Below are 103,113 nucleotides of genomic sequence, written 5' to 3'. Positions count from 1 at the left end.
TTTGGGTCTGGCCGACGGTTTTGTTCACCACCTTTCATGGTCATGGTCCAGTCCTTGATTCCTTATTTTCCTGTTCGGTCTGTGTGCTAACCTGTTAGACCGGGGTCTGTCTATCAATAGAATTTTCTGGTCTAACTATCAGCTACATAGTTTCATTCCCTAGTCTTCAAAATGGTTAATCATTTTCTCTGGTCTTTATCCTGATCATGGTCTATGTTTTGTCTCCAGAGTTTATGGTGGTGTTGTTTCTTTGTACATGTATTACTCGCTGAGTCGATGTACAGTTTTGCCATCGTCTTGTACGTACCCTATTTGTTGAGTCAGTCGCTCAGATCAGGCCACCTTTTGCAGTAGGCGTTCCAAGTCTGATCCATCCTATTTGCACTCCTTCGATGCAGTCGATAGTATTTCTTTTACCTTGTTGAGATTATGTCTGTCGTTTTGTCTTCAGATTGTACGAGTCTTTTCTGTATATTCAGTGTTGTCGGTTGTTTAGGTTAGGACCCTCTTTTCCAGTGAGGGATTCCTGGTTTAATCAATCATATGTACATTCTTTCAGAGTCACCTGATTAGTGGTCTGTACTCGTCACTCTCGTGACCATGACCTATTCATTGCCTTTTTTATCATGAGTTCATTCATGTTGTGTACACAGATCCATGACATATATGTATATTACCCTTCGACTGTGTACCCTTTCTTTGGATGTGTCATAGATCCGTACTGTGTGTAGATATTACTCATTGGGTTAGATTTTTGCTATTTGCATGTTCTGTCTTAGATGTGGTCGACGGCTTGTCCGCTGTCTCTGTGACCATGATCTATCATTATCGATCCTCTTGATCATACAGTTGTCAATGTCCATCATCATATTTGAGACCCAGTCTATGACCTACTTCTGTCATTTTGTGGCCGTGGTCTACCTTTCTGATATATTCGAAAGTCCACGTTTATTGATGAACAAAATTTGTGTCACCAGTTGTATCCTTCCCATGATCGGTCAAATTTATCCCTATTATTTCATTATTCAGGGTTATCTTCACTCTCTTCTGATCTTATCCTATCTGTGATTAGGTTAAATCATGTCGAACAAAGTGATGAGGGTTTGGATAAGTGAGTCAATTCGAGCTCTCCCGCGCGAGCGTGCACAGTGGAGTACGGCCGACAGGTTCATCAGCACGTTTAATAATTTGAGCGCATCCGGTGTGAATTGGCAATTTCTTCAAGCAGCTGCAAGACTCTGGGATCCTATTCTTCATGTTTTTCAATTTGGTCCCTTTGAAATCTGTCCTATATTCGAGGATTGGTGCGCCCTGTTAGAACTCCCACCCGAGGGACTCTGGATCCAACCTTCGAGTATAGCGTCTCCTCGTTCCATTTTCTGTAAGCTTTTCGAGAACCAAACTGTTGATGCTATGCCCTATTTCAAAGACACGTACGTGCAATTCGATGACCTCATTGAGCGTTTTTCTAAAAACGTTGACCCTATCGATTCCCGTTTCCAAAATTGTCGACGCAGTGCCTTAATCTTTGGTGTCCTTGCACGTCACGTTGTCCGTGAAGACTCCAGTATTGCCCCTGTGACCTTATTGAGTGTAGTCGATCAAATTCATGAAGGAAGGAATCCTGTCCCCCTCATGCTAGCAGAAACCTTCTCTGGGCTGGATCTTATTGCTAGGCAAGAGGTGAAAGATAATTTCCATGGGTGCGTCAAGTTACTTTATTTATGGCTCTGTGAAAAACTCACCATCCTTCGGCCACAGAGTTCCCTTCAGTACACCCTCAAGGATCATCTTTCGTGGCAACCAATGGCCAATAAACCTCAATCCATTGATGAGTGGCGTAATTGGTTGCAACACGTGGAGGAGGATCAATTTCACTGGGTGAGTCATTCATGCTTACATGTTATCACTAGCACCTACCCACACCCATTTGTGTATCTTATGGGTTTGGAAAAGTCAACCTTTTATGCGCCCACTCGTCTGCTTCACCAGATCACGGGAAATCCATGTCCTCCCGGATTTGTAACCCCTCCTCCTTGCGAAAAGCTTACTCCCGGTCTCATAAAGTCTATAGTAGCTGCTTGGGGAAACAAGGTTACCACTAAGAGACTTGCTCTATCATCTAAAGTTCATCGGAAGGAGTTACCAGAAAAGCCTGCGGGAAAGAGAGCTCGGATCATGGAACATTGAAGACCATTTTCATGCAATTGTCATTTTAATTTCAAGTTTCATTATGCTCATTTGGTTCATCTACTTGTTTATCAATCGTAACTACAGTCGGATTTGTGAATCGTAACTACAGTCGGATTTGTGATTAATGGAAATGTGTTCTTTTCAATTTCTCTTGTCTGGAATTTGTGTGAAGTGTTCCATCTCAATTGTCAAATGTGCAATCTAACTTATTAACTTCCATTCAGGAGTCTTAGCGGGACATCATTGCTCCCAAGAAAGTCAATTCAAAACCAGCCTGGTCCCGTCCGTCTTCAGATTCCAGGCTGAATAGACTTTCTTTTTCCCCAGAATCCTTTACTTCTCCTGCGCCGCTTCTCCTTGGTTGTCCAGAAATTCTTTCACCCATTTCACTTGCATCTGAATCAATGGAAGGTACCGGAAACAACAATCCAGATACGAATGAGATGATGAAGGCTATCCTTCTTCAGCTGAGTGCCATGAAGGACGACATAACCCTCTTGAAAAATGATCATCTTTCTACCTCTAAAGATCATGCCAATCAGCAGTCTCCAGTCATACCTTCCGTTCCTCTTGTTCCATCCAGGCCGGCTGTATTGCCTGAATTCGAAGACTTTGATGAGGGCCAGTACGCAGCAGAGAACTGTCTTCCCAACCTGGGAAATCCTGATAAAGCACAAGAATTGGCTGGCCAAATTGAAAAGCTGACCCGGGATATGGAAACCATGAAGTGCCAAGGTCCCAAAAATTTGGATATGTCTGAATTCATGATAGCTCCAGGGGTCGTACTTCCGCCCAAGTTCAAAATGCCAGACTTTGACAAATACGACGGAATGGGGTGCCCTCGTAGCCATCTCAAGTCAGTCATTCCTCTATTGCAGCAGCACGGTTTATCCCCAGAGCAGATTGCTTTGGTGTTCCCTAGAACTTTGACCGGGACAGCCAAGAAGTGGTTTTTGCATCTGAAGCCAGAAGAAAGCAGGACTCTTGAAGGTGTAGCTAACAAATTTGTTCAGCAATTCTCCATGGAAGAGGGGATTGACGTGACAAAAAGGGATCTGAAATCGCTGAAGCAGGGACCTAATGAGACATTTACTTCCTTCATTCGACGATGGAGGAGAAAGGCAGCACAAATGACCCACAAGTTACCGGATGACGATCTTATCAAGATTGCCGTCAAGAATCTTTCCCCCTTTTACTTTCCTCATATGTCAATCCAGTACTTCAATGACTTCGATCACCTGATCAAGACCGGGACAAGAATCGAGGACATACTGGCTAAGGGCGGCCTGAGAACTAGGGCCTCCACTTCAGATGTCAGAGAGGGAAAAAGGCCTATGGCGCCTCCGAAGGAAGTTAACAACATGAATACTGCTCGTCCAGTTAGGAGAGAAGGTCCCGGAGGAGTTCGTCCGGAAAGAAATGAGCCCAGAGAGTTCACTCCTTTACCTTATTCCCTGTCTGTAGCTCTCAAAAAGCTGTTGAGAGACAAGAAGATCACTCTACTAGAACCCCGGGAAGTTCCCAATCCTCTCCCGAAATACTGGAGAAAAGATCAGTACTGCGAATATCACCAGAGTGTTGGGCATTTGACTGACAGATGTTTGGCACTAAGGCATAGGATCCAGGATAAGATCGAGGCAAAAGAAATTGTGGTGGAAGCTCTTCCCAATGTCACCAGGAATCCATTGCCGACGCATACTATGCCTCCTCCAAATGTCTACGCTATTCTCACTGAAGAGGTTGTCCTGGACCATTCTCGTATATGCGCCGTTATCTCTGATGAGCCGTATATCTTACGATGGGAATCCGATGATGAAGAATTAAAGCGCGAAGAGCCTTATGTCTTATCCTCTGCGCAAGAAGTTGGGGAATCCTCTGGATGTCCTTATGTCCTCAGATTCGAGGGGGAGGAGGAGAAAAGCAAAGTCCCATATGTCCTTAAGCTTGAGGACGAGGACTTGCTGCTGTTGAACGATCCGTGTGATGAGGTTCGCCATGTTACCCGTGGTGGACGTTTCTTTAAGCCCCCTGAGTTGAGAGCAGAGAATCCCGCTGAGATTGCCAGAGCTGTTGAGAATCAGAATCAGAGGTTGAGTCCTGAGGAAGATGAGGACATTCTGTTGAAGCAGCTTAGAAAGACCCAAGCTAATATTTCTATCTGGGGTCTGTTGATGTCATCACCTAAGCATCGGCAGGTTATACTTCGTGAATTGAATACAGCGCAGGTGTCTGTGAATATAACCCCTGATGAGCTGGTTGGGCTCGTATCTATGGCCAGATCAGCTATGACCGTGTCCTTCTCGGATGAAGATTTGACCCCGGAGGGTAAGAATCACACAAAATCTCTCAGAATTACCGTCGTGTGCAATAAGAAGAAAGTGCCAGAGGTTTTGGTCGACAACGGGTCAGCTCTGAATGTGTGTCCTTTGAGCACCGCTACTGCCTTGGGGTTTGGGCCGAATGACTATATTCCGTCGGAGCAGGGGATACTAGCTTATGATGGGACTAGGAGAGACGTCATCGGCACCTTGGTCACCGAAATTGAGATCGGAGGTGAAGTGTTTGACGTAGAATTCCAAGTTCTAGATATCAAGACCTCTTTCTTTCTCCTTCTCGGCCGACCTTGGCTTCACAAAGTCGGAGTAGTTCCTTCCACTGTCCATCAGAAGCTCAAGTTCATCAAGAATAACAGAATTATCACTGTTAGAGGGGATCCAGAACCAGAGGTTGGGCAGATTTCCCAAGAGCAGATCGGTTCAAGCACCATAGATGTCAGTCTGACTGGATTTTCACTTGAAGTTTCAACCATTACTATGGAAGAAGCCATGAATGAGGAAATTTTGTTTATGTCCAGTACAAATGCGCAGGTAGCCCGAATAATGCGCAAGTATGGGTATATTCCTGGAACTGGTCTGGGGAGAAGCCTGCAAGGTTTAACTGAGTGGCCGGAGCTGAAGGTTGCAAACAATTTGTTCGGGTTAGGATATGAACCCACCCAGAAAGAGATCAAGGAGAGAAAGCAGTACATGCTGAAGTGGGCAGAGCTGCGTCGTCGGGGCCTAGAGCTGCCTATGGGGCCGTTCAGTCTGTTGATGAATGGTAAGTACAGGAAAGAAGGAGCCGATCGCCCGTTCTATGGTTTTCCCGAGCCGTGGTTTGATGAGTCTGGAAAAGAGTTACCAGGTTTTGAAATCTTCTCCACTGATGAATTGCCAGATGAATACTTCCATGGACAGATTGTAGCCGTCGAAAAGCAGGAATCTGATTGGGCTAAGAACTTAGAGTCGCAGCTTCTGGACTCCCTCTTCGAGGTTGAGGCACCGGTCATTGCTATGATCGGAAAAGATGCACGCTTCCTGAATCCGAAGGGCCGAATTACCCCAGCTGAGGTACCCCTTGATAACTGGACTTCTCAGGTCATTCCTCAATTAGTTCTTCAGTGTGGTCATGTTCCTCCAAAAGAGTCTCAAGTTTCTGAGTATGTGTCTGTTTCCGAGTCAAATATAAAGTCTGCTATTTCTAACAATTCTTTGGATGCAGGTACCTTAGAAAGCTTAGACATTCCTGGTGTGGGTGGCGAGTCCTCCGGTATAGATGTTGTCTATGAAGATGAGTCTGTTATGGAATATACTACAAAGTCCATACATGGTCCAGTTGAGTCAAGTGTCAGCATTTCAGTTGACGATGCAAACTTTCTTTTTGAGCATACTGTAAAGCCTGCTGTGGGCCAGTTGATTAATGATGTAAACTTTGATTCTATGAATGAAATAAAGGACTCGTTTCAGTATCTTCCTGTCTCTGTTTCTGCTTCTCAAATTGATAAAACTAATAACAATGATCAAGACTCCCCCTCTTACGAGGATGTCGACGAAACTCCCCCTGAGATCAAACACATGATTACTCAGGAGGAGCAGCGTCGGGCTAAACCACTTGAAGAAGAAATTGAAATCGTCAACATAGGTGATGAAACCTTAATTCGGGAAATACGGATTGGCAAAACGTTATCCCCGGAGGAGCGTGAAGAATTAATCACTTTGCTTAAAGAATACGAAGAAGTTTTTGCTTGGTCCTATGATGACATGCCAGGATTAAGCGAAGACATAGTCCAGCATCGTCTTCCCTTAATCCCAGGCGCCAAGCCGAAAAAGCAAAAACTTCGAAAATTAAAACCAGAATGGGAATTGAAAGTCCATGATGAAGTCAAGAAGCTGTTAGATGCGGGCTTCATTCAAGTGGTTGAATATCCGGAATGGCTGGCTAACATAGTACCGGTGCCCAAGAAGGACGGAAAAGTCAGAATGTGCGTGGATTTCAGAGATTTAAACAAGGCGAGTCCCAAGGATGACTTTCCTTTGCCGAGCATCGATCGCCTGGTGGATAATACAGCTGGTCACGCTTTGTTATCCTTTATGGATGGGTTTTCCGGATATAATCAGATCAAGATGGCCCCTGAGGACATGATAAAAACTGCGTTCACCACTCCATGGGGAACATATTGCTACAAAGTAATGCCGTTTGGGTTGAAGAATGCAGGGGCAACCTATCAGAGGGCGGCTACCACCTTATTGCATGACATGATTCACAAAGAGGTCGAGGTTTATGTCGATGACATGATTGTTAAATCCAAGACTCGACCAGAGCACGCCATAGTCCTGGGGAAGTTTTTTGAAAGGATCCGGAAGTACAAGCTTCGCTTGAACCCGAGCAAGTGTGTATTCGGGGTCACTTCAGGGAAGTTGTTGGGATTCATGGTCAGCGAAAGAGGGATCGAGGTAGATCCTCAAAAGATCAAAGCAATCCAAGAGATGGAGCCGCCGAGGACCGAGAGGCAGATCCGGGGTTTCCTGGGAAAGGTTCAGTACCTCAGAAGGTTCATAAATCAGTTGACAATGACGTGTGAACCCATCTTCAAGCTGCTGAAGAAAAATTCTCCGAAGAAGTGGAATGATGAGTGTCAGGAAGCATTTGAGAAAGTCAAGCAGTGTCTAACTTTGCCTCCTATCCTGTCACCAGTTATCCCGGACCAGCCACTGTTGCTGTACCTGTCTGTCACTGACACAGCTATGGGTTGCATGTTAGCCCAGCAAGACCCTGAGTCGAAGAAAGAAAAGCCTATCTACTACATCAGCAAGAAAATGCTGGAGTATGAAATCAAATATTCTATCTTGGAAAAGACTTGTCTGGCACTGGTTTGGGCAACTCAGAGGCTTAGGCATTACCTGTTATCGAACAAGGTTCTCTTACTCTCACGGATGGATCCGTTGAAGTACTTGTTCGAGAAGCCCGCTCTCACCGGGCGAACATCCAGATGGTTGCTGCTATTGTCTGAATTCGATATTGCCTATGTGACCCAGAAATCAGTTAAAGGGCGTGTGATAGCTGAGCAGTTGGCTGATGCGCCTATAGATGAGAATGCCGTTCTAACGGCAGATTTTCCTGATGAAGAGATCATGGCTGTAGAAGAGGAGGTCCAAAGCACCAGATGGTTGATGTATTTTGATGGTGCTGTGAACAACCGAGGTCAAGGAGTTGGAGCAGTGTTGATATCTCCGAAGAAAGAGTACATCCCTGTGTCCATCAAATTGCAGTTCAAGTGTACCAACAATGAGGCCGAGTATGAGGCTTGCATTGCTGGTCTCGAAGCAGCCTTGGCTCTGCATATTCAAGGGATAGATGTTTTTGGGGACTCGATCTTGATCATTTGTCAGATCAATGGTCAATGGAAAACAAAGGAGGATAGATTGATCCCGTATCACACGCACCTGGATTCCCTGGTCAGGAGGTTCAAGAATGTTACATTCACTCATCTGTCGAGGACAAGAAATCATTTCGCGGACGCTTTGGCTACGCTAGCCTCAATGTTAGATATCTCTGCATCAATGGAAGTTCAGCCTCTAGTAGTGCGGTTACAATGAGCTCCAGCGCATGTGAACGCTATAGAGATAGCAGCCCGATGTCCAGATGGAAAGCCCTGGTACATTGATATAAAGAATCTCATTTTAGGCCAAGGGCACCCCCCTGAAGCGTCAGGAAAAGAGCGGAGATCTCTCCAGAAGTTGGCGGCTAACTTCATTATCTGTGGCAATGAGCTCTTCAGGAGGTCGTTTGATGGAATCCAACTTCTTTGTGTAGATGAAGATCGAGCAGCTAATCTCATAGAGCAGACGCATGAAGGAGTCTGTGGGCCTCACATGAACGGGAAGATGCTGTCGAGAAAGATCCTGAGACTTGGGTACTACTGGCCAACCATGGAAGCTGACTGCTTTGCTTTTGTGAAAAAGTGTCATAAATGTCAGGTTTATGCGAATCTCATTCATGTGCCGCCTTCTGAGTTACATTCTCTGACTTCGCCGTGGCCGTTTTCAGTCTGGGGAATCGATATTATTGGAAAGGTGTTTCCAAAATCTTCAAGTGGGCATGAGTACATCCTGGTAGCCATCGATTACTTCACTAAGTGGATCGAAGCCGCATCCTTCGCATCGCTGACTTCAGCCTCAGTTGCCAAATTCATTCGAACAAACATCATCTGCAGATATGGGGTACCGCATGAGCTGATCTCAGACAATGGATCGCACTTCAAGAAAGAAGTGGTACACCTCTGTGAGGAGTTCAAGATCAAGCATCACAAGTCCTCACCATACAGGCCTCAGACGAATGGAGCCGTCGAAGCCGCAAACAAGAACATCAAAGCCATCATCAGCAAGATGACAGAGACGTATAAGGACTGGTCAAATAAGTTACCATATGCTTTGTGGGCTTATAGAACGTCGATCAGGGCCTCTACGGGAGCTACGCCATATTCATTAGTGTATGGGATGGAAGCGGTCCTACCAGTTGAGCTGAGAATTCCTTCGTTAAGGGTAATGATGGAAGCTGATTTGCCAGAATCAGAGTGGGCAAGGGCCCGGTATCAGGAGTTGCAGATGATTGATGAGAAGAGGCTCAGAGCCCTGTATCACGTCCAGGGATACCAGCGTCGAATTGAGAAAGCCTTTAACAAGAAGGTGAAGATCAGAGATCTCCAGAAGGGTGACCTCGTTTTGAAGTCCTACAGGGCACCGGTCTATGATCCCCGAGGAAAGTTCAGGCCAAACTGGTCAGGTCCTTATATTGTCGATGAAGTCCTGCCTGGAAAAGCCGTCAGACTCCTTGATCAAAATGGTGAAAAACTAACAGAACCCACAAACCTTGATCAACTTAAAAAGTATTATGCTTGAGACACCGGGAGGCCGTTCTTGGTCGATCTGAGCTTCAAAGCCAAAAATCCCATTCAAAAAAAAAGAAAAAGAAGGGAAAGTCAAAGACCGTTTGCAAACCCTTTGAGCCAATAATCAAAATTTCTTTGTCACACTCAAACCAGGGGCATCTTTTATGACTTGCGTCATAAAAGATGCAAAGCCTGAACTACGCCATGACCTGATCCCTTTCCACAGGGTACGTAGGCAACCTGACAAACTCGGGTTCGGTCAAATCTTTTAAAGCTTTCGAAAAAAGAAAAGAAAAGAAAGAGACTTAAATCAAAGCAATCTCTACCCGAAGTCCCCAAGGGGCGAACTACGCGGACCTGATCCTCACTCTTTGGAGGTACGTAGGCTATCTGGAAGGGTCCAGATTCGGTCCAGTCAATGCAAACATCCTAATCCAATTCTTTCAAACCCTAACCCACCTAGAAGTCCTCCTGGTGTGATAAGGCAAAGGTTTGTGGCAAAACAGAAAAAGAAAAGAAAAGAATAATGAAGTCTTAGACCCGCTAGACTGAAAACCCGAAAGGGCGGTCTAGGCAAAAGTTAGGGTCATTCGCCCGCTAAGTTGAAAACCCGAAAGGGCGGCTTAGGCAAAAATCAGGGTGCAGAGCCTGCTGGATGGAAAACCTGCAAGGGCAGGCAGTCCAGGCAAAAATTAAGGCAAGCGGTCCGCCAGATTGAAAACCCAAAAGGCAGTCTGGTCATGGCAGTGACTTCTCGCGAAGGACTAAATTTCAGAAGCTAGCAAGACGTCATACCTGTATCGGCATCACTTCAAGGTCTGAAAAGTGCCGGCAAGGCTTCCTTTGATATTCCTCTAAGCTAGGGGTTAAAACCGAGCAATCCAAAAGGTATAATAACCATGACTAAATACCAGAAAGAGGCGAAATCACCTTAAAACACGGTATTCAAAGAGTTCCAAGAGTGGTAAACTGTACCATCTTAAAACAATTATCAAATTGAGAAGCAGATTCAGTCTTTCTTCAAAGTCAGTCTTGTAACTCGGTCGTGTAATCACCAAAAGTCCTTTGTCAAGCAGTCGTCAAGGTCATTCTTTGTCAAGTCAAAGTCGTGTACTCAGTCGAATCAGGTGTGTCCCAAATTGACCTGTTTGGTCCAGTATCCTTTCAAAAAGCTGGGGTAACAGGTACCAGAAAATGCAGTCGCATCTTTAGAAGGCGAAATGACCTATACATGGTCTAGAAGCGTGGCAAGCTCTCAGGCCCATTTGAAATTCCTGCGACAGGCGGAGGGTTGAAGATATGTCAAGCAGAATCAGTCTGCTTGGGGGTTGAAAACCATTGTAACCTGAAATTCTGACAGCTGGTGGAAAATTGAAAGTGTTTCAAGCCGAATCAGTCTCTTGTGCATTTTGAAAGCCTTTGAGGTCCGGAGCCCTTGCAATTGGCATAAAAGTGGTAGACCTTTCGGCAAGAGTCGGTCTCTTGTACCTTCAAAATCTTTGTAACCCAAGTTTCATAAAAGAAAGCTTGGATCTGTTTGAGTTGTGTTAAGACTCCTGAACTGGAAGCGAAATTTTACTAGGGGCATCTTTTATGTCCTGACGAAAGTCAGACCATAAAAGATACCTAGCATGCATTGATGTTTGAGATATCAGTTTTAACGAATCAGGATTTGAGAAAACTTGAACGCATTTTTCAAATCAAATTTTCAATTTAGGTTTGATCATGATGCTGTCTAATCATTCCGTTTTTTACGATCTGTCAAGATGCTGTCTTCTCAGATCCCAATTTAGGTTTGATCATGATAACTGTCTAATCATTCCGCCATGTTGATCTGTCAAGATGCTATCTTCCCAGATCCCAATTTAGGTTTGATCATGATAACTGTCTAATCATTCCGCCATGTTGATCTGTCAAGATGCTGTCTTCCCAGATCCCAATTTAGGTTTGATCATGATAACTGTCTAATCATTCTGCCGTGTTGATCTGTCAAGATGCTCTCTTCCCAGATCCCAATTTAGGTTTGATCATGATAACTGTCTAATCATTCCGCCATGTTGATCTGTCAAGATGCTATCTTCCCAGATCCCAATTTAGGTTTGATCATGATAACTGTCTAATCATTCCGCCATGTTGATCTGTCAAGATGCTGTCTTCCCAGATCCCAATTTAGGTTTGATCATGATAACTGTCTAATCATTCCGCCATGTTGATCTGTCAAGATGCTATCTTCCCAGATCCCAATTTAGGTTTGATCATGATAACTGTCTAATCATTCCGCCATGTTGATCTGTCAAGATGCTGTCTTCTCAGATCCCAATTTAGGTTTGATCATGATAACTGTCTAATCATTCTGCCGTGTTGATCTGTCAAGATGCTCTCTTCCCAGATCCCAATTTAGGTTTGATCATGATAACTGTCTAATCATTCCGCCCTGTTCATCTGTCAAGATGCCGTCTTCTCAGATCCCAATTTAGGTTTGATCATGATAACTGTCTAATCATTCCGCTTCGTTCATCTGTCAAGATGCTGTCTTCTCAGATCCCAATCCAGGTTTGATCATGATAACTGTCTAATCATTCCGCTTCATTCATCTGTCAAGATGCTGTCTTCCCAGATCCCAATTTAGGTTTGATCATGATAACTGTCTAATCATTCCACTTCGTTCATCTGTCAAGATGCTGTCTTCTCAGATCCCAATCCAGGTTTGATCATGATAACTGTCTAATCATTCCGCTTCGTTCATCTGTCAAGATGCTGTCTTCTCAGATCCCGATCCAGGTTTGATCATGATGCTGTCTAATCAATTCGCTGCGTTCATTTGTCAAGATGCCGTCTTCTCGGATCCCGAATCAGGTTTGATCATGATGCTGTCCAATCATTCCGCTTTACAATCTCCAAATCCCTGAGTGGCTTAATTAGATGTTGTCTAATCATTCCATTCTGCAATTGGTGAGAGTCTGTCTCTGTCTCACTATCCCTTGAGAGGCCATCTCATCCATATATCCATAATTGAGTTACGAGTTCAAGAGAGGCTATCTCACCAGCGTTTGTAGAGTCAGCGTCCGGGGAAAGGCTATTTCACCATGTTATCTTTGTGAGTATCATTTTCAAAAAAAAAAAAAACAAAAAAAAAAAAAAAAAAAACCCTCTGATTTTGGGCCAGTCAAAATGTGTTGTCTGTTCAGCTTTGACATTCGCGCGACAAGCACGCTCTGCCAAAGAGGGGCATCTGTAGACACCCCATTTTGACCGTGCCCTAAAACCTTCCAATCTTATGCAAAACCCCATCAAACCAACAGAGGAAAATACATTGCCATCAAGAAATTCAAGTAGTCCAAGGATGGGGATGATGTCTCTCTCACCATGATTAGGGAGATCATGTTGATGTGGAATTTTTGTTTTTTTATAAAAAAAAATGTGGTCAAATTTGCGAATTTACACATCAATTATGCCGCTAAGTCATGGTTCTAACAGCTGCTCCATGGGGCCGAGCATTATAAAAGTCCTGGTTGCATGTGGGTTGTTGGATGCATTTTATATTGGGTTATTAACTTTAGCCAATATTTCAAAGGGTGGAAGTCAAAGCCATACCTAATCACTTTCGACTTAGACCTCCCCTTTAGAATAAAATAGTCGAAATATATCATGAGGGGTCTGTCCTGTGAAGGAAAAAGAGTGAACATATCATTTATAGGTAGAGTGGTTTTGCTTGGGCTGCCCCGATAGACAACTAAGGTGGGTATAAATCAAGTGGGGGTGTGCATTTACTAAGGCAAGGGGGTGTCAAAATCAACACACCCCTCATCTATATACTAAAAGTCTGTTCGTAGAGGAGAGGAGGAGGATTTTTTTTGAGAAAACAGGAGGGAAGCGTGAGTGAAAAAGAGAGAGAGAGACCCACCTCCTCCGGCCGGCCAACCGTCACCTCCCCCATCTCTTCTTCTCCACCGGAACTCCACCCTTGCCACCGTCAACCACCACCGAAACCCCACCAAAAATCCATCTCTGCAACCGGTCTCTCGAACCACCCAAAAACCCAAAAACCCAAATAGCCACCTCTACCTTCTCTCACCACCTTCTCCGGCATCCTCCCAGCCAACCACCGGAGCTCCACCGGCATCCCATCTCCTCCACCCTACCTCCAGCGGGTCCTACATCAGCGGGTCCCACATCAGCGGGCCCCACATCAGCGGGCCGACTCCGTCAACATCTTCCTGGATCTTCTGTTCCTCCTATTATAGCCGGTGTAAGTTCAGTTTTTTATTTTATAATTAGTCATTCTTTGCACTACACGATACACCACAGTAGCGGGTCCCACAGCGGGTCCCACATCAGTGGGTCCCACAGCGGATCCCACATCAGCGGGTCCCACATCAGCAGGGTCCCACAGTGGGTCCTACAGTGGCGGGTCCCTCAGTGGCGGGTCCCACATCAGCGGGTCCCACAGTGGGTCCCACATCAGCGGGTCCCACATCAGCGGGTCCCACAGTGGGTCCCACATCAGCGGGTCCCACATCAGTGGGTCCCACAACAGTGGGTCCCACAGTGGGTCCCACATCAACGGGTCCCACATCAGTGGGTCCCACATCAACGGGTCCCACATCAGCGGGTCCCACATCAACGGGTCCCACATCAACGGGTCCCACAGCGGGTCCCAAAGCGGGTCCCACAGAGGGTCCCACATCCGTGGGTCCCACAGCGGGTCCCACATCAGCGGGTCCCACAACAGGTCCCAAAGCGAGTCCCACAGAGGGTCCCACATCCGCGGGTCCGACAGCGGGTCCCACAACGGGTCCCACAACGGGTCCCGCAGCGGGTCCCACAACAGCGGGTCCCACATCAACGAGTCCTACTATGAATAGTAGTTTTGAATAGTACTTATAAATAGTAATTATGAATAGTAGTTTTGAATAGTACCTATAAATAGTAATTATGAATAGTATTTTTGAATAGTAATCTTGTATAGTAATTATAAATAGTAATTATAACAGTCTTCAGCACAGGAGTCAGTCCTTCAGTCAGTCCAGGAGTTTTTCCTATCATCATAGGGGTTAGGATTCTGTCCATCCTCTCATCAAATCGTGATCTTTACCCGCTCCTGCAAGGTATAGGATGCTGTCCAACCCTTGCCGAGTTATTTTCCTGTTCGTTCCCCCGCAAAGTATAGGATGATGTCCAACCTTTGCGGGATTCCAGAAGTCTCCCTACCCTTATGATGATAGGATTTTATTCTCTGGTGTCAAAAAACAATAAAAACATTTCAAAAATACTTGAAAACAACAAAAACATTCCAAAAAACACTTGAAAATTCAAAAACATCTAAAAAACAATTCAAAATCCAAAAACATTTTAAAAATCAAAATTTCAAAAAAATCTTGAGTCATGTGCAGAGTAGTTAGGAATTCTGGTCCGAACTACGTTGGCTTGATCCCTTTCAACAGGGTACGTAGTGCAGCTTGGGGTCCACATCCCAGGTCCAGCCAAACCTTTAAAAATAAACATTTCAAATATTCCAAAAAAATACAAAAAAACTTCAAAACCTTTTCAAAAAAGATCTTCCCCTAGAGTTAGGAGTCTGTCCTAGATATTTAGGGTGTTTTAGAGTTAGGAGTCGGTCCTGATTTGTATTGATATGGTGTGTCCTGTCGTGTGAGTGTCCCTAGAGTTAGGAGGCCTCAAGTCGATCGGTTAGACATTTAGTCGAACCGATGGCTAGACTAGGAAGCATATAGTCAACCCATGGTTTTCCTTAGAATGCACAGCCTAGATACACATAGGATATAGGGCCCACCTGCATTAGCTTAAGGCTAATCAACTTGCATTAGTTAGGGCATATAGAGTCCTAAAAATTACAATCCACTTGAATTTAAGCAATCGCACAAAAAACTTTAAACATCAGTCGAGTCTAGTGGATCGAGTCTAGGATAGCGGTCCTAGAGTTTTAGGCATCGTAGTTTAGAATAGGGCACCGAACTACGTTGGCTCTGATTCTTCCCGAGGCCGGGATACGTAGTGCAGCTAGGATGGATGGCCATCCTGGTCCGAGTCAAGTATTGCATTAGAGTCTAGGGCTTGTCGTGTCGGGTCATGTGTCGAGTCGTGTTGTGTTGTGTGTTTTGCTGTGTTTTCTTATTTTTATGTACAGATCCTATACCTTTAGCTGTAGCATGCATGTGTTTGCCCACCAGAACTTAGACACCAATCAGGCATGTCACTCATAACCTAGCTATTCTTAGGCGACATATCTTTCATTTCTTTTGTGTGTGCTTCTTATTCGTCTCCGAGACATGCATGATTAGCTAGACGTTATCTCGGAGATATTCGTTCCCATTTCGCATGATTTTCGCCCAAAACTCTTCAAAATTAATAATAAATGGCATAAGAGACCAGGTGCTAGCACTTGGGCGAATTGGGGGCGCCTAATCCCTTCCCCATTCGTCATCAGGCACGAACCCTATTTTATATCTCTGGTTATCCGTTGCAACAGAGCACAGCATGGGATCCAGGGCCCACTTCCTTGGATGGCGACTCTTCTTTGTTTAAGGTACGCCTCGAATCTGGGCTAGTCCCCGAATCGAGAGGTATCTCACTTTACATCGCCGCTCATGCTGTGAGGGGCACTCTTTCGAGAGTTCCTTGGTGGGGCTCTCCTTCACGTGGACGATCTCCTGAGACTCGCGCGGGGGCCCGTCCTCCACGCCCGTCCCGGATCTGGTTCCACAGAAAGACATCAATGGAAGGACACTGATAAACTTTTTGGCATATTGTCCTCGAGGGACAGTGTTCCTTAAATGCATTGATGCTTCAAGTGAGCAGAAGAACGCAAAATATTTATTCAAACTATTTGACAAAGTGGTTGAAGAAGTTGGAGAAAAATATGTTGTTCAGTTTGTAACTAATAATGCAGCGAACTATAAAGCAGCTGGAAGACTATTGATGGAGAAAAGAAAAATCTTTTTTGGGCCCCTTGTGCGGCACATTGCATTGACTTAATGCTGGAGGAGATAGGAGACTTGCCAGAATTAAAAGAGTGGATTGAGAAAGGAAGAAAGATAACAAAATTTATTTATAATCAGTCACAAGTCCTAAATTGGATGAAACATCATACTGGTCAAAAAGATATTATTAGGCTCGCTGTCACACGATTTGCTATCGCATACCTATCACTTTCTAGCATAAATGAGTGTCAAGCAGGGTTGAAAAGCTTGTTGGCTTCGAAAGAATGGAATGGATCCTTCTATGCAAAACTGGCAGATGGAAGAGAGGTTGAACAAATTATAACAGATCGAAAGTTTTGGGAAAATATTCAGCGAATCATCAAAGTCACACAGCCACTTGTTACCGTGCTAAGAATGGTAGATTCGGAAGAAAGACCTGCTATGGGGTTTATATATGAAGCTATCGATCGTTCAAAGGAGGAGATACAAAAACTAACGAAAAACTAATGCAAAAAGTTGTGGGATATCATTGACAAGCGATGGGCAGCGCAACTCCATCACCCTCTTCATGCAGCAGGTATACAAGCTAGTTTTTTCTAATGTAATGTTGAGAATTTTGTTGGTAAAAACATCTGAAAATTCTGATTAACTTAACTTTTGCAGGCTACTATTTAAATCCAATATTTCAGTATGGTGGTAGAATGTCCAATCACCCGGAAATTATGGAAGGGTTATTAAAGTGCATCAACCGCTTGGAGCCAAGTTCCTCAAAGCGAATGAACGCATCAATTCAAGTATAAATATTTACCAATCAAACATAATTTATTCATTATAAATTCCTTTCATTAGATTCAATAGTATCTTATGTAGTATTACTGATGCATTCTCTTTTTATTTATAAGATTGCGGAGTTTCGAGATGTTATTGGTAATTTTGGGAGTGAAGATGCATTGAGATCCAAATCATCAATGGACCCAGGTAATTTATTACGATGTAATTGTAAATAACATATGATTACTATTTGACATGATTCTATCAAATTTATATGAATAATTATTTTTTACGTTTTTATTAAATACAGCGGAGTGGTGGAGTTTACATGGTACTAAGCATCCTGAATTGCAAAGGATTGCTGTGATTGTGTTAAGCCAAACTTGCTCATCTTCAGGATGTGAGCGCAATTGGAGTACATTTGCTCACATTCATACAAAGAAGAGAAACAGGCTTGCAGTGAAGAAGATGGAAAAACTAGTGTATGTCCATTACAATTTGAGATTGCGAGAACGAAATGTCAGAAGTGGTCCCAAAGGTCCAATCGATTTGGATATAATTTTTGCTGAAGAAAATGCTGAGGAATGGTTAGTTGAGAAGGAACCACCACTTTTAGATGTTCAGGCAAGTAGACGAAAAGAGATGGAATGTGAGGAGTCACCGACAAATGAAGGTGGGTCAAGTGACAGTTCTGATAGACATCAGCATTGCATAAATGATGAGCCTAGTGATAATGATGATGGTGATGGAGACGACGGAGGTGACTTTGCAGTTTATAATGAAGGTGTTGATGAGCCCAACCCTGATGCGCATGGAGACGCTGCGGGTCATGAATATTTTGTTGGATCTGATGATCAACATGATTATGATGACCGTGATCCGTATCAACACTACACTGGGGACGTTGACGCTTATGATTTGCATGGTGCTCTAGAGATGGATCCGAATATTGGCTATACATGGCAGCATAATATAAACACATTTGGCATATTTCCTGAATATTCTGAGAGTAAGTCGATTGATAACCATAATTACACCGACCAAAGAATCCATCAATTTCCATATAGCCACTACGAGAGTGGCTATGATCCACACTACTGATGTGCCTACTCTTATATTCATCGAGAAGAAATTGTCTGAGCGGAAGCCCTTGTAAAATTTTGAATTTAATGTAACACAATGCATGTATTGATCATGGGCTTTCTTAGGCTCTTTTCCTTTTTGTCACCATATCGACTCTTTGCATTTTTGTCAAATATAATGTATTCATTTTTTGTAGAAAAATATGATCCATTTCACTAATGATTTAGTTACTAATGATACTTTAATACTTATTTTTACATTATTTCTATTTTTTGAATTATTTTTTTATTTTTATAAAAAATTACGGCTCATCTGACTTGGAAATCCTCTCCTTCAAAAACCGCCTGAAACCCGACTCCGAAATCCTCTCCTCCTTAAAACAAATATTCACCTCCTACCAAAACCCCTCATCCTCATCCTCCAAAACCCTAACCCTAGCTGACCTAAACCTCGCCTCCCAATGCCGAGAAGTCTCCGATCTCTCCCCCGCCTTCGTCCAACTCTCCGTCGAATCCACCGTCCTCCGCATCGCCTCCTCCATCCTCTCCGGCAACGGATTCTCCTTCGCCATCCCTTCTCGAAGCAACGCAAACCAACTCTACGTTCCAGAGCTCGATCGCATTGTTCTCAAAGACAAAACCTCTCTCAGATCATTCTCAAATCTCTCCACTGTTCGGAAAACCACCATCACAACCAAAATCCTAACCCTAGTTCACCAGCTCTGCCTCAAGAACATCCACGTCACAAAGCGTGATTTATTCTACACAGATATTAAGCTCTTTCAGGATCAATCTCAGTCCGATTCAGTACTCGATGATGTGTCCTGTATTGAGTACTTATCCCACTACTGTCTTAGCCTGCACCTATACGAGCTAAAGAGCTTCCTATTCCTATTCCTTTAGCTTCCTATTCCTATTCCTTTATAGGAGTGGAGTGAGGTTCCTCGTTAGCCACACATCCAAACACACATCCAAACAGAAGAAGACAAAAACTGGAATAATGCTTGTTCAAATTAATTTGGATAAGATATAATGTGTGACAAATGATCGGGGCCATTAATCTAGCACCCTGAACCCAATCCATTGGTCCCAATTACATCAGGATCTGATGATCTCTGCCTATCATCGAAAGAGATTAGCCGTTGATTTTCGCAGCCACTTGAGTAAACGGATGATATCGCCGTGTCGCTTGATGGCTTGATGGTGGCCCACCAGATCAACACTTCTAACATTACGCCACGTGTACGGCGGATGAGTAATATCTTGATGGTCAAACTTTCTCTCCTTAAAACCACCGCCTAGGGAAAAAAATGGTAAAAAATAGGAAGATTTTTTGCTGTATCGAGCTCCACTCGACCTTCGTTTTTGCACTCCAGGTACGAATTTTTTTCTCCTCTCTTTTTGTATCTTGATCGACCTGTAAAATCTAGGGTTTCTGGTGCACCGGATTAGGGTTAGGGTTAGGGTTTGGGTTTTTCCTTCCCGGTGAACGCGAATCCGAAAGGTCACTGTATCTTGTTGAATCGATCTGAATTACAACGCTTCTCCTCTTGACGAGATGTTGGAAGGTTAGGGTTTCAGAAAAATTCGCAGATAAAACCTCATCCAACCATATTTCTAGAGAGGAGGAGGAATAGGTGTTGCTAGGGTTTGTGAGAGAAGAAAGCGTAGGATAGGACTTCTGTTTAACTGTTCTAATGCTCTGCAATTTTTTTATATATATATTTTTTGTTAGGGTTAGGGTTTCTTGCATACACCCTTCCTTTTTTTTTCTTGGAGAATCTAAAAAACAAGTATAAAATGTTACAACTGCAAATTCTGCAAGAAATCTTTCTCCGGAATTTTTCTAGGAGTACTTAAACGAGGTAATCAAAGCGATTTAACACTCAAAATGCTGATTTTTTATATGTTTAACATGATCTTTGAAAGCATTCCAAAGATTTCAATTTATCTAAAGTGAATACGCTTGTTTGTAATTTTTTTGATGATTCTCCTGGTTTGGTTTTAACTCAGACCACTTAAATTATATGCAGGTTTATTATTTGCATGCAAAAGGATGTCTTTATTTACGGCAATTGTGCCTGCACTCACCATCTCTACCAAGAGACCTCTAGGTACATAAATTTCTTTTTTTTATGATAGGCACTACTATTAGTATATGAATTTCATGCATATAGGATTTATATAAATTTTTTACCTTGATTAATTGAACTTTACTAATGAATGCCAATGAAAATCTTGTTTTTAGCCCTTCTCTATGTTTGGAGAAGGTTTTTTCATATCTTCTGTCGTGTTTTTTCTGTTGGATTGTATTGTGACCATCTCTGTCTCGGGTTGAATGCTAATGAAAGAGTGATATCCTCTCTATGGAAGGGATAGACCCAATTTGACGTAGCACGTCATACACAAATTAGCAAGTCAATGGCATTAACTTGGATCACCAAATTAGCAATATTATCAGTCGCAAGTTACTTATAATTTACTCTTTTGAAGTAAAGGATGCCTATAATAACAATTCATTTAATGGCATGTCATTAGGAGGATAGCATTTAATAGCAAGCATTAGATTATTTCCCTTCTTTTGTTCGTTTCTTATATCAATAGGATTTATTTCCTTATTCTGGTTGCTCTTTTATGACAGTAGTATTAATATGTAATGGGAAGCATGAGAAGGCAATTTTGGCCAATAAATAGAACTAAGGCTTAAATCGCATCAGTGAGGTAGGCAGTCATGTAAGACCACGATGGTTCCTTTAGCAAAGCTCAATAAATTCTTTTCATTTATAATAATTGTTTACTTCTTTCATCATCTGTTAGTGTTTACTTTGGTACAGGAAGTTTGTTCTCTTATCAGGAGTGGTGACTTGAGTTGAATACCAATCTTTCCACATAATCTCAGTGATTACATGTGTGCCATTAGGGCTGTGACTATGTCTATGCATGATACTTAATACTATTTGCCTTGATTTTGGAAGTTTTGATTAATGTAGTTTAGATTTAACTTCTAATGTAAGTCAACACACGAATGCAGGCAAAACAGAATTTCAGAATAGGGGAAGGCTTCAGCTTATTAAATCTAGGCTAGAGGTACCCAATACATGTTGTCAACCATTTCGACATGAAAGACCTCTTTCACTCTCTTGTCGACTGACTCCCTCTACGGTGATATGTGCTGCTGCTTTGGTGAGTTGATATTGTAAACTTTTCTTGTGTGGTAAAACGATGCAGCCTGAAAAAGAGAATGAATTTTCTAGTGTGGAACTGACTGTACACGATCATTATCCCTTTGATGATTTTTTTGAATGGTATTATAATTCTGATGATCTTCCTTGATATGTTCCTCTGCTGTTTGTTCTTCTTGTTTTCTTTGGCCAGCTCGGTCATTTGTGTTCTTCTTGTTCACCCAGCCATTAACTTTAAAAAAAAAAAAAAAAAAAAAAAAAAAAACCAAAGGAAAATCAAGTAAAACAATACCAACACTCTTCATACAGAAGAAGCAAGCGCGACAGAAAATAATGTAGGAACTAAATTAAGAATAATTTTAACAAAACTTATCCTGTTTGTGCTGCAACAAGCAAAAGAAAGAATAAGGAAACTACAAAAGCATAAAACTTGCCCACACAATCAACTTTTTAACTACCATTCAGAAGAAAAAAAAAACAATCAACTTTTTAACTAAACTCAGACCAGACCTGAAGTCATACTCCTAATCAAACAGCTTGCAGAAATTTGACTAAAATAAGAACTCAATTTTGAAATACAACTTTGTAGACCCCCAAAATCTACCTTTAATCTCAATTCTTCATTACCATCTATCCTAGTCCTTCATTATAACCATTTTCTAAGGACATTACAAACTTTTAAAACTGTAATTCTGAACTGAAGCAATTAGATCTCTAATTTATCTCCCTTCACAAGGCACAGAATTGTGAAATCTTTCCAAATTTATAGAAATACTTGTAGATCTTGAAACAATCTTTGAATCAGGGTATAGACTGCTAGAAACAGATACTAAGGTGAAAATTATTCTGATAAGAAGTTTCTACATCAATCTAAAGGCCTCTTGTTTTTTAACTGCATTATACAGGCATCTATTTTTACTCGTTAAGCCACGGGGTGTTATAAAGTCAGTGAATATTATAACCCAATGAATGAGTAGATGTTTTCCTAAGAGATATTTCATGAGTTGAGTGTTATAAAGTCAGTGAATATTATAACCCAATGAATAAGTAGATGTTTTCCTAAGAGATATTTCATGAGTTGAAATTGCTTAAATATTTGATGGTGGCTTCTCAATACATGGCACTCGTTAACTACTCAGATTCATCAAGTTTGGTTTCAGTTCTATTGCCAGATGTAGATTGCTTTTTCATTATTATCTCCTTTCATTTATGTATTTGTGTAATGTCATTTTTGCTTACCTCAGCCTTGTAGATATCATAGAAGCCAATGTTGCTAAGAACATCTTACTTCGAGGTCCTAATGTTGATTTTCTTTCTTGGTAGAATGCGAGATGCTCAGCAGAGCAAACTCAGACTGTTGAACGCCAATCATCAACAATTACCATCGCACCGATACAAGGTAATATCCATTCATTGATAATCGTTTGATTAGTTGCATTATTCAAAAACTCAAAATTGAATATTTGTTCCAGTTTCCTTTGTTGACTTAGTTTGATTGAGCTGATGTGATCATCAGCTCAAGTGATTTTTTTATGAAATTGATATCTGTAATATATTTATGGCCTGGACATATTAAGAACTTTGCGGAATTAGAATTCATCAACAAGCTTTTTTTTTTTTTTTTCAGTGTTTAGCCCAAGGTTGCCAGATCGGGAATTGAAAGCGGGAATCAAAACGGGAATCGAAAGTGGGAATCGAAGGCTCCCAGGAAAAAATCCTACTCAAGGTTGCCAGAGCGGGAATCGAAAGCGGGAATCGAAGCTGGAATGGAAGGCTCCCAGGAAAGAATCCTGCTTCCATGGTTTGGCCGTTCACAATCATCATCAAGCTTTTGAATATTGATTAGTTATATTTTGTCCTTGATGTTTCTTGTAATGAAGCTAATGACTTTCTTGTAATGAAGCTAATGACTTTCTGATGTAGGACCGGGAAGAGAAATAGTAATGAAGCTAATGACTTTATGATGTAGGACCGGGAAGAGAAATAGAAGAAGAAGAGAAGAGAAGAGAAGAAGAGGAATAGGAGAAGAGAAGGAGAAAAATAGGGCAAGAAGGGAAGGAGATGAGAGGAAAATTAGAAGTAGAACTAAATAACATGTAAATACGAGTCCGAGAAACTAAATAACATGGAAATAAATCCTAATGGGCAAATATGCCACTTATTGGCCTATTATCTGCATCACTTTCTAATGATGATTGCTTATGTTTAAGGCCTTACACCATATAAAAACTCATATATATATATATATATATATATATACTAGTAAAACACCCCGTGCGATGCACGGCTTGGACCGAAAAAAGTCTGATTTAAAACTGTTTAAAAGAATATTTATTCATAAAAAGATAGAACTTTAAAATGCAGCTTGTGACTTAGACCATGGAAAAAAGGACTAAAATCATATCAACCAAGTTAAAAATGACAAATTAAATTACTAATGACGAATAGGAAACAAAGAAATGCAAAGATGTCATAAATGAACGGTAGATGCATAATGATTAGAAAATGGGATTAACAGGTGTAAGTCACTTAAAGAGATTACAAAAAGAACCATGGCATTCACTGTATTGAGAGCTTTGCCATGAAGGCCAAAGAAGAAATCTGAGGGAAAATAAGTTGTTTTCTTTTCATTATACTTCCATACACTTAGTCGGTTCAATTGCAACACCATCTTTCACATCTGCAGATTGAGAAGACACTTGTGATAATTAACAAACTATTCAACTATCATTGATGTAAGGAAAACAGAAAAAACAACCAAAAATTAGTTGTGGTAATAGCAAGGGTGTCTTCCTGTCTACTTGGCCTCCATGCAATGGGAAGATATGTGCATATAAAAAGGAAACTACACATTATAAATAGCATTTAATAATCCAAAGAAACATGATGGTCATGGTTTACATTACATAAACTATGTGTAGACCTAACATTAGCACCTCAGTGAGCTCATCGAAAAGTGCTCACTGGATGGAATAATCAGTTTTGGATTCAAAATCAGTTCCCAAAATCTGTAAGTAGCAAGGAAATGCACCCAATAAATGCGGAAAAAATGAAAAATCGAGAAAAAAAAAAGATTTGAATCCTAACTTCAGAGATATTTCATGATATCCAAAGAAGAAATCTTAATGATAAGATAGGTCGACTCTCAAGATTCCTCCGGCCAGTGAGTAATTCAAGAAGAAAAATTCCAAAGCTTCATATTCTGCTCTTGGACATCAATAATCCTACTTCCAATGTCAATAGAAACATTGGCAATGGCCTAAAAGGAATAAAAAGAGGGCACTTGATGGGGTGTAAAAACTCCGGCCTCTCACAGGCCGCCACCTGTTCCAGAGTAGGTGAACTCCAGCCTCTCACAGGACGCCACCTGTCTCAGAGTAGGTGAACTCCAGCCTCTCACAGGCCGCCACCTGTCCCAGAGTAGGTGAACTCCGGCCTCTCACAGGCCGCCACCTGTCTTGGACACCTCACCAGGTTTTCCCCTATAAATAGGGGTTCAAAGCTCAAACCAATGGGTAATGAAAAACCTTCTCTCCACCTTAAACTCTGAGAACTAGACCCGCACTTCTGCTCATACTGACTTGAGTGTCGAAGGGCATGTCCGGAGTAAAACCCGGGTTGGTCTTCTGACCTCGCTTGCCTCTGTGCAGGACTCAGCCCTCATAGCAGGACTCAGCTACTTCACTCCACTTCACTCCGGTCCCTCAGGACTCAGCTCCTCGGGTCATCCAGCTCAGCTCTTACGTCATTGTCGTACCTGTTACCGATTTTAGGTCTAACAGATTGGCGCCATCCGTGGGACCTCAGAACTAAAAGCCGTTCTCAGACATCTCACAAAAATGGCAGGGCGCAATAGTGCGCGGATACCTACTGCACGGACTACCCAAACCGTGCTGCCCCGCAGGACCCGGAGCGAGCGAATCGCCTCGCTGGTAGTAGCAGCTTCTGCTACAGCCGAGCAGAGCCCTGCTCGCTCAGAACACCTGAATCCCCTGCCCACTCCGGAGCAAGTTCAAGCTCTTTTTCAACAAATGACAGCTCTCGTTGGGCAGTACCAGCAACTGCTTCAGACACCTCCCCAACCTCCTCCAGAAGCTCCACGATCTGTCCAAGAAAGGCCAGACATCCACAGGGGAGAGTCATCGCGTCATGGTGAGGATCGAACTCACCACTCCACCAGACAAGTCCATCACCCCACAGCGAGGCATGCCCAAACAGAGCCTCACCGCCGTCAAAGGTCGCGGTCCCGCTCCGCACAAAGGCGCCGAGCTCATGAAGATCGTGCACCACCAGTGAAGTCTCGACCTCGTCGTAGGAGTCCGGAGAGTCAGTCCGGCTCCGCGGCGAGCCAATCTGTGGGAAGAATCAGGTCCTTGGAACATAGAACGGATCCGCTCCTACAGAGAATGGAGGAAATGGACCACCGAATAGAGGAACTGGCAAAGGATCAGAGCCGGCCTGCCTCCAAGGCGTTCTCAAGTAGAACGTCGTTCACTGATGATGTCCTGGGTGCCCCAGCACCCAGAGGGTTTAAAATGCCTGCCGTCCCGTAGTACGACGGGACTACTGACCCCGTGGACCATTTGGAGACATTCAGAACAATGATGCTCCTCCATGGCGCCTCCGACGGCTTCATTTGCAGAGCGTTTCCAACGACGCTAACTGGTGCGGCAAGAGACTGGTACTCCAGAATCAAACCGAACTCTATCAGTAACTTCGATGATTTCGGAGAGGATCTGGTCCGTCACTTCATGAGTAGCCGCAGGCCGAGGAAAACAACAGCATCCCTGATGGCCTTGTGGCAGGACGACAATGAGCCCCTGAAAGTATTCGTCCGCCGCTTCAACAGGGAGGCACATCAGGTGCCAAATCTAGATCCCTCAGCAGCTATGAATGCGCTCCTCACGGGTGCCAGGTCTAATGATTTCCGTCGGGCTGTAGCTCGACAAAATCCGCACTCACTGGCAGACCTCATGGCCGGGGGCAGAGGAGTATATAACGGTGGAAGAAACACTGGCAGCTCTTAATTCAAATCGGAGGATAACCTCTGAAGAGAAAAATTCCCCCAAGCAGCGTAGGGAGGATAAACCTCCAAGAAGAGAGAAGTCCCCACTTCCGCAAAGAAGAGAGGAGAACTTCATACCTCTCAACACCTCCAGAAAACATATATTGGCTGCGATCAGCGAAGAGGAATTTGTGAAGTGGCCTGCTAGAATGATCTCTAAAGGAAACATGAGAGATCCATCAAAATACTGTTGGTTCCATAAGGACCACGGTCACGACACAGATGAGTGTTGGCAGCTCAAAGAGGAAATTGAACAGCTGATCGGCCGGGGTTATTTGAAAAAGTATATCCGAACTGATGGCCGCAAGCAAGAGCGCAGGGAAAAGAGCCCCTAAGGCCGCGGCCCTCGAAGATCACAGCCGCCCCCTGCTCGGAACAAAACCCCTCAGCCGGCCAGTACGCAGCCAGAGGCACCACGATCTCAGCTAAGGGGGGTCATTGGTACAATCATGGGTGGACCTGCCGCTGGGGGCACGTCCTCCGCTGCTCGCAAAGCGTATGCACGACGGATCAACGTCGTGCACACGACCAGCATGAAGACAAGAACAGAGAATGAGATCTCCTTCTCAGATGCAGATTTGGACAACCTCATACTGCCTCACGACGATGCACTGGTGGTAACCATGCTCGTCGCCAACTGGGAAGTAAAGAAAATCCTCGTGGACAATGGGAGTTCGGCGGATATCTTATACTATCACGCCTTTCAGAAGATGATGATAGGTGACGACCGGCTCAAGCCGGCAAGCTCAGACCTGTTTGGCTTCTCCGGAGAGGTTGTGAAAGTACAGGGGCAGATTGAGCTCCCAGTCCTTGTCGGAGAGCCACCTTGCCAAGCGTTCGCCATGGTCAACTTCCTGGTAGTAAGGGCCACTTCGGTCTATAATGCTATCCTGGGACGGCCTGGCCAGAACCTGATTCGTGCAGTGGCTTCGGCCTACCACCAAAAGATGAAGTTCATAACGCCCAATGGCGTGGGGGAAGTTCGAGGAGATCAACCTCAATCCATGGAGTGCTATGCGATGGTACTCAGAGGCAAAAATGCAGTGGAATCACTGCCAATCGAACTGCTCGATGTAAGGGACGAGCTCAGGGGGACTCAACCCGGTGAAGACCTCATCTCCATCCCACTATGCCCAAAAGATAGTGAGAAAGTCGCTATGATCGGTTCCTCTCTCAGCAGCAGCATTCAGCACCAGCTCACTGAGTTTCTCCAAGACAATGCAGATGTCTTTGCATGGGTTCCCGCTGATATGCCCGGCATTGATCCAGAGATCAGTACGCACAGGCTTGGTGTTGATTCAACCTGTAGACCGGTTAAGCAGAAGAGGAGGCATTTCGCTTTTGAAAGGCGACAGGCAATAAAAGAAGAAGTGGAGAGGCTTCTGAAAGCTGACTTCATTCGCGAGATTCGATACCCGGACTGGTTGGCAAACGTAGTCCTAGTAAAAAAGACAAATGGAAAATGGAGGACCTGCGTCGATTTCACCGATCTGAATAAGGCCTGCCCTAAGGACAGCTATCCGCTCCCAAAGATCGATCAACTTATCGACGCTACTGCGGGTCACGAATTGTTGAGCTTCATGGACACCTTCTTTGGATACAATCAGATCAGGATGTACGAATCAGATATACCAAAGACCTCATTCGTCACAGATCAAGGGACTTATTGCTACCGTGTTATGCCCTTCGGCCTCAAAAACGCCGGAGCTACTTACCAAAGGCTAGTGAACCGACTTTTCTAGAACCAGATCGGCCGCAACATGGAAGTATACGTGGACGATATGCTGGTCAAGAGCCGGAGTGCGCAGGATCATGTGTCTGATCTCAGAGAAACATTCAAGGTCCTGAAAAAGCACAGCATGAAGCTTAACCCCACCAAGTGCACCTTTGGTGTTAGTTCAGGGAAATTTTTAGGGTTCATGGTAAGCCAACGCGGGATAGAAGCAAATCCGGAGAAGATTAAAGCCGTGATGGAGTTCACCGGTCCAAAAACTATCAGAGAAGTTCAGCGGCTCACGGGAATGATAGCTGCACTGGGGCGCTTCATCTCGAAGTCAGCGGAGAGGTGCCTGCCCTTCTTTAGCGCGGCCAAAGGACTCAAGACTACGCCCTGGACGGAGGAATGCCAGACCGCATTCGAGGAGTTGAAGAAATACCTGTCCTCCCCACCACTATTAACAAAGCCGGAGCCGGGCGAGGAGCTATTTCTGTATCTCTCCATTAGCTCCACGGCTCTGGCAGCTGTCCTCGTCCGCGAAGAGCATCGCCAGCAAAAACCTATCTATTATGTCAGCAAGGTTCTTCACGACGCAGAAATAAGGTACCAGCGGGTCGAGAAATTGGCTTACGCGCTGGTAATGGCAGCCAGGAAGTTAAGGCCGTACTTTCAAGCCCACACCATAAAAGTCTTGACTGATCAGCCACTCCGGCAAGTACTCCATCGACCAGATATCTCCGGGCGACTTGTGAAATGGGCCGTGGAGCTAAGCGAGTTCGATATCCAGTACGCACCTAGGCCAGCCATCAAGGCTCAAGTACTGGCCGACTTCGTGGCTGAATGCACCATCCCCCAGCAGTTCGTCGATTCTGAAGCTGTGCAGCTCCCAGTTGCGGAGAAAGCAGCTCCTAAAGAATGTATAGCGGAGGGAGCTGAAACAGAAATCGTTCATCTGCCAGCCAAGCAGGACTCCACAACCAGCTCACTAATCTGGGAAGTACATGTCGACGGGTCTTCGAATAAGAGTGGCTGTGGAGCCGGCCTTGTCTTCACCGGGCCTGATGACTTCACTGCAGATTATGCCCTGAGGTTTGGATTCCGCGCATCCAACAACGAGGCAGAATATGAAGCTCTCCTCGCCGGAATGAGCCTCACAATCCAAACCGGCGCCCGGAACTTAAAAGCATACTGTGACTCAGCTGGTTGCAAACCAGATTCAGGGGGTCTACGAAGCTCGAGACGAGCGTATGATCAAGTACCTCGCCAAGGTCCACCAACTCGCCAGCAAGTTCGAAAGCTTTGAGGTCATCAGAGTCCCCAGAACAGAAAATGCCAAGGCAGATGTGCTGTCAAAACTGGCTGCCTCCTGATATACCACCCTTGGGAGCATACGCATGGAGTTCCTGCAAAGATCCATCATCGAAAGTAAAGCCGCGCAAACAATGCAGGTAGAGAATGAGCCGTGCTTGATGGACGAGATCATCAGTTATCTGCGCGATGGTAAACTCTCTGAGGATAAAAAGGAAGCCCGCAAGGTGATACAGAGAGCTGCCCGATTCTCCCTCAGCAGTGACATCTTGTATAAGAGATCCTATACTCTCCCATACCTGAAGTGCCTTAGGCCGGGCGACGCCGCATATACACTCCAGGAGACGCACGAAGGAATTTGTGGAGAACATCTGGGGGGCAAAGCTCTGGCAATAAAAGTGCTGCTCAGAGGTATGTATTGGCCCACCATAAGCCAGGATGCGCTGAGTCTGGTTAAAAGGTGTGAGAGGTGTCAGAAATTCTCTCCCACCATCCACCAGCCCGCCGTGGCGATGGCTCCAATTATTAGTCCACTCCCCTTCGCAGTATGAGGGATGGATATCCTAGGCCCCTTCCCACCGGCCTCCAGAAAGCGCATGTTCGTGGTAGTAGCGATTGACTATTTTACTAAGTGGGTGGAGGCGGAACCTCTAGCGCAGATCACAGAGCAAAATGTGCAGAACTTCTTCTGGAAATCAGTAGTTTGCAAATTTGGGATTCCTCGTGCCTTGATAACGGACAACGGCAAACAGTTCGATTGCCGGAACTTTCGGAAGTTCTGCTCTGATATAAAGATTGAACAGAGGTTCACTTCAGTAGCTCACCCCCAGACCAACGGGCAAACAGAAGTGACTGATAGGATCCTGCTTCAGGGAATAAAGAAAAGACTGGATGAAAAAGCTGGCCGCTGGGCAAACGAGCTTTATCGCGTTCTATGGGCATACCGCACTATTCCTCGCACGCCAACTGGTGAATCGCCATTCAACCTCTCCTTTGGAACAGAGGCTGTGATACCGGTCGACATAGGCACTCCGTCTCCTAGGGTTACCAGCTTCAACGAGCAGCTTAACAGTGACGGGCTCCGCGCCAATCTCGACTTATTAGAGGAGATCCGGGAAGAATCTCGAATCCGAGTCGCCGCCTACAAGCAGAGAGTATCCAACTATCATGACTCCAAGATACGTCCCAGAGAATTCCGGACATGAGATTTAGTCCTGAGGAGAGCAGCCGTCTCCCAACCAATGAAAGTCGGGAAACTCTCCCCGACTTAGGAGGGGCCATATCGAGTGAAAGAAGTTATCCGCCCAGGTAGCTACAAGCGAGAGACACAGGAGGAACATTTATTACCCCACGCATGGAACTCCAAAAACCTCAGGAGATATTATCAGTAGGCACATCGTCCGGTGTGAGAGGTGACTTTGTAAATTACGTTTATGATAATATGAATAAATAATTCTTTTTGCAGATTCAAATTTTCCTCTTATAATCGGAAACCCAGTTCATAAAACTTGGGTACTCTTCGGAAACCCAGTTCATAAAACTTGGGTACTCTTCGGAAACCCAGTTCATAAAACTTGGGTATTCTTTGGGAACCCAGTTCATAAAACTTGGGTACTCTTTAGAAACCCAGTTCATAAAAGTTGGGTACTCTCTGGAAACCCAGTTCATAAAACTTGGGTACTCTCTGAAAACCCAGTTCATAAAAACTTGGGTGCTATCAGTCGTCTACAATCCCAGGTTATTAAAACTAGGGGGCAAGCCGGGCAAGTCACTCAGCTAGAGCTTATCAGAGACGGAGGAGGACAGAGGAGCACAGATATGGACAAGTATAATTTCATTGATCAAAATGTGGGGGCCTCGAGGGCCATTACAGAATTAGCCTTAAAAAGGCTGTCAAAAAAAAAAGAGATTCTGGGGTCTCAAGGACCATTACAAAAAGAAACAGAAAATACTAAGAGACATCCGGAATAGAGGCAGTGTCGACAGCGGCATCAGCAGTGGTATCAGCAGAGACCTCTAGATCCTCCTCGACAATTGTCGGCCTAGCAGGAAGAGTCATATCTGTCATCACCAAGTTTGGGTTGCATGCTTTGAGTTGCTCAAGGCAATCATAGTACCCAAGACTATAGGCCTCGCTGGACAGACTGAAGAGTTCGGCCTCTTTCTCCTCTGCAGCCTCCTTCACCGCGATCATTTGCCTCTCTTTGGCTCTCTCCCTCTGGGCGTTCATGGCTTCGGCAGCCTTATCCAGCTTCTGCCTTTCGAGGGCCAAATCCTCCGCCATCAGCTTCTTTTCAGCCTCCACCCGTCCGATGCTCGTTTGGAGCTCCTTGACCTCAGTGGCCAGCTTCCCGCTCACCTCTTCAGATTTGGTGATGGCTTCGGAGAACTTCTTGCTCTTCTCCTGGAGATCGTTGTAGTATATTCCAATCTACAGACAGAAACAAGCATCAGTATAGGAAGAAAGCAAAAGACGGACAGAAAGTAAGCAAATTCATTACCTGATAAAGTGAAGAGAACACCGCCTCTTCGCCAGTAGCTGGCGGCTCGTGGATGACCTGTTGCTTGTCCTTCCGAAGGAGACTTGCTCACGATCTCAGCCGCCTTTCTCTTTTGGCGCTCTTGGATCGCCTATTGAGCCCCTTCCTGCTCCCTTGGCTGGGCTCCTTGCCTTATCTTCTCGACTGTTGATTGTTTCTTCATTTCTGCATGTAAGCAAGCAGTCAGAAGCAAATAAAAGGAAAAACAGCAGTTTTAAGAGTCTAGCTACATACGTGCCGGAGTCGCGGTACTTATACCAAGTCCGACCAGAATATCTTCCCCTGAAAAGTTCGAACAGTGAATGAGACCTGTTCGCTCCACCTCCTCCCGCATCAGGGCGAACGTCCTCCTATCGTCGCCCTCAAGAAGCGGCTTGCGGCTCAGCACGGTGGTATTCGGAGTATCCCACACTAGAGGAACTGGTCAGGCTTCGCTGTACTCCGTGTCCTTGACGTAGAAGAACCTATTCTTCCACGAATGTATCGACGAAGGGATACCAGTAATGATTTTTAAATCAGGGCGCTGGCTAATATAAATCCAGCCCCCTTCCTTGTGCCTCTTCAGATGTGCACAAGCACGGAATAAAGGCACGGACACGCCCCTCTCTAGCCGGCCATGAACAAGGTACAAAAACCCAGTCAGTAACCTCCATGAGTTCGGAGCCACCTGGGCAGGAGCCAGTCCATAATATCGGAGCACCGCGACAAAGAATGGGTGCAAAGGAAAGCGAAGCCCTGCTCTCAACGACTCTTCATAAATGCAGAGATCCGAGCTTTCGTTACACGCCCTATCTCCCTCTATTGCCGCTCTCAGCTCGAACGATGGGGGCACACAATATTTATCTCTAATGTCCCTCAGCATGGACTCGGTGAGGTGATTTTCCTCAATTAGAGCCCGCATGTTGTACTTAGGGTTGGCCTCCATCCGTGCTCTAGCGATGACCTCCACGGCCCGGCCAGGAAGGAACGTTGTCGACGCCTCAGCAACGTCACTACCCCCACTCCCCCATACTCGGTGGAGACTATCAGTCGGGAGTGGGGTGGCGTTCAGATCTAATATCACTTCGTCCTTGTCCCCTCCGTCGTCGCTGTCTATAATATCTACTCTAGCGGCCGGACTAGCCATTACAGGCTCCTGAAGCGGCCTAAGTTCTGAGCTACTACTAGTGGAAGACTCAGAACCGGACTCGGAACTTGAACTACTATAAGACATGTAGAAAAAAGAGGGGCTGAGAAGAATACCGGTGAGTAGAGAGCTCCTAGATCCCCGCGCAACTCCAACCACGAACTGCGAAGCCGAACTCGCAGAGCAAGAGAAGAGGAGGAGAAGGAGAGAAGATAAAAAGTGAAAAGTAAACAATGAGAGGTAAAAACCTCCTTTTATAACTTTTCGAAGGCGGTGGAGCATTAAATGCGATGCACGCGTTTCGAGGGCCTTCAAAAGATGCCACGTCTCTTATTAATGACGGACACATCCTCCCAGACAAAGATGCGATTGAGCACGCGCGTATGGATACGCGCGTATGTACGCCTATCTCCAAAGAACAACCGGACTGGATCTCCGCACTCCGGATTGGATTACCGCACTCCGGACCGGATTTCCGCACTCTGGACTGGATTTGGATTTCCTCACTCCGGACTGGATATAACGCGTTTCTACAAGACGACAAAAACCAGTCCGGCCCAAGCCGGACTGGATATAACGCGTTTCTACAAAACGACAAAAACCAGTCCGGCCCAAGCCGGACTGGACACAAGACGACAAAAAACCAGTCTGGCTATAACGCGTTTCTACAAAACGACAAAAACCAGTTCGGCCCAAGCCAGACTGGACACAAGACGACAGAAACCAGTCCGGCCTAAGCCGGACTGGATATGACGCGTTCGCTAAACGACAAAATCCAATCCGGCCTAGGCCGGACTGATGAACTCCGGACTCATCTCCAGCCGGACTGGCTCAACTCCGGACTGGATTTCCGCACTCATCCCCAGCCGGACTGGCTCAACTCCGGACGGGATTTCCAGACTTGTTTCCAGCCGGACTCCGGACTGGACCTCCGGACTCAAATCCAGCCGGACTCCGGACTGGACCTCAAGACTGAACCCTCCGATTCACTTCCGCACGGCGCCTGCCCGTCCAGATAATCGATCAACCACACTTTCCCAAGTCACTCAATGACTTGGAAAACTGGAGGGCAACTGATGGGGTGTAAAAACTCCGGCCTCTCACAGGCCGCCACCTGTCCCAGAGTAGGTGAACTCCAGCCTCTCACAGGCCGCCACCTGTCCCAGAGTAGGTGAACTCCGGCCTCTCACAGGCCGCCACCTGTCCCAGAGTAGGTGAACTCCAGCCTATCACAGGCCGCCACCTGTCCTGGACACCTCACCAGTCCGGCGATACAAGACGACAAAAACCAGTCCGGCCATAACGCGTTTCTACAAAGCGACAAAAACCAGTCCGGCCCAAGCCGGACTGGACACAAGACGACAAAAACCAGTCCGGCCTAAGCCGGACTGGATATGACGCGTTCGCTAAACGACAAAATCCAATCCGGCCTAGGCCGGACTGATGAACTCCGGACTCATCTCCAGCCGGACTGGCTCAACTCCGGACTGGATTTCCGCACTCATCCCCAGCCGGACTGGCTCAACTCCGGACGGGATTTCTAGACTTGTTTCCAGCCGGACTCCGGACTGGACCTCCGGACTCAAATCCAGCCGGACTCCGGACTCAAATCCAGCCGGACTCCGGACTGGACCTCCGGACTCAAATCCAGCCAGACTTTGGACTGGACCTCCAGACTGAACCCTCCGATTCACTTCCGCACGGCGCCTGCCCGTCCAGATAATCGATCAACCACACTTTCCCAAGTCACTCAATAACTTGGAAAACTGGGGGGCAACTGATGGGGTGTAAAAACTCCGGCCTCTCACAGGCCGCCACCTGTCCCAGAGTAGGTGAACTCCAGCCTCTCACAGGCCGCCACCTGTCCCAGAGTAGGTGAACTCCAGCCTCTCACAGGCCGCCACCTGTCCCAGAGTTCACCGGCCTGTCCCAGAGTAGGTGAACTCCAGCCTATCACAGGCCGCCACCTGTCCCAGAGTAGGTGAACTCCGGCCTCTCACAGGCCGCCACCTGTCCCAGAGTAGGTGAACTCCAGCCTATCACAGGCCGCCACCTGTCCTGGACACCTCACCAGGTTTTCCCCTATAAATAGGGGTTCAAAGCTCAAACCAATGGGTAATGAAAAACCTTCTCTCCACCTTAAACTCTGAGAACTAGCCCCGCACTTCTGCTCATACTGACTTGAGTGTCGAAGGGCCTGTCCGGAGTAAAACCCGGGTTGGTCTTCTGACCTCGCTTGCCTCTGTGCAGGACTCAGCCCTCATAGCAGGACTCAACTACTTCACTCCACTTCACTCCGGTCCCTCAGGACTCAGCTCCTCGGGTCATCCAGCTCAGCTCTTACGTCACTGTCGTACCTGTTACCGATTTTAGGTCTAACAGCACTATATTAGGGTAATGACTAATTGAGGAATTTGCAAATTATTTTAGAAATGCTTTTATCAAGTTCCTAAAAAGGATCCACAAAACAGAGTATTCGTGAATTTTCAGTGAATATGAAAATTACTGGCAAGCACCTTCTTTTCATAAAATGCAAGAATTATAGTTATTCCTGAAGTTCAAGTACCTGGAAAGGTCCATCCTCATGCGAAAAAATGTAGACCGTGACCGGCACATACCGCCACTTTCATCTTAACAGTCAATTGAACAAACCGAGACATAAAAGCCCAGAATCACTTAAAATACAATCTTGTGGTATAAAAAACACAAATGGAACAAAATGTTACCTTCATAGGCTGTGAGCGAGGGAATTAGGGCTTTGGGAATTTCTTGCTTCCCCTATACGATTCATTGAGTTTCAAATGCCATATATAAAAAAGGCACAAACTGGTTAGTCCCACTGTGTCCAGCCCCATTTGGGCCTGAAAGAGAGGTTGCAGTTGGACCTGAATTGTGCTGCCATCTCTTAAGCAACAACCCTATATTAGGGTCAGACAAACCCTAATTTCTCTACTGTGGCTGGAGAACCATCCCCAATCAAAGAGAAGAAAAATAAAAACCCAAAATAGGGATAAACTCAGAGAGAACAAAAACAAACAAAAACCAAAGACACAAAAATAGCACCTTCATGGTCTTGGAAGCAGATCTATAGATCTGTGTAGTGAAGAAAGCCAGGAAAACAAACCCCTCCATAAATTTTCATTGTCAATGGTATCTGTCGATCCGTGTGGAAAAAAAGAAAACCAAGAAAAAAACCCTATCCATAACTTTTCATTCTCAATGATGAGAGAAGAGAGACGTGGGGAGCAGGAAGAGAGAGGAACATGAGATAAGAACGACACGTACGCCTCGCAGGATCGACACCTCGCGACACAAATTTTTTGTCATTGGCTGAGATTTGGTGAAAAGCAGGGAAGAGAGAGAGACGCGTGGGCAATCGTGTCCGGCTTTTCTCTTTGGTATTAAAGGGCAAAACTACCTCTATGAAAGAGCATTTTACCCTAGCATATGGATATGGATATATATATATATATATATATATATATGGTGAAGGCGCTAAACGGTAAATATCAACTACTGTGACGTGTTAAATTTATAGAGTTTTCAAATAATTCATAAAATTCTTCTATTTTCTCTTCTGCTATAATATATACTAGTAAAGACCCGCCGTGCGATGCACGGAGTGCCCAATAAAATGCTTTATAACTTAAAAAGAAAAGAAAAGAAAGAAAAAACATTCATAAGGAAGATATATTTGTAAATATAGAGATTAGAAATCAGTATTACACAGTTGAGTAGAAGATAAACCTGAACAAAGAAAAGGCGCATAAATTATACGCAGAAATCCCGACTATTATTTTGCCTATTTTAATAAAGAAATCGACTGGCCAGTGGAGACGTCAGAAATTTTGAATAAGTAACTCCTATGATCCAAATTTTAAAATACATACCATTTAGGACAAATGTGACAATGATAAAACGAAATGTTGTTTTGCTGATAATGATCCATACAGTTGGTTATTCAAGCACAATAAAGAGATCATTAACCTTGGTATGGTGGGTTGAACAGATGAGACTCCACAAACACCCTTTGTTCGGTCAAAGCTGTACCCACTTGGAGGGTAAAGCCAACTCCTAAAGAATGGCCAGCAACACATACATTGGAGGTTCCTAATCTATCAACCGCCAAATTTAGTGCCTTCAAAGCTACATTATATCTGACAGATCCCTTGAAACTTTCCCATGCTAAAAAGGAAGATCCTCCTCACAATCTATAGATGTTTCCATAATTCCTCTTAAATCGGATGGTTAAGATCACCCTAAAGGAGGGGGGTAAGATTGAAATTATATGACTTTAATGGGTGCCTTTGCAGGGATGGAATTGGCACTTGACAGCGTGCAAATTAAAGGTAGAACACATATGCATACATTTCAAATGAATAATGTGCATGGGACGACAAAGAGAATAGAAAGTCATCACACTGGGTGACAAAGTAAATGAAGATGAGTCATAAAATGAATGCATTAAAACTATTAGAAAGAAAAATCATGCATGCATTTTATAAAATATAATCCCCGAGAAAAAGTTCCGCGAATACAGCACAACACGGGAAGACAGACAAGGTAAAAGGGGGTCGACTCGGGCGAGTCGATTCAGACACGGGGGAGTTTTAAAGCTATGATTCACATGAAAGAAGGTTGTACAGAGGGCAATGGTTTTAAGTAATGAATGCTTTAGTTACTGATTTAAAAAAGTCTTTCTTTATAGGAGTATGGGATCCTGGCTTGATGTTATAGGATATACCATACGATTATTTATATTCGGATATAACACCCCTCACAAAAGTCTTCATTTTTCCAAATGATATTGATTCTAGAAACTTTATCTGTTGTTAAATATTCTGTGGATTCTTTAGTTTGGAAGTGAGTACCTATCATGCGAAGTTTCTAAGTTCATGTGGGTGGGCTTGGATTAGACTTCTTGTTCGCGAGAAGCCTCTTACATGCCCATCCAAATGATGACAGTTCAATAATGCTACAACAACTTGGAAATTGTTAGTAAAAATGATATCATTCAAAAAAAAATGATCATTATAAATTGAAGGTGTCTCTAAATAAATCTTGGACTGCATAACAGAAATGCAAGCAAGCTACAATGCCATTCAAGAACGTTTATAACAACTTCAAATCAAGCATGCACTAATAGACATTATGTAATACCTCAAAGAATCACCAGTCCTTAGTTGCAATATAGGAGATGTTGATTGTATTGCAGATTGAAATGGTAAGGAAAACATCTGTTCTCTAAATGTTGTCATCCATGAAGCCAATTCACTCAGCCTGAAAGGAGAATATATATGTATGCATACATCAGAAGAAAGCAATACAGCAAAGGTTACTCAGAGAGGCTTTATCTTGAACAAAGATGAAGTTTAAAAGGTAACTTGGAACACGTAAAGAATAAGTTTATAAAAAGCAGCGGTTCTTCCACCAATGAGCTCAATACCCCACTCCCACCAAATCAAAGAGACCTAGATCATATAAACCCAAGATCCCACTCACACCAATTCCTCTCTGCAAAGATCCCAATTCCCTTTTTTAACATAAGAATCTAGAAAGATCTGAAGCACACAACTATCAACTATGAAATAAAATCCTGGCTAAGATATCAAAAGAAGGATTACCTAAATTATTTTGGGCAAATGCCATTCAGAGTTATGATCTGTCTTCTCCAATATCAGACACGATCACCCGGATCCTCTCCTTCCCCAGATAAATGGTTTGAAAATGAAAATCTGCAATACCACATAAAAAATCAAAAGGTTACTTTAAACACACAGGAAAAAAGTATAAAAAAAAACAGCTCTTCCACCAATGAACTCAAGAACCCACTATCTAAGATCACATGAAACGGAGTGAAGACGGTAAAAATATATAAGCTTGCTTAAGCGCTAAAATATATCAGTGAAGGCACTAAAATATAGCAGAAACAGAGAGAAAGCACTAAAAATATATAAGCTTGCTTATGGGCCATATCCGGTTTCATAACCTGGTTTTTAAATGATTACATGAAAACTTCCATAGCAATATATAAAAATCTAAGGTCAAAAGAATTAATCGGAACATGAAACGGAGTGAAGACAGTAAAAATATATAAGCTTGCATAGAATGGAGATCATATAATTACATTATATGAAACAGATTTAGTGATGAGAGTAAAAGTAAAAGTTCCATGACCCTCAAATTCGTTTCATGACCCCTGCTAAAAAAATTGAAAAGGAATACATGGGAATTTAAAAAGGAATAGAGCAAAGTACAAAGTAACATCTTGGCTTTTCATTTCCCCAAATTGGTTTCATGATCCCCATAAAGAATACCCAGATCTCTGACTCTTTCTCGATTGATAGAACTTCTTTATCTGCTACACCCAGAAAGGAAAACAAGATAATGAATTCAGTTTGTTGATTACAAATTCGAATAGGGAAGAAGAGAAAGAGAGCGGTCTCTGGAATATGGAAGAAAATAAAGAGGGGTTTGGCCAACTTAGAGTTAAGATAGAGGGGGGAATCGTAGGGAGAGAGCGCAGGGAACTACGACACTTTCCATGAAGCAGAGAGAGCTGTAATTGAGAACTTGGTAATTAGTGAAAATGGTGAGATCACGAAATTGTCGAAAATCATGGAAAGAGTTGAGGAAAATCCGGCAAAAATCCCAAAATAAGGAATCAAATATGAGGCCCTGGACCCAAAATCGTAGATGAAAAATAGAAATCCCAAAATACGAAAAGAAGAACCTAGATTTTAAGGTTAATACTAACCTGAAAATCCAAAGAAGAATCTGAAAAAGAGGATTAGGGTTTACATACGTTTATCAGGAAAAACACCCAACTCGACAGAGAACCCGTAGGATTAGAAATCGTTGTGAGAGAGAGAGAGAGAGAGAGAGAGAGAGAGAGAGAGAGTATTTTTCTTGGCAAAAATATCTCTGAACATTTGCAAAAATATCTCTTAGACGTTTTGGATGGCCTTAGATGATATTACCCTTAAATACAGGCTAAAACACAGAGTAGTCAAGGGGGAAATGTAAAAAAGAGAGGGGAGAGAGAGATCTACGTGTTAAATCGACAAATTTTTGCAGAACAGAAGTAATGAGCAGAAGAGAAGAGGGGAATAGAAATTTTGAGAGATGAGTAGAGAAGAAAGAGGGAGGAGGGATTACGCGTGTTAGAGAGAGGGCACATGAGGTATTTAAAACTCAGAAAAGTGTGAATTTGAGGGCATATTAGGCATTTATCTGTTTCAGCTGATGTGTAATATAACATGGATAATAAAAATATATATTCACAAATGTAAACCCATTACACGAAAGGATAAGGTTTTCAACTACCAAAACCATTAGCGGGCAAGATGTCACCTTCTTGACCCCTTCCCATAAATTCCAAAGGAAAAACATATAATATATAGAAATGTAAACCCATTACACGAAAGGATAAGCACCCTGCTGATGGTTTTCCTCTACGAAAACATTAGCGGGCATGATGTCACCTCCTCGACATGAAATGTGGCATAGATCTCAGTAGTGGAAACAATCAAAGAACGCAAATAGACATAATGAAGGGGACTGAAGTGGGCATTCCACATGAAAGTATTGACTTCAAAAATCTGGAATAAGATCAACTAAAGATTGAAATCAACATTTAACAGAAAATATAAATAATCTAAAGTAAGGATTGAAAACATTTATGACAAAAAGAATGCAAGGCACTATCATGGCATACCATTTGAAAAATAAGTATTGCAAAGATGATAAAAGGCACTATCATGGCATACCACTAACTCAACCTTCTAATCCATGTATCTACTTGCTCTAAAATCCTGAAAACATAGAAAATAATTTCTACATTAGAAAAAATCTTCTAATTGATCTATCTCCTTGCCTCAAGATCCTGAAAACATAGAAAATAATTTCCAAACACACATGATGAAAGTTCTATACGAATGAAACACCTCACAGGCTCATCAAAGTTGGACAACAATATAGTTGTGTCCCAATTAAATCAAAGAGCCCTCAAATTTATAAGAAATTGTAAATTGGTGGACAACAATATAGTTGTGTTCCAAAATTAGAACCTCCCAGTTAAATCAAAGAGTCAAGAATGCTTTATAACTTTTTTTTAGAAATGAAAGAAGATAAATTCATGAGGAAGTTTGATTTGTGCAGTAGCAATATCAAATGCACAACTGTAATTAATAGACAATCTTAAAACTGAGCTTTGCTCTTCCGGAAAGCACATCTAAAGAAACGAAGTAAAGAAAGTGCGTTTTAATATAATCTGTGAAAATGTGACTTTGCATAATAATGAAATAGGTTTGAGCCTAAACCCAAAACAGACTACAGTAATCTGAAACCAAATTTTACTCCACAAATTTTTGCAATTCACAATTAGTGGGAATTAGAAAATTTCAATTGCCCAACAAATGAAGTTTTACTGATATTAAAATAGAATTTGAACCACCGGCCACTTTTGATTTAACTAAGTCCATTGATTTCTATGAGAAAAATGCGACCCTGCTGATTTAAAAAAAATGCTGATGAGAAAAATGAAAAATAAATGACAATGGAGGGAGAGAGAGAGAGAGAGAGAGAGAGAGAGAGAGAGAGAGAGAGAGAGAGAGAGAGATCACTTGCTAAGCATGTTAGAAGAGAAAACAGGGGCGAAATCCTATTTCTGGTGGCTCTAATGAAATCCAAAAAAAATATTGATGAGAAAAATAAAAAATAACTCACATTGGAGAGAGAGAGAGAGAGTGAGAGAGAGAGTGAGAGTGAGAGAGAGAGAGAGAGAGTCTTCAAATAATTTGGTCAATTTTCTAATGTAAATGAGATTAATTACTCCATAATCAAATCTCAAAGCATTGAACATGCATCATGCAGGGACACTTTGTAGAAAGGAAGAAGGTATATAACCATAAAACTAAAAAAAAAAAAAGTTTATTTTCCATGTTCTGCATTTTTTTCAAGGTATTGTACAAAGAAAGAAAGAAAATTTAGAGAAGGAAGATTTCTTTTATTTGTAAAAAGTGTTGTGTAAAAAGAAATAAGATTGAAAATAATATATATTAGATAAATTTAATCAAAGTGGAAGGCAACTCGCAGCAGCAAACCAAATTCATTGATGTCATAATGATATTCACAACACCAAACCAAAACCGAGCATATGAAATGAAAACAACAGAACATATAGGAAGTTGTATGTAGACAGACACCCAACCACAAATATAGTTAATATTTAAAGTCTGAACACATGCACAATGAAGGTACTACCATTAAAAAATAAAAGCAATGAAGGTACTAACCTTTATGAGAAGCTTTGCAATTCCATCTTTTGCTTTTCCATCCTTGGGTATGAAGAAACCCTAATTTGAAAACACTAATCCTAAGACAAACCCATTATAGTAATCAACAAATTCAAAAACCATGTATCCCTCTTTCTGCAGAAAAGAGACCCTGATTTCTTATTGATAGATAAACATGATCAAAATGTGTGTTTTAATTCCTTTAGGAATGCGTCCAATTCTCTCAATTCCCTTAACCCTCCCTAAAAGGGTTTTAATCTCCCGTTTATATAAGCAGGTTTACCAAATTAGAAAAATATTTCATGAAACCACTTCCTCAATTCTATCAACTGCACCCAAATTCAATTCTTCTCTTTCCTTATGCACATCACATTTAAAAAGAAATTTTAAAAAATGGAAGATAAAAGCAAAGACACATTTCGAAGATTCACCATATCCGTATAACCACCCTTTTTCCTGCCATGTAATAAAACCTTGCCTTCACTGCACACATAAAAGTGGTTAAAGAAATTTGCTTTAGGCTGTAGTAATTACTAAAAAAAATTTTTATGAAGTGATGAAATGAGATTTTCATTTGGTCATTTAAAATTATAAGGAATAATGAAAAATGAAACATGAAACAGGACTAAAGAGAATACAGTATATAGAAATGAAAGAATCCCATTCAATGGAGAGAGAGAGAGAGAGAGAGAGAGAGAGAGAGAGAGAGAGAGAGAGAGAAGCTTGCTACAAATTTTTAAATTTTAGCACATGAGTTTCGTCTTATGATTCTGCTTTGAAAATGCTTTTGGGAGTTTAGCTCTCTTCCCTGCAAAAATCAAGCATTAAAACACATTAAATCATATTTTGAAATCAGAAATGGAAATATGCTAAACATCATGGCCACAAAAACTTAATTGACTGGTAGAGGAAAATCACAAAAAGCCATTGATGAAAAGTAGAAACAGCTGACCAAAGTTACAGACAAAGAAAAAACAAATGACAGGAAGATGGATCAAATAGTTTTTTTTTTTTAAAGAAACGAAAATGTATGGATATAGGAGGTTAAAAAACTGATAAAGAAAAGAGAAATATATATTTTAAAAATAGAAAAAATGACAAAATTTCCGAATTTTCTGAATGCAAATCAAACAACCCAAGGAAAAAAAATCCACGTGATGGAACAATTCAAAGCATACCAAAAGACGAGTAACTAAAGCATGTACTTAAGAACTGTAACTTTTTAGTTACAAAAACAATATATTATGTAACTTTTTACCTTGGCATATAGCCCAAAAAATATGCAATAGGCATACACATTATTAGGAGGGAAATTAGAACCTTCAGACTTCCAGGTAACCAATTCCTTGGTAAGATAATAATCTTACAAAGACTACCTTGATGCGTCATAGAAGATCATGTAATTTGGGCTCACCTAATTTGAAGCTGATCAAGTGCATGGAGGATGTGAGAATCTAAAAGGCAATATTTCCAAAAACAATAGTGAATAGTTTACAGTTTATAATCTCTAGATGAAATAGAGAAATAAAGGAAAAAAATGAAAACGGCTGATTTTACAAAAAATGTTCTGCATCTGCTTAATATAGATATAAACCGAAGGAAACAAAGCCCCACAAAATGGAATATGATTTCTTTCTACCTGAAAAATACCAAAGTCCAATTGGTTTAGCTCCATATGTCTATCCCAGGTTGTTCAAAGGTCAAAGTATATCAAAAGTTTACTTTAGCATCAAAGTATATCAAATTAATCACAATTCAAAAGTAAAAGTTGTTACACCCGAACAGATAGGGTTTCTATTTGCGAAATAACAAACAGTAGAATACTATTGGGATTACATTCAATCGGGTACTTGGAAAAAACAAAGTCCCATTGAGGCATTCTATCAAACAATTGAGAAGCAAAATCCACGAAACCTCATAGAACATACCCAATTCCATAGAACTTTCAATAAATTGGTAAGAACAACTTAGTAAAATACCACCAAAACCCTAAAATCCTAAACCCTGACCTGTAATGCAAACAGAATAAACAAAGCAGAGAGCACATCCATTACCATGAAAATTCCAGCTGAAGCCGTCGCTTTAGGAAAAACGAAGGGTAAGATATGGAAATCTCGGGGTGAGTAGGTAAGGTCTCTGAAAAAAAAACCCTGGTGTAAGACACGTATCGGAAGAGATAAGGCTTTTGCCAAAAATATCTCTGATGAGTTACAGAGAGATTAAAAAACCATAAATGAGGGGGGGTAAGATTGAAATTATATGAGTTGAATGGGTGCATTTGTTCAAAAAGGTCAAGAAATGTGACGTGTAATTCTCACGTGATTTTCATAGAAATCGAAAAAACTCTCTCTTTTCATCCCAGCTTATTCAAAACTAGTAAAAAACCCGTGCGATGCACGGGCCGACAAAGAACTGTAGGGACCACGTCATAGGTTGATCCAAACCGTCCATGTGATGGAACACAACATAAATAGGTTGTGCCCCAAAAATCATTTCCATAGGCTGATCCTAGCCCTCCAATCTATAGATGTTTCCATAATTCCTCTTAAATCGGATGGTTAAGATCACCCTATAGATTTTTTATTAAAAAACCATAATTTGTGAAGGAACTTGAAACCATGATTTCCATGTTAGGAGTTGAGAATCTCCTCTGCCTCAACCTACACCTTATCTATAATTAGATGGTACAAATCAGAAGAGCAAAAAACACCACTTACAATAGCAAACTACTTTTCAAATGAAATAGTAATAATTCCATAAAGAAGCACCTATTAATTCCCAATATCATCAAATATAACCACAAACCTAACAACAATTTTCACCCAAAGCATGCAAACATTGTAAAATGAAGAGAGTCAGTTCCATTATCAAATGCCCTAAAAAATTCTCTTCAATTTGCGACTAAGAGTATGAAACATCCTGAAAAATGACAAAGAAAGACCAATACCGAGTCAAACCCTAATAAAAAAAATATAAAACCCCAACAGAGAGATGAAATAAAACAAAATTTATCTCAGTTCTTACAGTAAAAGCTCTCTTAATCATTCAAAAAATAAATAAATAATTAAAAACCTCTCGTAAGGGAGTTACAATAATAAAACCCTAAAATCAAATTCCTGAAGATGAAGTAAAATAAAAGGAAAATAAAATTATAAGAGTACATGACTGATCACCAGCCCGTTTAAGATAGACTGAAATCCCCTGCTATTGTAATATTGTTGTTGTTGAACTGATGAAAATCCAGAAATAGAGATGGAAAAAACTTCATATCATAAATCTCATCCATTGTTGCCACCCGAAGCTCTTTCCTGTAAAAAACCAGAAATAGAGATGGAAGTAAGAAGTGATTAATTAATTTGAGAAAAGAGAGTGTTTTCCCGTCGGCGATGACGATACTGGTGCCGGTCCGAAGGCGGTGGCGGAGTGAAAGGGGAAGCTGACAGAGCGGAAGCTTAGAGAGAGAGAGAGAGAGAGAGAGAGTACGTGTATGCTTAACTGGCTATGGAGGGGGGTAAGATTGAAATTATATGCTTTACTGGGTGCCTTTGTTAAAAGCATAAAGGAGGGGGTAGGATTGAAAATATATGATTTAATGGGTGCCTTTGTTAAAAGCATAAAGGAGGGGGTAGGATTGAAATTATATGAGTTGAATGGGTGCATTTGTTCAAAAAAGTCAAAAAATGTGATGTGTAAATCTCATGTAATTTTCAAAAAAATGGAAAAAACTCTCCTCTTTTCATCCCAGCTTATTGTAGTAGAAGTCAAGAAATGTGACGTGTAATTCTCACGTGATTTTCATAAAAATTGAAAAAACTCTCTCTTTTCATCCCAGCTTATTGTAGTAGATAGAAGATATGTGTGTGTGTGTTTGTAATTTTTTAATTTAAAAAAATATATGTATATATCTGAATGCGTGATTGGAATTTTCAGTCCTTTTGTTTTTGTTTTCTTATTTTTACATTTTTTTGAAAAAATAATAATCAGAATGTGAATTTCAGGAAAAGAAAAGTCACCTGAACTTGACGACGGTGGTACCGGGTTTCCCCCTCGTGACGACGGCGATGGTGGCTGCGGTGGGGGAGGTGGTGGTGGAGGCTGGTCGGGCGGTTTCTTCTTTTTTGGTCTGCTTGCATTTCTTGGATTGTTGAAGGATCAAGAGAGCGAAGGACCTTACAGGGACGACCGGAGAAGACGATGAATAACCAAGAGGAAGCAATTATTATTATTTTGGTAAAATTGCTTTTATTGTATCATTTTATTTGCATCAAAAGTGGAATTTTTTGTTAAAATAAAATCTAAGGTTTTCTTTGACAGGAAAAAAGTTTTAAAGGAAATCTATCTTGTTTATTTTACTTGCATTTTGCACTTATACTCTGGTTGGGCTATTTATTCAGCATTCTAGACCCTACGTAAAATGATGGACAGTTCGAAATTTCTGAGCAATTGTTCAGGCTCAATATGATTGTTGTTGTTAGCTTCTCTTTAGTGGGACCACCCAATCACTGAATATTAGAAGCAATTAGATCTTGTCAAATGTTTAGGGATCTTATATTTGAAGTGATTGTTGGGTTATATGATCTAAATTGTGGGACCCACTTGATGAACTGTATGGATCTTGCTGATGAGATGTTGGTGGGCCCTATCACTGAACTTATCTCTGTAGAATTAACTTCGGTAATTGAAAATTTAACCCTTAACCCAGGGTATTTTGTTCATTCAAACCACATTTTATTAGTGCTTTTGGCTAATATATATTTTTTTGAAATGGGTGGTGGTTCAATTGAGTTCAGCCCCAACATGGGTTACAAGCTCTCGTGACATGAACATAATTTCTAATCAAAAGATTTTGCTAATGGAAGTGTCCGTGCCATTTTGGACAAAGCCATTAGAGACCCCACATTTTGCACATCAGCTGAATTTGTCTTGACATGAGGTGGCATCTGTCACCTGAAAAAGAGGGGCTGTAAAATTGCTTTTTGCACAACTATGGTGACCAAAAATTTTTGAATTCTAAAATTGTATTTACCAAATGATAGTTTACCAAACTTGATGGTGCATTTGTTTGCCATTCTAGAAATCATTATGGCAGCAGGGAAGAATTGTTGTTCATGATAAATAGCCACAAAATCCCAAAACTATGAAGTTGCTACAGCCATGGAAACAAAAAACTCTACTCAAGACGGGATTTTGTTTCCTGGTTTTTAGCAACTACGCCCTCATCTCCACTCTAGAGACACTGATTTATCATGAAAAACAATTCCTGGCAGTCAAACGTGCCCTCAGCAAGAGATTTTGTAATGGTATTGTTGAAACCAACAGAATGGAATCTCAGGTGGTATACGGAATGCCGCCATATGAGCTCTTATTTGTGGTACGACAGAAGTACCGCTCTTGATATTTGATCCAACAACAGCATCTTAAAAAGTGTGCTTACGGAATGCCGCCATATGAGCTATTATTTGTGGTACGACAGAAGTACAGCTCTTGATATTTGATCCAACAGCAGCATCTTAAAAAGTGTGCCTGTGATGATGCATACGAGCTAATAAGGCCTTTCATCGTATAACTTCTGCCATTCCCATTGTCTGGAGCGTCAAAATCAGAAAATTCAAAGCAAGTCCTATCAAGTGAACGGTTTGGATCAATCAAAGGAAGGATCCACAATGCCATTGTTGATCTTGAGTGAGGTGCTATCAAAGTGAACAGTTTGGATCAGTGTTTAAAAACTCGTTGACTCGGCACGGAACTCGGCCGAGTCGACTCGGTTTCGTGAAGACCGCATTTTGGAGTAGCAGACTCGGCGAGTCCGGGCCGAGTCAAACACGAATATTACTTTTCTCTTGGATGGGATCGACTAGCAGGAGAATCTTGGCGATCCGTGACTTCTCCCACTGGTTGATCTTCCCAAAACATATTTCTGAATCTAAGGCTTAAAAAGACAAAAAAAAGAAAGATCCGTGCTTGATTTATTCAACAAAAATGATACGATTCATACCTATAAATCTGTGCTGAATGTCTCACATTTCTATTCATTCAAAGAAAAGCTCAATCTCCCTTAGTTTCTTGTGCAAAAACCTTTTGCCATTGCCTTCATCCACTGTTTTCTTTTTGTGGAAGCAAACCCACACCTAAAGCCTATGATAAACCCTCCTTGCGGGGTTTCCTACTAGTTGGGCTTTCAATTTTCGGCAGAAGAAGAAAAATTCTCTGGTTTTCGTGCATTTCTTTGTTAGGAGGAAGAAGAAATGTTCTTTTCTAGTTTCTTTATCTGCTGAGGTAATGAAACCCTCAATAAAGTATTTATTAGGGAAATTATACATCCGGCCCTGTCTTACCCGGGACAGCCCTCCATCTTTGTAAAAGAACAGACATAGACACATGAAGGTGGCTGTCCCAAGAAAGAAAAATGGGGTACAGTGCATTAAATGACATGTTGGGCCCTTGTTCTTACTTGGGACAGCCCCTTTAAGTTACAGAAATGCTACAAAGTACAAACACACTTGAGGACCTTGAGGTGGCTGTCCCGAGTAAACAATGGAGCACATATAGTTTTAAACTTTTAATAAAGTGAGGAGTGCCCGAATCACCCATTTAATGCCATTTATTAAACACAGGCTTAGCATAGCATAGCATAGGTGTACTGGGCGGCTACCCATTTTTCTATGAAAAAGTTAGCTGCAATTAAACTTTTAATGTTGGATAATCCAAACCGTTGGATAATCCCCTGTCATATCTATTTTAATTGGTTTGATCATCTGAGCCGTCCATTTGATAGGTGACAACGTAAGTAGGTTATGCTCAAAAATTCATTTCAATACTTATTACTTTAAATGGCTATAACTTTTGGATGATCTCTTTCTTGTATGGCTTATGCCATAGGATGATCCAAACTGTCCATTAGATGGGCCATAGCCTAAATAGGTTATGCCCCAAAATTATTTCCATTGGTTGATTCTAACCCTCCGATCTATAGAGGGTTAGGATCAACCCTCTAACATTCAGATTGGAGGGTTAGGATCATCCTATGGAAATGATTTTTGGAGTATAACCTATTTAGGCTATGGCCCATCTAATGGACGGTTTGGATCATCCTATGGTGTGGGCCATACCATACTTTTAATAAAGTGAGAGTGCGCTCATAAGAAACAGTAGTGTTGATAACATTTCCATCTGTTTTTTATTTTATAAGAATTTGCTACCAAGTTTCTCCTATGGCAATTTCTCGGCAAGTGGCCATCGTGGTGCAAAGATACGCACATGGCGAATGTCGCTAGCAAACGAAAAAAAAACTGAAAAAAGTAATCATTACACAGAAAAAAAGTAAAATAGCTAAATTATAAAGTTTTAAATGAAAAATTACCTAAAAATGATTCTAAAATTGATTATAAAATTGTAAAATTACGAAAAAAATACCAATAAAATATAGAAGGTTATGACAATTACGAAAAAAACAGATGCTGTCAAATCAGAATAATTATTACAATCTCCATATGCGGGTGACCCGCGGGTTGACCCGGCCCACCCGCGGGCCGCGCGGGTCACCTAAATTTTGACCCGCAGAAATGCGGGTCATTTCCTCACCCGACCCGTGGACCCGCACCCGCATCACCCGCGGGTTGACCGGGCCCGACCCACCCGTTTGCCAGGTCTAAATGTGAGCCTTACAGTACTTCTTGAAAAATAATACATCTGGTATATTTTTTGTATGGCTCACGCATAGGATGATCCAAACCATCTATTTGTTGGGTCAAAACATCAATAGGTTGTGCCCAAAAAAATGATTGCCACAAGATGATCCTAAATCTATTGATAACTGCATATTATGGAAAGTTCTATAGATCAGAGGGTTGGGATCATCCTATGTAAATAATTTTTGGGCCACAATGCATTTACATTGTGGCTCATCCAATGGACAGTTGGGATCATGTTATATTTTAAGCCTTATAGTACTTCTTGAAAAATAATGGACTATAGGGGATTACACCATATAGAAACTCATATAATCTAATCCCTTATTTTAGTAATGACAGTCCTCTCCTATTTTTACACTTTTCTAGATATAGTGACACACAATGCCGCTTGATCCTGCATGGGAGCATGGGACGATGTCGAATCCACCATCGAGAAAAATGGTGCGTTGTATTTATTGTAACAAAATCACTACCGGTGGGATTAATCGCTTTAAACATCATCTTGCTAAGTTACATGGCAACGTTGCCGGGTGTCCAAGCGTGCCTGAACAAGTGATGAAAGAAATGAGAGCTGCCCTCAAAAATTATAAAGAGGAGAAACAAGCAGTAAAGAACGTGAACGAACAGATTGCTGAAGAACGAGGCACACAAGAAGAAGACATGCTAGATAGAGATATGCGTGCGGCGAGGAAAGCTAGTCAACGTACATTCTTTATGGAAATGGAAGCACAACGCATCGCACGAGATGGAGCTGGCCCATCATCAGGACCTTCACGTAGGTCAGATGCAGACCCGTCATTTGCACCTAGACATAGGTCTGATGCTGGTCCATTTGTGGCAGCACGAAGTTCTGATATTGGCCCATCGGCGATAGGGCCCACAGGTACGGGCAGAGGTTTTCTTTCAGCCTCTTATCACGAGGTTCCTACAAGGACTGGAACTTTAGACCCACTTACGTTTGTACCCCCATCACGACAACCTACTTTAAGAGCAGCATGGGGGAAAGACTTGAAGAAGAAGTTGGGCAGGGTGGTGGGAAGACTATGGTATTTTGCCGGACTGCCATTTCATGCGGCTTCCAATCCATACTATAGGGCGGCCATAGAAACAGCGCAACAAGTAGGACCTGGAGTTAATCCACCAACTCCATACGAACTTGGAGGTCCATATTAGATGCAGAGGTTGAAGATGTCAGACAATATGTTAATGACTTTAAAAGAATATGGGACAGATCGAGATGTACAATTATGGCCGATGGCTGGAAAGACATCAATGGAAGGACACTGATAAACTTTTTGGCATATTGTCCTCGAGGGACAGTGTTCCTTAAATGCATTGATGCTTCAAGTGAGCAGAAGAACGCAAAATATTTATTCAAACTATTTGACAAAGTGGTTGAAGAAGTTGGAGAAAAATATGTTGTTCAGTTTGTAACTAATAATGCAGCGAACTATAAAGCAGCTGGAAGACTATTGATGGAGAAAAGAAAAATCTTTTTTGGGCCCCTTGTGTGGCACATTGCATTGACTTAATGCTGGAGGAGATAGGAGACTTGCCAGAATTAAAAGAGTGGATTGAGAAAGGAAGAAAGATAACAAAATTTATTTATAATCAGTCACAAGTCCTAAATTGGATGAAACATCATACTGGTCAAAAAGATATTATTAGGCTCGCTGTCACACGATTTGCTATCGCATACCTATCACTTTCTAGCATAAATGAGTGTCAAGCAGGGTTGAAAAGCTTGTTGGCTTTGAAAGAATGGAATGGATCCTTCTATGCAAAACTGGCAGATGGAAGAGAGGTTGAACAAATTATAACAGATCGAAAGTTTTGGGAAAATATTCAGCGAATCATCAAAGTCACACAGCCACTTGTTACCGTGCTAAGAATGGTAGATTCGGAAGAAAGACCTGCTATGGGGTTTATATATGAAGCTATCGATCGTTCAAAGGAGGAGATACAAAAACTAACGAAAAACTAATGCAAAAAGTTGTGGGATATCATTGACAAGCGATGGGCAGCGCAACTCCATCACCCTCTTCATGCAGCAGGTATACAAGCTAGTTTTTTCTAATGTAATGTTGAGAATTTTGTTGGTAAAAACATCTGAAAATTCTGATTAACTTAACTTTTGCAGGCTACTATTTAAATCCAATATTTCAGTATGGTGGTAGAATGTCCAATCACCCGGAAATTATGGAAGGGTTATTAAAGTGCATCAACCGCTTGGAGCCAAGTTCCTCAAAGCGAATGAACGCATCAATTCAAGTATAAATATTTACCAATCAAACATAATTTATTCATTATAAATTCCTTTCATTAGATTCAATAGTATCTTATGTAGTATTACTGATGCATTCTCTTTTTATTTATAAGATTGCGGAGTTTCGAGATGTTATTGGTAATTTTGGGAGTGAAGATGCATTGAGATCCAAATCATCAATGGACCCAGGTAATTTATTACGATGTAATTGTAAATAACATATGATTACTATTTGACATGATTCTATCAAATTTATATGAATAATTATTTTTTACGTTTTTATTAAATACAGCTGAGTGGTGGAGTTTACATGGTACTAAGCATCCTGAATTGCAAAGGATTGCTGTGATTGTGTTAAGCCAAACTTGCTCATCTTCAGGATGTGAGCGCAATTGGAGTACATTTGCTCACATTCATACAAAGAAGAGAAACAGGCTTGCAGTGAAGAAGATGGAAAAACTAGTGTATGTCCATTACAATTTGAGATTGCGAGAACGAAATGTCAGAAGTGGTCCCAAAGGTCCAATCGATTTGGATATAATTTTTGCTGAAGAAAATGCTGAGGAATGGTTAGTTGAGAAGGAACCACCACTTTTAGATGTTCAGGCAAGTAGACGAAAAGAGATGGAATGTGAGGAGTCACCGACAAATGAAGGTGGGTCAAGTGACAGTTCTGATAGACATCAGCATTGCATAAATGATGAGCCTAGTGATAATGATGATGGTGATGGAGACGACGGAGGTGACTTTGCAGTTTATAATGAAGGTGTTGATGAGCCCAACCCTGATGCGCATGGAGACGCTGCGGGTCATGAATATTTTGTTGGATCTGATGATCAACATGATTATGATGACCGTGATCCGTATCAACACTACACTGGGGACGTTGACGCTTATGATTTGCATGGTGCTCTAGAGATGGATCCGAATATTGGCTATACATGGCAGCATAATATAAACACATTTGGCATATTTCCTGAATATTCTGAGAGTAAGTCGATTGATAACCATAATTACACCGACCAAAGAATCCATCAATTTCCATATAGCCACTACGAGAGTGGCTATGATCCACACTACTGATGTGCCTACTCTTATATTCATCGAGAAGAAATTGTCTGAGCGGAAGCCCTTGTAAAATTTTGAATTTAATGTAACACAATGCATGTATTGATCATGGGCTTTCTTAGGCTCTTTTCCTTTTTGTCACCATATCGACTCTTTGCATTTTTGTCAAATATAATGTATTCATTTTTTGTAGAAAAATATGATCCATTTCACTAATGATTTAGTTACTAATGATACTTTAATACTTATTTTTACATTATTTCTATTTTTTGAATTATTTTTTTATTTTTATAAAAAATTACGGCTCATCTGACTTGGAAATCCTCTCCTTCAAAAACCGCCTGAAACCCGACTCCGAAATCCTCTCCTCCTTAAAACAAATATTCACCTCCTACCAAAACCCCTCATCCTCATCCTCCAAAACCCTAACCCTAGCTGACCTAAACCTCGCCTCCCAATGCCGAGAAGTCTCCGATCTCTCCCCCGCCTTCGTCCAACTCTCCGTCGAATCCACCGTCCTCCGCATCGCCTCCTCCATCCTCTCCGGCAACGGATTCTCCTTCGCCATCCCTTCTCGAAGCAACGCAAACCAACTCTACGTTCCAGAGCTCGATCGCATTGTTCTCAAAGACAAAACCTCTCTCAGATCATTCTCAAATCTCTCCACTGTTCGGAAAACCACCATCACAACCAAAATCCTAACCCTAGTTCACCAGCTCTGCCTCAAGAACATCCACGTCACAAAGCGTGATTTATTCTACACAGATATTAAGCTCTTTCAGGATCAATCTCAGTCCGATTCAGTACTCGATGATGTGTCCTGTATTGAGTACTTATCCCACTACTGTCTTAGCCTGCACCTATACGAGCTAAATAGCTTCCTATTCCTATTCCTTTAGCTTCCTATTCCTATTCCTTTATAGGAGTGGAGTGAGGTTCCTCGTTAGCCACACATCCAAACAGAAGAAGACAAAAACTGGAATAATGCTTGTTCAAATTAATTTGGATAAGATATAATGTGTGACAAATGATCGGGGCCATTAATCTAGCACCCTGAACCCAATCCATTGGTCCCAATTACATCAGGATCTGATGATCTCTGCCTATCATCGAAAGAGATTAGCCGTTGATTTTCGCAGCCACTTGAGTAAACGGATGATATCGCCGTGTCGCTTGATGGCTTGATGGTGGCCCACCAGATCAACACTTCTAACATTACGCCACGTGTACGGCAGATGAGTAATATCTTGATGGTCAAACTTTCTCTCCTTAAAACCACCGCCTAGGGAAAAAAATGGTAAAAAATAGGAAGATTTTTTGCTGTATCAGCTCCACTCGACCTTCGTTTTTGCACTCCAGGTACGAATTTTTTTCTCCTCTCTTTTTGTATCTTGATCGACCTGTAAAATCTAGGGTTTCTGGTGCACCGGATTAGGGTTAGGGTTAGGGTTTGGGTTTTTCCTTCCCGGTGAACGCGAATCCGAAAGGTCACTGTATCTTGTTGAATCGATCTGAATTACAACGCTTCTCCTCTTGACGAGATGTTGGAAGGTTAGGGTTTCAGAAAAATTCGCAGATAAAACCTCATCCAACCATATTTCTAGAGAGGAGGAGGAATAGGTGTTGCTAGGGTTTGTGAGAGAAGAAAGCGTAGGATAGGACTTCTGTTTAACTGTTCTAATGCTCTGCAATTTTTTTATATATATATTTTTTGTTAGGGTTAGGGTTTCTTGCATACACCCTTCCTTTTTTTTTCTTGGAGAATCTAAAAAACAAGTATAAAATGTTACAACTGCAAATTCTGCAAGAAATCTTTCTCCGGAATTTTTCTAGGAGTACTTAAACGAGGTAATCAAAGCGATTTAACACTCAAAATGCTGATTTTTTATATGTTTAACATGATCTTTGAAAGCATTCCAAAGATTTCAATTTATCTAAAGTGAATACGCTTGTTTGTAATTTTTTTGATGATTCTCCTGGTTTGGTTTTAACTCAGACCACTTAAATTATATGCAGGTTTATTATTTGCATGCAAAAGGATGTCTTTATTTACGGCAATTGTGCCTGCACTCACCATCTCTACCAAGAGACCTCTAGGTACATAAATTTCTTTTTTTTATGATAGGCACTACTATTAGTATATGAATTTCATGCATATAGGATTTATATAAATTTTTTACCTTGATTAATTGAACTTTACTAATGAATGCCAATGAAAATCTTGTTTTTAGCCCTTCTCTATGTTTGGAGAAGGTTTTTTCATATCTTCTGTCGTGTTTTTTCTGTTGGATTGTATTGTGACCATCTCTGTCTCGGGTTGAATGCTAATGAAAGAGTGATATCCTCTCTATGGAAGGGATAGACCCAATTTGACGTAGCACGTCATACACAAATTAGCAAGTCAATGGCATTAACTTGGATCACCAAATTAGCAATATTATCAGTCGCAAGTTACTTATAATTTACTCTTTTGAAGTAAAGGATGCCTATAATAACAATTCATTTAATGGCATGTCATTAGGAGGATAGCATTTAATAGCAAGCATTAGATTATTTCCCTTCTTTTGTTCGTTTCTTATATCAATAGGATTTATTTCCTTATTCTGGTTGCTCTTTTATGACAGTAGTATTAATATGTAATGGGAAGCATGAGAAGGCAATTTTGGCCAATAAATAGAACTAAGGCTTAAATCGCATCAGTGAGGTAGGCAGTCATGTAAGACCACGATGGTTCCTTTAGCAAAGCTCAATAAATTCTTTTCATTTATAATAATTGTTTACTTCTTTCATCATCTGTTAGTGTTTACTTTGGTACAGGAAGTTTGTTCTCTTATCAGGAGTGGTGACTTGAGTTGAATACCAATCTTTCCACATAATCTCAGTGATTACATGTGTGCCATTAGGGCTGTGACTATGTCTATGCATGATACTTAATACTATTTGCCTTGATTTTGGAAGTTTTGATTAATGTAGTTTAGATTTAACTTCTAATGTAAGTCAACACACGAATGCAGGCAAAACAGAATTTCAGAATAGGGGAAGGCTTCAGCTTATTAAATCTAGGCTAGAGGTACCCAATACATGTTGTCAACCATTTCGACATGAAAGACCTCTTTCACTCTCTTGTCGACTGACTCCCTCTACGGTGATATGTGCTGCTGCTTTGGTGAGTTGATATTGTAAACTTTTCTTGTGTGGTAAAACGATGCAGCCTGAAAAAGAGAATGAATTTTCTAGTGTGGAACTGACTGTACACGATCATTATCCCTTTGATGATTTTTTTGAATGGTATTATAATTCTGATGATCTTCCTTGATATGTTCCTCTGCTGTTTGTTCTTCTTGTTTTCTTTGGCCAGCTCGGTCATTTGTGTTCTTCTTGTTCACCCAGCCATTAACTTTAAAAAAAAAAAAAAAAAAAAAAAAAACCCAAAGGAAAATCAAGTAAAACAATACCAACACTCTTCATACAGAAGAAGCAAGCGCGACAGAAAATAATGTAGGAACTAAATTAAGAATAATTTTAACAAAACTTATCCTGTTTGTGCTGCAACAAGCAAAAGAAAGAATAAGGAAACTACAAAAGCATAAAACTTGCCCACACAATCAACTTTTTAACTACCATTCAGAAGAAAAAAAAAACAATCAACTTTTTAACTAAACTCAGACCAGACCTGAAGTCATACTCCTAATCAAACAGCTTGCAGAAATTTGACTAAAATAAGAACTCAATTTTGAAATACAACTTTGTAGACCCCCAAAATCTACTTTAATCTCAATTCTTCATTACCATCTATCCTAGTCCTTCATTATAACCATTTTCTAAGGACATTACAAACTTTTAAAACTGGAATTCTGAACTGAAGCAATTAGATCTCTAATTTATCTCCCTTCACAAGGCACAGAATTGTGAAATCTTTCCAAATTTATAGAAATACTTGTAGATCTTGAAACAATCTTTGAATCAGGGTATAGACTGCTAGAAACAGATACTAAGGTGAAAATTATTCTGATAAGAAGTTTCTACATCAATCTAAAGGCCTCTTGTTTTTTAACTGCATTATACAGGTATCTATTTTTACTCGTTAAGCCACGGGGTGTTATAAAGTCAGTGAATATTATAACCCAATGAATGAGTAGATGTTTTCCTAAGAGATATTTCATGAGTTGAGTGTTATAAAGTCAGTGAATATTATAACCCAATGAATAAGTAGATGTTTTCCTAAGAGATATTTCATGAGTTGAAATTGCTTAAATATTTGATGGTGGCTTCTCAATACATGGCACTCGTTAACTACTCAGATTCATCAAGTTTGGTTTCAGTTCTATTGCCAGATGTAGATTGCTTTTTCATTATTATCTCCTTTCATTTATGTATTTGTGTAATGTCATTTTTGCTTACCTCAGCCTTGTAGATATCATAGAAGCCAATGTTGCTAAGAACATCTTACTTCGAGGTCCTAATGTTGATTTTATTTCTTGGTAGAATGCGAGATGCTCAGCAGAGCAAACTCAGACTGTTGAACGCCAATCATCAACAATTACCATCGCACCGATACAAGGTAATATCCATTCATTGATAATCGTTTGATTAGTTGCATTATTCAAAAACTCAAAATTGAATATTTGTTCCAGTTTCCTTTGTTGACTTAGTTTGATTGAGCTGATGTGATCATCAGCTCAAGTGATTTTTTTATGAAATTGATATCTGTAATATATTTATGGCCTGGACATATTAAGAACTTTGCGGAATTAGAATTCATCAACAAGCTTTTCTTTTTTTTTCAGTGTTTGGCCCAAGGTTGCCAGATCGGGAATTGAAAGCGGGAATCAAAACGGGAATCGAAAGTGGGAATCGAAGGCTCCCAGGAAAAAATCCTACTCAAGGTTGCCAGAGCGGGAATCGAAAGCGGGAATCGAAGCTGGAATGGAAGGCTCCCAGGAAAGAATCCTGCTTCCATGGTTTGGCCGTTCACAATCATCATCAAGCTTTTGAATATTGATTAGTTATATTTTGTCCTTGATGTTTCTTGTAATGAAGCTAATGACTTTCTTGTAATGAAGCTAATGACTTTCTGATGTAGGACCGGGAAGAGAAATAGTAATGAAGCTAATGACTTTATGATGTAGGACCGGGAAGAGAAATAGAAGAAGAAGAGAAGAGAAGAAGAGGAATAGGAGAAGAGAAGGAGAAAAATAGGGCAAGAAGGGAAGGAGATGAGAGGAGAATTAGAAGTAGAACTAAATAACATGTAAATACGAGTCCGAGAAACTAAATAACATGGAAATAAATCCTAATGGGCAAATATGCCACTTATTGGCCTATTATCTGCATCACTTTCTAATGATGATTGCTTATGTTTAAGGCCTTACACCATATAAAAACTCATATATATATATATATATATATATATATATATATATATATATATATATATATATACTAGTAAAACACCCCGTGCGATGCACGGCTTGGACCGAAAAAAGTCTGATTTAAAACTGTTTAAAAGAATATTTATTCATAAAAAGATAGAACTTTAAAATGCAGCTTGTGACTTAGACCATGGAAAAAAAGGACTAAAATCATATCAACCAAGTTAAAAATGACAAATTAAATTACTAATGACGAATAGGAAACAAAGAAATGCAAAGATGTCATAAATGAACGGTAGATGCATAATGATTAGAAAATGGGATTAACAGGTGTAAGTCACTTAAAGAGATTACAAAAAGAACCATGGCATTCACTGTATTGAGAGCTTTGCCATGAAGGCCAAAGAAGAAATCTGAGGGAAAATGAGTTGTTTTCTTTTAATTATACTTCCATACACTTAGTCGGTTCAATTGCAACACCATCTTTCACATCTGCAGATTGAGAAGACACTTGTGATAATTAACAAACTATTCAACTATCATTGATGTAAGGAAAACAGAAAAAACAACCAAAAATTAGTTGTGGTAATAGCAAGGGTGTCTTCCTGTCTACTTGGCCTCCATGCAATAAAGGAAACTACACATTATAAATAGCATTTAATAATCCAAAGAAACCTGATGGTCATGGTTTACATTACATAAACTATGTGTAGACCTAACATTAGCACCTCAGTGAGCTCATCGAAAAGTGCTCACTGGATGGAATAATCAGTTTTGGATTCAAAATCAGTTCCCAAAATCTGTAAGTAGCAAGGAAATGCACCCAATAAATGCGGAAAAAATGAAAAATCGAGAAAAAAAAGAGATTTGAATCCTAACTTCAGAGATATTTCATGATATCCAAAGAAGAAATCTTAATGATAAGATAGGTCGACTCTCAAGATTCCTCCGGCCAGTGAGTAATTCAAGAAGAAAAATTCCAAAGCTTCATATGCTGCTCTTGGACATCAATAATCCTACTTCCAATGTCAATAGAAACATTGGCAATGGCCTAAAAGGAATAAAAAGAGGGCACTTGATGGGGTGTAAAAACTCCGGCCTCTCACAGGCCGCCACCTGTTCCAGAGTAGGTGAACTCCAGCCTCTCACAGGCCGCCACCTGTCCCAGAGTAGGTGAACTCCAGCCTCTCACAGGCCGCCACCTGTCCCAGAGTAGGTGAACTGCAGCCTCTCACAGGCCGCCACCTGTCCCAGAGTAGGTGAACTCCGGCCTCTCACAGGCCGTCACCTGTCCTGGACACCTCACCAAGTTTTCCCCTATAAATAGGGGTTCAAAGCTCAAACCAATGGGTAATGAAAAACCTTCTCTCCACCTTAAACTCTGAGAACTAGCCCCGCACTTCTGCTCATACTGACTTGAGTGTCGAAGGGCATGTCCGGAGTAAAACCCGGGTTGGTCTTCTGACCTCGCTTGCCTCTGTGCAGGACTCAGCCCTCATAGCAGGACTCAGCTACTTCACTCCACTTCACTCCGGTCCCTCAGAACTCAGCTCCTCGGGTCATCCAGCTCAGCTCTTACGTCATTGTCGTACCTGTTACCGATTTTAGGTCTAACAGATTGGCGCCATCCGTGGGACCTCAGAACTAAAAGCCGTTCTCAGACATCTCACAAAAATGGCAGGGTGCAATAGTGCGCGGATACCTACTGCACGGACTACCCAAACCGTGCTGCCCCGCAGGACCCGGAGCGAGCGAATCGCCTCGCTGGTAGTAGCAGCTTCTGCTACAGCCGAGCAGAGCCCTGCTCGCTCAGAACACCTGAATCCCCTGCCCACTCCGGAGCAAGTTCAAGCTCTTTTTCAACAAATGACAGCTCTCGTTGGGCAGTACCAGCAACTGCTTCAGACACCTCCCCAACCTCCTCCAGAAGCTCCGCGATCTGTCCAAGAAAGGCCAGACATCCACAGGGGAGAGTCATCGCGCCATGGTGAGGATCGAACTCACCACTCCACCAGACAAGTCCATCACCCCACAGCGAGGCATGCCCAAACAGAGCCTCACCGCCGTCAAAGGTCGCGGTCCCGCTCCGCACAAAGGCGCCGAGCTCATGAAGATCGTGCACCACCAGTGAAGTCCCGACCTCGTCGTAGGAGTCCGGAGAGTCAGTCCGGCTCCGCGGCGAGCCAATCTGTGGGAAGAATCAGGTCCTTGGAACATAGAACGGATCCGCTCCTACAGAGAATGGAGGAAATGGACCACCGAATAGAGGAACTGGCGAAGGATCAGAGCCGGCCCGCCTCCAGGGCGTTCTCAAGTAGAACGCCGTTCACTGATGATGTCTTGGGTGCCCCAGCACCCAGAGGGTTTAAAATGCCTGCCGTCCCGTAGTACGACGGGACTACTGACCCCGTGGACCATTTGGAGACATTCAGAACAATGATGCTCCTCCATGGCGCCTCCGACGGCTTCATTTGCAGAGCGTTTCCAACGACGCTAACTGGTGCGGCAAGAGACTGGTACTCCAGAATCAAACCGAACTCTATCAGTAACTTCGATGATTTCAGAGAGGATCTGGTTCGTCACTTCATGAGTAGCCGCAGGCCGAGGAAAACAACAGCATCCCTGATGGCCTTGTGGCAGGACGACAATGAGCCCCTGAAAGTATTCGTCCGCCGCTTCAACAGGGAGGCACATCAGGTGCCAAATCTAGATCCCTCAGCAGCTATGAATGCGCTCCTCACGGGTGCCAGGTCTAATGATTTCTGTCAGGCTGTAGCTCGACAAAATCCGCACTCACTGGCAGACCTCATGGCCGGGGGCAGAGGAGTATATAACGGTGGAAGAAACACTGGCAGCTCTTAATTCAAATCGGAGGATAACCTCTGAAGAGAAAAATCCCCCCAAGCAGCGTAGGGAGGATAAACCTCCAAGAAGAGAGAAGTCCCCACTTCCGCAAAGAAGAGAGGAGAACTTCATACCTCTCAACACCTCCAGAAAACATATATTGGCTGCGATCAGCGAAGAGGAATTTGTGAAGTGGCCTGCTAGAATGATCTCCAAAGGAAACATGAGAGATCCATCAAAATACTGTTGGTTCCATAAGGACCACGGTCACGACACATATGAGTGTTGGCAGCTCAAAGAGGAAATTGAACAGCTGATCGGCCGGGGTTATTTGAAAAAGTATATCCGAACTGATGGCCGCAAGCAAGAGCGCAGGGAAAAGAGCCCCTAAGGCCGCGGCCCTCGAAGATCACAGCCGCCCCCTGCTCGGAACAAAACCCCTCAGCCGGCCAGTACGCAGCCAGATGCACCACGATCTCAGCTAAGGGGGGTCATTGGTACAATCATGGGTGGACCTGCCGCTGGGGGCACGTCCTCCGCTGCTCGCAAAGCGTATGCACGACGGATCAACGTCGTGCACACGACCAGCATGAAGACAAGAACAGAGAATGAGATCTCCTTCTCAGATGCAGATTTGGACAACCTCATACTGCCTCACGACGATGCACTGGTGGTAACCATGCTCGTCGCCAACTGGGAAGTAAAGAAAATCCTCGTGGACAATGGGAGTTCGGCGGATATCTTATACTATCACGCCTTTCAGAAGATGATGATAGGTGACGACCGGCTGAAGCCGGCAAGCTCAGACCTGTTTGGCTTCTCCGGAGAGGTTGTGAAAGTAGAGGGGCAGATTGAGCTCCCAGTCCTTGTCGGAGAGCCACCTTGCCAAGCGTTCGCCATGGTCAACTTCCTGGTAGTAAGGGCCACTTCGGTCTATAATGCTATCCTGGGACGGCCTGGCCAGAACCTGATTCGTGCAGTGGCTTCAGCCTACCACCAAAAGATGAAGTTCATAACGCCCAATGGCGTGGGGGAAGTTCGAGGAGATCAACCTCAATCCATGGAGTGCTATGCGATGGTACTCAGAGGCAAAAATGCAGTGGAATCACTGCCAATCGAACTGCTCGATGTAAGGGACGAGCTCAGGGGGACTCAACCCGCTGAAGACCTCATCTCCATCCCACTATGCCCAAAAGATAGTGAGAAAGTCGCTATAATCGGTTCCTCTCTCAGCAGCAGCATTCAGCACCAGCTCACTGAGTTTCTCCAAGACAATGCAGATGTCTTTGCATGGGTTCCCGCTGATATGCCCGGCATTGATCCAGAGATCAGTACGCACATGCTTGGTGTTGATTCAACCTGTAGACCGGTTAAGCAGAAGAGGAGGAATTTCGCTTTTGAAATGCGACAGGCAATAAAAGAAGAAGTGGAGAGGCTTCTGAAAGCTGACTTCATTCGCGAGATTCGATACCCGGACTGGTTGGCAAACGTAGTCCTAGTAAAAAAGACAAATGGAAAATGGAGGACCTGCGTCGATTTCACCGATCTGAATAAGCCCTGCCCTAAGGACAGCTATCCGCTCCCAAAGATCGATCAACTTATCGACGCTACTGCGGGTCACGAATTGTTGAGCTTCATGGACACCTTCTCTGGATACAATCAGATCAGGATGTACGAATCAGATATACCAAAGACCTCATTCGTCACAGATCAAGGGACTTATTGCTACCGTGTTATGCCCTTCGGCCTCAAAAACGCCGGAGCTACTTACCAAAGGCTAGTGAACCGACTTTTCTAGAACCAGATCGGCCGCAACATGGAAGTATACGTGGACGATATGCTGGTCAAGAGCCGGAGTGCGCAGGATCATGTGTCTGATCTCAGAGAAACATTCAAGGTCCTGAAAAAGCACAGCATGAAGCTTAACCCCACCAAGTGCACCTTTGGTGTTAGTTCAGGGAAATTTTTAGGGTTCATGGTAAGCCAACGCGGGATAGAAGCAAATCCGGAGAAGATTAAAGCCGTGATGGAGCTCACCGATCCAAAAACTATCAGAGAAGTTCAGCGGCTCACGGGAATGATAGCTGCACTGGGGCGCTTCATCTCGAAGTCAGCGGAGAGGTGCCTGCCCTTCTTTAGCGCGGCCAAAGGACTCAAGACTACGCCCTGGACGGAGGAATGCCAGACCGCATTCGAGGAGTTGAAGAAATACCTGTCCTCCCCACCACTATTAACAAAGCCGGAGCCGGGCGAGGAGCTATTTCTGTATCTCTCCATTAGCTCCACGGCTCTGGCAGCTGTCCTCGTCCGCGAAGAGCATCGCCAGCAAAAACCTATCTATTATGTCAGCAAGGTTCTTCACGACGCAGAAATAAGGTACCAGCGGGTCGAGAAATTGGCTTACGTGCTGGTAATGGCAGCCAGGAAGTTAAGGCCGTACTTTCAAGCCCACACCATAAAAGTCTTGACTGATCAGCCACTCCGGCAAGTACTCCATCGACCAGATATCTCCGGGCGACTTGTGAAATGGGCCGTGGAGCTAAGCGAGTTCGATATCCTGTACGCACCTAGGCCAGCCATCAAGGCTCAAGTACTGGCCGACTTCGTGGCTGAATGCACCATCCCCCAGCAGTTCGTCGATTCTGAAGCTGTGCAGCTCCCAGTTGCGGAGAAAGCAGCTCCTAAAGAATGTATAGCGGAGGGAGCTGAAACAGAAATCGTTCATCTGCCAGCCAAGCAGGACTCCACAACCAGCTCACTAATCTGGGAAGTACATGTCGACGGGTCTTCGAATAAGAGTGGCTGTGGAGCCGGCCTTGTCCTCACCGGGCCTGATGACTTCACTGCAGATTATGCCCTGAGGTTTGGATTCCGCGCATCCAACAACGAGGCAGAATATGAAGCTCTCCTCGCCGGAATGAGCCTCCCAATCCAAACCGGCGCCCGGAACTTAAAAGCATACTGTGACTCAGCTGGTTGCAAACCAGATTCAGGTGGTCTACGAAGCTCGAGACGAGCGTATGATCAAGTACCTCGCCAAGGTCCACCAACTCGCCAGCAAGTTCGAAAGCTTTGAGGTCATCAGAGTCCCCAGAACAGAAAATGCCAAGGCAGATGTGCTGTCAAAACTGGCTGCCTCCTGATATACCACCCTTGGGAGCATACGCATGGAGTTCCTGCAAAGATCCAGCATCGAAAGTAAAGCCGCGGAAACAATGCAGGTAGAGAATGAGCCGTGCTTGATGGACGAGATCATCAGTTATCTGCGCGATGGTAAACTCTCTGAGGATAAAAAGGAAGCCCGCAAGGTGATACAGAGAGCTGCCCGATTCTCCCTCAGCAGTGACATCTTGTATAAGAGATCCTATACTCTCCCATACCTGAAGTGCCTTAGGCCGGGCGACGCCGCATATACACTCCAGGAGACGCACGAAGGAATTTGTGGAGAACATCTGGGGGGCAAAGCTGTGGCAATAAAAGTGCTGCTCAGAGGTCTGTATTGGCCCACCATAAGCCAGGATGCGCTGAGTCTGGTTAAAAGGTGTGAGAGGTGTCAGGAATTCTCTCCCACCATCCACCAGCCCGCCGTGGCGATGGCTCCAATTATTAGTCCACTCCCCTTCGTAGTATGAGGGATGGATATCCTAGGCTCCTTCCCACCGGCCTCCAGAAAGCGAATGTTCGTGGTAGTAGCGATTGACTCTTTTACTAAGTGGGTGTAGGCGGAACCTCTAGCGCAGATCACAGAGCAAAATGTGCAGAACTTCTTCTGGAAATCAGTAGTTTGCAAATTTGGGATTCCTCGTGCCTTGATAACGGACAACGGCAAACAGTTCGATTGCCGGAACTTTCGGAAGTTCGGCTCTGATATAAAGATTGAACAGAGGTTCACTTCAGTAGCTCACCCCCAGACCAACAGGCAAACAGAAGTGACTAATAGGATCCTGCTTCAGGGAATAAAGAAAAGACTGGATGAAAAAGCTGGCCGCTGGGCAAACGAGCTTTATCGCGTTCTATGGGCATACCGCACTATTCCTCGCACGCCAACTGGTGAATCGCCATTCAACCTCTCCTTTGGAACAGAGGCTGTGATACCGGTCGATATAGGCACTCCGTCTCCTAGGGTTACCAGCTTCAACGAGCAGCTTAACAGTGACGGGCTCCGCGCCAATCTCGACTTATTAGAGGAGATCCGGGAAGAATCTCGAATCCGAGTCGCCGCCTACAAGCAGAGAGTATCCAACTATCATGACTCCAAGATACGTCCCAGAGAATTCCGGACATGAGATTTAGTCCTGAGGAGAGCAGCCGTCTCCCAACCAATGAAAGTCGGGAAACTCTCCCCGACTTAGGAGGGGCCATATCGAGTGAAAGAAGTTATCCGCCCAGGTAGCTACAAGCTAGAGACACAGGAGGAACATTTATTACCCCACGCATGGAACTCCAAAAACCTCAGGAGATATTATCAGTAGGCACATCGTCCGGTGTGAGAGGTGACTTTGTAAATTACGTTTATGATAATATGAATAAATAATTCTTTTTGCATATTCAAATTTTCCTCTTATAATCGGAAACCCAGTTCATAAAACTTGGGTACTCTTCGGAAACCCAGTTCATAAAACTTGGGTACTCTTCGGAAACCCTGTTCATAAAACTTGGGTACTCTTCGGAAACCCAGTTCATAAAACTTGGGTACTCTTTGGGAACCCAGTTCATAAAACTTGGGTATTCTTCGGAAACCCAGTTCATAAAACTTGGGTACTCTTTAGAAACCCAGTTCATAAAACTTGGGTACTCTCTGGAAACCCAGTTCATAAAACTTGGGTACTCTCTGAAAACCCAGTTCATAAAAACTTGGGTGCTATCAGTCGTCTACAATCCCAGGTTATTAAAACTAGGGGGCAAGCCGGGCAAGTCACTCAGCTAGAGCTTATCAGAGACGGAGGAGGACAGAGGAGCACAGATATGGACAAGTATAATTTCATTGATCAAAATGTGGGGGCCTCGAGGGCCATTACAGAATTAGCCTTAAAAAGGCTGTCAAAAAAAAAAAAGAGATTCTGGGGTCTCAAGGACCATTACAAAAAGAAACAGAAAATACTAAGAGACATCCGGAATAGAGGCAGTGTCGACAGCGGCATCAGCAGTGGTATCAGCAGGGACCTCCAGATCCTCCTCGACAATTGTCGGCCTAGCAGGAAGAGTCATATCTGTCATCACCAAGTTTGGGTTGCATGCTTTGAGTTGCTCAAGGCAATCATAGTACCCAAGACTATAGGCCTCGCTGGACAGACTGAAGAGTTCGGCCTCTTTCTCCTCTGCAGCCTTCTTCACCGCGATCATTTGCCTCTCTTTGGCTCTCTCCCTCTGGGCGTTCATGGCTTCGGCAGCCTTATCCAGCTTCTGCCTTTCGAGGGCCAAATCCTCCGCCAGCAGCTTCTTTTCAGCCTCCACCCGTCCGATGCTCGTTTGGAGCTCCTTGACCTCAGTGGCCAGCTTCCCGCTCACCTCTTCAGATTTGGTGATGGCTTCGGAGAACTTCTTGCTCTTCTCCTGTAGATCGTTGTAGTATATTCCAATCTACAGACAGAAACAAGCATCAGTATAGGAAGAAAGCAAAAGACGGACAGAAAGTAAGCAAATTCATTACCTGATAAAGTGAAGAGAACACCGCCTCTTCGCCAGTAGCTGGCGGCTCGTGGATGACCTGTTGCTTGTCCTTCCGAAGGAGACACTTGCTCACGATCTCAGCCGCCTTTCTCTTTTGGCGCTCTTGGATCGCCTATTGAGCCCCTTCCTGCTCCCTTGGCTGGGCTCCTTGCCTTATCTTCTCGACTGTTGATTGTTTCTTCATTTCTGCAAGTAAGCAAGCAGTCAGAAGCAAATAAAAGGAAAAACAGCAGTTTTAAGAGTCTAGCTACATACGTGCCGGAGTCGCGGTACTTATACCAAGTCCGACCAGAATATCTTCCCCTGAAAAGTCCGAACAGTGAATGAGACCTGTTCGCTCCACCTCCTCCCGCATCAGGGCGAACGTCCTCCTATCGTCGCCCTCAAGAAGCGGCTTGCGGCTCAGCACGGTGGTATTCGGAGTATCCCACACTAGAGGAACTGGTCAGGCTTCGCTGTACTCCGTGTCCTTGACGTAGAAGAACCTATTCTTCCACGAATGTATCGACGAAGGGATACCAGTAATGATTTTTAAATCAGGGCGCTGGCTAATATAAATCCAGCCCCCTTCCTTGTGCCTCTTCAGATGTGCACAAGCACGGAATAAAGGCACGGACACGCCCCTCTCTAGCCGGCCATGAACAAGGTACAAAAACCCAGTCAGTAACCTCCATGAGTTCGGAGCCACCTGGGCAGGAGCCAGTCCATAATATCGGAGCACCGCGACAAAGAATGGGTGCAAAGGAAAGCGAAGCCCTGCTCTCAACGACTCTTCATAAATGCAGAGATCCGAGCTTTCGTTACACGCCCTATCTCCCTCTATTGCCGCTCTCAGCTCGAACGATGGGGGCACACAATATTTATCTCTAATGTCCCTCAGCATGGACTCGGTGAGGTGATTTTCCTCAATTAGAGCCTGCATGTTGTACTTAGGGTTGGCCTCCATCCGTGCTCTAGCGATGACCTCCACGGCCCGGCCAGGAAGGAACGTTGTCGACGCCTCAGCAACGTCACTACCCCCACTCCCCCATACTCGGTGGAGACTATCAGTCGGGAGTGGGGTGGCGTTCAGATCTAATATCACTTCGTCCTTGTCCCCTCCGTCGTCGCTGTCTATAATATCTACTCTAGCGGCCGGACTAGCCATTACAGGCTCCTGAAGCGGCCTAAGTTCTGAGCTACTACTAGTGGAAGACTCAGAACCGGACTCGGAACTTGAACTACTATAAGACATGTAGAAAAAAGAGGGGCTGAGAAGAATACCGGTGAGTAGAGAGCTCCTAGATCCCCGCGCAACTCCAACCACGAACTGCGAAGCCGAACTCGCAGAGCAAGAGAAGAGGAGGAGAAGGAGAGAAGATAAAAAGTGAAAAGTAAACAATGAGAGGTAAAAACCTCCTTTTATAACTTTTCGAAGGCGGTGGAGCATTAAATGCGATGCACGCGTTTCGAGGGCCTTCAAAAGATGCCACGTGTCTCTTATTAATGACGGACACATCCTCCCAGACAAAGATGCGATTGAGCACGCGCGTATGGATACGCGCGTATGTACGCCTATCTCCAAAGAACAACCGGACTGGATCTCCGCACTCCGGATTGGATTACCGCACTCCGGACCGGATTACCACACTCCGGACCGGATTTCCGCACTCTGGACTGGATTTGGATTTCCGCACTTCGGACTGGATATAACGCGTTTCTACAAGACGACAAAAACCAGTCCGGCTTGGCCCAAGCCGGACTGGACACAAGACGACAAAAAACCAGTATGGCTATAACGCGTTTCTACAAAACGACAAAAACCAGTTCGGCCCAAGCCAGACTGGACACAAGACGACAGAAACCAGTCCGGCCTAAGCCGGACTGGATATGACGCGTTCGCTAAACGACAAAATCCAATCCGGCCTAGGCCGGACTGATGAACTCCGGACTCATCTCCAGCCGGACTGGCTCAACTCTGGACTGGATTTCCGCACTCATCCCCAGCCGGACTGGCTCAACTCCGGACGGGATTTCTAGACTTGTTTCCAGCCGGACTCCGGACTGGACCTCCGGACTCAAATCCAGCCGGACTCTGGACTGGACCTCCGGACTCAAATCCAGCCAGACTTTGGACTGGACCTCCAGACTGAACCCTCCGATTCACTTCCGCACGGCGCCTGCCCGTCCAGATAATCGATCAACCACACTTTCCCAAGTCACTCAATAACTTGGAAAACTGGGGGGGCAACTGATGGGGTGTAAAAACTCCGGCCTCTCACAGGCCGCCACCTGTCCCAGAGTAGGTGAACTCCAGCCTCTCACAGGCCGCCACCTGTCCCAGAGTAGGTGAACTGCAGCCTCTCACAGGCCGCCACCTGTCCCAGAGTAGGTGAACTCCGTCCTCTCACAGGCCGCCACCTGTCCCAGAGTAGGTGAACTCCAGCCTATCACAGGCCGCCACCTGTCCTGGACACCTCACCAGGTTTTCCCCTATAAATAGGGGTTCAAAGCTCAAACCAATGGGTAATGAAAAACCTTCTCTCCACCTTAAACTCTGAGAACTAGCCCCGCACTTCTGCTCATACTGACTTGAGTGTCGAAGGGCCTGTCCGGAGTAAAAGCCGGGTTGGTCTTCTGACCTCGCTTGCCTCTGTGCAGGACTCAGCCCTCATAGCAGGACTCAGCCCTCATAGCAGGACTCAGCTACTTCACTCCACTTCACTCCGGTCCCTCAGGACTCAGCTCCTCGGGTCATCCAGCTCAGCTCTTACGTCACTGTCGTACCTGTTACCGATTTTAGGTCTAACAGCACTATATTAGGGTAATGACTAATTGAGGAATTTGCAAATTATTTTAGAAATGCTTTTATCAAGTTCCTAAAAAGGATCCACAAAACAGAGTATTCGTGAATTTTCAGTGAATATGAAAATTACTGGCAAGCACCTTCTTTTCATAAAATGCAAGAATTATAGTTATTCCTGAAGTTCAAGTACCTGGAAAGGTCCATCCTCATGCGAAAAAATGTAGACCGTGACCGGCACATACCGCCACTTTCATCTTAACAGTCAATTGAACAAACCGAGACATAAAAGCCCAGAATCACTTAAAATACAATCTTGTGGTATAAAAAACACAAATGGAACAAAATGTTACCTTCATAGGCTGTGAGCGAGGGAATTAGGGCTTTGGGAATTTCTTGCTTCCCCTATACGATTCATTGAGTTTCAAATGCCATATATAAAAAAAGCACAAACTGGTTAGTCCCACTGTGTCCAGCCCCATTTGGGCCTGAAAGAGAGGTTGCAGTTGGACCTGAAATTGTGCTGCCATCTCTTAAGCAACAACCCTATATTAGGGTCAGACAAACCCTAATTTCTCTACTGTGGCTGGAGAACCATCCCCAATCAAAGAGAAGAAAAATAAAAACCCAAAATAGGGATAAACTCAGAGAGAACAAAAACAAACAAAAACCAAAGACACAAAAATAACACCTTCATGGTCTTGGAAGCAGATCTGTAGATCTGTGTAGTGAAGAAAGCCAGGAAAACAAACCCCTCCATAAATTTTCATTGTCAATGGTATCTGTCGATCCGTGTGGAAAAAAAGAAAACCAAGAAAAAAACCCTATCCATAACTTTTCATTCTCAATGATGAGAGAAGAGAGACGTGGGGAGCAGGAAGAGAGAGGAACATGAGATAAGAACGACACGTACGCCTCGCAGGATCGACACCTCGCGACACAAAATTTTTGTCATTGGCTGAGATTTGGTGAAAAGCAGGGAAGAGAGAGAGACGCGTGGGCAATCGTGTCCGGCTTTTCTCTTTGGTATTAAAGGGCAAAACTACCTCTATGAAAGAGCATTTTACCCTAGCATATGGATATGGATATATATATATATATATATATATATATATATATATATATATGGTGAAGGCGCTAAACGGTAAATATCAACTACTGTGACGTGTTAAATTTATAGAGTTTTCAAATAATTCATAAAATTCTTCTATTTTCTCTTCTGCTATAATATATACTAGTAAAGACCCGCCGTGCGATGCACGGAGTGCCCAATAAAATGCTTTATAACTTAAAAAGAAAAGAAAAGAAAGAAAAAACATTCATAAGGAAGATATATTTGTAAATATAGAGATTAGAAATCAGTATTACACAGTTGAGTAGAAGATAAACCTGAACAAAGAAAAGGCGCATAAATTATACGCAGAAATCCCGACTATTATTTTGCCTATTTTAATAAAGAAATCGACTGGCCAGTGGAGACGTCAGAAATTTTGAATAAGTAACTCCTATGATCCAAATTTTAAAATACATACCATTTAGGACAAATGTGACAATGATAAAACGAAATGTTGTTTTGCTGATAATGATCCATACAGTTGGTTATTCAAGCACAATAAAGAGATCATTAACCTTGGTATGGTGGGTTGAACAGATGAGACTCCACAAACACCCTTTGTTCGGTCAAAGCTGTACCCACTTGGAGGGTAAAGCCAACTCCTAAAGAATGGCCAGCAACACATACATTGGAGGTTCCTAATCTATCAACCGCCAAATTTAGTGCCTTCAAAGCTACATTATATCTGACAGATCCCTTGAAACTTTCCCATGCTAAAAAGGAAGATCCTCCTCACAATCTATAGATGTTTCCATAATTCCTCTTAAATCGGATGGTTAAGATCACCCTAAAGGAGGGGGGTAAGATTGAAATTATATGACTTTAATGGGTGCCTTTGCAGGGATGGAATTGGCACTTGACAGCGTGCAAATTAAAGGTAGAACACATATGCATACATTTCAAATGAATAATGTGCATGGGACGACAAAGAGAATAGAAAGTCATCACACTGGGTGACAAAGTAAATGAAGATGAGTCATAAAATGAATGCATTAAAACTATTAGAAAGAAAAATCATGCATGCATTTTATAAAATATAATCGCCGAGAAAAAGTTCCGCGAATACAGCACAACACGGGAATACAGCCAAGGTAAAAGGGGGTCGACTCGGGCGAGTCGATTCAGACACGGGGGAGTTTTAAAGCTATGATTCACATGAAAGAAGGTTGTACAGAGGGCAATGGTTTTAAGTAATGAATGCTTTAGTTACTGATTTAAAAAAGTCTTTCTTTATAGGAGTATGGGATCCTGGCTTGATGTTATAGGATATACCATACGATTATTTATATTCGGATATAACACCCCTCACAAAAGTCTTCATTTTTCCAAATGATATTGATTCTAGAAACTTTATCTGTTGTTAAATATTCTGTGGATTCTTTAGTTTGGAAGTGAGTACCTATCATGCGAAGTTTCTAAGTTCATGTGGGTGGGCTTGGATTAGACTTCTTGTTCGCGAGAAGCCTCTTACATGCCCATCCAAATGATGACAGTTCAATAATGCTTACAACAACTTGGAAATTGTTAGTAAAAATGATATCATTCAAAAAAAATGATCATTATAAATTGAAGGTGTCTCTAAATAAATCTTGGACTGCATAACAGAAATGCAAGCAAGCTACAATGCCATTCAAGAACGTTTATAACAACTTCAAATCAAGCATGCACTAATAGACATTATGTAATACCTCAAAGAATCACCAGTCCTTAGTTGCAATATAGGAGATGTTGATTGTATTGCAGATTGAAATGGTAAGGAAAACATCTGTTCTCTAAATGTTGTCATCCATGAAGCCAATTCACTCAGCCTGAAAGGAGAATATATATGTATGCATACATCAGAAGAAAGCAATACAGCAAAGGTTACTCAGAGAGGCTTTATCTTGAACAAAGATGAAGTTTAAAAGGTAACTTGGAACACGTAAAGAATAAGTTTATAAAAAGCAGCGGTTCTTCCACCAATGAGCTCAATACCCCACTCCCACCAAATCAAAGAGACCTAGATCATATAAACCCAAGATCCCACTCACACCAATTCCTCTCTGCAAAGATCCCAATTCCCTTTTTTAACATAAGAATCTAGAAAGATCTGAAGCACACAACTATCAACTATGAAATAAAATCCTGGCTAAGATATCAAAAGAAGGATTACCTAAATTATTTTGGGCAAATGCCATTCAGAGTTATGATCTGTCTTCTCCAATATCAGACACGATCACCCGGATCCTCTCCTTCCCCAGATAAATGGTTTGAAAATGAAAATCTGCAATACCACATAAAAAATCAAAAGGTTACTTTAAACACACAGGAAAAAAGTATAAAAAAAAACAGCTCTTCCACCAATGAACTCAAGAACCCACTATCTAAGATCACATGAAACGGAGTGAAGACGGTAAAAATATATAAGCTTGCTTAAGCGCTAAAATATATCAGTGAAGGCACAAAAATATAGCAGAAACAGAGAGAAAGCACTAAAAATATATAAGCTTGCTTATGGGCCATATCCGGTTTCATAACCTGGTTTTTAAATGATTACATGAAAACTTCCATAGCAATATATAAAAATCTAAGGTCAAAAGAATTAATCGGAACATGAAACGGAGTGAAGACAGTAAAAATATATAAGCTTGCATAGAATGGAGATCATATAATTACATTATATGAAACAGATTTAGTGATGAGAGTAAAAGTAAAAGTTCCATGACCCTCAAATTCGTTTCATGACCCCTGCTAAAAAAATTGAAAAGGAATACATGGGAATTTAAAAAGGAATAGAGCAAAGTACAAAGTAACATCTTGGCTTTTCATTTCCCCAAATTGGTTTCGTGATCCCCATAAAGAATACCCAGATCTCTGATTCTTTCTCGATTGATAGAACTTCTTTATCTGCTACACCCAGAAAGGAAAACACGATAATGAATTCAGTTTGTTGATTACAAATTCGAATAGGGAAGAAGAGAAAGAGAGGGGTCTCTGGAATATGGAAGAAAATAAAGAGGGGTTTGGCCAACTTAGAGTTAAGATAGAGGGGGGAATCGTAGGGAGAGAGCGCAGGGAACTACGACACTTTCCATGAAGCAGAGAGAGCTGTAATTGAGAACTTGGTAATTAGTGAAAATGGTGAGATCACGAAATTGTCGAAAATCATGGAAAGAGTTGAGGAAAATCCGGCAAAAATCCCAAAATAAGGAATCAAATATGAGGCCCTGGACCCAAAATCGTAGATGAAAAATAGAAATCCCAAAATACGAAAAGAAGAACCTAGATTTTAAGGTTAATACTAACCTGAAAATCCAAAGAAGAATCTGAAAAAGAGGATTAGGGTTTACATACGTTTATCAGGAAAAACACCCAACTCGACAGAGAACCCGTAGGATTAGAAATCGTTGTGAGAGAGAGAGAGAGAGAGAGAGAGAGAGAGAGAGAGAGAGTATTTTTTCTTGGCAAAAATATCTCTGAACATTTGCAAAAATATCTCTTAGACGTTTTGGATGGCCTTAGATGATATTACCCTTAAATACAGGCTAAAACACAGAGTAGTCAAGGGGGAAATGTAAAAAAGAGAGGGGAGAGAGAGATCTACGTGTTAAATCGACAAATTTTTGCAGAACAGAACTAATGAGCAGAAGAGAAGAGGGGAATAGAAATTTTGAGAGATGAGCAGAGAAGAAAGAGGGAGGAGGGATTACGCGTGTTAGAGAGAGGGCACATGAGGTATTTAAAACTCAGAAAAGTGTGAATTTGAGGGCATATTAGGCATTTATCTGTTTCAGCTGATGTGTAATATAACATGGATAATAAAAATATATATTCACAAATGTAAACCCATTACACGAAAGGATACGGTTTTCAACTACCAAAACCATTAGCGGGCAAGATGTCACCTTCTTGACCCCTTCCCATAAATTCCAAAGGAAAAACATATAATATATAGAAATGTAAACCCATTACACGAAAGGATAAGCACCCTGCTGATGGTTTTCCTCTACGAAAACATTAGCGGGCATGATGTCACCTCCTCGACATGAAATGTGGCATAGATCTCAGTAGTGGAAACAATCAAAGAACGCAAATAGACATAATGAAGGGGACTGAAGTGGGCATTCCACATGAAAGTATTGACTTCAAAAATCTGGAATAAACGGTCACTGGAATGATCAACTAAAGATTGAAATCAACATTTAACAGAAAATATAAATAATCTAAAGTAAGGATTGAAAACATTTATGACAAAAAGAATGCAAGGCACTATCATGGCATACCATTTGAAAAATAAGTATTGCAAAGATGATAAAAGGCACTATCATGGCATACCACTAATTCAACCTTCTAATCCATGTATCTACTTGCTCTAAAATCCTGAAAACATAGAAAATAATTTCTACATTAGAAAAAATCTTCTAATTGATCTATCTCCTTGCCTCAAGATCCTGAACACATAGAAAATAATTTCCAAACACACATGATGAAAGTTCTATACGAATGAAACACCTCACAGGCTCATCAAAGTTGGACAACAATATAGTTGTGTCCCAATTAAATCAAAGAGCCCTCAAATTTATAAGAAATTGTAAATTGGTGGACAACAACATAGTTGTGTTCCAAAATTAGAACCTCCCAGTTAAATCAAAGAGTCAAGAATGCTTTATAACTTTTTTTAGAAATGAAAGAAGATAAATTCATGAGGAAGTTTGATTTGTGCAGTAGCAATATCAAATGCACAACTGTAATTAATAGACAATCTTAAAACTGAGCTTCGCTCTTCCGGAAAGCACATCTAAAGAAACGAAGTAAAGAAAGTGCGTTTTAATATAATCTGTGAAAATGTGACTTTGCATAATAATGAAATAGGTTTGAGCCTAAACCCAAAACAGACTACAGTAATCTGAAACCAAATTTTACTCCACAAATTTTTGCAATTCACAATTAGTGGGAATTAGAAAATTTCAATTGCCCAACAAATGAAGTTTTACTGATATTAAAATAGAATTTGAACCACCGGCCACTTTTGATTTAACTAAGTCCATTGATTTCTATGAGAAAAATGCGACCCTGTGTAGACACCCCATTTTGACCTGACCCAAATTTCCCCAAAAATTGAATAAATCCCGAAATCGATCCCTGAAATCGAATCCAAAATTCCCCGAACTCAGTTTTCAAATCCCTGAAACCGATTCCCGAAATTTCTAGAGCTTGAGGTCCAATTGCAGAAGAGCCTGAAAAATCCGAAAATGCCCGCTTGAAAATCATTTCTGGAAATATTCTGCAAGCTTGAGTGATCCCGAAGCCCCATCGATATCCTCTGTTCAATTGCCCCGACCTTCCCTTTTATTTCTGCAAAAATTAGGCAACCTACAGCGTGCCCCAGAATTTTGGTATTGGCACTCCTCTGTTTGGATCCGCCGGGCTCCAATCTATATCAGCGCAGCCCCTTTAAACACTAGATGACAAGATGATTTGCAAATGTATCAAAATGAGATAGGGCTAATATCATTTTCAAAGATAAAAGGGATAAAAGGAGCGGATTCAAACACTTGGGAGGAGGTGTGCTGATATCAATGCCCTCTAGAGAAAATGATCAAGGGCTGAAAACAACCAAGAGAAAATAAGTGGTAAATGGATGGCTAGGATTAGAGTGAAGGGCAAAACCCTAGATATAAAACCTCGAGAGAGAGCTCGTGAGAGAGGGGAGGGGGAGGTCTTCCATTTTCGAAAGAAATTACAGAGAGAGAGAGAGAGAGAGAGAGAGAGAGAGAACAAAAGGGGTTTTGGGTCTTCTTCTCCGGCAACGTTGCCGGAGCTCCGACCACTCCCCATCCTCGGCCACCATCGTTTGAGAGAGGGGTCTCTTGATTTTCGTTGAGGAAGGGGAGAGGGTATTGCACAGAGGGAGAAGGAGAAGAAAAGGAGAATCCAGCCACTACCTAAATCCCATTCACACCACCGGCAATCCTCATTCCAAACCCACCTCTACTTTCCATCGGCCACCTCCACCACCGAGCCGCCATTACAACCCAGATCTCTCCAACCCATACCCAGCAGGGCCTAAACCCACCTCATTTTTAAATCCCATTCTTTTCCTCTTCTCCGGTAACCTCGCCGGAATCCGGCAAGCCTCCTCCATGGAAACCCACCTCATCTTCTTCTCAATCAAAACCCTCTTCAAACCCTCCTCAAATCGCCCTAACTCTGGCCAGCCACCGCTCGATCAAACCCACATCATCTCCTCCTTCAAAACCCCATCCAAGCCGGAATCCGGCAAGAATCCGACCATTGCTAGCCATTCTCACCCCTCCATCTCCGACCTTCATCACCATGGACCACCACCCTCAGCCGCCTCCTAACCTAAGCCACCGACCCAAACCCATGTCGTTTACACTCACTTAAAACCCAAACCCACCACTACCATCTCAGCCACCAACCCAAACCCATTTCATCTCATCTCCCACCACCGTCAACCCAACACCCTTGCTACCAAACCCATCTCAAAACCCTCTCTAACACTGGAAACCTCTTTCTCCGATCACCCTTTTCGTGGTCCGACCATCCTTGCCGGAATCCGGCAACCCCATTTCAGATCCGGTCCGGCGGCTGCACATCCGTCAGCGACAGAGCTTCAGCGTGACTACAAAAGTCCTAATTCTAGATCCAATCCACCCTCCCCTGCAACCTTTGCAAATAGCCGGGATCTCTTTGCAATCATCATCTCAGTAGGTGGTTTTGCAAGATGAGCTACGGGAGCAGCTCTGGTTTGGTTTCTTCCTACTCATTTATTTGGTTTGGCATTCTTTGTTACAATCTGTTCAAGTATAAATGATTAAATATCACCAACTCTAATGGCTTGGGCTTTTAGGGTAATTGGTTGTTTCACATGGTATCAGAGCTATTGCCTCACGGCTGGTTCATAACCCATTAACACTCCTAATCCCTTGATATTAAAAATCCAAATGTATGGACAACCCAAAAAAAAAAAGAGGAGCTGGAAGAGTAGGGGGTTCGGTCATTTTTGCAGAGAGAGGAGGGTGAATGTTTTTGTTGGGAGGATTATAGAGGAGCATAGGAAGAAGAGAGTTGATGGGTCCTTGGGTGAGGATGGAAAAGGTGTTTTGTTGATGTTTTGCTTGGCTTGGAGGATGATAAGCTCAGTGATTCTGATATGATTGCTGTTCTTTGGGAGATGATTTTCCGAGGTACTGATTGTAGACACCCCATTTTGACCTGACCCAAAATTTCCAAAAATTGAATAAATCCCAAATTTCGAGTCCCGAAACCGAATTCAAGGTCCCTAGAATCAAGCTTCAAGTTCCCGAAACCGGTTCCAACATGTCCGGAATCAATTTTGAAATTCTCGAAACCGAGCATAGAGTGCGAAAGAACCTGAGTGACCCAAGAGTGCACATTTGCAGTCCATTTCCGAAATACTCTGAAAGCCCCAGTATCCATAGACCCCATTGATATCATCCGTTCCATCGCCCCGACCTTCCCTTTTATTTTTTCCGGAATTTACAAAAATTGCAAAATACCCTGAGTTCTGGTATTGGCACCCCTCTACACGAACCTCCCAAGTGCGGATGATGCTGACACAATCTCGCTTTGATATTTTCACTAACTTACCTTGTCTTTTAGCGTTTAAATCACGATTAAATGATCATTACATTTTTATGAGTTTAAATAAGAAAAGACGGGCGAGTTGGTGTCGTTATCAAAATACGAATGTGTCAATATCATTTCCCTAAGAAAAGATACAAGAAAAGAAAAAAAGTAATTCATCCTTCCCCTTTTCTTGCTTAGACCACCCCCTATAGCTAGAAAATATGCTAAAGAGGGCTGTCCAAGGAAGAAAGATGTGGCAAATATATCATTCTCTTTTATTCGCCTCCCCGTCTTTTACTTGGACTCCCCCTCTAGATTGAAAGAGTAGTCACAAATGCACTATAGGGGCTGCCCATGGAATAGGAGGGGCGAAATATTTCATTTCCCATGTAAAAGGGAGAGTGGTTTATCAACTCATGGATGTGGTCATACCAATTACCATGCCCATTCAGCCCAATAGAGAAAAGACAAGTTGAGAAGGTGCTTTACCAAAGCTCTTGGGGGTGTTAATATGAGCACACACACACCCCCTTTTAAAAGACCAATCGGCTAGGGTTTGAAAGAGGATTTTTCTTTTTTTGTGGAGGGTGAGCTTTTGGCTCCCAACAGAGAGAAGAAGGGGATTTGCAGCCACTCCCCCACCTCCATCACCGAACACCTCCATTAGCCCAACATCATTTCCCTTCACTTTCATCCCAACAGATGTTATCATTTTCCTTGCTTACTCCCATGTCCCCAAAACCCTATCCCCATCCATTGTTCCACCAACGAACCCATTGGTTCCGGCAATCTTGCCGGAACTCCGGTCATCTTCCTTAGTATCCGACCCCTAGCTACCCTCTCTATGCCACCGACAATCTTCTGTTTCCCTATCCCCTTACCATCAAACCCTCCATTTTTAATCCCATCTCCACAATCTCTGCAACTTCTCCAACTCCGGCCGTGCCACCTCCGACCACCGCCCACAACCATTTGCTCCGGCCGTGCCACCTCCACATTTCCACCATCCTCTCCTTCTTCACAACCTAATAAAACCCATACCACCGGAATCCGGCCATAACCCACCGGAATCCGGTAACCCCATTAAATCCGATCAAAACCCATCCCCATCCCAACCACCGTTAAAACCCTCCATTACAGCCATCACCAAACCCTCCTCCATTTTCAGCCACCGTCCCACCATTGCCGCCTCTGTGCCGCTCGTGGCCTTCGCCTTTCATCATCAAATCCTCGGCCCTCCACCTCGTAGCTCGGATTCAAGAAGAGGATAGTAATATCTTGTTACTGTAAGTCGATCCAAACTCAAATCCATATTTTATTTTATTTTTGTTCTTGTTCAGGTAAATGGCTGCTTCATAGGTTTTATATCCAATGGGGTGTGATGGTGTTTTTTTTTTTTTTTTCTTTTAGAATCACATATTGCTGCTACTTGTTAATTTTCTATGGCTTAGCTGGGGATTGAAATGGGTTTTATGGATGAGCAGTAACATGGATGGAGACGAGTTTGGTGTGGATATCAAAACAGGGGAGTGGCCATACTTATGACTCATCCCATTTCAGTTGGCATGTTATACCTCTTTTCATTTAGAGGATGAACTCTCAGTCATGATGTGATTTGGATAAGCAGTGAGTTCTTATGAAAATTTTGCCAGAATATGATCACCATTGCCATGATGTTTCATTTTCTTATTCTTGGGCAGTGGCATCATAGATGATAAATTGTATTACCCTCTCATACATCATCAATCTGTTTAAATTTAGATAACTTCTGCTTGAGCCGAATTGTAAAGTGCAATCCAAGCAACACAAAGTCGGAGCTTGGGTTCCTTTCGATTTAACATTAATCAAATGTCGATTTACAGTTTAATTTCCTAGGAGGGAGTTATGGGCTATGATGAGGCTACTCGGAGCCCACCTTAGCTTTCTCTTTCCTTCCCTTTCGAGGCTTCTCTTAGTCTTAGGATTTTCCTTAGATCTCAGGGTTCCTATATCGTCCATTGATTTCAGAAGTTTTCTGTCGGGTCTCAGGGCGATGACGGAATATTTCTTGAGCCAACCCCTTGCCCTTCCTATCATTTTCTCCGTCTTAGAGTCTTCGCAGGACTCGAAGGGTTTCCTTTCTTACCTTCTTTCGGGACTACTCTCTTCACGTTCCTTGGGATTCCTCTTCGCATTTCGGGATCCCCATCGATTTTGGGAACACTTCGTCGAACCAGTCGATGACGGTCGGCAACCGCTTGAGCCAAACCCCCCCTTTCGATCAAAAGGGATAAAAATACGTAAAAATCAAATAACAAAAAATCCAAAAAACATAAAAAAGCACTCAAAAGCGTTTTTCGAAAAGCTGTTTCGAACTACGTTGGCTTGATCCCTTTTCACAGGGTACGTAGGCAGCTTGGGATCGTCATCCCAAGTTCAGTCAAGCCTTTCAACAAAATCATTTAAACCCTTCAAAAAATCATTTCAGCATCAAAAAATATCTTTCAAGCTTTTCCCAAAAACACAAAAACTAAAATGGGCAAGGATGGTGATTGCCAGGTCACCCATCGATTTTGGGAACACTTCGTCGAACCAGTCGATGACGGTCGGCAACCGCTTGAGCCAAACCCCCCCTTTCGATCAAAAGGGATAAAAATACGTAAAAATCAAATAACAAAAAATCCAAAAAACATAAAAAAGCACTCAAAAGCGTTTTTCGAAAAGCTGTTTCGAACTACGTTGGCTTGATCCCTTTTCACAGGGTACGTAGGCAGCTTGGGATCGTCATCCCAAGTTCAGTCAAGCCTTTCAACAAAATCATTTAAACCCTTCAAAAAATCATTTCAGCATCAAAAAATATCTTTCAAGCTTTTCCCAAAAACACAAAAACTAAAATGGGCAAGGATGGTGATTGCCAGGTCACCCATCGATTTTGGGAACACTTCGTCGAACCAGTCGATGACGGTCGGCAACCGCTTGAGCCAAACCCCCCCTTTCGATCAAAAGGGATAAAAATACGTAAAAATCAAATAACAAAAAATCCAAAAAACATAAAAAAGCACTCAAAAGCGTTTTTCGAAAAGCTGTTTCGAACTACGTTGGCTTGATCCCTTTTCACAGGGTACGTAGGCAGCTTGGGATCGTCATCCCAAGTTCAGTCAAGCCTTTCAACAAAATCATTTAAACCCTTCAAAAAATCATTTCAGCATCAAAAAATATCTTTCAAGCTTTTCCCAAAAACATAAAAACTAAAATGGGCAAGGATGGTGATTGCCAGGTCACTCAGAGCCTTCCTTTCATTTCATTTCCGATTTTGATCGTGGTTTTCCGGTTTTATCGGTTTTCCGACGTTTTATCGGGTTTTGGGACGGGCGACGACGTAGCGTGGCCCCTTCACAGGGATTGTCCTCGCTGAGCCCAACGATAGGCTATGACGATCGTGAGACTTATCCGATCTTTAGCGGATCAGGATCGCTGAGCTTGATTCATTAGAATCGCTCCCTAAGCTTATCGTACGCTCCTTTTTCTTCTCCCTGGTATTCTCGGTCCTCATGTACCGTTGATTTTCCGATTCATTTCTTTCCCTGTATCTTTTAGCTCATTGTGTGTTTATCTTTGACTTCTTATGTGCTACTGTTAGCTTGTTTACTTTCCTAGCATGAGATTGCTTATTATTTCCTTAGCATTATCTCTTACATAGGCTCGCATGCTAGTGTGTTTATTCTATTGCTTTGGTAGTTTACAGCTGTGCTTATCTGTCCTCTCACCTGCTTAGTTGTAGCATTTATTCATCTTATCTTGATTATCTGCTTAGCTGTAGCTGTGCGTGTGAATATTACTGTTTTTCTAGATGTGATGAGTTAGGATTAGATGCGGTGAGTTAGGATTTGGATGTTTATTTTCTTTTGCCCATCCCCGGGTCATGCATGCTTAGATAGACGTTTTCTCGGGGATGCTCGTTCCCATTTCACATGATTTTAGCCCAAAACTCTTCAAAATTAATTAAAAATGGCATAAGAGACCAGGTGCTTGCACTTGGGCGAATTGGGGGCGCTTAACACCTTCCCCATTCGTCATCAGGCACGAACTTTTGTATCTCTGGTTATCCGTTGCAACAGAGTATTTCATTGGATCCAGGGCCTACTTCCCTGGATGGCGACTCTTCTTTGTTATAGGTACATCTTGGTTCCGGGCTAGTCCTTGAATCGAGAGGTATCTCATTTGTATCGCCACCCATGCTGTGAGTGGCATCATTTCGAGAGTTCCTTAGTAGAGCTCTCCTTCACATTGTAGAGATCTTAGAGGATCGGCGTGGGATCTCGTGTCCCTCGCCCATTCGTCCTCGGGATCGAGGTCCACACTGATACAGTAGCTATCCTCCTGGAGTGGATTCTACCAAGAATGGTCCTACACCCAGATATTCAGTCCAAAGCCCAATCTGAAATTGATGCTGTTGTGGGAGAGTCCCGACCCGTATCTGATTCTGATATACCAAACCTCCCTTATCTTCAATCCATAGTGAAGGAATCCCTTAGGATGCATCCACCTGGTCCCCTTCTTTCATGGGCCCGGCCTGCAATCCATGACACTCACATTGGAAAGAATTTCATTCCTGCAGGCACAACTGCAATGGTGAATATGTGGTCAATAACCCATGACGAGGCAGATATATCAGGTAATTGCCTAATCCTTTTCAGAGCTAGATTTTGCATCACAATGTTTTGATAATTGCACCAAGTCATATTAAACCTCGGTAATGTTAATATCAAGACGAGAATGTTAATAACATAATTTTCGAAACATGGTTGTGTTAATGTTGTTTCCCCAAGGTATAGGAGGTTGATATTTGTATGATTCGGTGGGTATACCTTGTTTTGGGGAGTGCGCCAAACTCAGTTAGAATTACCTCGTTCAATAAGAGCACTAAGCTCATTTGCCCCCTGTCAGAATGCTTACGACTCATTTGTCTTGTTTTGGGTTCCACTTGTCTAGTTCCTGCTCTAATGTCAATCATGGAATTTCAATTACTAGTGTCTCAAGACTTGCCACCTTCATTTATACCAGGTATCTCAGTCAATGCATTCTAAACGAGAATACTTACTATGTTTGTTGGAATATCTCTCATACTTGGCAAAAGAAGAAATTGTCGAATTACATCTCTGTCCGTGTTGTCTCTCCACTTGATCATGATGTAATCTATGGAACAACTTATTGTAGCCTTTTCATTCACGTTCTACATGCCCCAGGCGATGACGGAATGATTCTTGAGCCAACCCTTTGCCCTTCACATCCTCTTTCCCTTCTTGGGATTCTTACAGGGTATAGGGGTTTTCCCTTCTTTCTGATGTCATCATTTCTTGTAGGATTCAGGGGTTCCACCTTGTCTTCTTCTTGGAACTACTCTCTTCGCGTTCCTTGGGATCCTCTTCGGTTTCTAGGATTCCATCGATTTTTAGGGAACTTTCTCTCTCAGTCAAGGCGATGACGGAATGTTTCTTGAGCCAACCCCTTGCCCTTCCTATCGTTTTTCCTCATCTTAGGGTCTTCGCAGGATTTGAGGGGTTTCCTTTCTTTTCGGGATTATTCTTTGCACGTTCCTCGGGATCCTTTTCGAGTTTCGGGATTCCATCGATTTTGGGAACACCTTCTCTCGGGTTTAGGCGACGACGGACGGAAACCTCCTGAGCCAAAACCCCTTTCAACCAAAGGGATAAACAAAAACACATAAAAATCAAATAGTAAAAAATCCAAAGACAACAAATATCGTCAAAAACATCAAAAACATTTTTCAAAAAAGCTGTTTCGAACTACGTTGGCTTGATCCCTTCCCACAGGGTACGTAGGTAGCTTGGGTCCACCCAAGTCCAGTCAAACCTTTTAATAAATATTTTTCAAACATTTTCAAGCATTTCAAAGCAAAAACAAAAAGAAAAACAAAAATGGGCAAGGATGGTGATTGCCAGGTCACTCGGAGCCCCCTTTTCATTCCATTTCCGATTTCGATCGTGGTTTTCTGGTTTTCATCGGTTTTCCGACGTTTTATCGGGTTTTGGGACGGGCGATGACGTAGCGTGGTCCCTTCACAGGGATTGTCCTCGCTGAGCCCAACGATAAGTCATGACGATCGCGAGACTTGTCCGATCTTCAGCAGATTAGGATCGCTGGGCTTGATTCCTTTTGAATCGCCCTCCGAGCCTATCGTGTGTTCCATTTTCTTTTTCCTGACAGTTTTTGGTCCTCGCATACCGATGATTTTCTGATTCTTTTCTTTTCTTGCATCTTTTAGCTTGTGTGCTTGCCTCAGATTTCTCATGCGTCGCTTCTAGTTTGTTTGCTTCTTGATTGCTATTTTCTTAGTCTTATCTCTTGCATAGGCTCGCACGCTAGTGTGTTTATTTTACTGCTTTGATTGCTTAGCTATAGCGTTTATCCATTCGTCTTAGCTTGATTATCTGTCTAAACTTAGATATTTGCTTTCTTATCTCATTATATCTATCATTATCTGCTTAGCTGTAGCTATGCATGCGATTGTTTATTGCTTTCTTAGATGCGATGAGTTAGGATTAGATGCGATGAGTTATGATTTGGATGTTCATTTTCTTTGCCCATCCCCGGGTCATGCATGCTTAGATAGACGTTTTCTCGGGGATGATTGTTCCCATTTCACATGATTTTTGCCCAAAACTCTTCAAAGTTAATTAAAAATGGCATAAGAGACCAAGTGTTCGTACTTGGGCGAATTGGGGGTGCTCTTCAGATCTTCCTCATTCGTCACCAGGTACAGACCTTTGCATCTCTGGTTATCCGTTGCAACAGAGTATTTCATGGGGTTCCAGGGCCAGCTCCCCTGGATGGCGACTCTGAGTTATTTCAGGTGCGTCTTGGTTTCGAGGCTTTTTGTCTCCGGATCAAGAGGTATCTCATACATATGTATCGCCACCCATGCTGTGAGTGGCATCATTTCGAGAGTTCCTTGGCAGAGCTCTCCTTCACATTTGTGGAGGTCCCAGAGGATTGAGAGGGGGATCTCGCGTCCCTCGCTCACCGTCCTCTCGGGATCGGGGTCCACAGGCTGGTGACTCTGCTGGGGAGTTCTTGAAATATTGCCTAAATCTGTAAAAATGCCATTTTAATTAATTTTGAAGAAATTTGGGTCTAAACCAAGTTAAATGGGAACTTCATCGTTAGAAATTCAGGGGCACCGAGTAGGTGCGTAAATAAAACGAGGGATTCACACACTGCACATCATGCATTGTTATATTCTTTATTTCTTTCATTATTTTCATTATTGGCCTCAGGGAATAGATATGACGCGTACCAGATGGGTAATTATGACCTTAAGGGAACCGTTGTATCTATTTCCAAGCTATGCGCCGGAGTAGCAGCCGTAGACACTGGGTGTGCTGGTGTTCTACAGCAGCCGATGAGCAATGAACATACTCTGTATAATGCTGGGTGTGCTGGCGTTATACATCAAGGGTATGGTCATAAGCATAGTACCCTGCAGAAATGCCTGGGCCCTACTTTTATTTCATTATATTATGTATATATATTAGCTGCTCCCTTTAGAACCAAAATTAGGGAGCCCTTGCTAGGACACTATATATATGTACTCATATAGGACGAGCGTGTGTTGCTTACACATGTGAAGCCTAGAGTTAGGAGCCTTGTCCCATTTGTAGACTAGGGTAGCTCACCTTGCGTGGCTACAACACGGTCCTAGTACACTCATCAGTCTGTCATCAGTCGAGACCTCCTTGACTCCGTTAGAGCATACTAGACTGGTGCCCCTGGTTAGGATGTATATATATATGTATATGTATATCTGTATTTATTTTTAGATTAGGGTATGTTTTTTACGTTAGATTTTCCTTCCTAACCTAATCTGCTATCTCTATCTATCCGTCTTTCATATTATGATCAGATCATTGGTTTCACTTCATCATTTTATAGCCCGATCTATCTTCTATGAGCCTGATCCTTTGTTCGATCCTCATCAAATCCCATTCCACATGTCGATTGTGAGTCTATCTTGCCATTATTGCTACCAGAGTGTGTGTTCTTGTTGAGAGCCCTGCTTTATATTGACCATGACGGCGTACTCTTCATGTTTAGTTACTAAGACCCTCCTAGTACAGTCGTTATGCTGTCGGATTTTCATTAAAAACCTTGGAGTGATCATTATTCTTTTAGGTTTGTTGACGAACCATGTACTTACCTTACCTCATCTCCATGTACAGTCGTTATGCTGTCGGATTTTATCCAAGGGAAGGATGTGTTTGTGCCACCTTTTGTTTCAACTTGCACATTACATTGTCATGTGATTACTTGTCATTGAGCCAAGTGTTTGTCAATTCCATGATAGGAGTCTCACCCAGTTACTCAGCATACCTCCTAAACAAGCTTCCATCTCTTAAACTCTTCAGTCTCACCAGTCCGTTGTACCTATTCCATCTCACCTTACCCAGATAGTTGAGTATACTGAGAGTCTCGTCTTGGCAGAAATGACAGAGATGATGATGCAATCCAGGACCTGATAGACGGGGATCCCCTCACTCTTCTCGAACTCAAATGCTTCCGAGAACTCTGCACCTAACCATGTTGCACCTCTTTCACCCACCATGGGAACCACTCTACCCTTTCAACCCTTCATAGATCTCACCCCCTTTACCTGTACCACCTCTGGGCTGGAAAATGAATGGGAAGGAAAAGGGAAAGATGTCATAGCTTGAACCCCTTGAAAACATCATACCAGAAAAAGCCTTGCCATTGTCAGGTGCTAAAGAACAATTTGAGCTGGGTCAACAAAAACCGAAGAGGCCATCCCTTCTGAGATTCTAACTCCAGGATTGTTCTCTCCGATCATTATCATCATTAATGAAGGCACGATGTCATGAACTTTCAGCGCTAGTCCGTTGCCTCTAAAAAGTGTCATTTCTTTCAAATTCGTCATTGTCGTGTGTGTAACAACTCTGTTGTCCAAGTTGGTAGGTCAAATAATCATATTAGTGTCAAGTCCAAGTATTTTGTGTCTGCTCCAATTTCTTATGGTGAGTCAGCATTCAACCCATTGTTATGTCTGATGAAAAGGCCCAATGTTGCGTGTCGAGTATCATCCATGTACATAAACTTCTCAATGAAATGAACATGTGTTTTCAATGTCCAATTTTCCTCTGTGTTTCCCCTTGGATCTAATGTTGAACAAGCTAATACACCCTCCTCAGATAAGGATGCCGACGAAATTCTCCTCGAGATCTGAAAGATGGTCAAACGAGAGGAAGAGCGTCGAGTAAAGCCACTTGAAGACGAAATCGAAACTGTCGATGGTGGTATCAAAATCTGAAACTCGGGAAATATGGATTGGCAAAACTTTATCTCCCAAAGAGCGCGAAGAATCGATAAGCCTACTAAGAGGGTTCCAAGTAGTTCTGCTTGGCCTTACGAGGATAAATCGGGAGCATGCCCTTAGTGCTAGTCAATGAAAGACTCCCTCAGCTTTAGACATCAGGTCGAAAAAGCAAAATTTTCAAGGACGAATACAAGACATCAAGTGAAGATGATCAAAAGAATTAGAGAAGACTTTCAGACAACAAAGTCATAATCATAAGAGCATGAGTCCCAAAACCATACTTTGGCCGTGCATTCCGATGGAATTTCAAGTTAGAGCATTCAAGGAGTAGGGGCCTCCCCGACGTCCAATAAAAAAAAAAGAATCCAGAATAAAAAAAAAGTGAAGGGAACCTGCCCCTACGTCAAATCCTTAGGAATGTCAGAATCCCAAAAATTGGAGTGGATAAAATGAAAAGAGATTTCAAAATCGTTTTCAGCATACCGAAAGGACCCAGAGTCACAGAATCTCGAGTACCAGTTCAAGATCCCAAAGACAAAGTGGGAATTCAACCAGTCAAGCTTACGCAGTGCAGATGAAGTCTTGCCAGGAAATGCCGCCAAACTCCTCGAAAAAAAAGAGAGAAAGAAAAATTCAAAAGCTGTTGAACCTCAATTATTTGAGAAAATTTCACGCCAGAACACCAGAAGGCCATCCTTGGCCGTTTGAACCTTCAAAATAAAAAATCCGAAGTTTGAAAAATCCTTTTGCAAACTCCTTTGAGCCCCAACAAAATCAAATATTCTTTCAACCACCCAACAAACCAGGGGCATAATTTTTTTTTTGAACTATGCTCGGCCTGATCCTCACCATATGGGGGTACGTAGGTAGCCTGGCCAATCCGGGTTCGGTCGAAACCTTGAAAACCAAAATCAAATCCCGTCCTTTCGAACCCTAACCCACCTAGAAAGTCCATCTGGTGCAACAAGCAAAGGTTCAAAGTAAAAAAAATAAAAAACCCGAAAGGGCGGCCTAGGCAAAATTTAGGGGCATTAACCCGCTAAGTTGGCAACCAAAAGCCGACTTAGGCAAAAGTTAGGGTACAGAGCCCGCTGGACCGAAAACCCGAAGGGCGATCCAGGCAAAAGATAGGGCACACGGTCCACCAGATTGAAAACCTGAAAAGGCAATCTGGTTCATGGCAATGACTTCCTGCAATGCGCGAATCAATGAGGCGGAGGAAGAATCTTCAGTCACAGCAAAATCTCATAGTTCAAGTAGTGCTGGCAAAGCTTACTTTGACACTCCCCTACACTAGGGGCATCGAAACCGAGCAATCCGAAAGGAGATATTAACCATGACAGAAATACCGAAAGAGGAAATTAATGCCTCTTGACACGGTATTCGAAATACTCTACGAGTGGCTAGGCCATACACTTAATAAATAACACATAAGATCCAAGAGTGAGTCAAAAAAAAATGAGTCGAGTCCCTAGAGCAATAGGAGTTTTCTTTGGTTGAATCCTTTGAAATCTATTCCTCCTTTCGTTCGTTTTTTTTCTTCCTTTTGAAGTCAAAGTCGCTGGCGTTGAGAGAACGACAACACGCCCTTTAAACGATGAAGAAAATTCAGAGTAACTCCTGTTTTAGGTATCAGAAGGGGCAAGAGACATCCTAGTCAAACCTACCAGAGACCTTAAGGCTCCAGAAGCGAGCAATGCCAGAAAGAGATTCTCAGGCTCAGCCATCATGGTGATTGTCCTACTCCCTCCATTCAAAAAAAAAAAAAACCTTTGCAACCTCAAGCCTTCATGAAGCAAAGCATCTTTTTTTCGACCATCATTGTTTCGCCTCCTTAAGACCCTTGTCATGGAAGTACAATACACTAGGGGTATCTTTTATGACTTGCGTCATAAAAGATATCAGACACACAAGGATAATCAGTGTTAATATCCCCAGCAAGTTGAGATGAGAGAGGCATGAGCACATCTCGAGCCAAGCCGCCAAATCCCCAACCAGGTCTACTCACTTCTGAGTCTACTGTCAACTCCTCATAGGACTCAACTCCCTGCAGAATACAATTCTCTCAACAAAAACAGTCGATACTCAAACTCCAGCAAGTCATCCAAGTCTTGTTCTCAGCAGAGAGCACGCACTCCTAATTTCTCTTGGCAAGAGATGATCAATCAATCCCCAATGGAATAAGTCAAAATCCTATTCTAATTTCGAATCCAATCCAATTTCTCTAATCCCTTTTGATTCCCGTCTCGCTGACCCTCAGTCCCGCTGGCCGCGTCTCGTTCGCAGACCAGTCACCTTCGCAGACCGGTCAATTTCGCAGATAAATCAAATTTTCTTTAGCTCCCGTCTCGCTGACCTCCAATCCCGCTGGCCTTGTCTCATTCGCAGACAGGTCAATTTCGCAGACAAGTCAATTTTGTAGACAAGCTCTTTTCATCAGGCCATCAAGGCCGATCCTTATTGATTTCTGTTTCGCTGACTTCCAGTCCCGCTGGCCTTGTCTCATTCGCAGACAGGTCAACTTCGCGGACAGGTCAATCTCGCAGACAAATCAATTTTTTCTTAGTTCCCTTCTCGCTGACTTCAGTCCCGCTGGTCGTGTCTCATTCGCAGACAATTCAATTTCGCGAACAGGTCAATTTCGCAGGCGAATCAAAGTTTCCTTAGCTCCCGTTTCACTGACCTCCAGTCCCGCTGACCGCGTCTCATTCGTAGACAGGTCGATTTAGCAGATGGGTCAATTTCGCAGACAAGCTATTTTTATCAGGCCATTAAGGCCGATCCTCATTGATTTCCGTCTCGCTGACCTCCAGTCCCGCTGGCCATGTCTCATTCGCAGACAGGTCAATTTCGCAGACAAGCTATCTTCATCAGGCCATCAAGGCTGATCCTTATTGATTTCCGTTTCGCTGACTTCCAGTCCCGCTGGCCATGTCTCATTCGCAGACAGGTCAATTTCGCAGAACAAATCAAATTTTGTTTGGCTCCCGTCTCGCTGACCTCCAGTTCCGCTGGCCGTGTCTCATTGGCAGACAAGTCAATTTCGCGGACAGGTCAATTTCGCAGGCAGGCTGTATTCAACCGCCTTCCCAAGGCATCCTTTTCAAAGTCCCCCGCTACATCCTTTTCAAAGTCCCCAGTGGCATTCTTTCCAAAGTCCCCCGAGGCACTCTTTCCAAAGTCCCCTGTGGCATCCTTTCCAAAGTCCCCTGTGGCATCATTTCCAAAGTCCCCTGCGGCATCCCTTCCAAAGTCCCTCGAGGCATTCATTCTACAGTCCCCTAAGACATCCAATCTGAGTAAGACCCTTGAGGCATCCGATCCTTTCATGAATTCAATCTTCGCAAAATCATTTTCTTTATGTTTTCCTTCTTTAAACAAATTTTCGGGGCAGGTCAAAATACGTCGTCCTTTTGGCTTTGGCATTCGTGCGACAAGTACCCTCTGCCAAAGAGAGGCATCTGTAGACACCCCATTTTGACCTGACCCAAATTTCCCCAAAAATTGAATAAATCCCGAAATCGATCCCTAAAATCGAATCCAAAATTCCCCGAACTCAGTTTTCAAATCCCTGAAACCGATTCCCGAAATTTCTAGAGCTTGAGGTCCAATTGCAGAAGAGCCTGAAAAATCCGAAAATGCCCGCTTGAAAATCATTTCTGGAAATATTCTGAAAGCTTGAGTGATCCCGAAGCCCCATCGATATCCTCTGTTCAATTACCCCGACCTTCCCTTTTATTTCTGCAAAAATTAGGCAACCTACAGCGTGCCCCAGAATTTTGGTATTGGCACTCCTCTGTTTGGATCCCCCGGGCTGCAATCTATATCAGCGCAGCCCCTTTAAACACTAGATGACAAGATGATTTGCAAAGGTATCAAAATGAGATAGGGCTAATATCATTTTCAAAGATAAAAGGGATAAAAGGAGCGGATTCAAACACCTGGGAGGAGATGTGCTGATATCAATGCCCTCTAGAGAAAATGATCAAGGGCTGAAAACAACCAAGAGAAAATAAGTGGTAAATGGATGGCTAGGATTAGAGTGAAGGGCAAAACCCTAGATATAAAACCTCGAGAGAGAGCTCGTGAGAGAGGGGAGGGGAAGGTCTTCCATTTTCGAAAGAAATTACAGAGAGAGAGAGAGAGAGAGAGAGAGAGAGAGAGAGAGAGAACAAAAGGGGTTTTGGGTCTTCTTCTCCGGCAACGTTGCCGGAGCTCCGACCACTCCCCATCCTCGGCCACCATCGTTTGAGAGAGGGGTCTCTTGATTTTCGTTGAGGAAGGGGAGAGGGTATTGCACAGAGGGAGAAGGAGAAGAAAAGGAGAATCCAGCCACTACCTAAATCCCATTCACACCACCGGCAATCCCCATTCCAAACCCACCTCTACTTTCCATCGGCCACCTCCACCACCGAGCCGCCATTACAACCCAGATCTCTCCAACCCATACCAAGCAGCGCCTAAACCCACCTCATTTTTAAATCCCATTCTATTCCTCTTCTCCGGTAACCTCGCCGGAATCCGGCAAGCCTCCTCCATGGAAACCCACCTCATCTTCTTCTCAATCAAAACCCTCTTCAAACCCTCCTCAAATCACCCTAACTCCGGCCAGCCACCGCTCGACCAAACCCACATCATCTCCTCCTTCAAAACCCCATCCAAGCCGGAATCCGGCAAGAATCCGACCATTGCTAGCCATTCTCACCCCTCCATCTCCGACCTTCATCACCATGGACCACCACCCTCAGCCGCCTCCTAACCTAAGCCACCGACCCAAACCCATGTCGTTTACACTCACTTAAAACCCAAACCCACCACTACCATCTCAGCCACCAACCCAAACCCATTTCATCTCATCTCCCACCACCGTCAACCCAACACCCTTGCTACCAAACCCATCTCAAAACCCTCTCTAACACTGGAAACCTCTTTCTCCGATCACCCTTTTCGTGGTCCGACCATCCTTGCCGGAATCCGGCAACCCCATTTCAGATCCGGTCCGGCGGCTGCACATCCGTCAGCGACAGAGCTTCAGCGTGACTACAAAAGTCCTAATTCTAGATTCAATCCACCCTCCCCTGCAACCTCTGCAAATAGCCGGGATCTCTTTGCAATCATCATCTCAGTAGGTGGTTTTGCAAGATGAGCTACGGGAGCAGCTCTGGTTTGGTTTCTTCCTACTCATTTATTTGGTTTGGCATTCTTTGTTACAATCTGTTCAAGTATAAATGATTAAATATCACCAACTCTAATGGCTTGGGCTTTTAGGGTAATTGGTTGTTTCACATGGTATCAGAGCTATCGCCTCACGGCTGGTTCATAACCCAGTAACACTCCTAATCCCTTGATATTAAAAATCCAAATGTATGGACAACCCAAAAAAAAAGAGAGGAGCTGGAAGAGTAGGGGGTTCGGTCATTTTTGCAGAGAGAGGAGGGTGAATGTTTTTGTTGGGAGGATTATAGAGGAGCATAGGAAGAAGAGAGTTGATGGGTCCTTGGGTGAGGATGGAAAAGGTGTTTTGTTGATGTTTTGCTTGGCTTGGAGGATGATAAGCTCAGTGATTCTGATATGATTGCTGTTCATTGGGAGATGATTTTCCGAGGTACTGATACAGTAGCTATCCTCCTGGAGTGGATTCTACCAAGAATGGTCCTACACCCAGATATTCAGTCCAAAGCCCAATCTGAAATTGATGCTGTTGTGGGAGAGTCCCGACCCGTATCTGATTCTGATATACCAAACCTCCCTTATCTTCAATCCATAGTGAAGGAATCCCTTAGGATGCATCCACCTGGTCCCCTTCTTTCATGGGCCCGGCCTGCAATCCATGACACTCACATTGGAAAGAATTTCATTCCTGCAGGCACAACTGCAATGGTGAATATGTGGTCAATAACCCATGACGAGGCAGATATATCAGGTAATTGCCTAATCCTTTTCAGAGCTAGATTTTGCATCACAATGTTTTGATAATTGCACCAAGTCATATTAAACCTCGGTAATGTTAATATCAAGACGAGAATGCTAATAACATAATTTTCGAAACATGGTTGTGTTAATGTTGTTTCCCCAAGGTATAGGAGGTTGATATTTGTATGATTCGGTGGGTATACCTTGTTTTGGGGAGTGCGCCAAACTCAGTTAGAATTACCTCGTTCAATAAGAGCACTAAGCTCATTTGCCCCCTGTCAGAATGCTTACGGCTCATTTGTCTTGTTTTGGGTTCCACTTGTCTAGTTCATGCTCTAATGTCAATCATGGAATTTCAATTACTAGTGTCTCAAGACTTGCCACCTTCATTTATACCAGGTATCTCAGTCAATGCATTCTAAACGAGAATACTTACTATGTTTGTTGGAATATCTCTCATACTTGGCAAAAGAAGAAATTGTCGAATTACATCTCTGTCCGTGTTGTCTCTCCACTTGATCATGATGTAATCTATGGAACAACTTATTGTAGCCTTTTCATTCACGTTCTACATGCCCCAGGCGATGACGGAATGATTCTTGAGCCAACCCTTTGCCCTTCACATCCTCTTTCCCTTCTTGGGATTCTTACAGGGTATAGGGGTTTTCCCTTCTTTCTGATGTCATCATTTCTTGTAGGATTCAGGGGTTCCACCTTGTCTTCTTCTTGGAACTACTCTCTTCGCGTTCCTTAGGATCCTCTTCGGTTTCTGGGATTCCATCGATTTTTAGGGAACTTTCTCTCTCAGTCAAGGCGATGACGGAATGTTTCTTGAGCCAACACCTTGCTCTTCCTATCGTTTTCCCCCATCTTAGGGTCTTCGCAGGATTTGAAGGGTTTCCTTTCTTTTCGGGATTATTATTTGCACGTTCCTCGGGATCCTTTTCGAGTTTCGGGATTCCATCGATTTTGGGAACACCTTCTCTCGGGTTTAGGCGACGACGGACGGAAACCTCCTGAGCCAAAACCCCTTTCAACCAAAGGGATAAACAAAAACACATAAAAATCAAATAGTAAAAAATCCAAAGACAACAAAAATCGTCAAAAACATCAAAAACATTTTTCGAAAAAGCTGTTTCGAACTACGTTGGCTTGATCCCTTCCCACAGGGTACGTAGGTAGCTTGGGTCTACCCAAGTCCAGTCAAACCTTTTAATAAACATTTTTCAAACATTTTCAAGCATTTCAAAGCAAAAACAAAAACAAAAATGGGCAAGGATGGTGATTGCCAGGTCACTCGGAGCCCCCTTTTCATTCCATTTCCGATTTCGATCGTGGTTTTCTGGTTTTCATTGGTTTTCCGATGTTTTATCGGGTTTTGGGACGGGCGATGACGTAGCGTGGTCCCTTCACAGGGATTGTCCTCGCTGAGCCCAACGATAGGTCATGACAATCGCGAGACTTGTCCGATCTTCAGCAGATTAGGATCGCTGGGCTTGATTCCTTTTGAATCGCCCTCCGAGCCTATCGTGTGTTCCATTTTCTTTTTCCTGACAGTTTTTGGTCATCGCATACCGATGATTTTCTAATTCTTTTCTTTTCTTGCATCTTTTACCTTGTGTGCTTGCCTCAGATTTCTCATGCGTCGCTTCTAGTTTGTTTGCTTCTTGATTGCTATTTTCTTAGTCTTATCTCTTGCATAGGCTCGCACGCTAGTGTGTTTATTTTACTGCTTTGATTGCTTAGCTATAGCGTTTATCCATTCGTCTTAGCTTGATTATCTGTCTAAACTTAGATATTTGCTTTCTTATCTCATTATATCTATCATTATCTGCTTAGCTGTAGCTATGCATGCGATTGTTTATTGCTTTCTTAGATGCGATGAGTTAGGATTAGATGCGATGAGTTATGATTTGGATGTTCATTTTCTTTGCCCATCCCCGGGTCATGCATGCTTAGATAGACGTTTTCTCGGGGATGATTGTTCTCATTTCACATGATTTTTGCCCAAAACTCTTCAAATTTAATTAAAAATGGCATAAGAGACCAAGTGTTCGTACTTGGGCGAATTGGGGGTGCTCTTCAGATCTTCCCCATTCGTCACCAGGAACGGACCTTTGCATCTCTGGTTATCCGTTGCAACAGAGTATTTCATTGGGTTCCAGGGCCAGCTCCCCTGGATGGCAACTCTGAGTTATTTCAGGTGCGTCTTGGTTTCGAGGCTTTTTGTCTCAGGATCAAGAGGTATCTCATACATATGTATCGCCACCCATGCTGTGAGTGGCATCATTTCGAGAGTTCCTTGGCAGAGCTCTCCTTCACATTTGTGGAGGTCCCAGAGAATTGAGAGGGGGATCTCGCGTCCCTCGCTCACCGTCCTCTCTGGATCAGGGTCCAGACCCTGCTGATTTAAAAAAAATGCTGATGAGAAAAATGAAAAATAAATGACAATGGAGAGAGAGAGAGAGAGAGAGAGAGAGAGAGAGAGAGAGAGATCACTTGCTAAGCATGTTAGAAGAGAAAACAGGGGCGAAATCCTATTTCTGGAGGCTCTAATGAAGTCCAAAAAAAAATATTGATGAGAAAAATAAAAAATAACTCACATTGGAGAGAGAGAGAGAGAGTCGTCAAATAATTTGGTCAATTTTCTAATGTAAATGAGATGAATTACTCCATAATCAAATCTCAAAGCATTGAACATGCATCATGCAGGGACACTTTGTAGAAAGGAACAAGGTATATAACCATAAAACTAAAAAAAAAAAAAGTTTATTTTCCATGTTCTGCATTCTTTTCAAGGTATTGTACAAAGAAAGAAAGAAAATTTAGAGAAGGAAGATTTCTTTTATTTGTAAAAAGTGTTGTGTAAAAAGAAATAAGATTGAAAATAATATATATTGAGATAAATTTAATCAAAGTGGAAGGCAACTCGCAGCAGCAAACCAAATTCATGGATGTCATAATGATATTCACAACACCCAACCAAAACCGAGCATATGAAATGAAAACAACAGAACATATAGGAAGTTTTATGTAGACAGACACCCAACCACAAATATAGTTAATATTTAAAGTCTGAACACATGCACAATGAAGTTACTACCATTAAAAAATAAAAGCAACGAAGGTACTAACCTTTATGAGAAGCTTTACAATTCCATCTTTTGCTTTTCCATCCTTGGGTATGAAGAAACCCTAATTTGAAAACACTAATCTTAAGACAAACCCATTATAGTAATCAACAAATTCAAAAACCATGTATCCCTCTTTCTGCAGAAAAGAGACCCTGATTTCTTATTGATAGATAAACATGATCAAAATGTGTGTTTTAATTCCTTTAGGAATGCGTCCAATTCTCTCAATTCCCTTAACCCTCCCTAAAAGGGTTTTAATCTCCCGTTTATATGAGCAGGTTTACCCAATTAGAAAAATATTTCATGAAACCACTTCCTCAATTCTATCAACTGCACCCAAATTCAATTCTTCTCTTTCCTTATGCACATCACATTTAAAAAGAAATTTTAAAAAATGGAAGATAAAAGCAAAGACACATTTAGAAGATTCACCATATCCGTATAACCACCCTTTTTCCTGCCGTGTAATAAAACCTTGCCTTCACTGCACACATAAAAGTGGTTAAAGAAATTTGCTTTAGGCTGTAGTAATTACTAAAAAAAATTTTTATGAAGTGATGAAATGAGATTTTCAGTTGGTCATTTAAAATTATAAGGAATAATGAAAAATGAAACATGAAACAGGACTAAAGAGAATACAGTATATAGAAATGAAAGAATCCCATTCAATGGAGAGAAAGAGAGAGAGAGAGAGAGAGAGAGAGAGAGAGAGAGAGAGAGAGAAACTTGCTACAAATTTTTAAATTTTAGCACATGAGTTGATTCTGCTTTGAAAATGCATTTGGGAGTTTAGCTCTCTTCCCTGCAAAAATCAAGCATTAAAACACATTAAATCATATTTTGAAATCAGAAATGGAAATATGCTAAACATCATGGCCACAAAAACTTAATTGACTGGTAGAGGAAAATCACAAAAAGCCATTGATGAAAAGTAGAAACAGCTGACCAAAGTTACAGACAAAGAAAAAACAAATGACAGGAAGATGGATCAAATAGTTTTTTTTTTTAAAGAAACGAAAATGCATGGATATAGGAGGTTAAAAAACTGATAAAGAAAAGAGAAATATATTTTTTTAAAATGGAAAAAATGACAAAATTTTCCGAATTTTCTGAATGCAAATCAAACAAACCAAGGAAAAAAAATCCACGTGATGGAACAATTCAAAGCATACCAAAAGACGAGTAACTAAAGCATGTACTTAAGAACTGTAACTTTTTAGTTACAAAAACAATATATTATGTAACTTTTTACCTTGGCATATAGCCCAATAAATATGCAATAGGCATACACATTATTAGGAGGGAAATTAGAACCTTCAGACTTCCAGGTAACCAATTCCTTGGTAAGATAATAATCTTACAAAGGCTACCTTGATGCGTCATAGAAGATCATGTAATTTGGGCTCACCTAATTTGAAGCTGATCAAGTGCATGGAGGATGTGAGAATCTAAAAGGCCCCAATATTTCCAAAAACAATAGTGAATAGTTTACAGTTTATAATCTCTAGATGAAATAGAGAAATAAAGGAAAAAAATGAAAACGGCTGATTTTACAAAAAATGTTCTGCATCTGCTTAATATAGATATAAACCGAAGGAAACAAAGCCCCACAAAATGGAATATGATTTCTTTCTACCTGAAAAATACCAAAGTCCAATTGGTTTAGCTCCATATGTCTATCCCAGGTTGTTCAAAGGTCAAAGTATATCAAAAGTTTACTTTAGCATCAAAGTATATCAAATTAATCACAATTCAAAAGTAAAAGTTGTTACACCCGAACAGATAGGGTTTCTATTTGCGAAATAACAAACAGTAGAATACTATTGGGATTACATTCAATCGGGTACTTGGAAAAAACAAAGTCCCATTGAGGCATTCTATCAAACAATTGAGAAGCAAAATCCACGAAACCTCATAGAACATACCCAATTCCATAGAACTTTCAATAAATTGGTAAGAACAACTTAGTAAAATACCACCAAAACCCTAAAATCCTAAACCCTGACTTGTAATGCAAACAGAATAAACAAAGCAGAGAGCACATCCATTACCATGAAAATTCCAGCTGAAGCCGTCGCTTTAGGAAAAACGAAGGGTAAGATATGGAAATCTCGGGGTGAGTAGGTAAGGTCTCTGATAAAAAAACCCCTGGTGTAAGACACGTATCGGAAGAGAGAAGGCTTTTGCCAAAAATATCTCTGATGAGTTACAGAGAGATTAAAAAACCATAAATGAGGGGGGGTAAGATTGAAATTATATGAGTTCAATGGGTGCATTTGTTCAAAAAGGTCAAGAAATGTGACGTGTAATTCTCACGTGATTTTCATAAAAATCGAAAAACTCTCTCTTTTCATCCCAGCTTATTCAAAACTAGTAAAAAACCCGTGCGATGCACGGGCCGACAAAGGACTGTACGGACCACGTCATAGGTTGATCCAAACCGTCCATGTGATGGAACACAACATAAATAGGTTGTGCCTCAAAAATCATTTCCATAGGCTGATCCTAGCCCTCCAATCTATAGATGTTTCCATAATTCCTCTTAAATCGGATGGTTAAGATCACCCTATAGATTTTTTATTAAAAAACCATAATTTGTGAAGGAATTTGAAACCATGATTTCCATGTTAGGAGTTGAGAATCTCCTCTGCCTCAACCTACACCTTATCTATAATTAGATGGTACAAATCAGAAGAGCAAAAAACACCACTTACAATAGCAAACTACTTTTCAAATGAAATAGTAATAATTCCATAAAGAAGCACCTATTAATCCCCAATATCATCAAATATAACCACAAACCTAACAACAATTTTCACCAAAGCATGCAAACATTGTAAAATGAAGAGAGTCAGTTCCATTATCAAATGCCCTAAAAAATTCTCAGCAATTTGCGACTAAGAGTATGAAACATCCTGAAAAATGACAAAGAAAGACCAATACCGAGTCAAACCCTAATAAAAAAAATATAAAACCCTAACAGAGAGATGAAATAAAACAAAATTTATCTCAGTTCTTACAGTAAAAGCTCTCTTAATCATTCAAAAAATAAATAAATAATTAAAAACCTCTCCTAAGAGAGTTACAATAATAAAACCCTAAAATCAAATTCCTGGAGATGAAGTAAAATAAAAGGAAAATAAAATTATAAGAGTACATGACTGATCACCAGCCCGTTTAAGATAGACTGAAATCCCCTGCTATTGTAATATTGTTGTTGTTGAACTGATGAAAATTCAGAAATAGAGATGGAAAAAACTTCATATCATAAATCTCATCCATTGTTGCCACCCGAAGCTCTTTCCTGTAAAAAACCAGAAATAGAGATGGAAGTAAGAAGTGATTAATTAATTTGAGAAAAGATAGTGTTTTCCCGTCGGCGATGACGATACTGGTGCCGGTCCGAAGGCGGTGGCGGAGTGAAAGGGGAAGCTGACAGAGCGGAAGCTTAGAGAGAGAGAGAGAGAGAGAGTACGTGTATGCTTAATTGGCTATGGAGGGGGGTAAGATTGAAATTATATGCTTTAATGGGTGCCTTTGTTAAAAGCATAAAGGAGGGGGTAGGATTGAAATTATATGATTTAATGGATGCCTTTGTTAAAAGCATAAAGGAGGGGGTAGGATTGAAATTATATGAGTTGAATGGGTGCATTTGTTCAAAAAAGTCAAAAAATGTGATGTGTAAATCTCATGTAATTTTCAAAAAAATGGAAAAAACTCTCCTCTTTTCATCCCAGCTTATTGTAGTAGAAGTGAAGAAATGTGACGTGTAATTCTCACGTGATTTTCATAAAAATTGAAAAAACTCTCTCTTTTCATCCCAGCTTATTGTAGTAGATAGAAGATATGTGTGTGTGTGTGTTTGTAATTTTTTAATTTTAAAAAATATATGTATATATCTGAATGCATGATTGGAATTTTCAGTTCTTTTGTTTTTGTTTTCTTATTTTTACATTTTTTTTGAAAAAATAATAATCAGAATGTGAATTTCAGGAAAAGAAAAGTCACCTGAACTTGACGACGGTGGTACCGGGTTTCCCCCTCGTGACGACGGCGACGGTGGCTGCGGTGGGGGAGGTGGTGGTGGAGGCTAGTCAGGCGGTTTCTTCTTTTTTGGTCTGCTTGCATTTCTTGGATTGTTGAAGGATCAAGAGAGCGAAGGACCTTACAGGGACGACCGGAGAAGACGATGAATAACCAAGAGGAAGCAATTATTATTATTTTGGTAAAATTGCTTTTATTGTATCATTTTATTTGCATCAAAAGTGGAATTTTTTGTTAAAATAAAATCTAAGGTTTTCTTTGACAGGAAAAAAGTTTTAAAGGAAATCTATGTTGTTTATTTTACTTGCATTTTGCACTTATACTCTGGTTGGGCTATTTATTCAGCATTCTAGACCCTACGTAAAATGATGGACAGTTCGAAATTTCTGAGCAATTGTTCAGGCTCAATATGATTGTTGTTGTTAGCTTCTCTTTAGTGGGACCACCCAATCACTGAATATTAGAAGCAATTAGATCTTGTCAAATGTTTAGGGATCTTATATTTGAAGTGATTGTTGGGTTATATGATCTAAATTGTGGGACCCACTTGATGAACTGTATGGATCTTGCTGATGAGATGTTGGTGGGCCCTATCACTGAACTTATCTCTGTAGAATTAACTTCGGTAATTGAAAATTTAACCCTTAACCCAGGGTATTTTGTTCATTCAAACCACATTTTATTAGTGCTTTTGGCTAATATATATTTTTTTGAAATGGGTGGTGGTTCAATTGAGTTCAGCCCCAACATGGGTTACAAGCTCTCGTGACATGAACATAATTTCTAATCAAAAGATTTTGCTAATGGAAGTGTCCGTGCCATTTTGGACAAAGCCATTAGAGACCCCACATTTTGCACATCAGCTGAATTTGTCTTGATATGAGGTGGCATCTGTCACCTGAAAAAGAGGGGCTGTAAAATTGCTTTTTGCACAACTATGGTGACCAAAAATTTTTGAATTCTAAAATTGTATTTACCAAATGATAGTTTACCAAACTTGATGGTGCATTTGTTTGCCATTCTAGAAATCATTATGGCAGCAGGGAAGAATTGTTGTTCATGATAAATAGCCACAAAATCCCAAAACTATGAAGTTGCTACAGCCATGGAAACAAAAAACTCTACTCAAGACGGGATTTTGTTTCCTGGTTTTTAGCAACTATGCCCTCATCTCCACTCTAGAGACACTGATTTATCATGAAAAACAATTCCTGGCAGTCAAACGTGCCCTCAGCAAGAGATTTTGTAATGGTATTGTTGAAACCAACAGAATGGAATCTCAGGTGGTATACGGAATGCCGCCATATGAGCTCTTATTTGTGGTACGACAGAAGTACCGCTCTTGATATTTGATCCAACAACAACATCTTAAAAAGTGTGCTTACGGAATGCTGCCATATGAGCTATTATTTGTGGTACGACAGAAGTACAGCTCTTGATATTTGATCCAACAGCAGCATCTTAAAAAGTGTGCCTGTGATGATGCATACGAGCTAATAAGGCCTTTCATCGTATAACTTCTGCCATTCCCATTGTCTGGAGCGTCAAAATCAAAAAATTCAAAGCAAGTCCTATCAAGTGAACGGTTTGGATCAATCAAAGGAAGGATCCACAATGCCATTGTTGATCTTGAGTGAGGTGCTATCAAAGTGAACAGTTTGGATCAGTGTTTAAAACTCGTTGACTCGGCACGGAACTCGGCCGAGTCGACTCGGTTTCGTGAAGACCGCATTTTGGAGTAGCAGACTCGGCGAGTCCGGGCCGAGTCAAACACGAATATTACTTTTCTCTTGGATGGGATCGACTAGCAGGAGAATCTTGGCGATCCGTGACTTCTCCCACTGGTTGATCTTCCCAAAACATATT

The 103,113-nt window shown here is 42.3% G+C and overlaps 3 protein-coding genes and 2 long non-coding RNA genes across 8 annotated transcripts; 3 read left to right on the top strand and 2 right to left on the bottom strand.

Moving 5' to 3' along the window:
- Positions 1-2,390: 2,390 nt before the first annotated feature.
- On the top strand, positions 2,391-5,932 carry LOC143848693 (uncharacterized). Of its 2 annotated transcripts, none has more exons than XM_077357687.1 (2): positions 2,391-5,609; positions 5,734-5,932. In XM_077357687.1, exons 1-2 carry the CDS (start codon positions 2,598-2,600, stop codon positions 5,740-5,742), a joined length of 3,021 nt encoding a protein of 1,006 aa, XP_077213802.1. In that variant the 5' UTR covers positions 2,391-2,597; the 3' UTR covers positions 5,743-5,932. The 2 variants fall into 2 exon arrangements, with proteins under 2 accessions (XP_077213802.1, XP_077213803.1); XM_077357688.1 differs by having other exon boundaries at positions 2,391-5,582; positions 5,734-5,931.
- A 14,244-nt stretch (positions 5,933-20,176) lies between these two features.
- Positions 20,177-46,768, top strand: LOC143849100 (uncharacterized). The gene is made up of 4 exons (XM_077358153.1): positions 20,177-20,308; positions 21,226-21,377; positions 22,700-22,775; positions 46,427-46,768. Exons 1-4 carry the CDS (start codon positions 20,251-20,253, stop codon positions 46,624-46,626), a joined length of 486 nt encoding a protein of 161 aa, XP_077214268.1. The 5' UTR covers positions 20,177-20,250; the 3' UTR covers positions 46,627-46,768.
- LOC143849105 (uncharacterized) lies at positions 40,506-43,976 on the bottom strand. 2 transcript variants are annotated; one of them, XR_013235558.1, is made up of 4 exons: positions 42,860-43,976; positions 42,429-42,488; positions 40,850-40,946; positions 40,506-40,733 (listed from the first exon to the last, which is right to left on the bottom strand). It is a non-coding gene; the product is annotated as an uncharacterized LOC143849105 (long non-coding RNA). The 2 variants fall into 2 exon arrangements; XR_013235557.1 differs by having other exon boundaries at positions 42,429-43,976.
- Positions 46,769-55,418: 8,650 nt separating the features above from the next.
- Positions 55,419-101,297, top strand: LOC143847994 (uncharacterized). Its single transcript, XM_077356763.1, has 4 exons — positions 55,419-55,550; positions 56,468-56,619; positions 57,939-58,014; positions 101,197-101,297. Exons 1-4 carry the CDS (start codon positions 55,493-55,495, stop codon positions 101,295-101,297), a joined length of 387 nt encoding a protein of 128 aa, XP_077212878.1. The 5' UTR covers positions 55,419-55,492.
- On the bottom strand, positions 75,140-97,902 carry LOC143848978 (uncharacterized). 2 transcript variants are annotated; one of them, XR_013235512.1, is made up of 3 exons: positions 97,636-97,902; positions 97,205-97,264; positions 75,140-75,594 (listed from the first exon to the last, which is right to left on the bottom strand). It is a non-coding gene; the product is annotated as an uncharacterized LOC143848978 (long non-coding RNA). The 2 variants fall into 2 exon arrangements; XR_013235511.1 differs by having other exon boundaries at positions 97,205-97,902.
- Positions 101,298-103,113: the final 1,816 nt, after the last annotated feature.

The sequence above is a fragment of the Tasmannia lanceolata genome, unplaced genomic scaffold, assembly GCF_043159265.1.
Source record: "Tasmannia lanceolata isolate RefF3 unplaced genomic scaffold, GAP_Taslan_0.1 ptg000016l, whole genome shotgun sequence".
Taxonomy (NCBI): Eukaryota; Viridiplantae; Streptophyta; class Magnoliopsida; order Canellales; family Winteraceae; genus Tasmannia; species Tasmannia lanceolata.
Note: the sequence above shows the minus strand (reverse complement) of the source record. Positions and strands in the feature narration are given on the sequence as shown.

What these genes read in the sequence shown, in the direction of transcription:
- LOC143848693 (XM_077357687.1), top strand. Translation starts at nt 2,598, where the DNA reads ATGGAAGGTACCGGAAACAACAATCCAGATACGAATGAGATGATGAAG.
- LOC143849100 (XM_077358153.1), top strand. Translation starts at nt 20,251, where the DNA reads ATGTCTTTATTTACGGCAATTGTGCCTGCACTCACCATCTCTACCAAG. An exon ending in TGATATGTGCTGCTGCTTTG is followed by an intron (nt 21,378 to 22,699) that starts GTGAGTTGATAT and finishes CTTTCTTGGTAG; the next exon opens with AATGCGAGATGCTCAGCAGA. An exon ending in TACCATCGCACCGATACAAG is followed by an intron (nt 22,776 to 46,426) that starts GTAATATCCATT and finishes TGTGAATTTCAG; the next exon opens with GAAAAGAAAAGTCACCTGAA.
- LOC143847994 (XM_077356763.1), top strand. Translation starts at nt 55,493, where the DNA reads ATGTCTTTATTTACGGCAATTGTGCCTGCACTCACCATCTCTACCAAG. An exon ending in TGATATGTGCTGCTGCTTTG is followed by an intron (nt 56,620 to 57,938) that starts GTGAGTTGATAT and finishes ATTTCTTGGTAG; the next exon opens with AATGCGAGATGCTCAGCAGA. An exon ending in TACCATCGCACCGATACAAG is followed by an intron (nt 58,015 to 101,196) that starts GTAATATCCATT and finishes TGTGAATTTCAG; the next exon opens with GAAAAGAAAAGTCACCTGAA.